This window comes from Balaenoptera borealis, assembly GCF_965194805.1.
Source record: "Balaenoptera borealis genome assembly, contig: HAP1_SCAFFOLD_1048, whole genome shotgun sequence".
Lineage (NCBI taxonomy): Eukaryota > Metazoa > Chordata > Mammalia > Artiodactyla > Balaenopteridae > Balaenoptera > Balaenoptera borealis.
The window spans coordinates 1-144,179 of NW_028123163.1; the positions used below are offsets into that span (position 1 = coordinate 1).

General features: G+C 43.0%; 1 protein-coding gene and 1 long non-coding RNA gene across 3 annotated transcripts; one reads left to right on the plus strand and one right to left on the minus strand.

The window, feature by feature from the left end:
• Nucleotides 1–2,690: 2,690 nt before the first annotated feature.
• On the minus strand, nt 2,691–74,130 carry SERPINE2 (serpin family E member 2). 2 transcript variants are annotated; one of them, XM_082409163.1, is made up of 7 exons: nt 73,791–74,130; nt 27,228–27,508; nt 23,904–24,131; nt 18,362–18,559; nt 7,685–7,883; nt 5,469–5,569; nt 2,691–2,890 (listed from the first exon to the last, which is right to left on the minus strand). In XM_082409163.1, exons 2-7 carry the CDS (start codon nt 27,484–27,486, stop codon nt 2,706–2,708), a joined length of 1,170 nt encoding a protein of 389 aa, XP_082265289.1. In that variant the 5' UTR covers nt 27,487–27,508; nt 73,791–74,130; the 3' UTR covers nt 2,691–2,705. The 2 variants fall into 2 exon arrangements, with proteins under 2 accessions (XP_082265289.1, XP_082265288.1); XM_082409162.1 differs by lacking the exon at nt 73,791–74,130 and adding an exon at nt 73,179–73,361.
• Nucleotides 74,131–74,172: 42 nt separating this feature from the next.
• LOC309621842 lies at nt 74,173–76,845 on the plus strand. Its single transcript, XR_014240287.1, has 2 exons — nt 74,173–74,873; nt 76,105–76,845. It is a non-coding gene; the product is annotated as an uncharacterized lncRNA (long non-coding RNA).
• Nucleotides 76,846–144,179: the final 67,334 nt, after the last annotated feature.

Genomic DNA, 144,179 nt, shown 5'->3' on the forward strand with positions numbered 1-144,179 from the left:
CAGCTGCGGGAGGAAAAGGAAAACCCAGCATGAGGCCAGCAAGGCAGCACGTAATTCACAGCGGGACATGATGCCTGTCCCACAGGCTGGCCATGTAATAACAGGCCCAGTGGTCACCACTGATGGCACACCTGCCATGGGCCAGGCCCTTTCCATCCGTCCTCCTTTAGTCCACACAAGCCCCATCTCCTTTAATAAACGTACTTACTCCTTGTAGGGTTGTTATTAAGATTAAATGAAACATATTACAGCTCTTAGAACAGTGTTTGCCATTTAATAAACACCCAACGCATATTCACCGGTTATTATTAGCTGTTTTTCATTCATACCATCTTCCTAGCTGATGCCGGGTCCCTGGGCCTTTTAGCTTATCCAAATCCTGTATCAAGGACCCGCTCACTTCTCATCCATTTTGTCTGTGCCTTCTTTGAGCACATCATCTAGACTGTCCTCTCACTGGCAGTGTAGACTGCTCATCTGGGACCTACTACCTTATACTGCTGTTCAACTCACCTGGTGTAGACATTGGACTTAGAAAGCAAACTTATTTAGGCTTATGGTCTTACACATGTTTACTCTGCCGTTTACCAATGGTAGCTTTGATTTATAAGCCAGTGATAAGGCCTTGCAGGAGGGTAGATGCCTGGCATAACTGTCCCACGCTTGCTGCAATGACCCAGTCTTCTTCCTCAATCCCCTGGGAAGCATGAACGACTTGGACTTGATGTTATAAGGGAAACATCTGCACCTATGCTTGGGTAAACCGCTCAACCCAGGGTTATTAAAATTAAATCAACAGTTAGTAAGTGTTATGGACTGAATTGTACCTCCTCAAAACCTGTATACTGAATCCCTAACCCCAAATGTGACTGTATTTGGAGACAGGGCCTTTAAGGAAGTCTTTAAGCTTAAATGAGGCCATGAAGGTAGGGCCCTAATCCAATAGGACTGGTGTCCTTATAAGAAGAGAGGGAGACGCCAGGGATGTGAGCACACAGAGAGAAGGCCATGTGAGGACACAGTGAGAAGGTGGCCGTCTGCAAGCCAAGGAGAGAGGCCTCAGGAGAAAGGAACCCTGCCAACACCTTGATCTTGGACTTCTATTCTCCAGAACCGTGAGAAATAAATTTCTGTTGCTTAAGCCTTCTAGTCTGTGGTACCTTGCTATGGCAGCCCTAGCAGACTAACACAGCAGGGCTGGCTTCAAGCGCATGTGACCGGGGCAGTCACAAGAGCCCCACACTCACAACGGCCCTGCACTTGGTTTAGTGCTCTGCTACTGCTGTCTTGAAATTCTTAATAAGTTTTGAACAAAGGGCTCCATATTTTCATTTTGCATAGGGTCCTGCATCTTAAGTAGTCAGTCCCGATAGTTATACCAATTTGGCAAAGTTGCTCAATAACGTTGGCAGAATTTAGAGGTCACTTTCTAGGTCTTTGTTTTAAACCCTATTTTAAAGGAATAAAAATTAAATGTTTATTCTAGAAAGGCAATAAAATGTCTATTTTGAGTATAAATGGTACCTTTTAATGACCAGAAATATTTGACCCACTTACAGGTATAGCTAAGATATTCACTTTACGAATTCACAGAGTTTGGCCAGATCTATTCATCCAATCTCATGTGGATAATTAGGGGGTATAAAAACCAACCTAAAATTGTTCTATTTTCTCCATTATATAAGCTGTTGAGGAGAAAGCAAATGTGGATGTTCTAATTATCGAGGAAGGCCGCATAGCAATCTTGCTGTAATTCAATAGTTGCTTGTTAATTCTTTTTTTTTTTTTTAAAGAAATTCATGTTCTTTTATTTATTTATTTATTTATTTATGACCGTGTTGAGTCTTCGTTTCTGTGCGAGGGCTTTCTCTAGTTGCGGCTAGTGGGGACCACTCTTTTTTTTTTTTTTTTTTTAATTTTTATTTATTATTTATTTATTATGTTTATTTTTGGCTGTGTTGGGTCTTCGTTTCTGTGCGAAGGCTTTCTCCAGTTGCGGCGAGTGGGGACCACTCTTCATCGCGGTGCGCGGACTTCTCACCATCGCGGCCTCTCTTGTTGCGGAGCACAGGCTCCAGATGCGCAGGCTCAGTAATTGTGGCTCACGGGCCCAGTTGCTCCGTGGCATGTGGGATCTTCCCAGACCAGGGCTCGAACCCGTGTCCCCTGCATTGGCAGGCAGATTCTCAACCACTGTGCCACTAGGGAAGCCCTGCTTGTTAATTCTTCACTTCGTCCAGACCCAGTTGGCTATTTTCCTATTAGTAGTTGCTATTATTTTATGTTTTAATGTGAAGATGGGTCTTTTCTGTCGATAAGAATCCACAATATGCTTCATCCTTCTGAGAGCGGGGTCAGTAAACTACCGTCCTTAGGCCAAGTCTGAGGGGCCCTGCTTTTATGAAGAAAGATTTATTGGAACACAGCCACGCCCATTTGCCTGTATAGTCTATGCTGCTTTCACACTGCAAGGGCAGAGTTGAGAAGTTGTGAGCGACCCTGTATAGCTCACAAAGCAGAAACTATATACTATCTAGCTTTTTATAGAAAAAGGTTGCCAACTCCTGTCCTAGAGGAATTTCTACTGAAGTGCTTTCCTTAATGTAACAGACTCTGAGCTTCGTGGATGCAGATCCTCCTAAAGTCACCACTGTCTCCCGAGGGTCAGTCCACAGTGCCTGGCTAGAAATAGGGCTCAGGACACATTAGTTAAGTTGATGAGTGGACCAGGGTACACTTGCTCGCTTCACCAGGACCAGTCCTGCCCAGGCCTTACTTACTTGCTGACCCAGGGCATACTTACTTGTTGCTGCTGAAGCTTTGGTTCCATCTTCACTGACTTCAATTTTCGCTTTTTGCAAGATGTGAGAAACATGAAGGTTTTCTGACCCTGTTCCCAGAAAATAAAACAAAAACAGCATTTATTTGATATGCAGGCCATCGGGTTAGTGGGGGAAGTAACCTCAAAGCCATGGCAAGCTCCAATTCTTAAAAGGTGTCAGAAGAAGTGACCTCTTACAGTCCTGGTGATTGAAGGCTGTATGTAGGGTCACCCACAGTTAATTTCAGTCTCTGCTAAGTGAACTGTGACATCACTTCAGAGGAGGGAGTCCCGGACCCCAAATGTGTTAGTGACTCTATCAATTCAACTCTGATCACTAAGAATTTTATTAAAAAATGAAAAGAGCAGGGCTTTAAAAAGGTAGCCTAGTTTTCCAGAAGAAGCAAGCCAACAATATTATTTTTCAATTACAGAATGTCAGATCCAGAAAAAAATATGGCACTTACAGATGGGGAAAGTGAGGCCCAGAGTGTTAAGAAATCTGTCCCCCAATCAAGTGGCTAATTAGTGGCATGGTAAGTGCTGTCTTTTTTTTTTTTTTTTTAATTAATTTATTTATTTATTTATTTATTTTTGGCTGTGTTGGGTCTTCGTTTCTGTGCGAGGGCTTTCTCTAGTTGTGGCAAGTGGGGACCACTCTTCATCGCGGTGCGCGGGCCTCTCACTGTCGCGGCCTCTCTTGCTGCAGAGCACAGGCTCCAGACGCGCAGGCTCAGTAGTTGTGGCTCACGGGTCTAGCCGCTCCGCGGCATGTGGGATCCTCCCAGACTAGGGCTCGAACCCATGTCCCCTCCACTGGCAGGCAGATTCTCAACCACTGCGCCACCAGGGAAGCCCAGTGCTGTCTTTTCATAACAAAAGTCACTCATCTTATGGGCATATTGGTGAAGAATAGGAGCAGAGTTTAGGCTGCTCTGGAGGGCCAGGCTCATAAATGCAGCCGTGCCTCTGGGACCTTCTAGTGAATTCACTTTCCTTCTCAGTGAATCTTACCATTCCAGCAACGCCCACTGGGGTTAGCATTCGAGGAGAATGCAAACAGAAGTTAATGGTGACCTTGATGGGACACAGGTCTGACGCAAATGGAGAAAGTGCTTTTTGGGTCATCTGCACCGACGCTCGGCTCTAATGTGACCAATCATGAATGAGAGGCACGTTTGCAGGGACCACGTCACCTGCACGGTTAAACAGAACATCTCAGGAGAATTTCTGGCACCTGGTCCTCCCTCTGAACACCTGTGAATGCCCTGCGACTGCTATCTAGTACTTAAGCTACAAAGCTAATCCTGAAGGGGAAAGGGCAGGTTAAAACAGTGCTTCTCAGGGCTTCCCTGGTGGTGCAGTGGTTAGGAATCCGCCTGCCAGTGCAGGGGACACGGGCTCAAGCCCTGGTCTGGGAAGATCCCACATGCCGCGGAGCAACTGAGTCCGTGCGCCACAACTACTGAGCCTGCGCTCTAGAGCCTGTGAGCCACAACTACTGAGCCCGAGTGCCACAACTACTGAAGCCCGTGCGCCTCGATCCTGTGCTCTGCAACGAGAAGCCACCACAATGAGAAGCCGGTGCACTGCAAGGAAGAGTAGCCCCCGTTCGCCACAACTAGAGAAAGCCCGCACGTAGCAATGAAGATCGAACGCAGCCATAAATAAATAAATAAATTTATAAAAAAAAACTCAAAACAGTGCTTCTCAAACTTCACTGGGATGAGGAATCTTGTTAAAGCGAAGACGCTGATTCAGTAGGTCTGGGTCAGACCCAAAATTGTGAATTTCAAACAAGGTGATGCTAATGCCGCTGGATGGGGGAAGAGAGTTTGGTTCAAAAGGGATGAGAGTATCAGAACATCCATGGAGCTTCAGTTTCACCAGGGAAGTCGCCTTAATCCCCAGCACAGGTACTCAGGTGTTCACTAGCAGGCAACTGAGGTTGGTAATGAACTGTTTGCTTATCACTCAGGGGAAAAATACAACATGGAGCACAAATCATGTTTAAGCCATGCCTTTGGCAGGAGGTGGCTATGCTCTAACTTAAAAAGACAAAGGACCGACCGTTCAAATATGACTCTAGGGAAAAATTACGTGTACTGGCAAATGAAGGAATACTATACCAGCTGTGTCCTAGATGGTTTGGCAAAGGAAAGCTCTAATCAGACTCCTTTGAATTTATATTATTTCAGATTAATGGGTGATGAGATGCCAAAATACCTATCTGAATATAGTGGTGCCTGCTGTAGTTTGGTGGAAGTAAGCATTTGAGAGCTCAAAAATCTTGATTTTGAAAATTTGAAAATACAGGGGAAAAGTTTGCATTTGGAAAAGGAAGAGACTAATGTCTAATTAAGAGCCAAATTTTTAGGTAACAGAGACAACACATGAAATGCTTCTTTAAATGTGTGGGATCGTGTGGGCTTCACATGAAATGTACATGTGAAATGTAGGGATGGATGACTTATGCTGATTTAAGTGATAAAGGCTCAACAGCATACTTTGGTGATATATCAGATTAAACCTTGGAGAGTTTTATGGCAGCACATTCCTAATTTTGACCTTTTCTCTCTGAACAAATCAGAGACTCAATCTGTAACATACTCCACAAGTTTAAGAGCAAGTTTTAAATTGAACATACTTGTTATTTTTGCAAAATTTGCCTTTGATGGATCAAACATATCGGTGATGCCAAGGACCTTCAGCGGCTCCTTCAAATCTGTTTGTGCTACAGCTGTGAACCTAGCACGAAAGCAGAAAATAGGGGGGAAATCAATATACTATAAATGATATAATCAGTGCCAGTGGAAAAAAGGTTTACAAACAGATCCTTTTTAAAGTACACTCTGAACACCTATATCTTTAATTTTAATCCCAAGATTTAAGTACCAGGTAAGTAGAGAACAACTCGTCTCTCAAACACATACCTGGCAAAACGGCACAGTATCAGCAAGTAGGGGTGTCCTTACCCTCATGGGCAATAGGCTCCCCATTCCAGTCCTAGGAAGATCTACAGAAGCACTTTCTCTTATGCTGATGGGGAGATGCAGGGTTGCAATAGGGAAGAACCTCTGTATGCTATTACAAGTTAATCATTAAAGGGATGTTGCCTATAAGCTTAAATTACACATAAATGGCCCATCTCTGGGAACCCCGCCTCCCAGGTAATGAGCATTAAGCTAAAATACTTTTGTTTAGCTCACAGTAACTATCCTGACCAGGCCCGCCTGTGAATGACTGCAGGAAGGAAGAAATGAACACATCCCCTCTGGAGGCTGACAGGAACCAGGAAAGGTCTGACTTTACTCCCTCCCCTTTGTAGTATAAAAGAAGCCTGAATTCTAACTTGGGGAAGATGGTTCTTTGGGACACTAGTCCACCATCTTCTCCATCTGCTGGCTTTCTGAATAAAGTTGCTATTCCTTGATATTTCTTGATTTACTGGTCTGTCATGTGGCAAGAAATACAAGCTTGGACTCGGTAACAGGGTGTTGATGAGTGTCTGGTATTCTGGAATATCTACAGTTCTTCCCCATACCCAACCACAGAGTCATGATCTTGGCTGCTGTAAGAGCCACCATACTTACTGGGATTGGGGATGGTCAAAAGAGAGGAAATACATTCCTGCTGGTTCGTGTTGGGATTCTGGAAGCATTTTACCATTAAAACTGGGGCAAATATTAGGAATGGTATTCATTTGGGTTTGATATGGATTTCTTGGATATTTGTAGACTATCTGGCATTATAGTTATAGATATGTAAATGTCAGTTATTAAATCTATCATCAGAGGATGTTTTACCAGATTTTATCACATCCTGTGGGAAAGCCACAAGGGTAAGTGAGCAGATTCTCATCACAGATGGGCTATTATGGTAATTCACATGGTAATTTACCATTATAACTATAATTTATGTACATCATCAGCTTCTTCATTTATGGCAAGCACTGCCTATGTGAAGGCTTATTTTATAACAAAAAGAAATACTCTTGGGAGAATTACTAATACTAATACTAATAAGAATTACTAATACTTATTATGAATGTACTCTTCTGATTACTTAACTCAGTGGCTAGAGAATTAAAAGCTATTAGAACTGGAAGGTATTGTCACCATCACTGAGGCCTGGGTGGTTTAAAGCCCTGGATACTGACAAAACAGTAATGTTGAAAAGTTTATAAAAAGGGGACATTCACTGCCTGCTTCACAGATCTGGGCAAAGTATTCTCTGACCTGTTAGAAATTTAGGAATCAGACAGAATTTGGGATTCCTTTCCCCTTGGTTTCAAGTTGTAACAGTTCAGGTTTCATCTATATTATACTTTTAGGGTATAATAGAAAAACTGCCCTAGATACTAATGTAAGAACTCTGCCTGGGTGGCTTCAAAATATTTCCTTATTACCTACCTTTTGGACCTTGGTCTTTAGCAACTTCCAGGTAAAACTTAGGTACCTAGAATGAAACTCCTTATCAAAACAAACAGAGCACTACTAAACTTTACTGTATTATCAGCATACTATCAGATGATGATTTGCATCTGCTTTTCAGTCTTTTGAATAGTGACCTATATTAAAAGCCCTTGTAGTGGCACAAGAGCTGTAGTCTTGTGGCGGCTTAGAGACCAGGCTGCCTTCTTTCCTTCCCCGTCATCACTATCCTGCCATATAAGAGGCACAGGGATTGAAAACCAACTTTTACAAAAGCACAGCCTTGTAGTCCCACCATGCAATTTCTGCAAAATAAGGCAGGTTTCATGATGTGTCTATTTCAGCCTTCAGTTGGCCAGTATCTGACACAATCACTCCCAGGGATCGAGTAGTCCTGTTGTTTTCTCTTTTAGGGAAAGGGGCTACTTACTTGGGCAGGATGACCTGCACCCTCTTGGGCACCATGGTGCTCATCCAGCTGTCTATGGTCTTGGTGCTGATGTGCGGGATGATGGCCGAGAGTGGGGTGGAGCTCTCTGTCGGCAGCGCAATCAGCATGCTGATGCTCTCCCCGTGGTAGGGCAGCTCGATGAAGTTGTACCATAAGTCACTGGGGGTGCTTGTAGACCCTAAAGAAATCAGAGGCAGATTCAGTGCATCCTTGGTGACTTCCAGAAGGGGCATGAATGGTTGCTGATCGCCAGGGTAGCTTCAGAGGGAAGAGAGCAATTCAGGTTGAGAACTTCCCTATTCTAAAAATAGCTTGCTTAAAAAACCCTCAACAAAATACTAGCAGACAGAATCCAACAACACATGAAAAGGATCATACACCATGATCAAGTGGGATTTATCCCAGGGATGCAAGGATTCTTCAATATACACAAATCAAACAATGTGATACACCATATTAACAAATTAAAGAATAAAACCCATATGATCATCTCAATAGATGCAGAAAAAGCTTTGGACAAAATTCAACACCTATTTATGATAAAAACTCTCCAGAAAGTGGGCATAGAGGGAACCTACCTCAACATAATAAAGGCCATATATGACAAACCCACAGCAAACATCATTCTCAATGGTGAAAAACTGAAAGCATTTCCTCTAAGATCAGGAGCAAGACAAGGATGTCCACTCTCACCACTATTATTCAACATAGTTTTGGAAGTCCTAGCGACAGCAATCAGAGAAGGAAAAAAATAAAAGGAATACAAATTGGAAAAGAAGAAGTAAAACTGTCACTGTTTGCAGATGACACGATACTATACATAGAGAATCCTAAAGATGCCACCAGAAAACTACTAGAGCTAATCAATGAATCTGGTAAAGTTGCAGGATACAAAATTAATGCACAGAAATCTCTTGCATTCCTATATACTAACAATGAAAGATCAGAAAGACAAATTAAGGAAACACTCTCATTTAGCATTGCAACAAAAAGAATAAAATACCTAGGAATAAACCTACCTAGGGAGACAAAAGACCTGTATGCAGAACACTATAAGACACTGATGAAAGAAATTAAAGATGATACAAACAGATGGAGAGATACACCATGTTCTTGGATTGGAAGAATCACTATTGTGAAAATGACTATACTACCTAAACAATCTACAGATTCAATGCAATCCCTATCAAATTACCAATGGCATTTTTTATAGAACTAGAACAAAAAATCTTAAAATTTGTATGCAGACACAAAAGACCCCAAGTAGCCAACACAATCTTGAGGGAAAAAAATGGAGCTGGAGGAATCAGACTCCCAGACTTCAGACTATACTACAAAGCAACAGTAATCAAGACAATATGGTACTGGCACAAAAACAGAAATATAGATCAATGGAACAGGATAGAAAGCCCAGAGATAAACCCACACACCTATGGTCAACTAATCTATGACAAAGGAGGCAAGGATATACAATGGAGAAAAGACAGTCTCTTCAATAAGTGGTGGTGGGAAAAATGGACAGCTACATGTAAAAGAATGAAATTAAAACACTCCCTAACACCATACACAGAAATAAACTCAAAATGGATTAAAGACCTAAATGTAAGACCAGACACTATAAAACTCTTAGAGGAAAACATAGGAAGAACACCCTTTGACATAAATCACAGCAAGATCTTTTTTGATCCACTTCCTAGAGTAATGGAAATGAAAACAAAAATAAACAAATGGGACCTAATGAAACTTAAAAGCTTTTGCACAGCAAAGGAAACTACAAACAAGACAAAAAAGACAACCCTCAGAATGGGAGAAAATATCTGCAAACAAATCAACGGACAAAGGATTAATCTCCAAAATATATAAACAGCTCATGCACCTCAATATTAAAAAAACAAACAACTGAATCCAAAAATGGGCAGAAGACCTAAATAGACATTTCTCCAAAGAAGACATACAGATGGCCAAGAGGCACATGAAAAGCTGCTCATCATCACCAATTATTAGAGAAATGCAAATCAAAATTACAATGAGGTATCACCTCACACCAGTTAGAATGGGCATCATCAGAAAATCTACAAACAACAAATGCTGGAGAGGGTGTGGAGAAAATGGAACCCTTTTGCACTGTTGGTGGGACTGTAAATTGATACAGCCACTTTGGAGAACAGCATGGAGGTTCCTTAAAAAACTAAAAATAGAATTACCATATGACCCAGCAATCCCACTACTGAGCATATACCCAGGGAAAACCATAATTCAAAAAGACACATGCACCCCAATGTTCACTGCAGCACTATTTATAATAGCCAGGTCATGGAAGCAACCTAAATGCCCATCGACAGATGAATGGATAAAGAAGATGTGGTACATATATACAATGGAATATTACTCAGCCATAAAAAGGAATGAAATTGGGTCATTTGTAGAGACGTGGATGAATCTAGAGACTGTCATACAGAGTGAAGTAAGTCAGAAAGAGAAAAATAAATATCGTATATTAACGCATATATGTGGAACCTAGAAAAATGGTACAGATGAATGGGTTTGCAGGGCAGAAATAGAGACACAGATGTAGAGAACAAACGTATGGACAACAAGGGGGGAAAGCGGTGGGGGGTGGGGGTGGTGGTGGGATGAATTGGGTGATTGGGATTGACATGTATACACTGATGTGTATAAAATTGATGACTAATTAGGACCTGCTTTATAAAAAAATAAAATAAAATTCAAAAATTCAAAAATAAATAAAAAATAAAAATAGCTTGCTTAGAAAGTCAAAGATAAGGGCAATTATTTCTTCCTTCCCTGGTAAAGAATTCTTTAGTCTAGACATGTCTAAACAGAATGCCTTTGGCTGTCACTAAAGTCATACTAATTCTGTTCAGTAGAACTTAACTAGATCACAAGGCACTTAGAATACAGTGCTTTACAAGTTGACCCTTATCATATGGATGAAGGAATGAATCTGAGCTGCCTAAGAATGATTCTTTTGGTGGCGTCTCTGAATGCATGTGAAGAGGAGGGAGCAAGGGAGGGGGTAAACAGCTTCCACTGTTTAGGGTCCACTCTGTGCCAGGCCCACACCAACCACCCCAACGCAATTAGCATCTACAGCGCCCCACCAGGTAGGTATATGCAGTCCTATTTTACAGCTGGGGAGGCTACAATTAGAGAAATTAAGTAACTTACCAAGGGACACATGGCTAAAAAGTGGACCAGGACTCAGTACGGACTCAGTACGTCTAATGCCAAAGATGATCCTCCTTCACTGCCTGACTTCCTACTCACTCTTCATTCATTCCAGTAACTACCATTAGGGCTTTTTGATACTTTATGGTACTTGTGCTTACTGATGAAAACCCAAGAAGGATTTAAACCAGCATTTCTCAGAATGTCATCTAGAGAACACACATCCTGCAAGACGTCCGGTAGACAAAACGGATTACACACCCCAGGAAGTTGAGGAAGCACCAGACACTTGATTCTTCCTGCAGATTCATAATATACACCAATGGGCTTCCCTGGTGGCGCAGTGGTTGAGAATCTGCCTGCTAATGCAGGGGACACGGGTTCGAGCCCTGGTCTGGGAAGATCCCACATGCCGCGGAGCAACTAGGCCCGTGAGCCACAATTACTGAGCCTGCGCGTCTGGAGCCTGTGCTCCGCAACAAGAGAGGCCACGATAGTGAGAGGCCAGCGCACCGCGATGAAGAGTGGCCCCCGCTTGCCGCAGCTAGAGAAAGCCCTCGCACAGAAACGAAGACCCAACACAGCCAAATAAATAAATAAATAATAATTAAAGGTGCTAATAATTAAAAAAAAATATATATATACACCAATGATAGAAAGGCTCTGAGATATCCCGAAGAAAACTGTTTAGCTCTAGTTATTCTCAGGTTTCCCAAACTAATTTGATCTTAGAACCCTTTTATCCCCACGTAAAATATTCAAAACATTTAGCAACTGAGCAGCACAGCCGAGCACTGCCCATCCGAGTGGACGCAAGTGCAGACATGATGGGCTCTGGAGAGAAGCCCAGGGCATGAGCATGGGGCCCAGAGGGGCCATGAACTCCCCGGAGAAAAAGCCTTCCACAGAGCATGCCTTAGGAGCCCACGGAACCTTTACATTAGACATGCGATGGGAGAGTTGTAAGAATTAACCAGGTGAATGGAAAACCAGCATTTCTAGATGACGGTGGATGTCTGAAATGTTTTCTGAAACACTTCCAACTTTTGAAGAAGACCTCGGTGATCTTGCTGAGGTTACTTAACCTCTGTGTGCCTCCTGGTTTGGAGAATGGAGAGACCAGGGATATTGAAAGTGTGTAGCTCACAGGATTGTTGTGATGATGAAAGTAGAAGACATACACGTATAAGGTACTCAGCAGGGCCTGGCCCACGGTGGGTGCCCAGTGAACACCGGCTCCCTCTCCCTCCTCCTCTGAATGACCCGGAAGGACAACATATTTAAGAACGAGAGAAAAGAGAAAGCGAGTTTCTCTCATGATTGTCACTTGTCTTTTCTTTGGGGATGACTTTGCTAATCACTGCATCTGAGACAAGGAACGTCAGTAAGCCAGTTGTCCAGAGACAGGGGTTGGGAGGGAGGCACTGATGGAGAGAGAGAGAGAGAGAGAGAGAGAGAGAGAGAGACAGCGTACTGTGTCTTCGTTACGTAACAAACACTTTTAGCTGTAAAATATGATAAGAATGGTGAAGCTCTTAGAATACATGACACTACAGGATGACACGACAGCTTCTCCTTGAGGAAGAAATATGCGGGCAATTCATGGGGGTGCTCGGTGTCTCCTGTCCCCATGTGCCACCCTCGCCTGCAGGGCTGCTCAGGTACCCAGGGTGCCTGGCCTCAGCTCCGGACACACGTGGACTCTCCTTCTCGCCCGGGTCCCATCTTGGGGCTGCCAGAGACTCCAAGATGGGAGTCTTCACCTTTACTTTTACCCTGCATGATAAAATGGTCTCAGCAGAAACTGAAAAATTGATGGAAAAGTGAGAAAAAAAACCCACTTCCTAATAAGCCCTTTAATCCTCAAAGAAAACATTAGGTTCCTACACTGGTAGAGCTCATTTTTAGAAACTGCGAAAAAGGGACTTCCTTGGTGGCGCAATGGTTAAGAATCCACCTGCCAATGCAGGGGACATGGGTTCGAGCCCTGGTCCGGGAAGATCCCACATGCCGCGGAGCAGCTAAGCCCGTGCGCCACAACCACTGAGCCTGCGTTCTAGAGCCCGTGCTCTGCAACAAGAGAAGCCACCGCAATGAGAAGCCCGTGCACCGCAACGAAGACCCAATGCAGCCGAAATAAATAAATTAAAAAAAAAAAAAAAAAGAAACTGCGAAATGTGGGAAGTTGTTAATAAATGACTGCTCCAGGGCATGAAATAAGGACCTGGAAGCATTCATTAGCCACTCTAGAAATGTTTACTGTTCTGAAAGGTCAGGATCCTGAAAAATGAAAAGTTAGAAGCTGGGGTGTGTTCGAGGTGGGGCAAGAGCTGCTCCTTCTACCAGGGAATCCAGCCTCGACGGGACCATCATTAACTGGTCAGTAAGGTGAAAAACTGCTCACCATTCTGCATCTCGTCACCCACATCTGCCTGACGGTCCATTTCTCCCCGCCTACAGGTCTGCTTCTGATCACGGGAGCTGATGACAAATGCTGGCTCAGCTGACTCCGTACACGCGCCCCTTCCATGCTTATCTTTACAAAATAACCCCTTTCCTCTCCATCCACCCAATCACAGAGGTACTGCTTTCACAGCATGGTTTTACAGAGGACAAAGGTTAAAGACACAAGATCTGGAGTTACAGGACCTGAATTCAAATCCTGGCTCAGACACATGCTAGCTCTGGGACTTCGGCAAGTTCCTGAACTCCAAGTCTTAGTTTCTCTATCTGTAAAATGGGACGTTAGTACCTACCTTACAGAGCTGTTGTGAAAATTAAATGAGAAAATACACGCCCAGAGCTCAGCCCAGTGGCTGCACACAGCAAAAACCTTCATCTATGGGTGTGAGCAGCTTTGTAAGATACTTTGCTTCTTAAGTGTCAGAATCGATCCACCAAGAGAAACCACACCCACTGCATTGGGGCACAGCTCCCGGGTGGAATGAACCAGGCAGGGAAGGGGTATTTGGGAAACTTGTGTCAGAGCAGGAAGACTGTCATCATGCCAGACCTCTTCCAGCCCCAGGCCCTCCATCCTTTAACATCTGGGAAGCAGACTGAGTGTTCTTTAATGAAGATAATTCCTGCAATATATAGAGATGTGAATGGAGCAGGCCTATTCATTCTAAAAAGAAGGGAAGAGATGAAAGGGGAAAATCGGTCTTTTCTCTTAGATGAATCATGATCAACAAAAACCTTTAATGAGACATAACAGGCAAAGAATCAAGTATTGAAAATATGGAGAAGATGTAAAACTTTCTGTAGGTGGTGCTTTGGGGATGGTCCAGTTTTTCTGGAAAGCCCCCTGAAGTACTCTGATTCCTATTTTAAGCCCTACAAGGGAGGCTGTATTGATAGCTAGGCTTGCTGAAGTACAAAGAACTCTTCTCAGCCTGTAAAATCAGAGACAGTATTTTAAATATTCAGTATCAGGAAAGCCTTATAGATGAAAGTCCCTTTAATTACCTTCTACTACAAGCAGCTCTGTGGATTTCTGAGTCTTAAGGAACTGTTCAGGCTATACTTAAGTAGAAATTGAAATATACATTTGAAAAAAAGAACCACAACAAGTAGACCCACTGTATATAGTAGTCTATATTCAGGCTGCAGTGGAAAGGGAGTTTGGGGAGAGTTAATGGGGAAGGAGGAGTGGTTTAAGCAACTGGGTGAGTGTTGGTGCCATTTGCTGGGCGAAGGAACACTGCGGGGAGAGCTAGATGGCAAGGGCAAGAGTATATTTATCTGTGGAACCAGGACTTAATAGACAACTAATTAGAGACATAATATGGATATGTAGGTATGAGTTGGAAGCTCAGAGGAGAGTGGAAGCTAGAAACATACTGTATATTCATAGACACACATGTATATACACATACATATGTATGTTTGGAATTCTTTGTGGTCTTTTTCAAAGCAGAAAAGTCTCTTAAATCTAAATCCATAACCATAAAAACAGAAAATTTGTAACAACTTTGATTCAGCAATTCCTATCCAAGGACATTACCTTTAGAAGTTCTGACACAAATATCTAAAGATTTATGTACAAGAATGCTCACTGTAGTGTTGTTATAGGAAAAAAAGTAAATGGCCATCCCTAAGGTATTATGATACATTTATAACATTATGGAGTGTTATGCAGCTGATAAAAGTATCAAGTAGATCCACAAGAATTGACATAAGAGGTTTTCCAAGATAGACTGTCTAATGAATAAACAGATTACAAAATAGAAATTATAGTGTAATTCTATGTATGCAAAAAAGTTGGATAGACAAATTTTACATATCCATAGAAAAAGCCTCAAATGATATCCATAGAAAATGCCTCAAAAAGCCTAGCACTTAATAGGGGTTTTTATGCTGGGAAATGGGAATATAGAGTAACATTTACTCTCTGCCTTATATACCGTTGTATTTGAGGACTCTGCAATGAATATGAAATACATTTCTACTAATTTTTAAGGCTTTTTTTTTTAATGGAAAAGTCTCTGCCCTCAAAGTGCTTACACTTCATGGGGCTTAAGTCAGAAGAGTTTTCCCCTCCTATTTTCTACCCTCTCCCTTAATGTTATTAAGGAAATCCTCTCAGAGACCTTGATGATTATCTTGGAGGAAAAGTCAGGAAGGCTGAAAAACAGGTAAATGGAAGGACAATGTTTCAGCAAAGTGACCAAAGATGGCGAGGCCTGGCTGAGGCCTCACGAGGCGCTGGGCAGGTGGCACCAGAGCCTGAGTGAGTGAGTTCAGGCAGCCTGGCCTGGCTCAGCCATCAGGACCACCTGCCTCCCATCGCTGGCTGGTCGAGTGGGCCAGATTGCGATGAGACAGGACGAAAATGGTGACCGGCTGTGTGGTCTATGGTCATGAAAACAAATGACTTCTTGGGGCCACCACAGACTGCTGAGCTTTCTCCAGAAGACAAACCTGCCTCATCTTTCCATGAAAAACTTCTCTGCCAGCCAAAGAGGGAAAGCTGGGAGTCGATTACACCACTGGACTCTGTCTCCTGGCCCACGAAGGAGCTGGGTTCCAACCCCAGGTTACTCAGTAAAAACCCATGACAGCGTAGAAAGGGGGGGCAGGAAGGATGGTCCCAGACCACTTAACAGTGTGTACTTGGCAGGGAATGAGAGCAAGGGGACTTTCACGTTCTGTTCTGAATTCAGTACAGATCAATCAAGGTCTGACAGCTAACAGACAGGACACCAAACTGGGTCAATTCAGCAGAGTTTAATGAAGGGACCACTTATAAAGCAAGGATAGGGTACAGAGGAGCCATTAAGGATGGTACCCTGGGCTACAAACAGTGGGGCACCATTACCAGCCTTAGCCTGGGAGGGCCGAGGGTAGGGGCTGGTGGCCCAGAGAGAAAGAGCCTTTGGGCAGGCCCTGATGGCAGGAGACCTTGGGTGGAGGGATGCTGCGGCCCTGGCGATGCAGGGAGAGGGCTGGGAAGCCAGTGCCCAAGCGCGCTCTCCTCCCTTACCCCATCACCTGCTGGTTCACCGCACTAGCCAGTCAACGGGAAGCCAGGGGAAAAGGGAGCCCACTGATGCAGTCTCCTGGGGCTTCAGAAGAGGGTGGAGAAGGGAGGGCATGAATCAGGGAAGGCGGGGGAAGAGATCCCCCACACTGTGGAGCTGTGGAGTTTGAATCTTGGACCATAAGAATGTATGTGTGTCTTACTTTCCATAAGGCACACCACAGATTCTTAGACAAATCAGTTCTCAATTGAAAAGCCACCTGGATATGTAACTCCCTCTCTGGGAACATCCTATATACTCAAGAAAAGCATCTTCCATTCCTACAAACATTTTAATCTTTCATGGGAATGCCTACAGAAACCTTGCTGATTTATTCTTTACTGACTTATTCATTATTTTTCAGCAACAGAAATATACAGTAAATGAGGCCTTCTCGCGTTTTGTTTTATTAGAATGTGTACAAAGATTGACCTAAAATAAAATAACTGTGCTTCGGATAGGAGCTGGGGGCCACGCTAGCATTCCATGACGTCTTCCTGGGCAACGTAACCTGAGAATGAGTTCTGGACAAAAAGAGCCTTTCATTGGTCTCAGTTGCTTAGCATGCTACCTTTCTGCAGGGCTTTTTTTTTTTTTTTTTAATATTTATTTATTTATTTTGCTGCACTGGGTCTTAGTTGCGGCATGCGGGATCTAGTTCTCTGACCAGGGATCAAACCGGGGCCCCCTGCATAGGGAGCGCAGAGTCTTAACCACTGGACCGTCAGGGAAGTCCCTCTGCAGGGCTTTTAAATACCTATTATCTTGATAAAATGTATTGAGTGAATGACAAAATTCTACCTGGACGTTTGATGAAAGACATGGGAGAAGGAAAGTGACTTTATTGTGTCCCTCGCATGAGTCATTTCTGAAGTTAAAGAATTAGGCAGCTGGAGAAACGTTGAGCAGTGCTTGATCTAATATATACTGTATATGCAAAGGGAATACTTGGGACCCACATGTCCGCATATAGATTGGAGACATAAAGGCTAACTTATAGAGGAAAAAGAAGTTTAACTTAAACTGGACCACTGATACTTCAGTGAAAGCAGGTTTAAAAAACAGTCACCAGCCTTAGTTACCTATGTGTGGTAATGACTGCAGAGGTGGGTCATTTTCTTTTTCCCCCAACTGTAAAACTGACACATGTTCCTTCAAAAAAATGTCAAACTCAAACAAAGAAAAATAATCATTTGAAATACTACCACTTAACATTTTATTGAACATCCTCCAAGACATGTCTGTATGAATATATAGAAAGTATTTTACATAAATGAGATGAAACAGCATCTGCTGTTCTGTAACTTGTTTTCTGAAATCAACCACATATTATATAACTCTCTACTTATATAAATCTAATTATCATGTGTGTTCCACTACATGTACGTATATGGCTTCTATTTATTTGCTAGTGTATGATTATCTTCATATTATAAATTCCTTGGCGTGAGACTGCTGAGGCGGGGCTTCTAGAAAGTCCTCCAGACCACGGCTCCCCACCACCAACAGCACCCAAGGGTGCCCACATGCCCCCCACACCAGAGCCACGATTGGGCTTTGTCAATCTTCGTAATTTTTGCTAATCTGATCAGTGGAAAAGAGATCTAATTTTTACTTTTATTTTCGATTTGGTAATGTAAGATTGCTAATGATGACTTGACAATACATGCAATATGTTTCATGTCCATGATAATTCTCATTTTGTGAATTATCCTGTCATCTTTAAATTTCAACCTAAAAGCGTTACATGTGTTATACATTAATACATAACCTTTGTAAATAATGCAAAGACTTACCATGAGCTTTTAAAAAATCCTGCCCTCTCCTCCCCTGCCCTTTATAAAAAATAAAAAGGCAGATTTGCTCTTGAGCTAAGTGACAGCACCCGAGGGCCTTTCTGCGGCTGGCACATTCTAGGACTGAGTCTCACCGAGTGTGAACTTACCGCACCGGAACACGGAGAGCTGGGCCAGCATCGGCACTTGGTAGGATTTCCCATCAGCTGCCACAAACGTGCGCTTCTTTGTGTTCTCAGGCTGAAACCGTGATTTCCATAAACCCTTAAAATACACTGCATTGACCAGGACCAGTCTGGTGAGGACACCGTCGAGGAGATCCGGGGACAGCAGATTGTCGATCATACCTGGGCAGTCAGAGAACAGACACAGAGGACACTCAGGATTGGCAGTCCGCTTGGGGGCAAAAGGCAGCTGCAGGGTCGGGGGGAATGAAAAATCTGAGAAATTTTAAGATTCAAAGATTTGTAAAATTTAAAAATTCAAAGATTTTTAAAATTTTAAATTTACAAGATTTTTAAAAGAAATTTTATAATATCCTCTAGTCCCTTCTAATTTTTTTCCTCACTAAAAATTAAAAGCTGAAAACAAGTTAAAAATCAGAGGACCAGAAAAGACTTCAGAGACCCTCTATTTAGGGTTACCAAACTTTTCATCAAGAAATTCTTTTATAACTAATTCCCTATAAACCCCATATTTTAAGAACATTTTGCTCATCCACATAAGCTATACTTAATTCATAATTAATTTCTCTGTTTTTGATAACTGACATGTATGACTGCCAGTGAGGGCTTTTGGTCGGCACAAGATAAACAGTTGTCGTGTTGCTTTGTTGTAACCACTGGGTTGATTTAATCCCAGTTAAAAATAAAGGAACGCTTCAGCCTGTGTAATGTTATCAAAGGCAAATGCTTAATTTCTCTTAAGATTTTAGGAATGTTGAGCATTAGTTTGGAATCCCTGATTATTATATATTTACTTAAAGAAGAGTTGAGACTAAAATTGGTATCTATATTTATGGGTCAGGGATCCATTTAGGCTCATATTATAGAGATAAGAAGAAATGGGGTCTCTCCCAGAATAATTAATTGTTAAGGAAGATGCTCTTCACAGGATATCAGGATGGTCCAGCTTGTTTGTGCAGGAATGAAGCACACACAACTGTTGCAATTTCAGGATGTTCTTGTGAAGTCACAAAGACCCTTCTAAAGTGCTACCTGTGCTTGAAGCTTTGAATTTTCATTTAGGTTCCTTTTGCTTGGTTTTTGAAGATTCAACTGTGCGTTTGTGTGTGTGTGCGTGTGTGTGTGTGTGTGTGTGTGTCTGTGTGTGTGCGTATATGGGTTTAAGAGAGATCACTAACACTAAAGCTATTAAAAATTAGTTCAGTGTAGCTTTTGGTCCAACTTTTTAAAAATGTTCATAATATAAATGCAAGTTACAATACATTAAATGGTGAGAATAAAACCAACAGCTTCTGAAGAAGCAAGAATATCTGATTCAGCAGAGAGAGCTTTAAGTTCTTTGAAATGAAGCTCAAGAAGATTCGGAGGTACAATAAACAGATGTTTACGTCAGTCATGGTAAAGAAGCACACTTGGAGGATTCCCTGACCCACAGGGCGCCCAGCAAGACAGTGTCATCATTGCTCATTACTTACACAAGGGGGCACCAACGCCACCTTACATCAGGATCTGGAAGGAAAATACATGCGATATAAATAGCCATCGCTCAAAGCAAAGCGGCTTCTGTGAACAGACTCTGTCCTGTGGGAAGGAAGTGAAAACTCTGTGCTCCAGCGATAGCAAGCTCTTGAGAGTTGGTTTCCCAATAGCGAAGGCTGTGTTTTGCCTTTGCTGGGACCATTACCCAGTCCAATTCCTATTTGCCTTTGAGACATACCTCAGTGGTCCCCTCTTCTTATATCTCTTCTCTGTCACTCCTCCCCATCTCCTGGAGTTTCCATAAAGCCCAATGCTCAGCACCATCGTTACACTGCAGTATTTTATTCTAGCCAAATGCAGCATCTGTCTCCCTCAACTAAACTGTGAGCTGCACAAAAGCAAGAACCCTGTCATTCATTTTTAAAAAATCACACCTAAGATTCTATGTTCACTATTCTGTTGTTGCACACCGAGAGTCTGAAGGAATCTCTTCTGCCCTTATTTCCTAAGGTAAATAAAGCCTCTTATTGCCACTGGTAGAACTAAGATATAATAAGGGGGCACAAAGAAATAAAAAGAAAGGATAAAAGAGAAGTGTAAGAAATGCATGGTTTAGAGGCAAGGAGGCACATGGGGGACCTGCCATCAATAACTGCCATAAACATGCATCCATCACCCATCCACCCATCCATCCACCCACCTATTCATCCATCCATCCATGTATCCAGTCTTTGATGTCTACCTGAGAAAACAAAACAAAATAAAAATAAAACCCGCCCTTCCAAAATCTATAGATTAGAGGGAAGTGGAGGCTGATATAAGTGACTTGGAAATGCAATTGTAATAAATATCTTCAAGTGAAAGTACTTAAGGATGTGAGGGCAAATAAGAGGGGGATGCGATCTGGTGGATGAGGTCAGGGATGGATGGATTCCTTGAGGAAGTATTACTTGAGCCAATAGCTATAAAAATAGCTCACATTCGTTGAACATTTGCAAAGTGCCAACCACCTTGCTGAATGACTTATGCTTATTATTTATAGTCCCATAACAACCTTAATGTTATTATAACAATTCTAGTAGGTACCCCTGCTATATCTCCATTTTACAGACGAGGACGCTGAGGCACAGGGTTAAGTAACCTGCCTAATGGTACACAGCCAGCAGGTGGCAGTACTGAGGTTCAAACTGGGCTCTCACGCTTGTAACTATTATGCCATTCATGAGATAGTGTGAAATGAATCGGCAAGGGGCAACGGGGAAGGAAAGCATTCCAGGTAGCAGGATGCACCGGGGCGGGGGAGGGGCCGGGGGGGCTCCTGTGATTGGAGAGAGGATGGCAAATGTGACAGTTGGGAGGAAGCCCGCGTGGTTGGGGCTGAGGCCGCAGAGAGGTGGCAGGGCAGCCCCAGCCAGGCCAGCACCACATCCCTAGCACACTGGAAAGGCCCCCCCCCGCCCCCACTCTCTGCAGGGCAGGATCTGTCATCACGCAGCAGTCTTCCACACGTGGACAGTTTGATCACCAGGGTCCTTCCGACACCTCGCATATACACAAGTGCCTCTGAGCGGGCAGTTTGGAAATTTGTGGGAGTGTTTCTGGTTGCACAGACAGTGGCCAGAGATGCTACACGTCCTGCAGTGTTCAAAACAACCCAAACAATGAACTATCCTGCTTTCAAACGCCCCGCTGCGTAGTCACGTTCGTGAGAAACCTGCTCCTTGTCATCTGAGCCCAGAACCTTATTCTTTTTCCGGTGTAAACACAAAGTATCTTTTATTTTGGATACTTTTAATGTATGCTGAATTTGTCAGGAATGCGACTACCACGCAAACCAAGTGGAACCTGTACTTGTTTTGCTCGGAAATTTACCAAGAGTTTTGCAGCGTTTTAGAAAAAACTGCCTCAACGATGGTAACACAGCCCGTGGTTTTCGTGTCGCCAGTGCAGTGTGCCTGTCTCGGTCTGCTTTTGTGGCTGTCAGTTCACAGGCAATGTGAATGTCGATTCTTATTCTAAGAATCTGACTGTTACGTATTCAGGGATGGCTGTAACCCAGGGTTTACCTGCTGAACTACATCTGTAAATAACTTTTGTTTGTCCTGGTATTACAGTTTGGCATTATATTATTTTTTTTAAAATTTGTGTACATGTGCATAGGTTATATGAGCTACGAGTTTCATTTCAAGAGAGTAAACAGAGTGAAAATCTTTGTTTAACAGCGGGAGTTAGGTCTGCAGGGTTGAAAATCACTTTTCTAGCCTCATCGCTTTCCCTTCCCCGGTTGCTGTGAGAAATGCATTGAGTCAGTGTGTGTTCAAGTGGTTTGAAACGGTCGGGCGGCATCCTGAGGGACTTACTACTCCCAGGACACAGCAAAGAAGAAGGCTGGGTGGGTGCTGACACGTCACATCATACAGCTACCCGCATCTGAGGACCATCAGCTTCCTATCTCTGTTCTTAGCCCTACAGGCTCAGAAAAACACACTAACCCCCTCCCATTTGCTGGTCTCCTGATCATTTCGTGTTTTCAGGAAGGGAGCCCAGGTTGCACCGTGCAGGATCCTGTTGAAAAGGGATGTCACAGGTTTACCAAAACCACACGCTGGCTCTCCTCCACCCTCCAGAGCATTCCCCATCCGGCTCTCCTCTAGCCCCTCACATGGTTTGCAAATATGCACATCTACAAGTCTGGAGGGAGACTGGGGGAGGACTTGCTTTAGTGCAGAATGCTAGGCCCCTGCCTCAGAGATTCTGCCTCAGTAGATTGGGGTTCAGAGATCTGCATTCTTTTTTTTTTTTTTTTTTGCTTGGGATCTTAGTTCCCTGACCAGGGATTGAACACAGGCCCTCAGCAGTGAAAGCACCTAGACCTAACCACTGGACCATCAAGGAATTCCCCAGAGATCTGCATTCTAAACACATGCCCCAGGAACCACGCTTTGAGAGACATGACCCGAAAAGCCAGAGTTTCCCCAAGTTTTGTCTTTGGGCTTACTCTCCTTATTAAGTCTCTTTTGCTTCCACTCTTGTGACTTCAACTCTCCCCTTCGGTGAAAAACGGTTCCCAAATCTCTATTTCTAGCCTTAACTCTCCTCTGATGTTCTGGACCTACCTCTCCCTCTGAATGTTTCCACCTGAACCTGAAGTTTACAAATTAACAGGCTAAAAACACTGATGTTAGACATTTCTTGAGTTTCGTGGAGGGAGAGATGCACGTACACAAGTAATTACATAGTGTGGATGTGCTCTAACGAAGGGTGCGGTCGTGGATAAGCATATGCCCATCATAACCGGGGGAGGCACTTACTTCCTGGGAGGACAGAAGCAAGAGATGAGGAAGGGGAGGGCAGAGGGAAGGGGGAGGGCCATCACAGGGGCAGGGGGTTAAGAGGAACAAACTATTATGTATAAAACAAGCTACAAGAATGTACTGCACGACACAGGGAATACAGCCAGTATTCTATAATAACTATAAATGGAGTATAACCTTTAAAAATTGTGAATCACTGCATTGTACACCTGTACCTTATATAATATTGTATGTCAATTATACTTCAATGTAAAAAGAAACAGGCAAGGAAGGTGTGGGGAGAGCTCAATCCCGAATCTTAAAGGCTGAGAAGCACATTCTGGGCAAAGGGAATGTGGATACGGAAGTAGGAAGGAATGAGCACTAAAACCTTCGAAACAGACAAGGGCCTGTGGGCAGGGACTCTGGAGATGAGACGCTGCGGAGAAAGAAGAGAGTCTGCAGAGCTGTATTCCGCCCTGCTGCCCGAGAGCCACAGGGAGACAAGTCCCCGGGGGGCACAGGGGATGGCGGCAGGAAAAGGGTAGGAAGGCGGACTGAGCCGTGGGGTCCCTGAGAGAGAAAGGGCGGAGCAGTCAGCGGGCCCAGGCCTTTCACAACAGAAGGGCCACTGGACACGCAGGCCCCAGTGAGGGTCTCAGAGCCCAACTCACGCTTTCATTCATAAAGTGGGAAATCACGCCCCCTCATTCCCGGGAACCGTGGCCACTCACCCCTGGTCTCGTTTCTAACCCACACGTTGATGGAGTCACAGGCGGAGGCGGGGTCTTCGAAGTTCGCGTTCCGGACTTCACACTGAAACACGTCTTTGTTCCTCGTGACGAAAGGCACTTCCATCTTAAAGCCATTCTTCACAAACACGGCATTGGCCACCGTCACAATATCTTTATTCTTCTTGGAGACGATGGCCTTGTTGATCTTCTTTAACACTTTACCGACTCCTGAAGGAGAAAGGAGAAAATGCAGCAATATTTCCGCAAGAATGTAGGAAGGTTTTTTTTTTTTTTTAACATCTTCTATATTATGGCAAATAAGAACAGTATAAACAAAACTAGTACGAGTAGCAAGAGACTAAGTCATCTGCTTTCTCAGTGGCCTTCTGTTAAGAAAAGGGAGGGCGTAGAATGAAGTATAACTATTAATAGCCCCTAAAGATCAATTGCGCTTCTAGCTTCAAAGCAGGCATCTTCCAGGCCTTCTCCACAACTTCCCCAAGTAGACCTCGCTCTCCTGGAAGACTTTCCTGACACCAGGTCAATAGGGAGACTGGAAAACTCTTCAGTTATGTAGCCATGGGGGAATAAACCAAAGGACTCTTCCTAATCCCGTCTCTCTTTCTTAACAATCTGAAGCGCTATTTCCTTTCTTGCCAAAGATTTAACAGCACAATTTTTCTCTATTTTCGGGAAAAAAAGGCATAAAGTTGAGCATCAGAAAGACTATAAAAAATGGCCATGTGCCACCATCCAAGAACAAGGTGATTTTTACTTGATACGAAGCTCACAAAGTAAGGGAATTAGTTTTATGGCAACGTAAGCTTTACTTCACACAGGCCATTCATACACGCTCCATTTAGTTTCAGAGCATGGAAAAGAGGGAAATAAGTTATAAAGGATGAAATGTGTTCCTACAGAGAGCTCAAATTACAGATCTGTCTTACTCGCTTGGGGTCCTTTCAAAATGACACTGTCCTAAAACAACCGGCAGAGTCACCTTGACGGTCCCCTGGAGAGCTGACCTGTCATTCTTAAATAATGGCAGGTAAGAGCCCCACGGTTTGGCCCTTTGTGAGGTCTCTGGAGACTGCACCGCTCACGGGTTCTGTGGGGCAGGCCCAGCAGGAGTGGGCAGGCACGTTGTACAACGAAGGGACCAGCAGACTTCAGAGCCCAATCACGGCACTTGTCCCTTTCAACTCCTCCACGGTCCCCAGTCTCCTGCCCAGAAAAGATCAGGGCAGATCCTCCTCCTGTGCCCCAGACTGTCCTGCCTCTGCCCTCAACCAGAGTGCCGCTGTCTTGAGTTCTCAGACGCTGAGCCCAAAGCAGAGCCTGAAAACCCACCCGGGCTCCCCCGGTGAGTCTGTCATGTGAACTGAAGTCATTCCACAACTCGACTGCTAGTGATTTTGGAGGAAGAAGAGATGGGGGTTGGGGGGAGTTGCCAACAGACCAATATTGTCAAAACTTTAGAAACACTACTTAAAATGAATGTGGCTCAGCGGGAAGACAAACAAGGACAATCCAGTTGCTCTCTTGGAATGGTGCTGGCCGACAGGGCCTGGATGGCGCTGGGAGAGGCCAGGAACCCCGTGGGTGATTCACTATGAGGTTATAAATCACCAAGAGTTCTGTGGGCTTCCAAGCAAGGGTACAATGGTGTGTTCCAAATATTTAGTCCCCCAGTGCTTCCAACAGGTGAACAAACTGCAAACTCACGCAACAGTTTAATGCCCTGTAAACAGAGCGGGGCGGGTGGGCATCTGGTGCTGGCAGCCCCCGGGGGCTACACTGAGAAGGATCTAACTGGGGCACAGAGGGGAGCCCTGGAGTACACAAACCCCCATCTCTCCTCCTCTCCCAGCGAAGGCACCAACGTGGTCAAGATTCCTAGAACTTTATGGCCAGTGGGAGTGGAGGAATGTGGGTGGGAAAACATCCTCGCTTCCCAGTAAAGCAACTAAAACCTGGATGTGAGATGTGACTTGTCAAGGTGATGGCACAGGCTGGTGCCAAGGAAGGGCTCCAAGGCTAGCGCTGGCCCATGCCCAGCACTGTGGAGGGGGCGGTGGGAGGGGACTCAGCTGAGAAACCTGAGCTAAAGCTGAGGGACAGCACTAGGGGGTGTAAGCTCTTAAGCTTAAACAGGTAATTAAAATGGGGCTTTCTTTCAAGAAAACGAAACCATTCCTACTGGGCCTTTTTTTTTTTAATTTATTTATTTTATTTATTTATTATTTTTGGCTGTGTCGGGGCTTCCTTGCTACGCGCGGGCTTTCTCTAGTTGCGGTGAGCTTGGGCTTCTCTTGTTGCGGAGCACCGGCTCCAGGTGCGTGGGCTTCAGTAGTTGTGGCGCGCAGGCTCAGTAGTTGTGGCTCGTGGGCTCTAGAGCACAGGCTCAGTAGTTGTGGCACACGGGCTCAGTAGTTGTGGCTCGCGGGCTCTAGAGTGCAGGCTCAGTAGTTGTGGCGCACGGGCTTAGTTGCTCCGCGGCATGTGGGATCTTCCCGGACCAGGGCTCGAACCCGTGTCCCCTGCATTGGCAGGCGGATTCTTAACCACTGCACCACCAGGGAAGCCCTGGGCCTTACTTTTAAACAAACTTCTTTTATAGCTTTTTATTTTGAAATAATGATAGAATCACGGGAATTTGCAAAACAATATACAAGGTGGTCCTGTATATCTCCACTTTCACCCAGTTTCCCCAATGGTAGTATCTTGCATGGTGGTAGGTACAGATCCACAACGAGAAAACTGCCACTGGTGCAGTCCCCAGAGCTCATTCACTTATTTTTCATACGTATGCGTGTGCGTTTGTGTGTGTGTGTGTGTGTGTGTGTGTGTCTCTATGCAATTTTACCCCCATGGAGATTCGTGTGTCTGCCACCTCAACTGAGACGCAGAGCGGTTCCATCAGCATAAGGCTGACCCGGGCTGCCCTCCATGGTCACACCCACCCACCTCCCCAGATTACGGATTTAAAAGTACGTTCACAGCCATGATGCATTCTGAGCCCTGTACAACATAGAGAGGGGGCAGACGGGAAGTCTTCTTGTTAGAGATGAGAAAACAGGGGCATTCAAGAGGTCAAGTGACTGTCCAAAGCCCCACAGCTACCGAACGGAGACGAGAACCCAGCTCTCCTAACTCCTAGCATTGCCACTGTCCCTTAGAGGAGACTGGCCCTCAAGCCCAGGAGGCACCAGCAAGACCCCTCCCAGCTGCTCTGCTCCTCGATGCGGTAAGCAAAGACCAAGCCAGGGGCCCTCCAGACTGGGACTCCTGCAAGGCCCGCCAGCCAGGCCCAGGCGCACGCACCATTCACGCCGTATCTCATCACCGTGGTGAGCTGCTTCTTGGTCCTGCCGTCGGCTCCCAGCTGAAGCATCCCCAGGACGGACGCAATCCCGTGGGGGGAAACGACGATGTTGTCATGAGGCCGGGACTTGACAATCTGATTGAACACCTGGATTCCTGTGTCCGAGCCTAGTTCCTCCAGAGACAGGGGGTTGAACTGGGAGCACACAGAGGGCAATGTCACGGTGGCCACGAGGAAGAAGGGAAAATGCCAATTCATGGTTCCTTCTGGCAAGGACAACCTGAAAAATGAAATCAAGAAAATATTTACATTCTACATTTAATGAATACTTTTTTGGAGGCTACTTTGTACTCAGCTAGATATGATTTACTATACTCAGTGTAACTGAATGTCTTTAATATATTCAAGACACAAGAGTGTAGATTAGATTGTTTTCCTTTATGTATATTTTGTTAGGGGGATGGGGAGCGAGAGGAAGGAAACTTCCACTTGCTGGTCCCAACTCTGTGCCAGACACAATTCTAATCATTATTTTATCCTTGTTACCACCCTTCATCCAATCACACCAATATTTACTGAGAGCCTACTGTGTGCCAGGCACTTGTCTAAGTGCTGAGCATAGAAATATAAGTAAGATGGCCAAGACCCCTGCCCTCCTGGAGTTTATATTCTAGAGGGGAGACAGAAAGTAAACCAGGAGGCAATAAAGTCATTTCAGAGAGGGATCAGGCCACAACAATAAGACACGGTGATGTGAGTGAATGGAGTGGGGGAGCATGGGACAGGACAGGCAGGGAGGCCACCTCTGCAGAGGGACACGTGTGCTGACAGCTGAGTGACGAGAAAGGGGGGAAGGATGTGCCAGGCAGAAGGACGGCAGGGCAAAGGCCCTGAGGTGGGAACAGAGGTGGATTGTCGGAGGTTGGTGTGCCAGCGATGTAAGGGACATGGAGGGGAGAGGTGGGGGAGGAGGTGAAGAAGAAAAAGGGGCCAGATCCTGAAGGGCCTGTCACACCAGGTATGGCTCTTGCATTTCATTCTAGGGGTCATGAGAAACCCCTGGAGGGAGCTCCCCGCTGGCACAGTGGTTAATACTCTGCACTCCCAATGCAGGGAGCCCGGGTTCGATTCCTGATCAGGGAACTAGATCCCAGATGCATGTCCCAACTAAGAGTTCGCATGCCACAACTCAGGAGGCTGCGTGCCGCAGCTAAGGAGCTGGTGAGCCACAACTAAGGAGCCCGTGAGTCAAAACTAAGGAGTCCACGTGCCGCAACTGAGGAGCTGGTGAGCCGCAACTAAGACCCAGTGCGATCAAATAAATTAAGAAAAAAAACAAAAGAAAGAAGGCACTGGAGAGTTTGAAATAAGGGAGTGAATCCCTTGGGTTGCTGTGATTATCTTATAACTACACGCTTTCTTTTTTTTTACCATATATATAACTTTCTTAATTAATGAATTGTTAATGAAAATAAATTTAAGTGACACCCTTAAATCTACAAGAGGGCAGAACAATTGGCAAATTCATCAATTGTGAAGATGGCGTTGTTTATACTGATATTCTCAGTTACAGTGATTTTTTTGAAATATGCTTTCTTCCTTGACTACCACTTACTGAGCTTTCTTTGGCTGTGACAAGCAAGAGGTAGGAAATTTACATGTGTTTATGGAAAAGCAAATACTTTCATTAAATAAGACCTTAGAAGCGGCAGCTGGTAAAACAAAAGCAGAATTTGAGATGTGGCTAATTTGGTCCCTTATAGACCCGAGACTTCTGATCAGCACAAGTTTCCCCAGGAAACAACTTGTCCTCCTGTTATGTGCATTTACATGGGGGAGGTTGGGGGTGTCTGCAGAGAACAAGAAAGAGGGGAGCCTTTTAGAGAGGAGACCTGGAGCGAGGGGAAATAAGGTCCATATGCTCCAGGGAAAGAAAGGGCACCAGGACAGCATCGGGCAAAACGGGCATGTGTGTTCCCTTGCCTTCCTCTCTATGTACTTGGCCTTCTTCCCCCCAAGTAGATGTTCAGTAAATACGTGTGGGATTAAACTTGATGGCTGATACACATTCTATTTTTGTTCATTCTTTTTCATTGCATCAAAATAATGTTTACTGAGCGTGACTAATTTAGTCCTGAGCCTCACTCACTCTTAGCTCCAAACACTTCTCAAGCAGAGTGAAATTCACTGGGGTGGGAAGAGGCCTGTCAGCAGAGGCAGAGCTCCCCGCCCGTGCTCCACCAAACACTCAGGGCCCCAAGGTGAACCATTAAAGACATCATTGTTCAAGGTGATGGTGCAATTTTCTTATATGTTGGGAAAAAAGCACATTATAAAAAATTTAGAACATTCAGAACTTATCCAGCGCTTAATTGTAAAATGATTGTATAAACACAGCCTGTCTAAATTCAAAACATGTAAGTGACCTACATACACTCCCGCTTGGGGCTTTCCTATGGCCAGCGTGGCCTGTTTTGACTTTGGCACCTTGGACTGTCTCTAAAACCACGACAATCCCCTGAGTTACTTTCAGCCTGTTGGATAATGGAGCGCTTCCAAATCCTGAATGGAAGTTCTACTCATTTGGTCTAAAAATTAGACATTGTGTCCCCTCCCCTGCTTCTTTCTTTCTGGAAATAAACTTCCTCTTTAACATTTAATATACTACAAAGCCATCATAAGTATAAAACAATTTGTACCTTCTTTGTTACAAATGGCCAAATTCGGTGACTGGCACCAACTTCATCAATCTGAACTGTTGACTCTTGCATTACGATGGCTTCTGGCATCTGCCTTCAGTGTGCCATTAGCTATTCTCCCCAAGCTTCCCAAAGAAATCCTCCTGGATCAGCAAATATTTGAATAAATATTTGAATCTGCATACTCATAAAGGACATCAAATTGGTTTTGCCTCTGATAGCTTAAAGTTGATTCACCCACATACTATAGACTTATGTAGAAGATTGTAAAACGGGTAGAAAACAACAGTAACGAGAGAAAGCTAAGTTCCAAGGTCTTGGAATCAGCAAACACAGTCTCCCAAATAAATACCCACCTTATTTAGCAGAATTTTTCTTGGTTGTGAATTTTTTGCTAAAAGAACAGTTTCATTATAAAGTGGGGGAAGGCTGCCAGGGGTGTTTTTCTTAGTTCCTTGGATTTGGGAAGTTTTTGTGAGATGTCTGTGTGTAGTTTCATAACAGTGCATTGGGACAGTGTCAGGGGCTGTGCAGAACTTGGAATCAGAGCAGTTTTTCTTTCTTTAAATTTTTTTGAATTTTATTTATTTATTTATACAGCAGTTTCTTTTTTTTTTTAACTTTTGATTTATTTATTTATTTATTTATTTATTTATTTATTTATTTATTTATGGCTGTGTTGGGTCTTCGTTTCTGTGTGAGGGCTTTCTCTAGTTGCAGCAAGTGGGGGCCACTCTTCATCGCGGTGTGAGGGCCTCTCACTGTCGCAGCCTCTCTTGTTGCAGAGCACAGGCTCCAGACGCGCAGGCTCAGTAATTGTGGCTCACGGGCCTAGTTGCTCCGCGGCATGTGGGATCCTCCCAGACCAGGGCTCGAACCCGTGTCCCCTGCATTGGCAGGCAGATTCTCAACCACTGCGCCACCAGGGAAGCCCTACAGCACGTTCTTATTAGTTGTCTATTTTATACATATTAGTGTATACATATCAATCCCAATCTCCCAGTTCATCCCACCCCCACCCCCACCCCCCCGGTGGCTTTCCCCCCTTGGTGTCCATACGTTTGTTCTCTACATCTGTGTCTCAACTTCTGCCCTGCAAACCGGTTCATCTGTACCATTTTTCTAGACTCCACATATATGCGTTAATATACGATATGTGTTTTTCTCTTTCTGAATTACATCACTCTGTATAACAGTCTCTAGGTCCATCCACAGCTCTGCCCAGCTCTGCAAATGACCTAATTTTGTTCTTTTTATGACTAAGTAATATTCCATTGTATATATGTACCACAGCTTCTTTATCCATTCATCTGTCAATGGGCATTTACATTGCTTCCATGACCTGGCTATTGTAAATAGTGCTGCAATGAACATTGTGGTGCATGTGTCTTTTTGAATTATGGCTTTCTCTGGGTATATGCCCAGTAGTGGGATTGCTGGGTCATGTGGTAATTCTATTTTTATCTTATTTATTTAGTTTTTAAAATTATTTATTTATTTATTTTATTTTTGGCTGCATTGCGTCTTCGTTGCTGCACACGGGCTTTCTCTAGTTGTGGTGAGCGGGGGCTACTCCTCTTTGCGGTGCATGGGCTTCTCATTGCAGTGGCTTCTCTTGTTGCAGAGCAAGGGCTCTAGGCACGTGGGCTTCAGTAGTTGTGGCACGTGGGCTCAGTAGTTGTGGCTCGTGGGCTCTAGAGCGCAGGCTCAGTAGTTCTGGTGCACAGGCGTAATTGCTCCGCGGCATATGGGATCTTCCCAGACCAGGGCTCGAACCCGTGTCCCCTGCATTGGCAGGCGGATTTGTAACCACTGCATCACCAGGGAAGTCTGGTAATTCTATTTTTAGTTTTTTAAGGAACCTCCATACTGTTCTCCAGAGTGGCTGTATCAATTTACATTCCCACCAACAGTGCAAGAGGGTTCCCTTTTCTCCACACCCTCTCAAGCATTTGTTGTTTGTAGATTTTCTGATGATGCTCATTCTAATCGGTGTGAGGTGATACCTCGTAGTTTTGATTTGCATTTCTCTAATAATTAGTGATGCTGAGCAGCTTTTCATGTGCTTCTTGGCCATCTGTATGTCTTCCTTGGAGAAATGTCTATTTAGGTCTTCTGCCCATTTTTTGATTGGCTTGTTTGTTTTTTTTAACACTGAGCTGCATGAGCTGTTTATATATTTTGGAGATTAATCCTTTGTCCTTGATTTGTTTGCAAATATTTTCTGAAGGTTGTCTTTTCGTCTTGTTTATAGTTTCCTTTGTTTGTCATATATAACCTTTATTATGTTAAGGTAGGTTCCCTCTATGTCCACTTTCTGGAGAGTTTTTTTTTATCATAAATGGGTATTGAATTTGTCAAAAGCTTTTTCTGCATCTATTGAGATGATCATATGGTTTTTATTCTTCAATTTGTTCATATGGTGTATCACATTGATTGATTTGCATATATTGAAGAATCCTTGCATCCCTGGGATAAATCCCACTTGATCATGGTGTATGATCCTTTTAATGTGTTGTTGGATTCTGTTTGCTAGTATTTTGTTGAGGATTTTTGCATCTATATTCATCAGTGATATTGGTCTGTAATTTTTTTTTTTTTTTTTGTAGTATCTTTGTCTGGTTTTGGTATCAGGGTAATGGTGGCCTAGTAGAATGAGTTTGGGAGTGTTCCTCCCTCTGCAATTTTTTGGAAGAGTTTGAGAAGGATGGGTGTTAGCTTTTCTCTAAATGTTTGATAGTATTCACCTGTGAAGCCATCTGGTCCTGGACTTTTGTTTGTGGGAAGATTTTTAATCACAGTTTCAATTTCATTACTTATGATTGGTCTGTTCATGTTTTCTGTTTCTTCCTGGTTCAGTCTTGGAAGGTTATACCTTTCTAAGAATTTGTCCATTTCTTTCAGGTTGTCCATTTTATTGGCATAGAGTTGCTTGCTGTAGTCTCTTAGGATGTTTTGTATTTCTGCGGTGTCCGTTGTAACTTCTCCCTTTTCATTTCTCATTTTATCGATTTGAGTCCTCTCCCTCTTTTTCTTGATGAGTCTGGCTAATGGTTTATCAACTTTGTTTATCTTCTCAAAGAACCAGCTTTTAGTTTTATTGATCTTTTATTGTTTTCTTTGTTTCTATTTCATTTATTTCCGCTCTGATATTTATGATTTCTTTCCTTCTACTAACTTTGGGTTTTGTTTGTTCTTCTTTCTTTAGTTCCTTTAGGTGTAAGGTTAGATTGTTTATTTGAGATTTTTCTTGTTTCTTGAGGTAGGCTTGTATAGCTATAAACTTCCCTCTTAGAACTGCTTTTGCTGCATCCCGTAGGTTTTGGATTGTCATGTTTTTGTTGTCATTTGTCTCCAGGTATTTTTTGATTTCCTGTTTGATTTCTTCAGTGATCTTTTGGTTATTTAGTAACGTATTGTTTAGTCTCCATGTATTTGTGTTTTTTACATTTTTTTCCCTGTAACTTATCTCTAATCTCATGGTGTTGTGGTCTGAAAAGATGCTTGATATGATTTCAATTTTCTTAAATTTACCAAGGCTTGATTTGTGACCCAAGATGTGGTCTATCCTGGAGCATGTTCCATGTGCACTTGAGAAGAAAGTGTAATCTGCTGTTTTCAGATGGAATGTCCTAGAAATATCAATTGAATCTATCTGGTCTATTGTGTCATTTAAAGCTTGTGTTTCCTTATTAATTTTCTGTCTGAATGATCTGTCCATTGGTGTAAGTGAGGTGTTACAGTCCCCCAGTATTACTGTCTTACTGTTGATTTCCTCTTTTATAGCTGTTAGTATTTGCCTTATGTATTGAGGTGCTCCTATGTTGGGTGCATATATACATATACATTTATAATTGTTATATCTTCTTCTTGGATTGTTCCCTTGATCATTACGTAGTGTCCTTCCTTCTGTTGTAACATTCTTTATTTTAAAGTCTATTTTATTGATATGCGTATTGCTACTCCAGCTTTCTTTTGATTTCTGTTTGCATGGAATATCTTTTTCCATCCCCTCACTTTCAGTCTGTATTTGTCCCTTGGTCTGAAGTGGGTCTCTTGTAGACAGCATATATATGGGTCTTGTTTTTGTATCCATTCAGCGAGCCTGTGTCTTTTGCGTGGAGCATTTAATCCATTCACATTTAAGGTAATTATCGATATGTATGTTCCTATTACCATTTTCTTAATTGCTTTGGGTTTGTTTCTGTAGGTCCTTTTCTTCTCTTGTGTTTCCCACTTACAGAAGTTCCTTTAGCATTTGTTGTAGAGCTGGTTTGGTGGTACTGAATTCTCTTAGATTCTGCTTGTCTATAAAGCTTTTGATTTCTACGCCAAATCTGAATGAGATCCTTGCTGGGTAGAGTAATCTTGGTTGTAGGTTCTTCCCTTTCATCACTCTAAGTATATCATGCCACTCCCTTCTGGCTTGTAGAGTTTCTGCTGAGAAATCAGCTGTTAACCTTACAGGAGTTCCCTTGTATGTTATTTGTCATTTTTCCTTTACTTCTTTCAATAATTTTTTTTTGTCTTTAATTTTTGTCAATTTGATTATTACGTGTCTCAGCGTGTTTCTCCTTGGGTTTTCCTGCCTGGGACTCTGCGCTTCCTGGACTTGGGTGGCTACTTCCTTTCCCATGTTAAGGAAGTTTTCAACTATAATCTCTTCAAATATTTTCTCGGGTCCTTTCTCTCTCTTCTTCTGGGACCCCTATAATGCAAATAGTGGTGCATTTAATGTTGTCCCAGACATCTCTTAGGCTGTCTTCTTTTCTTTTCATTATTTTTTCTTTATTCTGTTCCATGGCAGTGAATTCCACCATTCTGTCTTCCAGGTCACTTATCTGTTCTTCTGCCTCAGTTACTCTGCTATTGATTCCTTCTCGTGTATTTTTCATTTCAGTTATTGTATGGTTCATCTCTGTTTCGTTGTTCTTTTATTCTTCTAGGTGTTTGTTCTTTAATTCTTCTAGGTCTTTGTTAAACATTTCTTGCATCTTCTCGATCTTTGCCTCCATTCTTTTTCTTTTTCCTGGATCATCTTCACTATCATTATTCTGAATTCTTTTCCTGGAAGGTTGCCTATCTCCACTTCATTTAGTTGTTTTTCTGGGGTTTTATCTTGTTCCTTTATCTGGTACATAGTCCTCTGTCTTTTTATTTTGTCTATCTTTCTGTGAATGTGGTTTTCATTCCACAGCCTGCAGGATTGTATTTCTTCTTGTTTCTGCTGTCTGCCCTCTGGTGGATGAGGCCATCTTGTGCAAGCTTCCTGATGGAAGGGAATGGTGGTGGGTAGAGCTGGGTATTGCTCTGGTGGGCAGAGTTCAGTAAAATTTTAATCTGCTTGTCTGCTGATGGGTGGAGCTGAGTTTCCTCCCTGTTGGTTGTTTGGCCTGAGGCAACCCAACACTGGAGGCTACAGGCTCTTTGGTGGGGCTAATGGTGGACTCTGGGAGGGCTCATGCCAAGGAGTACTTCCCAGAACTTCTGCTGCCCATGTCCTTGTCCCTGCAGTGAGCCACAGCTGCCCCCCGCCTCTGCAGGAGACCCTCCAACACTGGTAGGTAGGTCTGGTTCAGTCTTCTATGGGGTCACTGCTCCTTCCCCTGGGTCCTGATGCGCACACTACTTTTTGTGTGCCCTCCAAGAGTGTCGTCTCTGTTTCCCCCAGTCCTATCAAAGTCCTGCAATCAAATCCCACTAGCCTTCAAGTCTGATTCTCTGGGAATTCCTCCTCCTGTTGCCGGACCCGCAGGTTGGGAAGCCTGACGTGAGGCTCAGGACCTTCACTCCAGTGGGTGGACTTCTGTGGTATAAGTGTTCTCCAGTTTGTGAGTCACCCACCCAGCAGTTATGGGATTTGATTTTATTGTGATTGCACCCCTCCTACCATCTCATTGCAGCTTCTCCTTTGTCTTTGGATGTGGGGTATCTTTTTTGCTGAGTTCCAGTGTCTTCCTGTCGATGATCGTTCAGTAGTTAGTTGTGATTCTGGTGCTCTCACAAGAGGGAGTGAGTGCACGTCCTTCTACTCCGCCATCTTGAACCAATCTCCAAATGAATCATCAGAGCTATTTTTGATTGATGTTCTGGGCATAACTTCTTCTTGGCCTCAGTTTCCTAGGCTAAATGCTCAGTGGTCTAAACTCACCTGGCTTGTGTATATGTCCAAGACTAAGCTTTCACTTCTCTCCAAAGTTCAGTAGCCAGGAAAGTGGGTATTAATCCATACATTATTATAGGCTGATAACATTCCTAATATTAACACATATTCATGTCAAAATAGATAGTCTTTTACAGGAAATAACTGTTGGAGTTATCAGGCTTTGAAATGCTTATTCTCTAGAACGAAGAGATTCTCATTATGGGAAGAACATAATAACATCCTGTTTTATTTTTTAAGAGAAATTATACTTTAAACTTTCAAATAAGGGAAGGGATAAAGATGTTGCTCAAATGTATTACATAGCATTAATATGGACAATCATAATCTATATAATATTTCAATTTCTTGAATAATCTTTTCTTAACACTGAAAAAGTCTCTACTTTAGGCCATCCTTGGAGGGAGATCATATACCTATAAATAAAGCCATTACCACAGGCATATCCTTCCATATGTGGGCTTCTCTTTCCCCATGGACTTCTAGTTTCACTTACTCCAAACCTTTCCTTTCCAGTGTGGGAAATGTTTTTGAAGTATTTGGGTGCTGCTTTGAGCTTTAAGTAAGATTCAGTGTTATAAACAATGGGTTGGTAGTTTTGAAATGCCAGACTCAGAGAGCATCCCTACCACCAATATAAATGTACCACCTGACAATGGCAGGCATTAAAGAAACACACTCTCTACAGGCCCCATGACTTCAACCATCACTTCTAGACAGATGATACTCTGATCTGCTGCTCAGATGCTCAGCTGAGTTTCAGTGCCATGCTTTCCACTGTTTGCTGCCTATTTTCACCTGATTGCACAGAACACAATCTTGTCTTGAAACATCCTTCATGGGTGGGCTATGGAGGGCCACTGACTCTCCTCCTAAAGGGTTGGTTTCCTGTTGCTGGGCCTTGCTCTTGCCCATGTCCATGACATTGCTTCTCTCCCTGGCTCTCCACCTAGAACACCAGGGCTTCCCCCAACTCCTTCCGTGGCCTGTGGGAAGCTTTCCCTAATTTCTCCAGATGGGGTTAGCCACCCCCTTCTCTGAATTCCCATAGCATTTCCTATCTACACCTCTCATTTTGTTTTTCAAGTATTTTTTTTCCCTCCCAACTAGACTGGAAGCTCACAGAAAGCAGGGCCAGGGTACTTTAGAATCCTGGTGCCCACAGGCTCTCATTTAGGGCCCTGACATTGGGTAGACGCTAAATCAGAGGTCTACTCCAGCTGTGCAAGTGTTTGGTTTGGAAGACAAGGCATTGTAGAAATATTTTAAGCAACTAAAAGTTAGATAATGTCACATACAATCTAGATTTAGAGTTCTTCTCAGGAAAAAGGAAAATGAATGGGTGTTCTGGTAACACAGGGCCCTCATTCCCACGGCAGACATCCTGCATAGCAACTGCCCCAGGAGCTGGGCGCCTGCTTTCCTACATGCCCCCTCTGCTCCCCACCAGTTGCCATCACTCACATTACCTCCCCAGGCTGTGAAAAGCACTTGTGGCCAGACTCCTGCACTGAACAAACGCTCATCCATTAAACAATGGGAGCCTAGTACAGTTGGTCACAAAAGATGAAGCTTACTTTCAACCTTATAAATTCTTTTTTTACAAAACAAAATGTCTGTTACATATAACACATGAGCAAATGATAAATAACATGATATCTGTCGGCTCAAATGATAAATAATATGATATCTGTCGAGTCTATTTAGAATAACAAATAAGATGTGTGAAAACAGTGTTGGGGGGAAAAAACACTGGAAAGACTCTTCTGGCGCCAACTCTTAGCCAGATGATTCCCACCAGTTTTAGGAGGACCCAGGAGTGCCTAACAGAAAATACTCCATCCCTTCTTCTTCTCTAAAAAATGTGTAAAGTTATATATTTTGTAAAATGTATATATTTAAACATTTTTTATGTCATAAAAGATTTCAAATATATGCAAGATAAACCCTCAATACCCAACATCCAGAAAAAATAATTATCAACTTGTGGCTTATTTTATTTCTTTCAAAATCAAAGATTATTTTGAAGCAAATTCTAGAGAGCATGTAATTCGAAATATTTTCAGTATATACTCTAAACCTAAGGAATACACACACACATAATATCATTATCCCACTCAAAAATTAATAACTCTTTATTATGTTAAATATCTAGTCAGTGTCCAAATTTTCCTGATTGACTTCTGTTTTACAGTTTATTTGAATCAGGATCTAAATAAGCTCCAAACATTGCAACTGGTTATATATCTCTTGTCTTTTAAAAAATCTTCCCCTAGTTGCTTTATTTTTAACTTTTTCCTTGGAAGTCTTTTTTTACTGAAGAAACCAGCTTACTTGTCCTATAGAGTTTCCCAGTCTAGATTTTGCTAATTGCACTCATGTGATGCTGTTTAGCAAGCTCCTCTGTCTTCCTTACTTCCTGTAAACTGGTAGTTAGACCTAGAACAGCAGTCTGCAAACTCCTGGGCCAGATCTGGCCACACTTTTTGTTTTGTCTCTGGCTGCATTCAGGCTCCTACAGCGAGTTGAACAGACAGCTGCCCAGTTGGACTGCAAAGCCAGGAAACATTCACTACCTGGCCCTTCACAGGAAGTTTGCCAATTTCTGCTCTAGAGGCTGATCAGATTCAAATTTCTTTTTTGCAAGAGTATTTCACAGTGGTACTGCCCAGGAGGCTGGAATCAGGAAACAGCGGCTGTCTGTCTCTTTTCTGTGACGTTAGCAGTTACTCATGATCATTGCCTAAGTGCATTGTTTTATTATGGCTTGCCAAATGGTGCTTTTGTAATTCTTTCTTTCTCCATTTATTGGTTGGAATATTTCTATAAAAAGAAATTTCCCATAACCAACGATTTGGTTGTCTTGAGGTTCAGTTTGTATAGCAAAGGCAAGATCCATTCCCTGTATCATTCTCCAAATAATGACTTGGTTACCCAGAATTCTTAGTGTTGACCAGAGGGGGTTTCTTTGTTTGTCTGCTTAGTATAATTACGAACTCATGTTTTTCAACATATTTTAAGGGTTTTGATCTACTAAAATGTTATTACTTTTATTAATGCTCAGAATGAGCCTCTTCAGGTTGGCTCCTGAACCTTTTATGTGACCCTGTAGTCTCAATAGCTTCCTTGTTTCTGGTTTGGCAAGATGTTCCAGGCTCATTTTGTCCCAGTTGGAATCAGACACTTCTCTAGGGAACTCTGGTTCCTTTTAGTGGGAGGCAGTATTTAGAGACCACAATCTGAGTATCTTGACCAAATAAACCCTAAGTTAACTGTGGGGATACTGGGCAACAGACATGTAGAAAAATCCAAAATCCACTTACATCCCTCTCTGGACTATAGCCGAATACTGAAATTCAAGTTATGGAAGATAGACTGCTACCCTGTGAATTGGTTTGCCTCCCAGGGCTGTATGGCATAGGGGAGGCACACTAGATAATGAAAATATGGGGGAGTGAGCTGGGCATTAAAAGTTGGGCTAGGATAATCAAAATGAATCACCCTCATGTGAAGGCACTGAGTCTCCTGGATCAACCCCATCCTGAGTGAGGTCCTAACAATGCAAGCTCCTGAAATGAACAACTGGCCCACAGCATAACAAGGACAGTCCCCCAGTTTATCTTGGTGCGGGGGGCAAGGTGTGACAACCAGCTCCCTCCCGTCAATGAAAGCTGACATGTTCTCAGGCACTGGGAAACTGTTGATATCCTTCTGGTCTCTGTGTTCCTAGGATCCTGGTTCTTGGAAACTAAGATCCTTTATTAATCTACCTCTGGATTAACCAGTTCTTCTGGGGGGGGGGCTACGGGAGGAGGAGAACAAATAGCACATCAGATTATATTAGAATCATGACCTCTCCCAACAGCTTTCTTGACAGAGCTTCCCAAAGAAGTAAGTGTGAAGGAAAGGCTGCCACACTGAGACTTCTAAGTGGCCTTAAGTAGGACTGTGCTGCCCAGCAGTCAGGCCAAATGTTCCTCACCGACACTCTGCCGACAGGCAAAGGCCTGACACTGTTAAGGGTGTTTGGCAATAGGCATTCTGGAGAACTTCAGGAGTTGACCTATGGAAGTGAAGGCTGTATCTGCAAAGTGACTGCAGTTGCTAATGAACAAATAACTGTGGTTAAGCCTCAGGTCTGGTCCTAGAATGGAGAGAGGAGGACTCTAGTCCCTCTAGCCTCTACAAACATTACTGAACTACATCCACCGGAACCTGTCCTCATTTCCAAATGTCTACCGCATTCTCTTAAGTCAGAAAATGAGATGAACAAGCAAAACTAAAGGGCCTCTTGATACCCTTGGGAAGTGTACAGAGTATTATCTGAATGAGTTAGCATTCTTAAGACTTAAGAGAACAATCAGGAAATGCCAACTGATCAAAGTGACAGTAGCTTGGTGGTTCTAAAATGTCTTCTTTCAGGTTACTGGAGAGAGACTTAGAGACCTCTTTGGATTTTTTTCTTACATTTTTATCAGACTTCAAAGTATATGCTTGATCTATGACACTAATTAATTTTTCCAGAAAGGAACCTAAAAATACCCAGGAAAGAAATGTTCAGCTACTGAAATGTATGGCAACAATGTCTAAAAGGTTCCTTCAACAAAGAGACATATTATAAGTACACTCTAACTGATATCCAAGTGTCTTTCATCCACATACCATTCATTCTGAAATCTCTTTTGAGGTGAAAGGGGAAGGTTATGAGGAAGAAGGCAATTGGGGCTTTGTTAGTTGTTCATCTTTTCTTTATGGTCTTTTTTAAATTGAGAGGTGTCCATCTTTTAAAATACAAGATTATGGGATATTTATTCTATTTTCCTCTAAGTGTCAGGGGAAATTCATGTAAGGTTCAAATCCCAATTTCACCATCTACTAACCAAGAGATCCAAGGCAAGTCACGATCTTTATCAACCTCAGCTTTCTCCTTTACTGTATTAGAAATCAAATTTCAAGGGTGGTCATGGGAATTCCATATTCACAACAGAAAGGCAGACAGGAACTAGCACAGTATCTGGCTCAGAGTAGGGGCTCAGTAAATGTCGCCCTTGTCTTCCTCATTGCTCAAGACCCGAAACAGTCTTTGATTTTTACTTCAACAGCTATTTAGAAAGCCTCAAGGATCGAGCTAAGAAAACAGGTCAAACAATACTTCCACCTTGATATAGCCCTGTCTGTGTCTTTATAATTTCTTTAGACTATTTAAAACACAGAATAAGACAATGCTGGTGTGTTCCCTTCCCCTTATAAGAGAAAGAAGGGGTTCTATTATGGCGGGGGTGGAGGTAGGTAGGTATGTTCCAAAAAACCTTTCATAGTTCTGAGATGTGCTTTTTAGTCTGTTGACTTGGGTCATTAAATCTGCTTTATTATGTATGGTGCCAAGTCGTATAGACTTTCTTACTGACAAATCTTTAAGACAAAACAGTTTATATGGGTGATTTTCTAATCAATAGTCAAGACATGTCCTAAGACATCATAGTGATATTGACTCGTGGTTCTCAATCTTTAAAACAAGGTAGCACCTTTTTGAGACCTAAAAAAAAGTGTTACAGATGCTTCTTGACTGGTTATATTTTTAGTACTGGTGAAAATACATGGTAAAATGCTACCATGAATTCATAAAAACTAATAAAAGGCAAATGCTTTTTATCTATACATAACAGCATCTTGATACATTTCAAAACAATCATATTTTGAGATATCATTTATTCAGTTTCTACTCAAAGCTGGACCAGGAACATGATTTTTCTGACCCCTGAGAATAACTCTGATGTTGTCTACAGGTCTTCAGTTCATAGGTGAGAAATCAATGCTCTCTAAATTGTTGCTAAAAAAGAAAATGAACAGTAAGTGTTGGAAGTGTAAATTGATAAAAATCTTTCTGAAAGGCAATTTTTCATGTGCATATTCTTTAAAATGTATATACCTATTGGAAAAGTAATATTCCTTCTATCACTCAGTTCTAAGGTAATAATAAAAAAAAAGATTTGAGTCTAAAAATGTTCACTGTGGAGTTATTTCTAGTAGCAAAATCACTGCAATATTCTTTGCAATAGATAAATTGCAATAACAATGATCACTGCGACCTAAATTTCCAATGAAGGGACACCGTGGGTGACCTCTTATCAGCTTTGTGCATTTCTCCTCTAGCGTCTGTGTTCTTCGTTGCTAATCATTTGCACCTGTTATTTTCAGAGGCTTGCTATTGTGAGTTGGAGCCCACGATCTTAGTGGGTTCTAAGTGGCTGGGAGTTTACATACAGCATTCTGCCATCTGGGAGGTCAACAGCCACTGACTACTGGTCAGGAGTACAAAAGCCCAGCTTCTTTGCCTCAAGGTGGCACAGACCACCTGAAGGTGCAACAGACTCTCTAGAGCTCCCCGTGGGATCAGGCTGATGTAGGACTTCACCTGATATTGCCCCTTGATAGGCTGCTTCCCTTTCTAATTCCCATTTCTTCCATTCCCTTACTGTTTCACCTGGGAGCACTTCCTCAACGAATCAATTACACTTTATCCTTGACTCAGGGACTACATCTGGGAGGGCACAGCTTACGACACCCAACAATAAAGGATAGTTCATGACATCCATCCAACACAGTATCGTTCAGAAGCTAGGAAACTATCCTTGAAGAAAACTTAAAGATATGGTAATATATTCCAGATAGCTCAGCTGAGATGTGTACTAAGAGGGAGCAGAGAAGGCTACAGAACACAATTAAATCACAGTGGTTGAATCACAGGATCATAAAAACTTGAATAAAAAATGGTACTTATTGGAAAATGAGAGAGTTGAGAAATATGTTGGGATCCTTTTATCTACACTAAAATGAATGCTACACCCCATTACAACCCATGGACCATTTCATGTTGAGCTTTTTCAGTAAGCGATGGCTTTATTTTGATGAACACGATTTGACCCATTTATGTGGCTAAATATTACATATCTACATATTAGATATTTAATGGCAGGGATTACAGTTAATTTTTTTATTCCCTGCATATAGCATAGTACCTACTATATAGTTGGAACTCCATAATGTTTATGAAATAAGCTGTAATTCTATGGAAATTAACTGTTCCCATTACTATTTTAGGTAGCAGCAGCAACTGCTATTGCTAACTCAAAAAAAAATCCAATTTGTTTAAAACTTGTAAAATACATTCTTAAGTACTCAAGAATACTAGCCATCATTTATGGAATGCCTACTATATGCCAGACACTGTACCTGGAGCTTTATATATTCAACGTCTAGCTGAATCCTCAAGTTAAGAAGTAGGCATTAGTACTTTTATTTTACAGATAATGAAAACTGAGGCCCAATTAAATGACCTGCCCAGATCATACAGATCATACAAGGTGAAGAGATGTCTGAAAACCAACACTTTTAGTCAATACATCATGGTGACTCTTGTGCGGGAGTTTAAAGGGTCAACCAAGGAAAAAGTAAAGAAACACTGCCTTCTTTCTACCTCTCTGTCCTGTGCTTAAATCACCAAATACTTGGAGTAAACAAGTGACCACAGCTCTACAGGGCACAGGAATTGAACAGAAAGCTTGTTACTCTACTGCAGTGGTTCCAGCTGGGAGGGAGAGCGGCACTGCCCCCCAAGAGACATTTGGCAACGTCCGGAGGTGTTTTGGGTTGTCACACCTGGGACGGGGTGCTACTGGCTTCTCACGGGTTGAGGCCAGGGATGCTGCCAGACGTCCTACGGTGCAGGAGACGGTCACCACCTCAAGGAATTATCCAGCCCCAAACGCTAGTTGTGCTGAGGATAAGGAAGGCTCTTCTAGAGCACAAAAAAACACACATTTCCACTCTTCCCCAATGCGTCACAACTGACTTTCCTTAACTTAGAATCGAGCCTTCAGTCTGAAGTCACAGACTGTTTCTTGTCAAAGCAACAACTGTGCTCACACCGTCACAGTGGTCCTCCCTGGAACTTTTGACCCACGAGAGAGGAAGGGATCCAGTCCATCCCTTTTGTGAATCCCAGAAGGGAAGGTTTGTGGTACCAGTAGTTAAAGCTTTGGCCTGCCAGCCCACCTTATCAAATCAGGCTCTTCTACAGCCCGCGGACGTTCTGCGGCTGGAGTGGAGAATGCCTGCGTCATGCCGAGCCTCCCGCAAGGATGGGCAGGGAAGGCGTTTACAGCGGGCCCAGTTGTTCCTCCACGGCCTCCCTCTGCTGCAGCACCTCTGAGTACCAATGAGACCCCTCCCATAAAGCAGCGGCAGGGAGCCGAGGCTGGCATACCCAGCCGTTACCCCCATCAGCCTCTCCTCCCCACCCACTGCCTGCTCCCCCATGCCCAGCAGCCCTTTCCCCGCCCCCCCCAAAGCAAAGTCAGCTCTATCTTTCAGGGAACCAAACTGCCAGGTACAGAGAAAAACCTAAATGCTCACACATCCCTAAATTATTCTTACGACTACTGTACTTACTCCCTGGGAACTTTCTGAACTAATTATATTCACTTACATGCTTAGCTAAGCAAAACTGAGCCCAAATCTCTCTTTTCCTCCCTTTCCTCATGAAAAGGGAGCAGAGGCCAGAGAGGGAAGGAGACTCAGCAGACGAATGCAGAATTGCGTCTCCAGCAGAGCCAAATTACCGGCAAAATGCCACCTGCACGAGGTTCCCATTCTGCCGGCAGGGATGTCCTCTTTTTCTTGGAAGAAGGAGCGTTCAGAGATAGTGGGAGGCCTCCCAGCCCTGTGAATGATGGAGGTGCTCTGGCAGTGTTAACAGAGGATGTGGGCTTTAATCAAGCAGGAACTCGAAGACTCCTGCATCTTTATTTCAGGTAGCAGAGGAAGAGGGCAAGGAAACTGTATTCAACTATGAAGAAAGGAACTCTACATTTTGAGGCTCAAATTCACAATGAAACCCACTTGATTCTTTTGAAAGAATCAGGTGGTCTTTCCAAGGTTGCCACATAAAGAACTGTTCGATAGCAGGTACTGTTCGTCCATTCATTTATTTCATTAACAAATATTAATGAAGCACTAGTGTGTCAGGCACAGGGCTGGGGAGAGAACACGGACAAATGGGCTTGGTGCCTACTCTCCCAGAGCTGAGAGTCTAGGGCCGTGGTTCTCCATCTGGGCAGTTTGTCCCTCAGGGAACATCCGGCAACATCTGGAGACATTTTCGGTTGTCACAACTGGGCGTAGGGGGAGGGTGCTACTGGCATATAGTGGACGGAGGCCAAGGGTGCTGCTCAACACCCTACGGGGCTCAGGACAGCCCTGCACAACAAGGACCTGTCGCCTCCAAAATGTCAATAGGGTTGAGGTTGAGAAACCTTGGTCTAGAGGGAAACAGACTTTAATGAAATCATCATAAATACTGAATGGATATTGACATTCATTTTGACACATTTGCTTCCCAAGTGGTATGACAGCAAGTGAAATTTACAACAAAGGGAGCCGAGACACACCTGGGGGGATGGGGGCAGGCAGGGGTTGAGGAGGTACTCTGAGGAAGGGCCGGGTAGGCCAGCTTTGGAGGAAGAACTTTATATGACAAAGCAGGAGAGGGCTGGGGGCAGGGGAGAGTGCTCCAGACAGAGGATCTCATGTGCAAAAAGGCCTTGTGTTAGAAGGTACCACGTATGGTTCTGGAAACTGAGATTTTGGGAGTTTTGCTTTACACCATCATCATCTTACAGTCTTTGTAGGACCAGGTCTACCCTGGGGCCATAACCTTGAGCAGCAACTCACCATGACACACACCAGAGTCCAAACTAGACAGAGGCTGGAAGAACAACCCTTCACACTCCAGTGTCCATCCTGCCCCACCGCCTTCTTTCTCATGATCAGACACTGCACATTAGAGGAGGCAGGAATCAAAACCCTACTTTGTCTTAGACTTGATACTAAAAGTCTGACCCCCAAAAAGGAAACACTGATAAATCAACCTCATCAAAATTAAAAATATGTGCTCTACAAAGGACTCTGCAAAGATGATGAGAAGACAAGCTACAGATTAGGAAAAAATATTTGCAAACCACATATCTGACACAAGGCTGATACACTATCTAGAATATACAAACAATTCTCACAACATAAAGTAAAAAACACCAAACAAGTCAATCAGAAAATGGGCCAAAGACACAGACTGACATTTCATTGAAGAGAACATACAGAGGGCAAATATGCCCATGAAAAGATGTTCAACATCATTAGCCATTAGGGAAATGCAAATTAAAACCACAACTGGCTGTCAATACACACCTATTGGAATGGCTAAAATAAAAACTAGTGGGCTTCCCTGGTGGCGCAGTGGTTGGGAATCTGCCTGCCAATGCAGGGGACACGGGTTCGAGCCCTGGTCTGGGAGGATCCCCCATGCCGTGGAGCGGCTGGGCCCATGAGCCACAATTACTGAGCCTGCACGTCTGGAGCCTGTGCTCCGCAACAAAAGAGGCCGCGATAGTGAGAGGCCCGCGCACCGCGATGAAGGGTGGCCCCTGCTTGCCGCAACTGGAGAAAGCCCTTGCACAGAAACGAAGACCCAACACAGCCATAAATAAATAAATAAATAAATAAATAAATAAATAAATAAATAAATAAATAAATAAATAAATAAATAAATAAAAAATTAAAAAAAAAAAACAAAAAAAACTAGTGATAATACCAAATGCTGGAGAAGATGCAGAGAAACTGGATCACTCACACATTGCTGGTGGGAATGTAAACTGGTACAGCCACTCCAGGATACAGTTTGGCAGTCTCTTACATGCATTTAACCATATGATCCAGCAATCTTAGACATTTATTTCAGAGAAATGGAAACTCATCCTCACACGAAAACCTGCACCAATGTTGGTAGCAGCTTTATTTGTAATAGCCCCAAACTGGAAACAACCCAGATGTCCTCCACCAAGTGACTGGTTAAATAAACTGTAGCACATCCATACATGGAACACCACTCAGCAGGAAGAGGGGATGAGCTATTGATACATGTGTCAACTGGGATGCCTCTCAAGGGAATTATGCTGGTGAAAAAGGTCAGTTCCAAAAGGTAACATACTGGGGAATTCCCTGGCGTTCCGGTGGTTAGGATTTGGCGATTTCACTGCCGGGGCCCAGCTTCCATCCCTGGGCAGGGAACTAAGATCCCTGCAAGCCTTGCTGCACTGCCAAACAAAACAAAGCAAAACACAACAACAACAAACCTTCCCCCCCAAAAACCAAAAGGTTACATACTGTATGATTCCATTTATAAAATATTTTTTAAATGACAAAATTAGAGAGATGGAGAACATATTAGTGGCAACCAGGAATTAGGGGAGCTGAGAGGGAGGTGGATGGATGTGACTATAAAAAGCTTGCATGAGGGGTCCTGGTGATGAAACTGTCCTGTGTCTTGACCGTGGTGGTGACACAAATCCACAATATGATAAAACTGCATAGAAATAAGTACACACACAAACACACACACACACGAGTACATGTCAAACTGTTGACATCTGAACGAGGTGGATTATACAATGTTAATGTCCTAGTTGTGGTATTTATTGCTGTGTACTAGTTGTGCAAGATGATACCTTTGGGGGAACTAGGTGAAGGGTTATATGGGATCTCCCTCTACTGTTTTTTATGACTGCATATCAATCTACAACTACCTTCCCACTAGCCATCCATTTTACATTTGGTAGTGTATATATATGTCAGTGCTACTCTCTCACTTCATCCCAGCTTCCCCTTTTCCCCCGTGCCCTCAAGTCCGTTCTCTACGTCTGCATCTTTATTCCTGTCCTGCCACTAGGTTCATCAGAACTTTTTTTTTTTTTTTAGATTCCATATATGTGTGTTAGCATACGGTACTTGTTTTCCTCTTTCTGACTAACTTCACTCTGTATGACAGACTCTAGGTCCATCCACCTCGCTACAAACAACTCAATTTTGTTCCTTTTTATGGCGAGTAATATTCCATTGTATATATGTGCCACATCTTCTTTATCCATTCATCTGTTGACGGACACTTAGGCTGCTTCCATGTCCTGGCTATTGTGAATAGTGCTGCAATGAACATTGTGGTACATGTATCTTTTTGAATTATAGTTTTCTCAGGGTATATGCCCAGGAGTGGGATTGCTGGGTCATATGCATAGCACAAGGAGATCAACTCGATGCTTTGTGATGACCTAGAAGGATGGGATAGGGAGGGAGGGAGGGAGGGGATATGGGGATATACGTATACATATAGCTGATTCACTTTGTTGTACAGCAGAAACTAACACAACACTGTAAAGCATTTATACGCCAATAAAGATGTGAAAAAAAAATCTACAACTACCTTCAAATAAAAAGTAAAAAATAAAAACCCTTATTTAAAACTTTTAGTCAGCAAACAAATATACCTTAAGACAGATCTTTTTATTATTTACTTTCTTTTCCCAATTACTGCAGGCACATTAAAAATGTCAATATTCTAAAAAAGATACCAAAAATATGTTTTTGCATAATTGTGCCTTTTAATAACTCTTTGAGAGAGCACCAATTCTTAGGCATCTTGGCCTCTGTAGGCTCCTGAGACAAACTACCCAAGTTCAGACCAGGTCCCCCACCAATTCACTGCATGACTTTTGACAAGCACCACACTTCACTGTGCCCACTGTACAACAGGTAAAGCAGTAGTCCCTGCCTTATGGGCTGACGTGAGGAATAAAAATGGGTGATACATCTCAGGTTCTTTGGACAGCTCTTGAACACCAAGGGCTCAACCAAGCTGGCTCTGCCATGACTGCGGTATCACAGAGGGTCGAGGAGTCCTGGGGTCTCTCTCCTCAGCCCCTGAAGGTGGACTCGCCAGCCCATCCTAACAGATTCCTCAGAGGCAAAATTTCCCCAAATTCCAATTTCTGAAAATCAAAGGGAATTTTTAAGCTGCCTTTTCTATTTACTGGTGGTCTTTTTTCAACTGTGGGCCATTTCCTTCATGTTTCTGCTGCAGGTGGGCTTCAAGGGTCTACCATGTGACTTTATCAGAGTTTCACCTCTGGTCACAAGTCCTCAGGGAACGTGACCTGAGTGGCCTTGTCCTCCCGGGGCAGCAGCTGGGCCCCGTGCAGCCTCCTTGAATGGCCCTGGTGTTGGCATCAGGAAAGGACCAATGGTCACTGAGGGACCCAGGAAACGGGCATCAGGCTCTGATGATTTCCTGGTGCACTTCTTCCGAGACTGCCAGGCTCATGAATAAGGAAAAGGGTTTCCTACCAGCTGAAAATGAAATAGGGCAGGATTAGACTATCACAGTTTTTAAAAAGTTTTAGTGTGGCGAAGCCAGACAAGCTGTGTCTCAGAAGCCTGGATGGTGAGCAGAGTCTCATTACTGTTTTATTTGCTTAGATGGAGAGAATATCTCACACAGAAAATGCTTGATGACTGCCCAAGGAAGCCATTTAGAAATAACTCTGAGCTACAGTGGAAAGCCTACTATGATGGGAACTGGAGAGAAGAGGTAATCCAGGAGAAATATCTTAGATTTTAGCTAACAGAGCTGACTCTAAAGCCCAATGCTTCTTTTCGAAAGAAACATTGGGTAGAAAGCTATAGAGAAGTGCCCTTATCCGTCTTCATAGAAATTCTGCAATGGGAGGAAAGAGGACTCCTCCTCCCTAAATGTGCTGTTCCTCCAGGATCTACATCTCCGTAAGTGCGGCTCCCCACCCACTCAAGAATCTAAGCGGAAAGTCTGGGAGTCATCTTCCAGTCTCTCCCCGGCCCCACTGAACCATCAACAAGCTCTGTCTCTCCACCTCGGAGATGGTTCCTGAACGGTCTACTCTCTCTGCCTTCTTTGTGCTCAGCAAGCCACCCACATTCCTGGAAGAAGACATCAGTCTCCTACACCGAGCTCACCGGCTGCACTGCTCAGTGACCTTGCTGATAGGGAAGGCTGACCTTGACTTTTGGCACCAAGACCTGCATCAAACCTGCAGTGGCTTCCCTGAGCTCTTACCCTCCCACAGCCTGCGACCTGGCCAGCCTGCTCGGATTTGGCTTCCTTTGACAGATACACTCTCCCCCTGGCAGTTTGCAGAAGCTGCCAGGCTCTTTCCCGCCTCCAGCCTCCATAATCCTGCTCTTTCTGACTGTGGGTGGGGCGGGACATTTTCCGTCCTGTTCACCAAGCTTCCCCAGTGTCCAGCGCCACACAAGGGACACCAAGGGACTCTCTATGTAACCAGGGCATCGATGAAGAAGCCAGCCCTCTGGCGAGCACCTGAATTCACCTCACGTACTAATGTCGATTGCAGAAGCCACCATCTTACAAGCAGGTTGGGATCGAAAAGTCTTTGGGGAAGTTATTTCTTTTTTTCTAGAGCAAGCTTTCACAGCTTGGCACTATTGACATTTGGGACTGGCTAGTTCTGTATTGTAGCGGCAGCCCTGTGTATTGTGAGATGTTTAGCTGTATCTCTGGCCTCCCCATTAGATGCCAGTAGCACCGCTCACCCAGTTGTGACAACCAAATGTCTGCAGGCATTGACAAACGTTCCTGGGAGAGAGGGGGATAGCCCCTGGCTAAGAACTGTTGATCCAGAGAAAAATTAAAAATTGGTGGTTAGGATTTTAATTCTGCCCACAGAATACCTAATTAACCCATGCTTTGATTGAATCACAGGAGCAAGAATGCATTTTAATACAGTGTTACCTAACCACCATTTACAACATCCTTTCAGCGGGAACACGTATTCCAAATCCCTAGTAATGTTTATGAACCACCATGGAGGGGCTGGTTGGTCCATCCTGAGAGTCTCAAGCTAGCTTCCTGCCTTGGTGAGCTGGGTGACAGCTGATGTGAAACAGGGGGCAAAAGCATGGTAGGGAAGAAACAGGTAGTCGGCGAAGAATCAGGGGAAGGATGGGGCTCCTCACACATGATCGGACCTTCCATCTGTGTCTGGTACATGAAAACAGGAGAGAGAGAGACAAGAGAACACCTTAGTGCTTTGGGTCCTTGCTGAGACACCCTCTCACGGCATCCTTAGGCCAGGCGGTCTCTTTCTTTCCATGGTGTAGCACAGCCCAGAATGAAATGGGAAGGATCGAGTCTCAACACTGCCCTCACCTGCTGTCCACTGCCCGCCCCTTGGACTAACATAAGCCTATTGAGCTCGGAGGAATGCAAAATGACTTCCTACTTTTACCTGCCACACTGCAATAATGTTTTCAATTATTGGTTAAACTGCAAATGCCCCATGAGTCATTGAAATAAATCTCACATGTATGAAATAGTCAGTTGTGTTTTCAGGGCAATTCCCAGCTGTAAAAATAGACTCACAACGAAGGTACTTTTTTCTGTAGCTAATTGAAAATACTGCACATATAATGCACGAGTTAAAGCACCCAGGAGGAATTTCAACATGCATCCCCTGTTTTACAATGTACAATCAAGCGTTGTCACAAAGTGTTCTGCACACTTAAGTCAATATTGCTTGCTGGGCCTCTACCATGCCTAAGTTTTCACACTAGGAATTGAGGTTTTTATTGCTCCAAGTAACTTTTAAAACAATGGATTTAAAAGGAATACAAACACCCCTAGACTTGACCGATTCAAACTTCTGTGGCCCAGAGAATATCTCCCAAAAGGCAGAGAGATGAGTTTGTAAACAAAATCCCAAAGGAATATTTAAGAAGATGACCACTCTATACTTACATGTTTTTTTTGTTGTTGTTTTTGGTTTTTCTTTTCCCAGCAAGCAACCATCTAACCAGCAAAGTTCTGCAAAGCTTAGAAACCACCTGAAGTTATGGGAAGCACAATTCCAAACTTGGCTTTAGTTACTCAAATACCAAGGGTCTTCCTTTAGCCTGACTTGATTTTTCTCCCTGAGGTCTCCGCTGGTGCCTTCCAAAGGGATCTGGTAGGGGGAGGGGAGTTGCTCTAACCTGTGTCCACTTTGAAACGATGGTGCAATAGGACTGTCTAGCCCTAGGCCTGCCTGTGTAGCATAAATCCCTGCTCTGTGTCCCAGCTTCCTCATCTATCAAATCAGTGATTACGCCTCTCCCCCATTCTGTACCTCAGAAGGTACACACATGAAACACTGTCCTGAGAAGCGATATGACAACTCTCAGGTCCCACAGAATTCTTCCTCATAGGAACGGCCTTTATACAATGCTCAGGTAGAACAAGGATTTCAGGAATTAAAAATCAATGACTTACAACGTTAAGTTAGTTTTTAGTTTCAGGTGTACAGCACTGTAAATCAACTATACTCCAATAAAATTTTTAAAAAAAAGAATCAATACCAGATATACCAAAAAAAAAAAAAAAATCAATGACAATGAAAGTTCTCACCATTGCCTAACCTCTGCTATAAGGCACTGCACTGAGGAATCTTTCGGGATGGAGGAGGCTGAGCTTCTTTTTGTCATGAAGTCACAGTTTGCAGGGGGAGAACGTCTCCCCAGTTTCTCAGGGCCAGTTGTGGAGACGATGTTCACCAACAGTGGAGCCGGCGAGTCGCTGCACAGGAGACGGGAGGCTGTTTATAAAGCTCTTCCTGTGTGTACAGCCCTGTGAGCACATCGTCTTACTAAATCTCACATGAGCCCTTCGGGATACGGTTGAGGTAACAGAAATGCAGAGAGGTTGAGGCATCTGCCTCACGTCACACAGCAAGAAAGAGGCGAGGACCACGTGGATATGCCCACCTCGGCGCGACAGATGTTGCCAGAGGCTTCTTCCAGAGAGAGGGCAGAGATGCTCCCGTCACGCTGTCAACTGCCTCCCCCTCTGTCCTATCCCTCCGGGTCCTCTTTCACCCATCTCCCCACCTACCCCCCGTCAGCGCTCAGGATTGGCGTTGGTCCCATCCCCCAGCTTCGCCTCGCCCTCTGCTCCCGGTTGCAGAATGGTGCTCTGAGCACACCCGACGACCCTCTCCCAAGCTGCAAGAGGCGCCCCTTCTTCCATCATGAAAGTCTTTACTTTTTATGTTCTAATATGTGCTTGAATATATGGTCTCTCCCAAATACGACAGCCCTCTTCCCCAACAAGAAGATCCCGACACCTCCTCCCCAACCGACCCAAGTTTTGGTCCACAGGACTAAGTAAACTTTATGACTAATACGTGAAAGCACGTATATTATGTGACTCTAGAAATAGAACCTTTCTTTCCATTTCCACCTTCTGTGAAGCAATTTAGTTCAGCATTTTCCCCAGACATCTTCTACATGCCTGTCATCGCTTTTTGTGTTGTCTAACGATTTCCCGGAGCACATTATCCACTTTTCTTCCAAGCTGCCTGTGATACCGCACTTTCCAAATCTATGTGTGACACTGCCATGGAAAAATCTATCCTAAGCCATAAGAAGCCCTTCACAGAGCATCAGGGCAGTGGCCCTCATAGGTAAAAAATATATCTGTGATCCCCACAGCACATTACTGTGTTCCATTTTAAAGTGACCCTTTGTGGTTTTGATAAAATTTCATCTGACAGAATAGCTACCTACTCAGCAAACCCACTTCCTCTTCTTCTGAAGATAGGACTGTAGCCTGTGCTACAGATGGAGTGACTGTGTGACTGAAACGCAGTCAGCGAAATGGGAGTGGAAGTGATGTATGCTGCCCTCAGGCCTGGCCCATCAAGACCTGCCGTGTGCAATCTGCCAGGACCTTTCTGCTTCCACCAGCTTGTTGCTGACAAGCATCATGCCCTGGGAACCCACATGTTAAATGAAGTGGAGCCACATGATGGAAGGGAGCTGGGTCACTGAATCACCAGGTCCGCACCAGGAAAGTGACACACCCATTTGGGGCTTTATGCAAATGGAGAATAACCTTCCATCATGTTTGAACCACGGTACATGTTTGGGTTTATTTGTTACGGCAATTAGCATGACCTTAACTAATACAACATTCAACATTTGGTGACTGTGAAGTCATGACCTCTGCAGTAATGACTAAGCCTGTATTCGATTTCTCTGCCTTTTTTTTTTTAACATCTTTATTGGAGTATAATTGCTTTAAAATGGTGTGTTAGTTTCTGCTTTATGACAAAGTGAATCAGCTATACATATACACACATCCCCATATCTCTTTCCTCTTGCGTCTCCCTCCCTCCCACCCTCCCTATTCCACCCCTCGAGGTGGTCACAAAGTACAGAGCTGATCTCCCTGTGCTATGTGGCTGCTTCCCACTAGCTATCGGTTTTACATTTGGTAGTGTATATATGTCCATGCCACTCTCTCACTTTGTCACATCTTACCCTTCCGCCTCCCCGTGTCCTCAAGTCCATTCTCTAGTAGGACTGTGTCTTTATTCCCATCCTGCCCCTAGGTTCATCATGACCATTTTTTTTTTTTTAGATTCCATATATATTATTAGCATACGGTATTTGTTTTTCTCTTTCTGAACTTACTTCACTCTGTATGACAGACTCTAGGTCCATCCACCTCACGACAAATAACTCAATTTCGTTTCTTTTTATGGCTGAATAATATTCCACTGTATATATGTGCCACATCTTCTTTATCCATTCATCTGTTGATGGACACTTAGGTTGCTTCCATGCCCTGGCTATTGTAAATAGAGCTGCAATGAACATTGTGGTACATGACTCTTTTTGAATTATGGTTTTCTCAGGGTATATGCCCAGGAGTGGGATTGCTGGGTCATATGGTAGTTCTACTTTTAGTTTTTTAAGGAACTTCCATACTGTTCTCCATAGTGGCTGTATCAATTTACATTCCCACCAACAGTGCAAGAGCGTTCCCTTTTCTCCACACCCTCTCCAGCATTTATTGTTTGTAGATTTTTTGATGATGGCCATTCTGACTGGTGTGAAGTGATACCTCACTGTAGTTTTGATTTGCATATCTCTAATGATTAATGATGTTGAGCATTCTTTCATGTGTTTGTTGGCAATCTGTGTATCTTCTTTGGAGAAATATCTATTTAGGTCTTCTGCCCATTTTTGGATTGGGTTGTTTATTTTTTTGATATTGAGCTGCATGAGCTGCTAGTAGATTTTAGAGAATAATCCTTTGTCAGTTGCTCGGTTTGCAAATACTTTCTCCAATTCTGAGGGTTGTCTTTTTGTCTTGTTTATGGTTTCCTTTGCTGTGCAAAAGCTTTTAAGTTCCATTAGGTCCCATTTGTTTATTTTTGTTTTTATTTCCATTTCTCTAGGAGGTGGGTCAAAAACGATCTTGCTGTGATTTATGTCATAGAGTGTTCTGCCTGTGTTTTCCTCTAAGAGTTTGATAGTGTCTGGCCTTATATTTAGGTCTTTAATCCATTTTGAGTTTATTTTTGTGTATGGTGTTAGGGAGTGTTCTAATTTCATTCTTTTACATGTAGCTGTCCAGTTTTCCCAGCATCACCTATTGAAGAGACTGTCTTTTCTCCATTGTATATTCTTGCCTCCTTTGTCATAGATTAGTTGACCATAGGTGTGTGGGTTTATCTCTGGGCTTTCTATCCTGCTCCATTGATCTATATATCTGTTTTTGTGCCAGTACCATACTATCTTGATTACTGTAGCTCTGTAGTATAGTCCGAAGTCAGGGAGCCTGATTACTCCAGCTCTGTTTTTCTTACTCAAGATTGCTTTGGATATTTGGGGTCTTTTGTGTTTCCATACAAATTGTGAAATTTTTTGATCTAGTACTGTGAAAAATGCCAGTGGTAGTTCGATAGGGATTGCATTGAATCTGTAGATTGCTTTGGGTACTACAGTCATTTGCACAATGTTGATTCCTCCAACCCAGGAACACGGTATATCTCTCCATCTGTTTGTATCATCTTTAATTTCTTTCATCAGTGTCTTATAGTTTTCTGCATAGAGGTCTTTTGTCTCCTTAGGTAGGTTTATTCCTAGGTATTTTATTCTTTTTGTTGCAATGGTAAATGGGTGTGTTTCCTTAATTTCACTTTCAGATTTTTCATCATTAGTGTATAGGAATGCAAGAGGTTTCTGTGCATTAATTTTGTATCCTGCTACTTTACCAAATTCATTGATTAGCTCTAGTAGTTTTCTGGTAGCATCTTTAGGATTCTCTATGTATAGTATCATGTCATCTGCAAACAGTGACAGCTTTACTTCTTCTTTTCTGATTTGGATTCCTTTTATTTCTTTTTCTTCTTTGATTGCTGTGGTTAAAACTTCCAAAACTAGGTTGAACAATAGTGGCGAGAGCAGGCAACCTTTTGTTGTTCTGATCTTAGTGGAAATGGTTTCAGTTTTTCACTATCGAGGACAATGTTGGTTGTGGATTTGTCATATATGGCCTTTATTATGTTGAGGTAAGTTCCCTCTATGCCTACTTCCTGGAGGGTTTTTATCAGAAATGGGTGTTGAATTTTGTCGAAAGCTTTTTCTGCATCTATTGAGATGATCATATGGTTTTTATTCTTCCATTTGTTAATATGGTGTATTACATTGATTTGCGTATATTGAAGAATCCTTGCATTCCTGGGATAAACCCCACTTGATCATGGTGTATGATCCTTTTAATGTGCTGGTGGATTCTGTTTGCTAGTAGTTTGTTGAGGATTTTTGCATCTATGTTCATCAGTGATACTGGCCTGTAGTTTTCTTTCTTTGTGACATCTTTGTCTGGTTTTGGTATCAGGGTGATGGTGGCCTCATAGAATGAGTTTGGGAGTGTTCTTCCCTCTGTTATATTTTGGAAGAGTTTGAGAAGGATAGGTGTTAGCTCTTCTGTAAATGTTTGATAGAATTCACCTGTGAAGCCATCTGGTCCTGGGCTTTTGTTTTTTGGAAGATTTTTAATCACAGTGTCAATTTCAGTGCTTGTGATTGGTCTGTTTATATTTTCTATTTCTTCCTGGTTCAGTCTCAGAAGGTTGTGCTTTTCTAAGAATTTGTCTATTTCTTCCAGGTTGTCCATTTTATTGGCTTATAGTTGCTTCTAGTAATCTCTCATGATCCTTTGTATTTCTGCAGTGTCAGTTGTTACTTCTTTTTCATTTCTAATTCTACTGATTTGAGTCTTCTCCCTCTTTTTCTTGATGAGTCTGGCTAATGGTTTATCAATTTTGTTTATCTTCTCAAAGAACCAGCTTTTAGTTTTACTGTTTCCTTCATTCCTTTTTCATTTATTTCTGATCTGATCTTTATGATTTCTTTCCTTCTGCTAACTTTGGGGTTTTTTTGTTCTTTCTCTAATTGCTTTAGGTGTAAGGTTAGGTTGTTTATTTGAGATGTTTCTTGTTTCTTAAAGTAGGATTGTATTGCTATAAACTTCCCTCTTAGAACTGCTTTTGCTGCATCCAATAGGGTTTGGGTCATCGTGTTTTCACTGTCATTTGTTTCTAGGTATTTTTTGATTTCCTCTTTGATTTCTTCAGTGATCACTTGGTTATTAAGTAGTGTATTGTTTAGCCTCCATGTGTTTGTATTTTTTTACAGTTTTTTTTCCTGTAATTGATATCTAGTGTCATACCGTTGTGGTCAGAAAAGATACTTGATACGATTTCAATTTTCTTAAATTTACCAAGGCTTGATTTGTGACCCAAGATATGATCTATCCTGGAGAATGTTCCATGAGCACTTGAGAGGAATGTGTATTCTGTTGTTTTTGGATGGAATGTACTATAAATATCAGTTAAGTCCATCTTGTTTAATGTATCGTTTAAAGCTTGTGTTTCCTTATTTATTTTCATTTTGGATGATCTGTCCATTGGTGAAAGTGGGGTGTTAGAGTCCCCTACTATGATTGTGTTACTGTCCATTTCCCCTTTTATGGCTGTTAGCATTTGCCGTATGTATTGAGGTGCTCCTATGTTGGGTGCATAAATATTTACAATTGTTATATCTTCTTCTTGGATTGATCCCTTCATCATTATATAGTGCCCGTCTTTGTCTCCTGTAATAGTCTTTGTCTTAAAGTCTATTTTGTCTGATATGAGAATTGCTACTCCAGCTTTCTTTTGATTTCCATTTGCATGGAATATCTTTTTCCATCCCCTCATTTTCAGTCTGTATGTGTCCCTAGGTCTGAAGTGGGTCTCTTGTAGACAGCATATATACGGGTTTTGTTTTTGTATCCATTCAGCCAGTCTATGTCTTTTGGTTGGAGTGTTCAATCCATTTACATTTAAGGTAATTATCGATATGTATGTTCATATTACCATTTTCTTAATTGATTTGGGTTTGTTTCTGTAGGTCCTTTTCTTCTCTTGTGTCTCCCACTTAGAGAAGTTCCTTTATTATTTGTTGTAAAGCTGGTTTGGTGGTGCTGAATTCTCTTAGCTTTTGCTTGTCTGTAAAGGTTTTAATTTCTCTGTCAAATCTGAATGAGATCCTTGCTGGGTAGAGTAATCTTCATTGTAGATTTTTCCCTTTCATCATTTCAGATATGTCCTGCCACTCCCTTCTGGCTTGCAGAGTTTCTGCTGAAAGATCAGCTGTTAACCTTATGGGGATTCCCTTCTATGTTATTTGTTGCTTCTCCCTTGCTGCTTTTAATATTTTTTCTTTGTATTTAATTTTTGATAGTTTGATTAATATGTGTTTTGGTGTGTTTCTCCTTGGATTTGTCCTGTATGGGACTCTCTGCACTTCCTGGACTTGATTAACTATTTCCTTTCCCATATTAGGGAAGTTTTCAACTATAATCTCTTCTAATATTTTCTCAGACCCTTTCTTTTTCTCTTCTGCTTCTGGGACCCTTATAATTCTAAAGTTGGTGCATTTAATATTGTCCCAGAGGTCTCTGAGGCCGTCCTCAATTCTTTTCATTCTTTTTTCTTTATTCTGCTCTGTGGTAGTTATTTCCACTATTTTATCTTCCAGGTCACTTATCCGTTCTTCTGCCTCAGTTATTCTTCTATTGATTCCTTCTAGAGAATTTTAAATTTCATTTATTGTGTTGTTCATCATTGTTTGTTTGCTCTTTAGTTCTTCTAGGTCCTTTTTAAACGTTTCTTGTATTTTCTCCATTCTATTTCCAAGATTTTGGATCATCTTTACTATCATTATTCTGAATTCTTTTTCAGGTAGACTGCCTATTTCCTCTTCATTTGTTTGGTCTGGTGGGTTTTTACCTTGCTCCTTCATCTGCTGTGTTTCTCTGTCTTCTCATTTTGCTTAACTTACTGTGTTTGGGGTCTGCTTTTTGCAAGCTGCAGGTTTGTAGTTCCCAATGTTTTTGGTGTCTGCTCCCAGTCGGTAAGGTTGGTTCAGTGGGTTGTGTAGGCTTCCTGGTGGACGGGACTAGTGCCTGTGTTCTGGTGGATGAGGCTGGATCTTGTCTTTCTGGTGGGCAGGTCTGCATCCAGTGGTGTGTTTTGGGGTGTCTGTGACCTTATTATGATTTTAGGCAGACTCTCTGCTAATGGGTGGGGTTGTGTTCCTGTCTTGGTAGTTGTTTGGCATAGGGTGTCCAGCACTGTAGCTTGCTGGTCGTTGAGTGGAGCTGGGTCTTGGCGTTGAGATGGAGATCTCTGGGAGATTTACGCCATTTGATATTACGTGGAGCTGGGAGGTCTCTGGTGAACCAATGTATTGAACTCGGCTCTTCCACCTCAGAGGCAGAGGCCTGATGCCCGGCCGGAACACCAAGACTCTGTCATCCACATGGTTCAGAATAAAAGGGAGAAAAAAAAGAAAGATAGGAAGAAAGAAAAAATAAAATAAAATAAAATAAAGTTATTAAAATAAAAAATAATTATTAAAAATTTAAAAATAAAAAAAAGGAAGAGAGCAACCAAACCAAAAAACAAATCCACCAATGATAACAAGCGCTAAAAACTATACAAAAAAAAAAAAACCACAAAAAACAGACAGACAGAACCCTAAGACAAATGGTAAAAGGAAAGCTATACAGAGAAAATCACACACAGAAGCATACACATACACACTCACAAAAGGAGAAAAAGGGAAAAATATATATATATCATTGCTCCCAAAGTCCACCTCCTCAATTTGGGATGATTCGTTGTCTATTCAGGTATTCCACAGATACAGGGTACATCAAGTTGATCGTGGAGATTTAATCCGCTGCTCCTGAGGCTGCTGGGAGAGATTTCCCTTTCTCTTCTTTGTTCGCACAGCTCCTGCGGTTCAGCTTTGGATTTGTCCCCCCCTCTGCGTGTAGGTCGGCTGAGGGCATCTGTTCTTCGCTCACACAGGACGGGGTTAAAGGAACAGCTGCTTCGGGGGCTCTGGCTCACTCAGGCCGGGGGGAGGGAGGCGTACGGAGGAGGCGGGGCGAGCCTGCGGCGGCAGAGGCGTCGTGACGTTGCAGCGGCCTGAGGTGCGCCGTGCGTTCTCCCGGGGAAGTTGTTGTCCCCAGATCACGGGACCCTGGCAGTGGCGGGCTGCACCGGCTCCCGGGAGGGGCGGTGTGGAGAGTGACCTGTGCTCGCACACAGGCTTCTTGGTGGCGGCAGCAGCAGCCTTAGCGTCTCACGCCCGTCTCTGGGGTCTGTGCTGATAACCGCGGCTCACGCCCGTCTCTGGAGCTCGTTTAGGCGGTGCTCTGAATCCCCTCTCCTCGAGCACCAGGAAACAAAGAGGCAAGAAAAAGTCTCTTGCCTGTTCGGCAGCTCCAGACCTTTTCCCGGGCTCCCTCCTGGCTAGCTGTGGTGCACTAACCCCTTCAGGCTGTGTTCACGCCGCCAACCCCAGTCCTCTCCCTGCGATCCGACCGAAGCCCGAGCCTCAGCTCCCAGCCCTGCCCGCCCGGCGGCGGAGCAGACAAGCCTCTCGGGCTGGTGAGTGCTGCTCAGCACCGAGCCTCTGTGCGGGAGTCTCTCCGCTTTGCCCTCCGCACCCCTGTGGCTGTGCTCTCCTCCGCGGCTCCGAAGCTTCCCCCCTCTGCCACCCGCAGTCTCCGCCCGAGAAGGGGCTTCCTAGTGTGTGGAAACCTTTCCTCCTTCACGGCTCCCTCCCACTGGCGCAGGTCCTGTCCCTATTCTTTTGTCTCTGTTTTTTCTTTTTTCTTTTGCCCTACTCAGGTACGTGGGGAGTTTCTTGCCTTTTGGGAGGTCTGAGGTCTTCTGCCAGCGTTCAGTGGGTGTTCTGTAGGAGTTGTTCCACATGTAGATGTATTTCTGATGTATTTGTGAGAAGGAAGGTGATCTCCACTTCGTATTCGTCCGCCATCTTCTCTGCCTTTTTTTTAAAATCCCTTTTTCATCATGCAATCGGTAAAAGCATTCATAGTAAGAATTGACACAGGGGATTTCAGGCTAATGCGCCTCCCCCACGTGTTCTCATGAGTCTCGTCCATCCAGTGCTTTTGGTGAACTCTGACCAAAAACATATCAGGATCTTTGTAAAATGGAAGATTTTGTAAAGACCCTAATATATAGCAAATCTCTCTTTCTCTGAGGGACAATTTCAGATAAATTTTTCACTTCATATTCATGTACATGGTTTTTAAACTAGGACACTCTCTTTTTCACAGACAAAATTCCACCATTTTAGTGCTTTTTAGTGACTCATCAAGGCATCTCTCAGGCACCAATTCAGTGTGCATGCCTGACTCAGAAGAGAGCGGGCCTTACTGCAGTTCTGGACCCTCCAGTGTCTTGTAGTCTTGAGTATTTAATGAAAGTAAAAGTTACATGCAAGTAATGTTTCACACTTTCCAAAGTTGTGCACTAAAACTGTCATATTTTTTTATGAGATCTGATTTCTCCCCCATGGAGAAGTTATCCCCACATCTTCAGTCATAGAGAGCATATGAGAGACTAACCGGCCAACTCATTATTATTGATACAAATCAGTAAATAGCAATTCTACACAATTTAGATCAAAATGGTTTTCACGGAGAGTCACATGAAAGAAAAAGAAAGGACTGCATTACCCCTGAGGGCTGTCTGGACATTTGTGTTTATCAGCTACGAGCCAACACTTCACATTGTGCACAGACTTAGCTCTACACACACACACACACACACACACACACACACGCCTGTGCGCAAACACGAACACACATGATTAGTAGCGACTGACATTTAAGAAACTCCTATGTGTAAAGGGCTTTAGCATCAGCACGGCTGAGCCTCCTGGGCTGCTAGAAAGTGGGCATCAGAGCCCTCATTTCACGTGGGAGGAAATCGAGACCTGGACACCGTCCCTCACTTGCCTGCATTCCTGACCCTCACGGAGGCTCCGGGTCCCTCATCCATAGAACGACCTCGGGCCTCCAGCCTTTCAGGGCTGCCAAGTGGATTTAGGGAGGCAGTGCACGGCCATGGCTTTGGGCTGGCACCAGTGGCCGCTCCGGTCTCCAGGGCCACACGCTGCTCTCCTAGAGTCCCTTCACACCAGCAACTCAGTGCACACTGACCAGTCCAGTGGGACGTCCTGAGCATCTCATCCATGGCACTCATTACACAGCAGTGGATAAGTGACCCAGAACAGTACTGAGGGGCAGGGTGATGGTCTGGTCCAGGGGAGGCATAGTTAATCACAATGGCACACAGTGATAATAAAAAGCAAACCAAGCCTGAGGTAACTTCCTATTACACTTAAATCCTCTACAGACAGTGCTTCGCCCGAATGCCCCTGCTGCCACCCCACTACGGCGTACTGCTGTTTTAGACTATCTTCAATTGCTAAAGTCTCACGGGTATGCCTTTTCTACCTACACAGAGAAGATCCTCAAAGGTCAACCTATGTTGTGGTTACTTCTGTGTCTCGCAGAGCACCTATTACAGAGTAAGTGCTCAAAAACTAGCTCTCAAACTGAATGCCACCCAAATACAACAGGGCTGCCACCTCGTGCTCCTTTGAAGTCCTGTGTGGGGCAGGTTCATCAAGAGTAAGCATTGGGAAACCCCTTTTCTCTCGGGGAATAATCCTCTTTGAGAACATGGGTGGGAACAACAAAGAGAAAGGGAGACATGAACCAGCCAGTGGCCCTAAGGAATGAGCGATAACAGCCCGCAAGTCAGTGGGGTGCTCTGGGGGCCAACCAGGGGTGAGTGACAGGTCATGGCGGTCTGTTACCAAATGGTACCTAGACTTGCGTCTGGAGAGGTGACAAGTGATAGGAGCAGAGAGGTGAATCCTCACTCGGCCACAGCCCTGACCTTGCCAAGTGACCTAAGTCACAGCCCTGACCCAGTGACTGACATTTAAGAAACTCCTATGTGTAAAGGGCTTTCGCATCGCATGGCTGACCCTCTCGGGCTCCTGGCAAGCCAGGCATCAAAGCGCTCAATTCACATGGGAGGAAATTGAGACCCGGACACAGTCCATCACTTGCCCATGTTCCTGACCCTCATGGAGCCTCCGAGTTCCTCATCTACAGAATGACCTCAGGCTTGTCAAGTGACCGATTTCATGATACTTCCTATTTCCATGTGTGTAAGACAGGAACAATACTATCTCTCTCTGCAAGGAAGCTGAATCCTCATCACCTCCATTCTCTAGCTTTGGAAATGGAGCACACTGGGGGCGGGTAGTATTTTGCAGACACAAAACTACTAAGTGTAGAATAGTCATTTAAACCCAGGTCCATCTGACTCCCCAAGTCATTCTCCATCCGGCAATGGTCTGTGGTTCCCTGCTCTGTTGCCCCATCACCACTGTTTAGCCTCAGTCATTCCCTGAAAAAAATGTCTCAGAATCAAAAATCTCCTCTGCAAGACACCCAGCCCTGGAGAGAACGTCCCCATGGGCGGGAATCTCAGAGGGGTGCTCCACACACCTGAATCTCAGTTTTCTCACCTGTAAACTAGGACTAATTTCTACCTTACAAGGGCTGTTTAGATTCAACAAGACCATGTATAAAATGTGCCTCACAGCCCTTGACACCCTGATGATCCAATGATCTTGCACTTCATTCTCCCCTTTCAAGCGTCTTTTGGACTCCTCTGTGTCAGGTACTGTGAAAGGAGCCCAGAGGAGTAAGAGAGACCACAAAGTCCTGGCGGTTTCCTAGTGGGGGTGGATAAGACACACACATAACTAGAACACATGGTAGAGAGTAAGAGAAAAGCACATTTTTGCCATTGCATACATAAAAAATATATTGTTCTCAAAGAAATTTTACACTAATAAGTGATATACACGCATGGAACAACTCTGTTTTCAGTAATTGCTGAATTAATTCACATTAGTATGATTAGCACTTTGATAGTCATGATTTACCACCTTGCTGCGCAAGAACAGGTTCACTATGAATACTTCGGCATCTCTGGCCAATCCTCCAAGTTGCTAGAAATGAATATAGGTTTGGCAAGAGATGATATGAGTCTATCAAGTAAATTAATTTCAAAGAGAAAATCCACACCTTTAGAAAGAAAACCCTCTTTATAATTAAGTCATCACATAGAATCTCCCTGGCATCTCCCGTCCCATTGTCTGAGCAATAATTCACGTGTGGGCATACACTGAGAGCTGTATAAAGTCCCATATGGATATCTGCCAGTAAAATCCTAAAAAAAATCATACTAATGGCAGCAGAAAATACATTTCCTATCTAACGATGTTGGCAGTGGTTAATCCAACATTCATAGAACTCTTTTGTATATTGAAGGAATAATTAAACGTGTTTTAAATACATTCAGCGTGTGTTTAAAATGGTTATTTCTAGGTATATGGACATCACTGGATACAGTAGAATGACTTTTTCACAATCGGAAAAATGAGAACAAAAAGAGAAGACTCTGGATGCTACATTTGCAAAAACCTAAATAGATGATTTTTCCTACTGCACAGTTTATTCATTCTTCATAACTAACATTAAAAAAAACAAAACAAAAAAACACAGCGCCCAGCCTGACAGGGCTAGCCTGCAATGTGCCTCTAGAAAGAACTTCTGGTAACACTGCTGCTTACATTTCCTCATAAGGTGGAGTAAAAGGGCGTTTATTTCATGCGTCAGCCATCCTTTGCTCCATGGCCAGTACTGGAGGAGCTGGAAGCCTGTGGAAAGGACAGATGACCAGCTGATCACTGGGAGTGCTGCCTACTGAGAGTTTTACAGAAAAGGGGTCTGGAAACTAAGTATGCAAACACAGAGAGCAAGTCACTCATTCATCAGGTCAAAGGCACAATGAAAACACCAGTCGCAGAGGAGTTAAATGTTTGCCTGGAACCCCACTGCCACCTCGTGCCCTGGAAGTCAGCTCCATTCTAGACCCTGTGCTCAGCACCTAAAGCATACTCTCCACTGCACCCTCACAACACTTAAGATGTGGTTACCTTCGTGCCCAACTCACAGATGATGAAACTGAGGCTTGGAGAAGTCTAGTCAATTGGCTATGGTCTCCTGGTCTCCAACTAGTAACCGAGATAATCTAGATTCAGGCCAAAGCCCGTTGGTCTCTACATCCTCCATACTCTTAACTACTACACTATACTAAGCAAGAGGGGGAGGAGGAGGGGGAGGAGGTGGAAGAAGGGGAGGAGGAGGAGAGCACATACCATTTGATGTGACAAACTTTGAAATAAAGTTAAATGTAAAAAAAACTATAAAAAGAAAAGTTAAACCTCCATGTTTTAAGCTAAGTCTCCACACATTCGTGGCGTTCAATTAGACATCTTTTAAAAATCATGTCACACTTGTTCTTCAGTTGAGTTTTATCCAGCTCAGCCTAAGTTATTCCCCTGGACTCTGGGTATATGTACTCTACATTTTCAATCCAAAGGTCAGTACTAATTTTAGCATCTGAGTCCCAGGAAAAAAACAAGTATCTAAGGAAAAACTGGGCCCAGGGGCCAAAAGGCATAAAAACATTAGTTCAAACATAACACAAAAATATTAGTCTCTTTCCATCTCTGTTTTGGTTGTCTTACTGAAGCAGATCATATAGCAAAGTGAGAAGCTGGTCTCTTGAAAGGAGGCCCGTTGTTTGACAGGAATTTCCTTTTGAGAGGTTATAAATATTGACGAGTCATAAATCTTTTGACAGCTCATGGTACCAGCTCACAACTCACACATTTACAGTCCTGGGTTCAGGCTCTGGCATTGACACAAAGAGGTTGTATGAATTACCATGGACACCTGGGCAGCTCCACATTCTTCTCCACAACTGTCTGACTGGGAATATTAGTATCTGTCCAACAAGCAAACATGAGGCTGGAGGAGATAACACAGTGCCTCTGTCAACTGCAAACAAATACTAATGACAGTTGAGGTAACTTGCCTGTCCAGCACACCCTCTCAATACTCCCTCCTCCCCTGACTGCAGGCTTGAACACGTGACTCAGAATCTGGCCAGTCATAACATCCCACTGCCCTGACCACAGCCATTGGTCCAGGGAAAGACACATGACCCAACCTGAGCCAATCAGAGTGCCTCCATAGGGTTTTTCCCACTGGAACTGACTGGAAGCTCATCTTTCCTCTTTGATCCTAAGGCTGTAGGGAGATAAGCCTGAAGGTGCCTGCAGTCATGTCGCGGTCCAGAGACAAGAGACATGGAGGGAGAGAAAAGAGGCCCAAGGCCCTGAGTCTCTAGTTCCAGTCACCTCCAAGGCCAAAGCACCTCCGCCATGGCTCGGGCTCGGCGACATAAGCCAGTAGTTCCCCCCATGCTCTCCGTGTTTCTGAGTCAGTTATTTTGATTAGGTTTTCTGCCCTTATAACCAAAAGATAAGACAGTAGTTAAAGCTCATATAATCCAATCAGTGACCAAATCCTCAATAAACATAATTTCTTCCTAAGTGGATTCCTCAGTTAAAAAAAGAAAAAAACTCTTTAGTAGAAGATGCAAACACTGCCATTATCCATATAGCATGGATTTCTCAAAAGAAAGGAAGAAAAATCTATTTTCATTTGCAGTCACCGTATACATTTTCCAGTGGGCTTCGTATTTGGGGTTAAACTCTCCCGCATACCCACACCCACTTTCAAGATTTGGTCCATAAAAACTTAGGCCAAAAACAAGTAGTTAAGTTTTCTATAGCTGTATTAGTTGGCACTAAATGGAGCGGGGAAGGGAAGGGGGAGAAAGTACTGATGCTGTTTTTAGCATGTTCTTAGAAATTCCCCAGGTTACCGGACTTCTCACTGCTGCAAGGTGGGGGAAGGCATCACAAAAACAAAACAAAGTACATGCACCAAGATTTGCACTCACTATAAGAAATCCTTTCTGCCTTTTCATAGGAATTTTTCTGTTTTATATTAAGACCCCTCCACATTATCTTTCTACCAAGAATTAACTGATAAAAATAGAAAGGCACAGTAGATTCCAATTCTCCAAATTATCTTCTGAGACAAGGGCAAAGTCTGAGGTCAGACTGAAGCAGGAGCATGGGGTATTCCTCATCTGATCTTGAATTAGGGTGTCCACCCCAACCTTTGAAGGAATGCAAGGATGAAGTGGAGATGAAATGTTTGTCCAGATGCATGAATGGAATTACAAATAGAGGATTGCTTAGGCTCCGTGGCCATCCCCATGCACAAAAAGAGTCACAGAAGGAACGCCAACTTCTCTGGGCTGGGCTTACATCCAGACCTAGAAATCTAACAGCAGAATAAGAGGAGAATCATTTACTGTGTAAATTGACTTGGCCCATTGGGTGAAAGGTAGCATTTCTCAAAAGAGAAATAAAATTGTCCTAGTCTTTCAGTGTTCTTAGACAAACTGTGAACTTATAGATAAGAAATAACCTAAAGATGTAGTTTATTGCATTTCACTCCATTTCATATCTAAGGGTATTTTTTTAAAACCCAATATTGATTTTTAGATCAGGCGTGCAATCTACTCACGAGGAAAGATGGTTTTGGAAAGAGAAGACGGGCACATTTATGGTTGGAGACAGTGGTTTACAAAGAAGATCCAAGTATACGGGACCCAATTTATTTAACATTTTTATAAATGCCTCCAAGTGGGAATACAAACTAAATAAATCTTCATGTTGGGCCTCAATGCTATTTCTAAGTCCTGAAGAACCAAACTGAATATATATTTCTTAGGTTTAAAAGAGAGAGAAAATGAAAGAGAAGAATTTCACGTAGATAAACATAAAACAATGCATTTAAGAAAAAATTTCATCTAGGCCTGATATTTATGAGAAAGCTGGATCAGAAAGGAAAATAAGCCAAGAAGTTAAATTGTTTTTTAAAATAAGACAGCTTTGAGATCACTATTTCAACACATCCATTGTATAGGCAAGGAAATTAAGTTCTAGATAGTCAACTATATAAATCATTTGTGGCACAGCCCAGACCCTCTCCCAACCCAGGGCTCTTTCCACCAAACCCGGCTTAAGACATTAGACAAAAAACTGCCCTGGCAAAAATTTAAAAACAAAACGAAAAACAAGGGTCAGCAAGAGGGCATGTATCACCCTCACTGAGAAGGTTAATGGAAATAAATCAGAAGGTATTCTCCTACCTTGTACAAACCGTGAAATACGAAGTACAGCCAGTGGACTTCAAGGAAGACAGAATGAAGCCAAAGAGGGTTCGGATGAGGGTAACTGAAGTGAACGCAGACACAGAAGCACTTCTGTATTAGACTTCGGCTTTTTTCTAAGTAATGTTCTGTCTTAGAAGCCATGGTTGATCAAAGATTTTTTTTTTTTTAATGTGAAGATATATATTAATTGCAGAAGTACCCGGCACCAGGGATAGAGGTCTGGGAGGAGAGCTCCTCTTTAAGCCCCAAAGACAAGCTCTCTTTCATAAAGTGTGCAGCAAACTTATGAAAAATATGAAAATGGTTTAGTTCAACATCCATTAAATGCCTTTGGGTCACGCACCACTGCTGGTACGAATGAAACCAGAACAGAGGCACGACTTCACGGCACTAAGAATCTGGTGGGTAGGGTATGTTGCTATGACACAGTAACCGCCATCAGGCAGGCATCCACTTGGTAGGATGTACATGTGTGTGTACACACCACACGTGTGCCACAGAGGATTGGGAGATACTGATCTTCAGGAAAGACTTCTTGGAACAGGTGATACTAGACATGAGTCTTGAAAAAGGGGAAGTTGGCCAGACAATGAATGCAGAAGATGGAGAAAGAGAATTCCAGGCAGAGGTCCAATAGGAGCCAAGGCGGGGAGGAAGGGCACCGCCATGGTGTGAGAAGTCTGCAGGGAGTTCAGTTTTGCAAGAGAATAAAGTTTGCGGAAGGGTACAAGGCAGGGAGGTGGGAAAGGGTTGAAGAACGCTTGGACTCTGTCATTACAAATGGCCAGCAGTCTGGGGAGTTGCTAGGGAGGAGAGCAGGACACTGTGGAAAGTTCCCTGGCTGAGTGCTGAGGGCTTCTGGGACAGGACTGCCCAAAGGCAGCTGAGTGACCTTGGGAACATACTGCATGACTCTGGGCACCATGTGAAATGGGCTCCGCCACGTTCCAAGGGCTGAGGTCTTCTGGGGCAGCCCGTGCCTTGGGATGTGGAGTCACCCCTGCCCCGTCTCCTTCCAGAGTGGTTATGAGGCAGTGGGAAGGGGGTGAGGTCTGTGGAAACGGTTTATAAACAGCAGAGACTGCATCTCAGTAAAGGTGAGATAACACTGGAATTACATACTCGCGACCCTCCTTATAGAGGTTCAAAAGCATTTTGAGAAATGCAGGTACATCACCTTAAAAAGTCAATAGAAAGCCCACCTTTCTATCTGAGATACCTAGCTTGTGACGCAACACAGCTACTCCTTCAGAGTCGGGGTCTGTCCCCAAGGCAAGAGGGAGGCGCTGAGTTTTTATCGGGAGGGACACAAGCAGATTCGGATTTGAGGGCCCTGAGGTAAGTAGCCCCAGCAGCCATGCGGATGACGGTTTGAAAGGGGTGCAAAGCTAGCGCAACAGACCAGGCAGGAAACGGTGCAGTCGGCCACTCGGCATCCTTGGGCTGCTGCTGGGCCCCCAGCCTATGGTCAGAAGCCCGCGGGAGCTAGGAAGCTGCTGTAAATGGGGACCACGGGTGCAAGGGGATGCGGAAAGCAAGCAGCCTCCAGCATAGCCAGGCACGGGGAGCTCCGTGCCAGTCAAGGGCTGCCACGTGGGAATGTAGGCCTCCTGTTCCAGGCCTCCTGATTTTTAAGAGGAGCTATAAATCCAAGTGATATCTTAACATTTCCAAATATTCACACGATTTTTGTATACTTGTGTTCAAGCCAACAACACATCTGCCAGCTGGAATTGGCACACTGGCCACCATTTTGCCACTTCTGGGCTCTAAAGCAGGGCAGGGCCATGGTGACTAGAGCAGAGGTTTATGGGATTTCACAGCACGAGAAGCAGCAGGACTCGGTGAGTGTCCGGATGCGGGCGGCGGGCGGTTGCTGGAGGAGCCCAGCGTCACTGGGAGGTTCCTGCTTTAGCACCTTGGTAAACAGCCGAGTCACCAGCAAAAAAAAAAAAAAGAGGACAAATTTTGGTCAAGGCTGAAGCAGGTACGGACTGGGTGATGAGAACTAAAATCAGTTTTCGACTTACTGTGGGTTTTTCTGCCTAAAGGGCATAGACTGCAGGTAACTAGCTGGAGATACCAATCTGGGACTCACTTTGTACTGGTGAAAGTGGAAGCCGTGGGAATGTGGTATCCCAAACATTCCGCTTGAAGCTGAAGAGGGGTAAGAACAGAGCCCTGGGTCACCCCCAGGAGGTAGTGGAGGTGCCAGGGTGGCAGAAGGCAAACCAGGAGGAGGTGGCAACTAAGGAAGGCGAAAAGCATCCATCAGAAAAAGAGGAAAGATCCGTATCCGATGCTGCAGAGAGGTCTAGAACACATGCTCAGGACCACTCATTCAGGAGTTGTGGGGTCTTCTCCTACTCTGGGGAGTCTCTGGCCAGCTTGCAGAGAGTTCAGAAGAAAGGGAAGCCTGGGGAAGTGTTAACTCATTTAAGAAGCCTGGGAGACAGGTGGTGGCCGTAGGTGAGTTGGGCATGCATGGACAAGGGAGGTTATGGCGTTTTAAAAACACTGTTAAAGAAGAAAAGAGTTCATTGGGAGACATGAGGCACTGCCACAGGAAAGTCTTCTCTCTAACCTTCTCTAAGTCCCCGCCCCAACTTGATTTCTCTTCTATTATTCTGCCTTATTCCTATTTTATCAGAGCATAGTCAGGTTTCTTTGTGTCTGCTTGCTGCCACAGGAAAGACTGTTCCAAGAGAACAGCGACCTGCTATATTTACCATACACCAGGGCCTAGCAAAGTGCCTGGACACAACAGATGCTTAAGAAGATTTCTTGGATGTGGGTAAATTTGGAAAAGTCTGTAGGAAGGAAATGGGGTAGGATGTGGGGAGACTTCAATCCGGTGACCCCTACTTTCTCAGTAGAGTGGGCCATGAAAGTCACCTGCCAACCGGAAGGAGGGAAGGGAACAGATCTCTTGTGTTCAAGAAGAGTTGCCATGGGAGTACCAGTTTGCAACCTGGAAGGAAGGCGCCTGTGGTGCAGAGATACTGAGATGCTGATTTCAGAAGTTGAGCATCTCTGGGTGAGGGCAAGACTTGGATGTAGAGGACCCAGTAGCTGGAGTGGGTGGAGGTCCCTGGAGTCGAGATGGTCAAGGTAGCAGGAATCAGAAGCATCCCCTACATGGACTGTGGGACTAGGGGAGGAGAGAAAGCCCACAGGCCAAAGTCTCCCATGCCGCGAGAGAGTGACTGGCTGGCAAAGAACGGCCACAGAGAAGTGTAGCCGGGACCTGGCTAGGTGACCACCTCATTTCCCACTCTGCCACCTCAAACAATCTCTGACTAGTATTTAATCACTCATGTCTGGAACTGAAAATGACTGTCCTTTGGAGATTGAATCATTTCTGTCCTTTTCAAATTACACTAATATGTGAAGTTCACGGGAGGCAGAAATTTTCTGCATAGATTCGTTTTTGTAAAGAATAAGAGATAGGTGACATCTTGATGACCTTCAGTAATTGCCCTGCACTGTACAATATTTTTGAACATGATTTTGAGAAAGCCTCAAAACTTGGGGTTGAGAGAAGCCTTCGATGATTTAGGCTAACACCTTCATTTGCATAGCTGAAGAAAATTTTTGCTGAAATACTGCAAACAGCACATAATTACTGATTTAGATATGCAGTCAGCATTGAAAGTATCTTCAATTTTTGAAGTGTGCTTTAGATATACAAATTAGCAATGCTTACATTTTTTCCCCAGTTATCTGTGTTCAACTTTCCGATATAAAATCTCCGAAGCATAAAATTATCACGTAAATTGTTTCTGAACAGTTCAGAGGAGCAAACTGCTTCCTGGCTTGAAAGAGGAAGTCAAACCTTCAAACAGCTTTTTATGTTGATGCTAAATATAAATAATATAAATATAAAAACGTTCCCTGCGAAGTAGTCAAAGCAAGACACAGCAGCATTCGAGATTTCTCAAGAGAGACACACACGAAGACTATTTTTTGCTCATTAAAACACTAAAACCTTCAATAGCATCTTCCATAATACCTGAAGGTGGAGTGCTGTCTTATGTAATAGAAGCCTTCCCTCCGCACTCAGTTTGTAGGCAAATTAAACACCTAATTCCGCCCAGAATTTCTGAGTACTTTCACCTTACCTGTAGGCACTGATCAGCATTGCAATTCCCATTTCTACAGACGATGAAAATGGCAAAGATCAGCTCCATGGGGTTACATCGGTTGCCAGAAGCCAATTTAAAGGCTCTCCCCCAAACCACCGGTTACCCCCAGCCCGCTCAGGCAGCGGTAACAACAAGTAGGAGTCCGTTTGTCTTTCGCGAACAGGCGGCGCACACGCAAAGTACGGGGAAGGGGACGCCCGCGAGTACCTGGGTACCCCAGGTTCAGGGTCACGGGCGCCCGCTAGGATGGACCGGCAGCAGCAGACACGCTGGCCCCAGGACTCCCGGCCGCGGGGACACCTGGCCCGCCGGCGCGGCCTCTCCGCGCCCCGCCCGGGTCGTATTCGGGCTCCCCGCGGGCCGGGCACGGGTGCCGGGCGCGCACGCAGCTTTGACCGAGGCAGCCCGGCCGGGGGAGGCTGAGAAAGTTCCTCCTCCTCGACACCGGCGCCCCCGGCCCCGCTGGCCCCGCAGCCTCCCGGCCCGGCGCAAGGTCGCCGCGCGGAGCCGGCGGCGCGCCGAGCCCCGCGACCGTCCCCGGCGCGGCGGGCAGCGCCTGCCGCGCCCCTCCCGCCCCGGGCGCCCGCGATCGGCCGTGGGGCGCGCAGCCCGTACTCACCGCCCCTCGCTCGGGATCCCCAGGTGGCGGCCGCGGAGCGCGGCGCGGCCCGAGCCGGAGCCGGGTGTCGGCGGGGCGGGGGAGTCGGAGGAGGAAGAGCGGCGGCGGCGGCGGCGGCGAGGAGGGGCAGCGGAGGAAAGAGGCGGAGACGCCTGCTCACGCCGAGCAGCCCGGCAGCCCCACAGCGCTAGCGGGCCGGCCCCGGCGGCGGGGGCTTTATCGCGGCGCGCGCCGCCCCCGCCCCTTCCTGCCGCCCCCGCCCCCGGCCCGCCCCGCCCCGCCTTCCCGCCGCCGCCTTTGTGTGCCAGTGGCTGCCGCGTCTCCGCGCCCGCACTCCGGGGCGCCCCCGCTCCCGCCGGCGTCCTGCCGAGGCCGCCCCGCGCGGGTCCCCGTCCCGGGGCTGCGCCCAGAAAGAGCCGGGAGACGCGCCGACCCCGAGTTGCGGCACCAGCCCGGCCCGAGCTGCACGTGGGTCGCCGGGCTCGGAGGCGAGGAGGGGGGGGTGTGGGAGGGGGGAGGGACCCAAGGGCTCGCGGCGCGTCCCTGGGACGCGTCGTCTGGGCTGCCTCCCTCCCAGGGAGAAACAGGGGGACGCCCCGGGACAGTGCCTACCGGTCCGGGTGATGGGGATAACGGTGCCAGGTCGCGGCCGGGGAGGGACAGATCACCCCTCGAAGCGCTTCGCCGGGTGCCCCAGAGCCGACTTCTCCCGGCCTCGCGAACAGAAGAGACGCAGCTGGTCGCCTTAGGCAAAAGGCAGACCAGGGGATCCAGAAAACTGGATTCCTGGTTGCGGTGACAGAGTGAGGTACCCCGCAGAGACCTGGGAATCCGGCCCTTCCAAACCGGTTACTACAGCCGATGGGACCTCGTGCGCCGCAGAGAAGCACAGACCCCACAGGCCGGCGGCAAATTACCGTCCTGCTCCCAGCTGTATGACCCAGATCTCCCGTATGCGGCCCGCCTTTGCATCAGCTTAGTTTTGTAGGTACCCAACTTTAATGGCATAATTTATGTTGCCCTTAGACAGTGCAGAACCCTCACCAACAGGCCCACGGCCCCGACTGTGAGAAAGAAATATGGTAAATCTCCTAAAACACAGCCTTGAATTAAGCTGGCATCTACTCATGAGAGCAACTTGGAATCTTGGAAGGGTATTCACAGCCTCTCATATAGGGAAACATGCTATGGGAGTTTTGGCCCTAAAATTAAAAGGAAACACAGCCCACAGAAAGAAAACCCATTTCATTGCTTTACACTCATGCCCAGTGATTCATATTCAGTTACAGGCAGGATAAAAATCCTTTTTCCTTGTTGTTCCCTCTGCCTGAAATGCTTTGTTTCTCCCCACCGTCTTCCTGATGACTGCTTCCTTTTACTTCAGGTCAACAACTCAGATGTCACCTCTAGAAACCCTTTCCTGGTCGCTTGAGCTAAAGTCACTTCCGCCTTTCTCCAACCCATGACATTCTAAATAGTCCTCATCATGATTTGATTTTTTTTTTGTTGTTGTTTCTTGACTAGTTTTTCCACACTTCCTCATTAGAATGTATGCTCCCAGAAAAGGAAGGAAGAGAAACCAGTTGAATGCGGTTTCTAACTCACCTGGTTCCTAGTGCCTGGAGCCAATACTCCACCTATATAGTCTTTGCTCAAGAAATATTTGTGGACAAGTGCCAAGTGACTGTTAACATGGTAAGTACTGCTCCAGGGAGAGTGTTATCATTTGTTCTCATCTGGGAAGGCAAGCTGGAGCTGGGAAGAATGAGGTGGGGATGGGAGAAGCTACAGGAGAAAGCCCAGAGGTGGGATTGAGCTTGGTGTGTTTGAGAAGCTAGGATCAGCGTCTTCCAGATGGAAGGGAGTCATTCAGGGGACTAGTGGAGAAACAGACTATTATAGAACCAAGAAGTGGGTGAAGCCAGGTTATGAAAGCCTGCCCGATTCCCTGCTTTATCACTTTTTTAAATTGAACATTTTTATTGAGATAATTGTAGGTTCACATGCAGGTGTAGGAAATAACACAGAGAGGTCCCTTGTATGCTTTGTCCAGTGTGCCCCAAGGGTAGCATTTTGCAAGACTACTGTGTAATATCACAATCAGTATATCAACATGTATACATTGATTCATGTCTCAAACACTTTGGGTAATTATTTGCCATTTTGAATTTTTAGTAAAGTTGCTCTAAAATTTTGAAAGAAATGAACAAATATTATTATTATTTTTATAAATTTATTTTATTTATTTATTTTTGGCTGCATTGGGTCTTTGTTGCTGCGCTCAGGCTTTCTCTAGCTGTGGAGAGCGGGGCCTACTCTTCGTTGCCTTGCACGGCCTTCTCGTCGCAGTGGCTTCTCTTGTTGTGGAGCACGGGCTGTAGGGCGCATGGGCTTCAGTAGTTGCAGCACGTGGGCTCAGTAGTTGTGGCTCGCGGGCTCTAGTGCGCAGGCTCAGTAGTTGTGGTGCACGGGCTTAGTTGCTCCGCGACACGTGGGATCTTCCCGGACCAGGGCTCGAACCCGTGTTCCCTGCATGGGCAGGCGGATTCTTAACCACTGAGCCACCAGGGAAGCCCGGAAATGAACAAATATTATGTTAAAGGGTTTAAGTCTCTTGTTTTAATGGAACCAACATTTTTTTTAAAGGGGAAGAATGTTTTATTTTCCCAGTTAGAGCATAATGAGGGTCCAGGTTCTTCATCTGTAAAAGACAGTCAGAAATCTTTGGGACTTACCTCTGGCTGTTCACTTCCCTGCCCTACCCAGTACTGTTGAAGGAACATTTTGAGCAATACTGTACATGACTTGTCAATTCTGAAATCAGACAGGATGCAGTGTTAACTAATGTGCTAAACTATGCCTAACCACTAATGGGCCTTTCTCTCTCCTTGGACATTGCACGGGACTGCCACTGAGTGTCTCCCAGAGGGAAGTGATTCAAGACAAAGACCCATTCTGCCAGTGGGCTATGCTGGGAATACCAACTATGCTTGTTACAGAATGTGCACGGCGACTGCTGACCGGCCTTCCCGATGCCAGCAAGAGGGTACAGAAGCAATCTCCCAAGCTTTCCACGACGTTCAAGTGACCAGGCACTTTGACCCCCATCATTAGGGGCTGCCCCAAAGAAGCTGTGTTCCTACCTCACTTGGTGCCCCTAAGCGGCAGTTCAAACACCAGAGGGTGTTTGACCCTTGTTGAAATGGATTTGTCATAGGTGTGCGCTTTCAATTGGCGTTTCCCTCCTGTCTTGTTTGAGAAATCCAAATCGTTTAACGCTCCTACCTGCTTCTTTTTTTTACAACTTCACATTCACAGCAGAATTTCATTTTGTCCTTCAATTGTGTGGCTTGCCTTAATCCTCTGATAGAGCTTCAAATTGTTTATTCCTTAATTTTTTTTTTTTTAAGTGACCTGGAGTTTAGCCAGCTCCAGCCGGTCTCTGAGTTTGGCTTTGTGTCCATAAGCCGCAGTTGGGAGAAACGCAAGAAATGCCCAAACAGAATAAAACAAATGATCTATTTAGTCTCATTTCCTCTCTTGGAAGAGGTCCAGCTTCGAGTGCTTTGGAAGAAGATGAAAATCCCCCCACCCCACCCCCACTACTCCCTCATACACCCAAACAGTATGACCTTGTATTTAAGTAAAAGCTATCCTTAGCTCCCAATGGGTGATGGTGTTTTGTCTGGAAGAGGTACTGATATTTCTATAATAAGATAATAATAGTTGCTCCTCTCCTATCTAACCCCTATTTAAAATACATTTCACCACAAGACGACTTGTTACACAACTTTATAGATGCAAATGCTGTTTCGTAAGGTTGTTTCAACCAGGGGAAAGGAGACTGGTTATAACAGTTCACTTAGACAATTAGTTTCTGGGACTGTTGCATTGGTATGATTTTTTTTTTTAAGCTTATAATAGGTATTTTTTGTCTTTTCATTTCCCTTTCAAGTTGGCTTTCAAATAAATCCAGTTTCCTCTTTCTGTAACTTCTGAAACAGATTCAACCAGAGCATCAGTTCACACTTTCCCACTATCGTCGCTACTTTTCACCAAGGGCTTCCGAGAAAAGACGTCAGTAAGTGCTGGGCTGAGGATTATTTTCCGCTTATATTTGACCAAAGAAGATGCAAAGCCCTAGGTGCTGAGGATCACTGTGAGGCTGACCCCTTCAAACAACAACCTAGCTCTTCTTCCTTTTACCACCAAACATGGATGCCGCCTCCCTTTCTTTTATCCTCTCTCTGCCCTCGCTTCTTACCTGCATCACTGTGTCTCCTCCCTCTCTCTCTTCCTCCACCCCCCCACCCTCTCTCTCTCTCAAAAGTTACCAATCACGTCCAACGCCAACCCCAGTGGTTTTTCATCATTCTTTATCACCCTTGATCTCTTGGCAGCATATAACTCTGGTGTTTTGCCCATTTTTGAAATTCCTTTGCCTGTTTTCTCTCTTCTCCAATTCCTTAGCCAGCCTTTATCTTTCCCTCATCAAATCCTCCTCCTCCCACATGTGGGTGCTATATTATTGTCTGCCCTCAGCTCTCTCCTCTCCTTCACACGCTCTCTCCCAGTGGAGTGACCACTGATTGGTTTGTGGCCTCCCAGCATCTATTCCCTGTCTTTTGATTGCAAGATCTGTTTTCCTTTGGAGAATCACTTCTCCTGCTTTATGTCACCCTGTTGGGAATGGATAACAAGGTGTCTTTACTTCTTCTAGTCAAGGGATGGGCATATGACCAAGCTCACTGGATCCCCTCCCAGGACTTTGAATACTTGAAGGGAATGGGGAAAGTAGTTGGAGCTGGCTCATCCTAACTTGATAAGATTGTTTATGAATTCTTCCCATCTGGATCCCCAGAACCACCATGGTCCCTGCCTCTTCTGAGTAGAAGTCCACACTGGACTCTTTTCTAGCCAGATTTGGTTTCTGTTGCTTGTAATCAAGAATCTTTAACAGATACATCCTAGATGCATGTAACTTTGCTTAGTTCTGGATGATTTCCAAGCCTGTATTTACAGATGGCCTTGACCCCTGTTCAAGTTCCTACTCACATATCTCCAAATGCTTGGCAGATACTTCTACTTAATATCCCACTGTCAGGGACTTCCCTCATGGTCCAGTGGGTAAGACTCCATGCTCCCAATGCAGGGGGCCCAGGTTCGATCCCTGGTCGGGGAACTAGATCCCGCACGCATGCCGCAACTAAGAGTCTGCATGCCGCAACTAAGACGTCCGCATGCAGCAACTAAAAGAACCTGTGTGGGCAACGAAGATCCCGCATGATAAAACTAAGACCCAGCACAGCCCAAATAAACAAATAAATGAACAAATAAATAAATAAATAAATATTCCACCATCACCTCCTACCTAACAAGTCTAAAGCAATTTATTATCTCCCTCCTGAAGCAATTCTTCCTCCTGAACTCCATAAGAATTTTAGAGGGAGGAGTGTCGTCTCAGTCACTGAAACCAGAAGGATGGGAATGAGTTCTGATGACTCCTCTTCCCTTTATCCTATATCCAGCCATTACCTGGTGCTATTAATAGTTCCTTCCCTAAGTCCCTCTTATTCATCCCTTTCCTATTTTGTTTTTTTCAGATTAGTTCAGACCCTTATCACTTCATCCCTGGACCACTGCAATATACCCTAACTATTCTTTCAGCTTCCAGATTCTATCCACCCCTGCCAGCTTAATCTTTCTAAGGCACTGCTTCAGTATGCCACTCCAAGGCTTAAAATAATTTCATGTTTAGCATTAAGGTCTGAATTCCTTGGCTTAGGCCGTCTTTTGTAGAGGTTGGGGTCACAGGTTCTGGAGTTAGATTGCCTGGGTTCAAATACCAGCCTCATCACTACATAATTTTTTTTCAATTAACTAAACCTCTGAGCCTCAGTTTCCTTATCAGTAAAATGGGGGATACTAATTGTATAACCTACACATAGAGTTATGTGACAATTAGCTAATCTGTGAAAAGGGTTTAGCTGAATGTAAATAGTAGGTGCTCAATAAAAAATTATTACAGTGAAAGCTCTCCACAGGCTAACTCTAACCTACCTTGCTAACCTTGTCCTCTCATTTTCTCTAATATGTTCATAAAGGCTTTACCAACCAGAATTACTCATCAAAATTTCTATTGTATTTTTCTACTATTGTGCCGTTGCTTAAACCATTCTGCCCCAAATATCCCTTCTTTCACTCCACCTGTATCAATTTCTAGTCTTCCATTATAAACTATCCCAATTTTAATGGCTTAAAGTAACTATTTTATTTGTTCATGATTTTATGGGTCGGCTGGGCAGGGTTCAGCTGGGATGGTTCATCTCTGATTCACCCAGTGTTGTCTGACCTGCACAGCTGCAGGATTCAAGATGGCTCCACTCACATGTGTGGACCCTGAGCAGGCATGGCTGGAACTCTGTCTTCTCTTTGCTCCAGTTTTTTCATCTTTATGGGCCTTTTCCCCCCTTGTCATATTTCAAACTGAGAAGATTCTCTCTGCATTGGTTTTCCAACAGTGCACAGGCTGCCTTTTTGTTTGTTTGTTTTAAAATTTTTGTTGAAGTATAATTTACATAGCCACTGTTTTATTTATTTATTTATATTTCGGCCACGCCGTGCAGCATACAGGATCTTAGTTCCCCAACTAGGGATCAAACCCATGCCCCCTTCACTGGGAGCACAAAGTCTTAACCACTGGACCACCAGGGAAGTCCCTACACAGACTTCTTTACAGGATAGCTCAAGACTCTGAGAGGGTAAAACCAGAACTTGCAAGACCTCTTAAGGACTAGCCTTGGATTTAGTATAATGTCTTATCTGTTGCATTCAAAGCAGGTCACAGAACTATCTCAAATGAGGAAGGAGATGTAGTCTCTACTTCTTGATGAGACATGTAGTAGTCACCTAGGGCTGCCATAATAAGACACCACAGACTCGGTAGCTTAAACAACAGACACTTATTCTCTCACAGTTCTGAAGGCTAGGAATCTGAGATCAAGGTACCCTTAGGGTTGGTTTCTGGTGAGACCTCTCTTCCGGTCTTGTAAGCGGCTGCCTTCTCACTGTGTCTTCATGCGGTCTTTCCATGTGCACACAGAGAGAAAGAGAGAGAGAGAGAGATCTCTGGTGTCGTTTCTTTTTATAAGGACACTAGTCCTACTGGAGAAGAGCCCCACACATTTGTCCTCATTTAACCTTAATTACCTCCTTGAAAGCCCTATCGTCAAGTACAGTCACACTGGGGGTTGGGGCTTCAACATATGAATTTCGGAGGAACACAGTCTAGTCTATAACAAGAGGAGTAGAAAAATCACATTGCAGAAGCGGCTGCAGGAAGGGAGGGATCATTGCACCCATTTCTGGACTTAATTCACCACCCTTCTCTGCCACTGAAATAATAATTTTCATGCTTCACAATTTTCCCCTCTCAGCCTCGCCGGTGTTGATATCTCCTCACTCAGCACTCCTGTAGCTCTAAGTATGGGTTGTTTATTTCACACGACCACATCCTTCCTTGGATGTAAGCATTTGGTTTAGGCTCTAACCTCAAGGCAGTAGCCATTTTTTTTTCATATCTTTAAGTTTTCATGTGGTGCCTTGCACAGAGGGGGCCCTAATAAATGTTTATTGAATGAAGAAAAATACAATTAATTTTACTGTTCCCCAAAGTGACAGCCACTCACAGATCAACTAGGTTTGGCACCTGGGCAGTTTGCACACTTCACTGCTTCTTCTGTGTCCGCAGTCCTCCACCTCTTCCGGTTCTCTAGACAACTGCACATGGAAGAACTAGAAGACGGGACACTGGGAGCCAAAATGCCTAGGTCACTGTCCCATTCTGCCACCTCTTAACTGTGTTTGTGAGCAAGTCATTTGATGTCTCCAAGGCTCAGTCTGATAGAAGAAGAATAATACCTTTTTAAGGTTGTCATGAGAAAGGAGTATGATATTTAGGTGAAAGCACTTTGTGAAATCCAAAGAGCTTCACAGATATTATTACTTGCCTTAGTCTAGTGGGGCTGTCATTAACAAAGTACCATAGACTGGATGGCTTAAAGAATAGAAATTTATTTTCTCCCAGTTCTGGAGGCTGGAAATCCAAGATCAGGGTGCCATCATGGTCAGTTTCTGGAGAGACTCTCCCCTCCTTTGGTTCTGGATGGCCTCCTTCTCACTGTGTACTCACATGACCTCTTCTTTGTGTGTATGAATGGGAGAGAGAAAGAGAGAACTCTGATGTCTCTTCTTATAAGGAAACTAATCCTATTGGATCAGGGCCCCACCTGCATGCATTTAACCTTAATTTCTTCCATAAAGACCCTGTTTCCAAATTTTGTCACATTGCGAGATAGGGCTACAGCAGATAAAATTTGCGGGGACAAATATTCATTCCATAACTTTACTGTTGTTAATTCTGAGGGAACATAAACATTCAGCCATAACACTACTATTGTTAATTCTGAAGCACACAATTGATCTTCATTGGTCTATCTTGGTTCCTTGCAGATTCTGCTCTATACCAACCCTTCTGGTGTGCCTTCTGTAGTGCCTGGCACATCATAGAAATCAATAGATAATAGCATTTATTATTGTTTTCCCAGTCCCTATGGACAGATGTTGGGGGAGTGGAAAGTAAAGACAAGTGTTCTGAGATTTCCAGTTCTAAATAGAAGGAATGAATTTGTTTGTTTAGGTTCCCAACTTCATACCAGGTTAGAAAGCTGTCTTCAAATGCTCAGAAAGACCCCTGAATTATCAAAGGCAGCTCAGATTGCAGAGTGAGAATAACCAGGCTTTGAAATCTCAAGAATGGCTTCTGAGTGAAAAAGAAAAAAAAAATTTTTTTTAAATCACAGGTTGCTTAATCTTTTTTTTTTTTTTTGCCACGCGGCATGGCGTGCAGGATCCAGGAATTGAGCCCGTGCCCTCTGCGGTGGAAGTATGGCATCCTAACCACTGGATTGCCAGGGAAGTCCCTGCTTAATCATCTTTGTGGTGGTTACAGGACAGGAGCTGATATGCTCTGCATCTTGTCTCCCCTTAGAGTGGTTCTCGCTGTTCCAGGCCCCCAACATCTCCATTGTGGGGAAGGACAGTTCTGGAGGCTGGAAGTCCGAGATCAGGGTGCCAGCATGGTTAGGCAAGGGCTGTCTTCCAGATTGCAGGTGTCTTGCTGTGTCTTCACATGGTGGAAGAGGGTAGGGAGCTCTGTGGGTCCTCTTTCATAAGCGTATGAATCCCATTCATGAAGTTTCTACACTCATGACTTAATCACTTCTAATACCATCACCTTGGTCATTAGGATTTCAACATACGAATATTTTTTTAAATTTCTATTGAAGTATAGTTGATTTACAATGTTGTGTTAGTTTCAGGTGTATAGCAAAGTGATTCAATTATACATAAACACACACACACAGATATATGTGTGTGTGTCCTTTTCCAGCTTCTTTTCCATTATATTTTAAGATATTGTGTATAGTTCCCTGTGCTATAGAGTAGGTCCTTGTTGGTTATCTATTTTATGTACAGTAGTGTGTATATGTTGATCACAAACTCCTAATTTATCCCTCCCCCACCCCCACCTTTCCCCTTTGGTAACCATAGTTTGTTTTCTATGTCTGTGAGTCTGTTTCTGTTTTGTAAATAGTTCATTTGTATCATTTTTTTTTTTTTTTAGATTCCACATATAAGCAATATCATGTGATATTTGTTTTTCTCTGTCTGGCTTATTTCACTTAGTATGCTAATTTCTAGGTCCATCCATGTTGCTGCAAATGGCATTATTTCATGATTTTTTTAATGGCTGAGTAATATTCCATTATATATATATATATATATATATATATATATATATATATAATATATATATGTATATATGTGCCACATCCGTGGACATTTACATAGCTTCCATGTCTTGGCTATTGTAAATAGTGCTACTATGAACATTGGGGCAAATGTATCTTTTTGAATTATAGCTTTCTCCACATATGTGCCCAGAAATAGGATCACTGGATCATACAGTAGTTCTATTTTTAGTTTTTTAAGGAACCTCCATACTGTTCTCCATAGCGGCTGCACCAATTTACATTCCCACCAACAGTGTAGGAGGGTTTCCTTTTCTCCACACCCTCTCCAGCGTTTATTATTTGTAGAGATTTTGATGTTGGCCACCCTGACTGGTGTGAGGTGATACCTCATTGTAGTTTTGATTTGCATTTCTCTAATAATTAGCAATCAACATATGAATTTTGAGGGACACAAACATTCAGACAACAGCAATACCCTTTAATATGAGTTGATGGAATTATACCAAATCACCATCAGAAAATTTTATAACGGAGAGAGTGAAGGCAGAGTAGCAACACCATTTGCTTCAGGAACCCAGGCAATCCAGTTCTTTGATATTGTTGCCTAATCCAAGCATAGATTTTAGAGCAATTGTTCTCAACCTGTTTTTTTAATTACACTTTTTAAAAATTAATTTTGAATTTTGGAATAATTTTAGGTTTACAGAAAAGTTGCAGAAATAATATGGAAAGTCCATCTTACATTTGTGGAAATGTAGAAATTAACACTGGCACATTATCATTAACTAAACTCCAGACTTTATTTGGATTTCACGCCTCCCCCCACCTCCTTTTTCTGTCCCAGGATCCCGTGCAGGATATCCATTGCATTTAGTTATCATGTTTCCTTAGTCTCTTCTGGTCTGTGATAGATCTCAGTTTTTCCTTACTTTTCATGACTTTGACAGTTTTGAGGAGCCCTGGTCAGGTGTTTTGTAGAATATACTTCTTCTTGTGTTTGTTTGATGTTTTCCTCATGATTAGATTGGAATTATGGGTTTGGAGGAAGAGGACCACACAGGCCAAGTGCCCTTCTCATCACATTAGATCAGGGCTGCATTCTTCAATATCATCAGTGAAGTTAACCTTGATGATGTGGTTAAGGTGTTATTTGCCTTTTCTCCACTGAAAAGTTACTATTTTCCCCCTTTCCATGTACTATTAGGGTGCAATTCACTAAGTCCAGCTCGCACTCAGGGAAGTCAAAGTCCACCTTCTGGAGGTGGGAATGTCTCCTTATATTAAATGGGATTCTTCTGAAGGGAAGGTTTATCTCTTCTTCCCCAGATATTTATTTAATTCATTTATTTATTTATATCAAATGAACTTATGTATGTTTATTTTACATTTTGGATCATAATGCAATACCACACTAGTCATTTTGTTGCTCCAGATTTAGCTCCTGGGAGCTTGTCCTGTGCCCCTTTGATATGCCCTCCATCTTTTTGTTTTTTGATTACTTCTTTGCTTTCTGGAACTACACGATGCTGTAGGCTCATCTTATATTTTCTCTCCGCAGCCCTAGAATCGGTCATTTCTTGAAGGAGCCCTGATTCCTTTTATTAGGGAATGGCATTTATTGTAGAAACCAAGATCTGGTTACTGTGTATGTTTGTTGCTACTGAGGCATGGGACACTCCCAGAGCCCCTATGCTGAAGTTTTAGTGCATAAGTTATATCCATATGTATGATCAGGCCACCCAGATAGCCGTTCTCTTGCTCAATGTACATCCCCTGCTCAACCAGCCCCTGCTTCACCTACACTCTACTCTCTACTCACCTGACTGAACTTCCCTCTTAATCATAGAGCCTAATCAGTGAATGCCAACATACTTGCCCTTGGCCTCAGCTAGTGATTGTTCTAATCTTTAGATCAGAACTATCTCCACCAGGATAGTTTATCAAAGGGGCGTGCCTCTCTGTTGGTTTCCCTGGCATCAGTTCTCTCTATAACTGGTACCTTCCCTCTCCCCCTTCTCCCACTCCCCAGCAAAGACTACTGCCATGTCCTGCCCACCATTTGCCACACACGGGTGGAGTGTCACTCCGAGACCTTGCTTCCGATATGTAAGATCCTCCTTATCCATTAAACTGTCGCTGACTCTGGGTTCTTTCTTCGGTCTTGAGGCTGAGCAAGTAGAGCTTGCAGGCCTGTGGGGTGCAGCCCAACACCATAGATATGAAATAATCCACTTGGTGCCTCTTTAGACCTATGTCTCCATTGTCCTGGACATTTACTCTGATTTACTCATGAGAAAAGGTTTTCATGTGTTCCAGCACACATATCTTTGTAACATTTGATGCCTCCTGACTCTTATTCATGTGAAAATATACCCTGTACCATACCACAGCAACACAATTAGCTCAACATAGCATTTTTATCTGACACCTATTAATATATCAAGATAAGTATTCATATAATACATTCTATACTCAGATCAAAATTTGGCAATACATCTGTAAAGTTGCCAACCAATGTGTAGCAGATATGGTTGTTTATCTGTTAATGCCATCCCTCTTTCTTGCTAGCAGAATCTGGATTTTGGTCAGACACCCATCCATCTCTCTGATACCTGTTTTAGGAGTAAATCCTCATTAATCTTGACCAGTAATAATAATTTTATTCTCTTTGCCAATGCTTGGTTTAGAGGTAGAAATGACCTGTAGGGAAGTCAGTTGGCAGGGAAGCATCTGAAAAAGTTTGTCCTGACGATAAAAGAGGTTCGTACTGAAAGAGGAGATCACTTCTTCTACTTGTTTCCCAGAACTACTGCAGCCACCTTGTGACTACGGGTGGAAATAAGCTACCTGCTGAGGGTGGAAGAGACACAAGATGGGAAGAACCTGGGTCTTTGATGATGTCACTGAGTTGCTGAATTAACCAACCCAGGCAGTCCCCTATCTAGGAAACCCTCATTATATAAGATAATAAATAGCCCCTGTTGTCTTGGGAATTTTGAATTGTTATTTCTTTTACTTGCAGCCAAAAGCATCATAATGAATACATCTTTTAGAATACTTTAAAGCAATTAACTTTTTGGGGAATCCAAAGTCTTTTTCAGAATGTACCCATTCATTCATTCATTTTTAATAAATACAATATTACTGAGAAATGGCAGCAAAAAAGAGAGATTGATTAAATAATCACATGCACATAGCATGACAAACTAAGATAAGTAATAAGAAGGGAAAGTATAAGAAACTATGTGAGAATAACTGAAGGATACAATCTAGACTGGGAAGGAGTGGTATTAAGGTTAAGACTTTACTTAGCAAGTGGTGTGTGTGAACTGAGGTCTGAAAACAGGTGTAGGAGGAGGAAGGTATGGGGATGGAGTATTGTGTGTGCAAAGCAGCAGCATAATACCCTGGAGGAAACTGAAGAAGATCTATGGGATGCGGGAGAGAGACGGGGGGAGAAAGTGTCACATCTAAGACCAAAGGGGTCGGCAGGGTCCAGATGGCATAGGATAGATCTTGGAGAGCATAATGATTTTTCTCTTTCTCCTAAGAGAAAAAAAGAAAGAAAATAAAGGGCTCTAATCTGGGAATGACGTGATTATATAAGCTAACCAGTCCCTTCTGGGCACCCTAGGGCTCAGTCTTGCCACAGCACCGCATTTAAATGCAAATCACTGTCAATGAAATGCAACACGCTGTCAATGAAATGCAACCAAAGGTTCTTCTAGTCCTTACTTGTGCCTTTAAGGGGGATCTTTGGCAGAGCATTAGAGGTCATCCGGTATCTATATGCTCTCCTCCATTTTCCAGCCTGTCTTGCAGCTTGGCTGGGACCATGAGACTGGGTTTGGCAGTAATGATGGAAGTCATTTTCAGGTCTGGTTTTCAAAAACATTTTGTGTGATCTTTCAGTCCTCGCTTTACCAGCAACAATGATCTTGGAGGTCATCTTTCTGGAATGTAAGATGGAAGAGGGCTGGGGACCTGCCTCAGACTTTGGGTGAGTGAGAAATCACCCCCCCTTTTAAGGCCCTGAGGCTTCAGGGTTTGTTTCTTGCTACAGTGTAATACGACTGTATTAGCTTCCTAGGGCTGCTATAACAAAGTACCACAAACCCAGGGGCAGCAGGAATTTATACTCTCAGCTCTGGAGGCTAGAAGTATGAAATCAAGGTGTCAGCTGGGCCAGGCTTCCTCTGAAGGGTCTAGGGACAAATTCTCTCTTGCCTCTTCCCAGCTTCTGGTAGCTGTTGGTAATCCTTGGTGCTCCTTGGCTTGTAGCTCGTCACTCCAAATTCTGCCTCCTTCTTCACATGGCCTCTTTCTCTGTGTGTGTCTGCATCTTTCTGTGTCTTCAGATGGCCTTCTTATAAGGACACCAGTGCTGTATTAGACCCCACAGTAATCCAGCATGGCCTCATCCTAACTAATCACAGCTGCCAAGACCCTATTTCCTAATAAGGTCACATTCTGAGGTTCTGGATTGACATGCATTTTGGGGGGACATTGTTCAACCCACCACAATGACTAATACATAGTGTCATTTATAACACACAGCAGCCCTTCTTAAAACCACCGTGTCTATCCTCCACAATTCCAGAGCAGCTCTGGAACCCCTCACCTCTTCATTCCCCCTTCCTTCTTTCACCCTTATTCTTCCCCAGCTTTCAGCCTACAGGGCCACGGCTTTACCATGACCTCACCTTTTTCTCCTACTCTCTATGTACCATCTCTCCAAATATTCATCTTGATTCAGGATCACAATAATCACCAGAATTGGGCTGGCAAAAGCAGAACACCCATAGAGGGTAGAGCAAAAGGGAAGAAATAAAGCAGCAAAAGCAAAATATTTTAGTGGATGACTGGGAATGGAAGGGTAGAACCCTCTAAGTTAACAGGCTACCCCCGTCAACTCTGCATTTTAAAGCATCATTCTGGCCCTAGTTTGAGTCTGATGGTTGAGCGTGGGCAAGACCATAGGTCAGGAGGCCACTGGGAAGTTATTGCAGCAGGTTTTTTTTTTTTTTTTTTGGCCATGCCACATGGCAGGCGTGATCCCCGATCAGGGATCAAACCCATGCCCCCTGCAGTGGAAGCACAGAGTCTTAACCACTGGACCACCAGGGAAGCCCCTATTGCAGCAGTTCTGATAGCTTGGACTAGGGTGATGGAGAAGGAATGCAGGTGCAGATATAGTCCAGGAACAATATTGATAGGACGTAGGAAGGATGGGTGAGGGGGAGAATCTGATCAAAGCTGTGGACCCTGTTTTCAGGAAAATGCACATTCAAAACATTTTATATAAATACAATTGTTCCTGTTGCAGACTCCTGAAACCCACTCTCATTCCTGAGGTTAACAGTCTTGGCTCAAGGGGAAGAGTTACAGACCTTTGGAAAAATTACTTCCTTCATCCGAGCTTCTGATAGCTATTAAGCAACAGCCAAGCTGACGTTATTCTTTGTGAGGTTTGCCTGGAGTGGTTCAATGTTGCCTGACATGAGTGAAGCCATCAGCTTTAATAGCCCGGTGCCTGAAGTACCAGGGCCCCACCTGTGTGGAGACCCTGTCCAAGGGGACAGCCACAGAAAGGGCTTTCATAACTATTCTTTTTCCAGAAACAATACTCACTGAAGAAATGCAGTTTCAAAATGGGAAAAGCCAGTGGGTATCTAGGGGAGTTCTGGGCAAGGGTAAGAGGAGGCAGGTCCCCAATAATAGAACATCCAGTACAGATGCCGAGAAGTGGGAGGGCATGCAAGAGGGAGTGAGGTCACGTGAGGCCCCGTGACTCACAGCCCTGTTTTTGTGGAGCCAGCTAGCGCACCATGGCCTTTATCCTGGTGACCTGTGCTGCAGGAGAGGGCATCAGGCCGGGCTTCTGTTTTGCAACCTGTGTTATGATGACGTGTTCCAGCTTGGTTCCCAAGTATGTGGGGACCCCATCCATAGGCTGGTAGGGAAGGGGAGTAAGCAGACTCAGACTGGGCTAGAGCTGCAGGGACGGATACAATTGGGAGTGACCATTTGGGAGCTCCTGCCCAAGAAGGTAGCCAGCCATCTTAATCACCAGAAAGACTGGGTTTAATCACGCCTGGCATCAGCAGCCAACTGGTCCAGTTTGGGGACCGAGAGTACAGTAATAAGATCTCTGAGTAGTCGTGGGAAGCAGCATCAATGGTTAGTAGTGTTTTGAATCCGGGGGGAGATGTATTTGGAATGAAACAGTGTTACTGACAAATAGATGCTGGGTTAAGGAACAGTTCAGCTCACTGGAGAGAAAAGAGGACGGGAAGGGGCTGAGCAGGTTTTTAGGGTTCTGGTCAGCAGGGAATGGATCGGAACCTGGCTGGATACGGTGACTGGGCACACACGGTACTGGCTGTGAGCAGGGCTGGAGGGAGTACATAGGTTCTGGTTCTGGCTCTGGTCTCTTAGGTGACTGTTTATCTAGGCTCGGGGCCAGACACTGAGCATGGCCCTAATGGTTTGGCAACTGGATATGTTGCCAGGCTCGTCTCTCGTTGGCTTGTGAGCTTGGCCTGAACCACACCCATCAGGTAACAAGTCTCTGGTCTTCATCCTGGACTTGCCTGTGGCAGTCATACATGGACCCTGGCATATGGATTTTTGCTGAGACTTAACACCAGGCCCCCCAGCCATTTGACCCTCCTCCCTGCAGGATTTCCCATAGCCTGCCCAGTCCAGAAATCCTCCTCTTGTGGTGCTGGCCTTTCACCTCCTTCCCCCAGAACCCTCAGGCAGCTGCACGCCACAGTGGGCACTCCGTCTCCACCTCCAACATTGGGTCTCACCCTTGTGGGGACAGCCATTTCTAATCTGGGTCCTGGAGCCAGATTACCTGGTCTGAATTCTGGCTCTGATACTTCCTACAAAGTGTTATCTTGAATATATTTCTTCACCCTCTGAGCCCTAGTTTCTTCATCTGTAGGTGAGAAAAATAACCTGAAAGCCAGGGTGGATAAGAGAATTAAATGAGACCATGCATGTAAGTCACTTGACCTGAGGTCCAGCACCTGTGAATACTACCTGATATTATTATTATATTTCATGATTGGCTGATTTGGCTGGGGGCTGGTCTTACAGCTCGGGCTGCTTGCTGCCCTTGCCCCGGCTCCTTCTTATTATGGCTTCTGTCTTTTCTCCACCAAACTAGGATGCTGAGATGCTAACATATCTCAGGCTGAGATGCCTTAATGTGCTCTAGAGAAGCTCTGCCATTGCATTCGTGTGAGAGGATATTCACACGCATATATTTTAAAGGAAGGATGGGGATCAAATTCCATCAGTTCAGTATGATTCTTCCTTTTTATTTTTTAATTTTTTTATTTTATTATTTATTTATTTTTGGCTGTGTTAGGTCTTCATCTCTGCGCGAGGGCTTTCTCCAGTTGTGGCGAGCGGGGGCCACTCTTCATCGCGGTGCACGGGCCTCTCACTATCGCGGCCTCTCTTGTTGCGGAGCACAGGCTCCAGACGCGCAGGCTCAGTAGTTGTGGCTCACGGGCCCAGTTGCTCCGCGGCACGTGGGATCTTCCCAGACCAGGGCTCGAACCCGTGTCCCCTGCATTAGCAGGCAGACTCTCAACCACTGCGCCACCAGGGAAACCCTGATTCTTCCTTTTAAAAAAATCATTTCCAGGGCTTCCCTCATGGTGCAGTGGATAAGACTCCACGCTGCCAATGCAGGGGGCCCGGGTCCAATCCCTGGTCAGGGAACTAGAGCCCATGTGCATGCTGCAACTAAGAGTTCACATGCCACAACTAAGGAGCCGGTGCAACCAAATAAATAAATATTTAAAAAACAATCATTTCCACTCTGAACGGAGAACAGATAGACCTCTGTCTCTTCTGAGAACCCAGTGAAGGTGACACCTCTTCTTTCAGAAAAACTTGTTTAGGGCTGAGTACATAGGACTGATGGGAGAATGTCGTTTGATCGTTCGGCTTGGTTCACAGCAGGGTTGGGATTGGTTTAAGAATGGTAAGCATATGAGGAGATGTTTATAGGAAGGGTAGTAACATATTATTCTCTACCATCACTAATAATAATACAAGATTAAGTTAAATTAATTATAAGAGGAAAAAGTCAGTTTAGGTACAAAGAAGAGAGGACAGAGATAGTTCTAGGAGAATCAGTTTAGAAAATACAGAACTCGTGGTTGTTCTAAGTATCTCTGAAGTCACATTTAAGCAGCAGAGTACAGCGATGTTACCACAGGCAAGCACCCATTCTGGGTCTGTCTAGTCTGTGTGGTCGCATAGGGAAGGAGTAACTATCTTGGCATTTTTTTCCTTCATAACAGATTTATTTCCTTCCCCTCTGCTTTTTAAAAATTAAATTATTTTTTAAATTTAAGTATAGTTGCTGTACAATATTATATAAGTTACAGGTGTACAATATAGTGATTCACAAGTTTTAAAGGTTATACTCCATTTATAGTCATTGCAAAATATTGGCTATCTTCCCTGTGTTGTACAATATATCCTTGTAGCTTATTTTATACCTTATAGTTTGTATCTCTTAATGCCCTACACCAATGGTAACCCCACTTGCCTCTCCCCACTGGTAGCCACTAGTTTGTTCTCTATATCTATGAGTCTGCTCCTTTTTTGTTATCTCCTTCACTTTTCATTTTTTTTTTTTAAATTTATTTTTAGCTGTGTTGGATCTTCGTTTCTGTGCGAGGGCTTTCTCTAGTTGCGGCAAGCGGGGGCCACTCTTCATCGCGGTGCCCGGGCCTCTCATTATCGCAGCCTCTCTTGTTGCGGAGCACAGGCTCCAGACGCACAGTCTCAGTAGTTGAGGCTCACGGGCCCAGTTGCTCCGCGGCATGTGGGATCTTCCCAGACCAGGGCTCGAACCCGTGTCCCCTGCATTGGCAGGCAGATTCTCAACCACTGTGCCACAAGGGAAGCCCCGATTTTCATTGTTTATGTGTGCTTTTGCTTCCCCATATTCTCTACTCCCTTTTTCACTTTGCCTTAGTGACTAAAGCAAGATCTTTTTTATGCCCAATTAAGCTGAAAGCTAATACCCTCTCTCCTTTCAAATTGCCCTTAAAATATTATATCTCCCACCTTCACCCCAGGCCTTGTCTATGGAGTGTTTTTAACAATATTTGTAAGCCTCTACATAGAGCTGAAGAGGATAGAGCAATGGGGAGGGATCTTTAGGTTTTATTCAGCTTCCCAAAGTGTTTTAAGCATGGACATCTGTGTAGACGTCTGTTGTTTGATCTCTCAGCACCCATTTTTTATTCTTCAGATTATGGAACCCTGATGTTGCTTTGGGGACCTACCTCCTTTCCTTCTACACATACTCTGTCCCATTGGATGCAGTCCTGATGGGACTGTCAATTGACGCGGCCTAGCCCTCCCTTGGGCAAGATTGAGTAGGTGACACAAGTTAGGCCAAGTAGATACTCTCTTCCTGGAAATGAAATCATAAAGAAAATGGCACAAAAAGACGAAAACAGCCAGAGGTTGTTCATCATGACAATGGCAATTTGAACAGGTGACTCATTAAATAGTGCCTGACACCTCATACCTGGAGCCTGCTCTGTTCCCTGTCCTTTCAGGTGTCTGTGGGGTTTTTCTGTTTGTTTTAGCTTTACTTTTGATTGTGAGAGTCATCCATATTCTTCTCAACAAGTTCCTTTTTGCTTAATTTAGTTACAGCTGATTTCTGTGTTGTAAGCAAAGAACTCCCAAAGACACTCCAATACACTGTTCTTTAATAGATTATCAAATATTACAAAACAATTCCCATATGTCTTGTTAAAAAATCATCTTTTCTTGCTTTAAGGCACTAATAAAATGTTGATTATTGGCATGGAGATAGTTGTAACATTTTGAGGAAGTCACCAGATGGTGACATTACATACTATTTTCTAACCCAATTTATCTTGGAATGTGTGTTTGTTAAATCTTGAGGAAATGCCTTATCATCATTACTATGTTATAGCTCTGCTTTTTTTAAAAAAAACTAGCTATAGAATATCTCGTGGGGATAGAATTTGGATGTGATGGAAGCAGTTCTTTGGCAATATCTCAGAGGTATGTACCCTAACTTCAAAATAATTTATGTCCAAAATGTCTGAAAGCAAACAAATATCCTTAGAAGGGGAATATTTCCTAAGTGGATGCAGCCAATATGTAGATTTTATTACAGCTCTGTCAGGAACCAATGACATATACATTGCTGTTGCTCACACATAAACCTTTCGCAGATTATGATAAATGCTTCTTTGATATGTAGGCACTACTCTCAGCAAAACCCTCAAGCAGCGGACTCTGACCAGAAGCCATGTGTGTGATAGAAAAAGACCTTTGCTTTGGATTATAAGGAAAATTGCAGATTAAATTGTTATGATCAAGTGGAGGCTAGAGAAGCTTTTTACATTTGTAATAGGAAGTCCATGGATACTTCTTTTTGACCAGAGTTATTTTGGTAGATTGGACCAAAAGAAAAAGAAAATGATAACACTGCAGCCAGTATCGCTGCTGTTAGAAATTCTCACTGATAAATATCAGCTTCTACCAGAAGGAAACAAAATTTATTTATGAGTCTTGTCTATTTCCCTTCTGCTTCCAGCTTTGATTTCCCTCTTTCACTAATGCATCAGTTAGCTATTGCTGGGTAACAAACCAATCCAAAAGGCAGTGGCTTAAAGCAGCAAACATTAATTAGCTCATGAATTTGTGTGTTCGTTGGGTGGCTCTTCTGGTCTTGGCTGGGCTTGCTCATGCGTAGGTGATGGGTTGGTGGGCTGGCTGCTGGCTGGCTTTGCTGATATTGGCTATACTGTCACATGTTTGGTGGTTGGTTGGCTGTATGTTTGTCTAGGATGTTCTCAGATGGAACAACAAGGCTCTCCTCCAGTCATCTTCCAGAAGGCTAGCCTGTGCTTGTTCACATAGTCATGTCAGGGCTGAGAGAGAGAGAGAGAGAGAGAGAGAGAGAGGGAACAGACAAGGTAATTTTTGAAGTCTAAACTCGGAATTGGCACACAGTCACTTCTACCTCAACAAGAGGAGCTACAAAATCACATTGCAACAGGTACAGATATAGAGAGGCATAAAACGTTGTGGCCAGGACTTCCCTGGTGGTCCAGTGGTTAATACTCCATGCTCCCAATGCAGGGGGACCGGGTTCAATCCCTGGTCAGGGAACTAGATCCCACATGCTGCAACTAAGAGTTTGCATGCCGCAACTAAAGATCCCACATGCGGCATAAAAGATCCCTCATGCCACAACTAAGACCCGGCGCAGCCAAATAAATAAATAAAATACTTTTTTTTTAAAGTTGTGGCCATTTTTAATTTCCCACACTTAGGAATGTTGCAACTCTGCTAGTCTGGTTTTGTGTGTGTGTGTGTGTGTGTGTGTGTGTGTGTGTATGTGTGTGGTGTCAAATGAGAAGAATGGGTGGAGAGGAATAGTGGACCAGAGAGGAGAGTGGAGGAGAAAGAGAATTCATGTGGGTTGAATGTCAGAAAGAATTTCAGGATTTGGTAAATGAGAGGCTTCAAAACAGCTTCAGAGTAGAAGAGAAATAGGTGTAAGAGGAAATAAGATTTGGATATGTGTTCCCATGATTTAGGAATTTGATCTCTTTTGATATTCTATAAGAGATGCAAGTAAAGAATGAAATTTCCATTAAGTGATTTTTTTGCCTATTGAGCCATGCATTTTTTAAATGCAACTGTGTAAGATGAAGCTCTGCGGGGTCCCAGGACTTATTTTGATTAAGCATTTAGACTTCTAAAGGAAGATCTTTAAAAAAAAAAAAAAAGACTCTATCAAACTAGAGGAAAAGTAAAACATTACTCTCTCTCCCCTGCCCCCCCAGAGAAGACAATCAATCATATTTCGATGTTGAATATCTCCTGAGCACTCTTAGGTTCAGCAAGCCAAAATTTTGAGTGAATGTGGTGTTCTCTGAAAACTTTGTGATTTGAGTTTTTTCAAATAGCCATGGGAATGTAAAGAAATAATGTATTGACTAATTCCTAGTCGTATGATGCTGCCAGTTTGTTTGATCATTTGACAGTCAGCTCCTCTGAGCCCACGCCCTTTTGTTCACCCATGTCTATAATAATGGTGTTGGTGCTTATGATCTCTAATACCTACAGAATGACTTGGAGATGCTTTGAAAGTTAGCCCAGCCTGTAATTCAAATCCTGACTAACTACGTGAACTTGGGCACGTTTCTTACCTGACTAAGCTTTTCTAAACTCTTAACATGAGGATAACAATTCTTTTACATAAGTTTGTAGTAAGGATTAAAGATAATGTATTATCAGTGTTAAGCACATACATGTTTATTTTTGACTCCTCAGAAAGAGACTACAAACCAGGTCTTATTGTGCCAGTGTCAAGATACTACAGATTTCCCAACTTTGGTCAAATAAACTTGTCTAAAGTCCAGTGTCAGGAAGTCACTGAACCAACAAAGACCCCTCTTCTTCTAGTTGCTTATAAGAGAGAACCAAAGGTATAGCCATGAACTTAGGAGTTAGTGTTAAGTGTTATGCCACTGGGGCCATTTACAAATAAATCATCAGCTATAGTTTTCATTTTCCATACAAATGTTCAAGATCTCAAGGCACTTACAATTTACTTGGGAAAAAAAGACAACAGAAATGTTTAAAATGCAGTAAGTATATAATGAAATGCTAAATTTGGAATTTTGGGGCCTTTAAGGAAAGATCAATAAAGGTTTAAGAGGATCTTGAAGGTGAGGCGAGCTTCAGGGTATAGAAATGGCAAAGGGAACATCTAAAAGAATGCCCCTGGAGGGGGATGTAGACCAGAAAGGAAGGTAGAAATTAGAGAGATGGGTGGGTGGAGGCTGATCTGGTGGGGAAAAAGTAGATGATGGAAGGTTTTGAAAGCCAGGCAGAAGACCCTTGTTGGGGCCAAGGCTAAATTATCACTACAATTTCTGAACAAGTGAAAGAAATCGTGAAGATTAGTGCCTGGCAGGGACCTCCAGATTCCTGAGGCAGAGCCTGGAATCAAGTGTCAGTTGGCAGGGAGTCAGGTACATGATGATGGAACCCTGCCTAATGTAGTGGTGGTAGGGGCAGAAGAAAGTCACAGAGACTCTTCACTATTGGAGTGTTGGAGAGCTTTGGAGTTTTGGGTTCTTCTGAGCCCCATTTAGTCAGCTGACCACCAGTGTGATCTTGGCTCGAATATCTGCTTTGGGTAAAGATTCAGAAGGCAAAAGCTGTCCTGTTGGGTACTAGAAAGATGAACTGAGATTCTCGTTCCTTGTTGTCAACTTTGCAGAACCCAGGGTACCTGCCTATTAGATGTTTCCAAACAATGCCTCATCCTTCAAGTGCTAGACAAATAGGAATGAGAACAGTAGGCCTTAGCCAGCAGCTGTTATAACAGCTACAATTTTCATTCTGCCTGAACTCTATAATAAAACAAAAGACAATTCTCTCCCTATCCCCAGGCAAGGGACAAATAGAAAAGTGGAACATGGGATGAAATAACATGGGTCATCCCCTTAATTACTAGTGTTCATTTTTGTCTTCCCCAGATTGTCAATTACAGGTAAATTGGTCCACAGGACACCTCAGGAAAACTCAAGGTCAAACGAGTCCTCTAATTCAAGTATCAGTGGGACTTGACTGTCAGACAGAGAAAGACAAATATGGTATGATCTCACTCATATGCAGTATCTAAAAAACAAAACAAAACAAAATGAAAAGAGACTCATAGATACAGAGAACAAACAGGTGGTTGCCAGAGAGGACGGGTATGGGGTGGGCAAAATATTAAAGGGGATTAAGGGGTACAAACCTCCAGTTATAAAATAAATAAGCCACAGGGATGTAATACACAGCATAAGGAATACTGTCAAAAATGTTGTAATAACTTTGTATGGGGAAAGATGGCTACTAGACTTACTGTGGTGATCATTCCATAACGTATGCAAATGTTAAATCACTACATAGTACACCTGAAACTAACATAATATTGTATATCAACTATATTTAAAAAAAAATCAACTTCCATGTTTCTAAGTTGGCATTCAGCATGGAACAAAGAAGGGAAAATATTCAAGTGAAGAAGCCCAAGAATCAAGGTAAATCCCCTTCTTGCTTGAGACATTTTCATATTGAGAGGGTCTGTCATGATGAGTGAAGGGGAGGTGAGAGGGAGTATTATTCTTGAAGGAGAACAATATTAAAAATTAAAACTTAAATTCTTACCTGCAAATCGTCTCTATAGAAATCAACAATTTAAAGCAAATTATAAGCTATTAAAATTTATTTATTTAACAAGTAGTTACTAAGGGCCTATCCTGTGCCAGACTCTGTCCCTGGAATGAGAAAAATGTCAGTAAATGAAACAAGTTCCCACTCATATGGGGTGGATGTGCAAGGTGGGGAAGATGAACAATAGCCTATAAAAATACTCTCTGTCAGGTTGTCATAAGTACTAAGAAGAATAATTAGGCTGGGAATGGGGATCGAGAGGGATGGAGTTGATGGTGACGTGCCCTTTTAGACAGAGTGCCGAGAGTGGGCCTCTCTAATGGGGTGATATCTGAGGGAAGTGAGGGACTGAGCCATGTAGATGCCCTGGGAAAGCGTGATCCGTGCAGAGGAATCACCACATAGTGTTGCCAGATAAAATACAGGATGCCCAGTTCAAGTGGAACTTGAGATAAAAAAAATATTTTTAGTATAAGTATATCCCCAATATTGCATGGGACATACTTATACTAAAAAAAAATTCTAAAATTAAACTTGAGCTAAGCATGCTGTATTTTATTTGCTAAATCTGGGAAGCCATGTTAGGGCTTGAAGAAAGAGTATGCTTGGTGTGTTCAAGGAAACAGAAGACCAGAGATATGAGCAAGGGGAAGACTGATAGGAGATGAGGTCCTACAGGTGGCAGATGGCTGGGTCACAGGGGGCCTTTGGGCTACTGTAATGACTTTGGCTTTGGCCTTTGAGCGTGATAGGAAGTCAGCAGGAGGCTTTGAGCAGAAGTGTCAAGATTCATTCATTTTTTCCAATTGTTTAATGAATTTCATTCAATACTTATTCAAACAAATTATTGAATATCTATTAGATTTCCTGGGCTAGGACAATGTTTGGATCCTGTCCCTGCTTTCCAAGGAGATAACACTTAACAAGGTGGTAAGTAACAATATAGACATTTGGGTTGGCATGGGTGGATCAGCCCAGAGTATCATAGGTGGATGGATTACTTGGGCCAGAAAAGTCTGGGAAACATTTTGGAGGAGGTGGGCTAAATGGTCCAGGAAGGATGGGTGGGAACGATCATATTTTCTTTTCTTTTTTTTTATTATTATTTTTTTAAATTTTATTTATTTTTGGCTGTGTTGCTGCCCGCAGGCTTTCTCTAGTTGCGGTGAGCAGGGGCCACTCTGCGTTGCGGTGCACAGGCTTCTCATTGCGGGGGCTTCTCTTGTTGCACAGCACGGGCTCTAGGCGCGTGGGCTCAGTAGTTGTGGCCCACGGGCTTAGTTGGTCCGCGGCATGTGGGATCTTCCCGGACCAGGGCTCGAACCCATGTCCCCTGCATTGACAGGTGGTTTCTTAACCACTGCGCCACAGGGGAAGTCCCGGATCATATTTTCCTGTTTCAAACCTGTAGATGTTGTTCTCTAGAATGTGAAAGGAGCTTAGGGGGGCGTTGTAGCTTCTGTATCCAGTGTCCCCTAGGGACAGTTCTCCCCCACTGCATCATGCCAAGACAGCACATCCAGAACAAAATGGATCACAGGAGGAGCATCAATCCCCAACTAACAAGTCAGAGGGCCAGAACTCTGAACAGAGTCAAAAACGGATCTTTGCCACGCTGACACACCACATGCACAGACCTTGTCTGGAGTGGGAATACGGACTTCAATAAATGTGCAATTTATAAAACAATCATTGCTTTTCCCTAAGGATTCCTATCTCTGTTAGCACCCAGAAAAATTCCTGGTACACCAGAAAAACTGATAAATGTTTGTGGAATAAATATCCAACTTGCGCATCAACTTGCAGAATGCATTTTGAAGTGCTTCTAATAGAGTAATCAGCTTCCTCAATTAGCTTTAATTTAATCTAGCTTTCATTTTTTTCAGACTGCCTGAGTACAGAAGAGATGTCATGCCCTGTGGCTTCTCTGAAACCGCCAGAGAACCCCAGAGAAGTGTTGTGCTTATGGTCTGGAGCCAGGGGACCAGAGGGGACCAGAGGTGAGAATCCCCTGGTTCCCAAGGCCTGGAGCGCATCTGCCAATCTGGGAAATGCAGTCAGCATAGGTCCCCCAAGTGAGAGGCTGGTTTGGGCTGGAGGACTGGTCTGCATTCAAGCCTCTTTCTTCTTTAGCGAAAAGCTAAGTTAAGGCCATGGCTGCTGACATTCTCTGAAGAATGCCAAACACATCCAGAAACAAATTTATGGAGCACTCCCTGTTTTCATTTCCTAGGCCTGCTATGACAAATTACTATAAACTGGGAGGCTTAAAACATCAGAAATTGATTCTTTGCAGAGTTCTGGAGGCCAGAGGTGCAAAACTAAGGTGTCGGCAAGGCTGTGGCCCCTCCCGTCTTTAGGGGGAAAATCCTTCCCTGCCTCTTCCATCTTCTGGTGGCTCCAGGTGTCCCTTGGCTGTGGCAGCATCACTCCAATCTCTGACCCCGTGGTCACACTGCCTCTTCCTCCTCTGTCTCAAAACTCTCTGCCTCTCTTCTTTTTTTTTTAAATTTCTGAGTTCTTGTGAGTTTGAAATGTCTTTATTGTGCCCTCACTCTTTTTTTTTTTTTTTTTTTTTTTATTTTTGGTTGTGTTGGGTCTTCGTTTCTGTGCGAGGGCTTTCTCTAGTTGTGGCAAGCGGGGGCCACTGTTCATCGCGGTGCGCGGGCCTCTCACTATCGCAGCCTCTCTTGTTGCGGAGCACAGGCTCCAGACGCGCAGGCTCAGTAGTTGCGGCTCACGGGCCCAGTTGCTCCGCGGCATGTGGGATCCTCCCAGACCAGGGCTCGAACCCGTGTCCCCTGCATTGGCAGGCAGATTCTCAACCACTGCGCCACCAGGGAAGCCCTCTGCCTCTCTTATAAGGACATTTATCATTGAATTTAGGGCCCACCCAGATGATCCATATCTCAAGACCCTTAACTTACTTACATCTGCAAAGACCCTTTCTCTGAATAAATTCACATTCACAGGTCCCAGAGGTTATGATGTTGACACATCTTTTGGGGGGACACCATACAATCCACTATACTCTCCAAAACACAAAACAGTGAGAGGATCAAGGGAAAATGGAAGTGTATGAATAAAGTGAAAATGTGCAAGGAGATTGCTGTTAGTGTATAATATGTGCAAACACAGCCGGCAGCAAATGTTCTCACTGCCCTGGCCGCATCCCCACAGCGCTGCCGTTCCCACAGAACCAATGGCTCCTACCTGAAGGCACCTCTCCGTCTCTGCCTAAGAGTTTTCTCTCATTGCTGGACTGTGTTTCCCCCAGAGCAGGTGAGGCAGAACTAAAATGATCAAGGAATTAATTCTCTGGGGAAAAGCATTCAACAGATGATGGGTAGGATTTTGGGGCGAATACCCCAATTTCCTTACCCATCTTGAGGAGACCAAGTTCTACCCAATCTTTCAGAGGTCCCTGGTGAGACTGAGTCCTAATTGCCCACATCCTTAACTTTCTCATTAACATACCCAGGATCGACTTCTTTCCTTTCTCCATCTCATATCCTTTTCCCCCTGTGAGTGCTTCCTGTGGGTCACCTCCTCAGTAAACTACCTGCATTCAAATACTAGGCTCAGGGTCTGCTTCAGGAGGAACCCAGCAGAAGACACACTTAAGTATATTTGCTTTCATTTGAGTGCTTATTATGCGAAACACTGGGCTAAGAACTTTATCATAGCTAATTTACACATCAACCATAGCCATTTTTTTTTTTAGTAAAAGCAAAGATGTAATTATCATAAAAATCACAATAATCATTAACATCAGAGAACATATAGGAGTTCTGTTATGCAGCCATAGCCATTTGAGGGCCATATTATTATTATCATTTTACAGATGCAGAAACAGAAGCTTAGAGAATGTAAGCCTTTGCTTACAAGTTCACAGGTAGTAGTACATGGAAAGCTGGGATTGGAACTAGCTCTATGGAACTTCGAAATCCATACTCTCCTTAAACCCTATGTGATACCTTCTTCCTATATTCAAGCTTCTGTCTTAGGTTTCCCAGGAGAGAGACTCTGAGTTGGAGACTGGTCTGTAGAAAGTTCATTGGGGAGTGTCGCCAATATCAGTACTCATGGGGGATTGACAAAAGCAGTGTTGGTCAGAGGGAGAAGTTGGACTGTAATACAGTCACAAAGACCTCATTCTGTTTTATGGGGAGCTCAGAAGCTGAGGTGGTCCTCCAGGGTCATCTTGCCTTGAGGCAAAGGGGGTGGTTCTTTATACCCTCCCAGAACTGTCCAGTCACTGGACATGAGCTGCCAGTGAGAAGAAGGCATGGTCTTGTGTGAGGTGGCTTTACTTAATCGAGGGCAATTTCTGGAGGACAACTCATCTGAAAGTCTTCTGCTGTCAACACTCGCAGCAACTGGAAGAAAGGTTACCAGAATCTTGAGAGGGAGGATCTGCGTGGTGCGCTAAAACGTGCACTGCTGTTTACCCTTGACACCGCTTGGATCCAGTTTTTTTCATATAAGACATTCTGGGACCAACTCTCCCAGGATTATAAGAAAATGGATAGTGGGATGAACTATGGGACCCATCACTGTAGCTCATCTCAAAGCTGCAAATGAGGAAGATGGTGGAAGAGTAAGACGCGGAGATCACCTTCCTCCCCACAGATACATCAGAAATACACCTACACGTGGAACTGCTCCTAAAGCTGCAAATGATCTGCCCATTCGAGATTTCTCTCACCCTCAGCTGTCACTTCTGCTGGTTCAGGTGGTTTACTTGGTGGGATGACCCAGAACCTCAACACTGAGAAGCCTGAACATTGGTCAATCTGCCCTTCTCAGGCTGTGGCTGCTACGTTTATCCATTCACTGTCAAAACCGGGCAGGGGAGTACCAAGGGAGGCCAAAGTGGCTCACCTGGGTACCAAACGTAATCCTCCCTCCCCCCACTGTGTAACAGGAGCCTCACCTCCTCGGAGTAACAGAATCAATCATTCCTGCCAGGGTGGACAACTTGCTCTATTACTTTCTTGTTTCTTGGCACCAGAAGACTGAAGTGACTGGGTGCAGCCCAGTAGCTGAAATTTTGATGGGACCCTTGCTTTGTCCCTTGGTGCAAATGTTTCTACCCTGGGAACTAGGACCTTTAAATCCATAGGAACTAGAGTTCTGAAGACCAAGAGCAAGTCACCGGGCATGATGGTGGATGGGACCACTCCTACTTACCCCCGTTGGTTATGGATACTTGTGTTCTACCTTCTGTGGGCCAACACCATGTAATGGTGACTGATTTAGAGTATATATTGAATCCTGGGGCGTGGGGTGGGGAGGGAAGGCAGCACCCTTTCAGGGTATCATCTTCAAGACAGAACCTTAATTGCACCTTCGAAATCCATCCTATTGCTCTATCAGGCCAGCAGCTTCTGAGTGGTGTAATAAGTCATGGGACCAGTAGAGCCCATGGTCATGTGACCACTGCAACATCTCTTTGCTCTAAAGTGGGTTCTGGGCTTCCCTGGTGGCACAGTGGTTAAGAATCTGCCTGCCAATGCAGGGGACATAGGTTCGAGCCCTGGTCCGGGAAGATCCCACATGTCGCAGAGCAACTAAGCCCATGCACCACGACTACTGAGCCTGCGTTCTAGAGCCCGCGAGCCACAACTACTGAAGCCCGTGCACCACAACTACTGAAGTCCACACACTTAGAGCCTGTGCTCCGCAACAAGAGAAGCCACCGCAGTGAGAAGCCTGCACACCACAACGACGAGTAGCCCCGGCTCGCCGCAACTAGAGAAAACCCGCATGCAGCAGTGAAGACCCAATGCAGCCAAAAATTAAATAAATGAATAAATAAATTTATAAAAAATAAAATAAAATAAAGTGGGTTCTTTGGTCCAGTATGATGTTATGTAGGACCCATGTCAGTGGATCAGATGCTCAGACAGCGTTGTTGGCTGAGGTCCTGTGGGAAGGAAGGGCAAACCCAGACCCCACAAAATATGTTTATATGTCTGTCAGAATCAATCTCTGTCCCTTCTGTGTGGGGAGTCCAATGTAGTTCTCATCAAGAGATGGTGTCATGTCACGGCATTTGCAACAAAGGCTTCAGCCAATCCCACAGGGAGCTTGGGAAAAGAATGGCCCCTTAGGGTTGTCTTAATCTAAGGCAAGAGGGCTGAAACTTTATACTTACCCCCCCACCAACCAGTCATTGCATGCTGGCTGTCCCCAGAAAGGTAAAGACTTTGGGACAGACAGCTGCTTTCAGCTGATGCAGATTCCCAAAGAGCAATCTAGCTGAAAGCCTTCAGTCCCCAACTGTGCCAGCAGCTGGAGAAGGATCTGGCAACAGAGCATCCACTAGGGCTCATTTGTCTTCCATGAGTGAGACTATGTTTGCCACTGTTTTTCCTCCCTGGAGAAATGGATTGGCTCTGAATGGTCCTTACTCAGAGCAGTTAGCAGATTGTCAGTGGTTTTAGCAGGAATTATTTCAATGGATTGTTGGGAGGAGGAAGGAATCCAGACATTTAAGGAGTAACTGAGAAAAGGAGGCTGAGCTAATGAGTCTAAACATCTCTTGCAAGAAACTTTGTTGAGAAGAAGAGGGAATCTGTAGATTTGGAGAGAGTGAGTCAGAATGTCCTTCCTCCCCCAGTGAGTGAACTTCCAAAAGAGATGGCTGGGATTATGAGGGAAGTTTGGAAGAATTTTTTCTCTGTGTGAAACTAATTAGTCCTCAGGAGAGCCGAATCTGTAGCCCCAGCTTCATTACTTCCATTCCAGCTGAATCAACTGGCTGGAGAGCAACTGGGCTTCAGGCAAGCTGCAGCAGTCAAATCCAAGATTATCTGGGAGGTCAAGTTATTGACTGAGTCAGACAGACAGGGTGGGTTCACATTCTTGTTATCTACAAAACGTTTATATCATAGTGTGTGAGGTCGGACACTAGGGAGTCTAGTGGGGTTTGACTGAAACTTTGAGGAAATAATCCTATTTATGCCCAAATGGGAGAATAGATTTTTTTTTTAAATGAACACAAGTGACTGGGATATTTTAATGGGACAAATCTGAAGAACGTCAATGGATTCAGTTGCAATCAGAGACTTCCATGTTATCAAATGAGCAAGTCCAATGCAACTATACTTTCTAGGCATCATTTTTGTTGTACATCTGTTTAGTGTGTAAAATATGGAAAACCAAGCTCATTATGTGATAAATATAACTGTTGGGCTGCACCTTGCAGACCTGCAAGCCTTGCAGTTGCCCAGCCTCGAGACTGAAGAAAGAGCCTTGAGACAGCGACAGAGACACAAATGATTTAATAGATGGGGATCTTATACAGCTGAGGCAAGTCCGGGAGAAACACCCCACACTGTGTGCAGCAGACAGCGGGCAGGACACAGCAGAAGTCTTCGCTACCTGGAGGAGAAGGAGGCTACCATTTATAGGGGGAATTGACATCAGATTGGCTCATCAGCTACCAGGGAAATCAGCAGCAGGGGCACGTCCCTCACAGCCCCTCAGGTTAATGACCATCACGAGGCCAGATGTTTCCCTTTAACAAACTAGCAGGTAGAGCTATTCTGGTCTAAGGGACAAGGGGCAAACATGTTCATGTGAGTAGGGTGCAGGTGAAGCAGGGGCTGGTAGAGCAGGGATGTACAAAGAGCAAGAAAACAGCCATCTTGAGTGGCCTGAGCATACGGTAACTGATGAGAGCGGGTGGGATTCTCATCTGCTCATGAACTATGTGAATAACTTCCTAAGCCCTATATTTGATTATGTTTGCCCCTGCCAGGAAGATCTGCTCTCAGTCTAATCAGGAGGAAGTCTAGCTTGTTTGAGCAGGGCTAGGAGTAGGAATCTGAGCAACCTCAGCCTCTTTCCTTCTGTTGTCTGTGGCAGATGGTTGGGATGGGGGAGAGGATGGATAAGCGTGTGGGTCTCATTCTAGATAATAAGAGGAGACCCCTTCTTATGAATACAAGAAGCATTGTGTTGAGTTGAATGAAGAGTTGAACCAAGTATGTATGGGGGTCAGGCATGGTTCATCCTTGGACATCATAAATATGTCCTTTATCAGAGAACAGTCTAGACTAACTTCATGCTCAGCAACATTGAAAGCACCTCTGTATGCCTGGAATCTTCTTCTCATGCCCCTCCAAACTCTTCTCTTGGCTATCTCCTTTTCTTCCTTTAGATCTCTGAGCTTAAATGCCTCTTCTGTCCAAAGGTGGGAGTTATTATTTGGTAGGTAAGTTGATACCTCCCTGTTATTCTCTTTCAGCCCCTTAAGTGTTTTTGTTTAGAGCTTATGTCCTAATTTTGTAATCATCTTATTTATCTGTTCATCTATTTTGACCACTTGAATGTAAGCTCTATGAGGGCAGTGACCAACTCTGCATTATTTCACAGTCAAATCCCTGTGCCTGGTACCTCGTGATCAGCCAATAAACTTACATCGATTGAATAAATCATAATGAACAGGTTTGGCTTGAAAAGGATCCTAAGGCAAAGGCAGTGCTTCATTTTAGTGCCAAGGTATAGAGTCGGTCTTGGCTCTGCCATTAATCAGCTCCCTGACTTTGGATACAACTTTCAATCTCTCTGGGCCTTGTCTGTAAAATGAAAGGTTAGAAGAGGTTCATTCTGACTCCACAGTGATGTGACTAGAACTGAAGCTGATTGGGTACATTTTGGAGTTTTATGAGTGTGTTAGTTTACACTGTAGCTTCACCTCAGGAGTTTCTCTTTCTAACTGATTTATATACCTTATTTTTCATAGCGCAGCTTGTTTTGACCCAAGGCATATCTATATCCAAAACTGAACAAGCCCTTATTGGAAAAAACGTTCACGTAATTAAATTCCAGTACTCACGATTTCTAAAACCACTTTACAGAGAGAATATGGTCAGTCAGTGTAGAAATTCCCAATACAAATTAAATTAAGCAGTAGGGTCCATTCAAAATGGTTACAAATAATATACAGGAAACTCAAAACTTTTGTGGTCTGTTCAAAATATTTCAAATGCTTGAAGCAATGGCAGTATTTACTAAGGTATCTACAACTTGTTCTTTCATGTTAAAAACAAATGTATTGAAAAGTTAAGAAATCCCTTTGACAGACTTGCTGGTGAGGACAAAGGCATAAAATTACCACTACATTTATACTTTGACCACAGAGAAGTGGTCATCAGGATTCACGGAAACACATGACCCAGACATGAGTTGCCAGTTGAGCATCAGGTTCAGGTTCCTTTGTACAGATCAATGTCATTTTCATCAGTACCACAAGTAGAAGGAAATCATGTCTGGTTCTCTTGGTGTCTGTGGTATCAGCAAGTCTTTTCTGGCATTGAGATGTTTGCTAGGACCCAGCTATTCATTTCATCACCATTAAAACTCTAGTGGTGGCTTCCAGAAGGAAAAAATTAATAGCAAGTCCCAACATCTATCATGGTTAGTAGCATTATTTACATTTTCCTCAGTAAGTTGGAATCAAGCATTTAGTTGACTTACTGGCATGAATGTACTCAGCGCACTGAACTGCTGAGTTGGAGAGGTAGGTAACAGGGTGGAAGTGAGCTCAGCTGCAAGGACTCAAAGGACCACATTAGCTGAGAATGGCTATCTGGAAATGAGATTCCCTACACCACTGGCCAGGCTACTGTGTAAAGATTTCATCCACGTGAACATGGATGACTTAGTGCCTTTATTAATAGTGCACTATGATAGGGCCTTCAGTTTGGACTCACACCCAGAGAGAGATTCAATATATTTCTGCATTTGAAAAAGGATTAACAAAACCTATAATCCAATAGGGCGTGTCCCGGAAGGAGCAGACTTTTTTAGAAACCTGAATTCCATTGATACTGGCTAAACAATTCTTTGAGCCAGTGGTTAAGGATGGATTTATTCAGACCTCAGATTCAAGTCTCCATAAGATCAAAGGAAAAAAATGTTCCAGCATGTAAGTAAATACACTTTAAACTCTGGTTGATCTGCTCCAGGCAAAAATATCTCCTTCCAGCCTTCCTTTTAGAACTCATCAAGATTAAGAGGGCTTTGTCCTCCTCCTCCTCTTTCCCCTTTGTCTTGTGTTTTTGCACTTTGCTCACTCCCTTAACCCATAGACTTTTATGAAAATTTCTGCAGGTGCTAGACTATTTTCCTTGCTTCTTACTGAATTTTAGTCAAGAAGAATCTATTTTCTTTCAGCCCCAGAACCTTCTAAAAGTGTTAGCTTTAAAGATGCCCTGCCCTTCATATACATATTATAGGAAATATGTATATAGATAGGAAATACAGGATGTCCATTAAGTAAAGAAACATAGATAATATTATGTTATTTCTTTATAAATTGAGGATCTCGTAGAGAACATTTTGCATATTTGCCTTTTTTTCCCCCAGACTCTAAGGACACCCCATGCATTTTTTTTTTAAACATCTTTATTGGAGTATAATTGCTTTACATTGTTGTGTTAGTTTCTGCTGTATAACAAAGTGAATCAGCTATACGTATACTTATATCCCCATATCTCCTCCCTCTTGCGTCTACCTCCCACCCCTCTACGTGGTCACAAAGCACCGAGCTGATCTCCCTGTGCTATGCAGCTGCTTCCCACTAGCTATCTATTTTACATTTGGTAATGTATATATGTCAATGTCACTCTCTCACCTCATCCCAGCTTACCCTTCCTCCTCCCCACGTCCTCAAGTCCATTCTCTATGTCTACGCCTTTATTCCTGTCCTGCCCCTAGGTTCTTCAGAACCATTTTTATTTTTAGATTCCATACGTATGCGTTAGCATACGGTATTTGTTTTTCTCTTTCTGACATACGTCACTCTGTATGACAGATTCTAGGTCCATCCACCTCACTACAAATGACTCAATTTCGTTTCTTTTTATGGCTGAGTAATATTCCATTGTATATATGTGCCACATCTTCTTTATCCATTCATCTGTCGATGGACACTTAGGTTGCTTCCATGTCCTGGCTATTGTAAATAAAGTTGCAATGAACATTGTGGTAGATGACTCTTTCTGAATTACAGTTTTCTCAGTGTATATGCCCAGTGGTGGGATTGCTGGGTCATATGGTAGTTCTATTTTTAGTTTTTTAAGGAACCTCCATACTGTTCTCCATAGTGGCTGTATCAATTTACATTCCCACCAACAGTGCGAGAGGGTTCCCTTTTATCCACACCCTCTCCAGCATTTATTGCTTGTAGATTTCTTGATGATGGACGTTCTGACTGGTGTGAGGTGATACCTCATGGTAGTGATTTGCATTTCTTTAATGATTAGTGATGTTGAGCATCCTTTCATGTGTTTATTGGCAATCTGTCTCTTTTCTTTGGAGAAATGTCTATTTAGGTTTTCTGCCCATTTTTGGGTTGAGTTGTTGCTTTTTTGATACTAAGCTGCATGAGCTGCTTGTAAATTTTGGAGATTAATCCTTTGTCAGTTGCTTGGTTTGCAAATATTTTCTCATTCTGAGGGTTGTCTTTTCATCTTGTTTGTGGTTTCCTTTGCTTTGCAAAAGCCTTTAAGTTTCATTAGGTCCATTTGTTTATTTTTGTTTTTATTTTCATTTCTCTAGGAGGTGGGTCAAAAAGGATCTTGCTGTGGTTTATGTCATAGAGTGTTCTGCCTATGTTTTCCTTTAAGAGTTTTATAGTGTCTGGCCTTACATTTAGGTCTTTAATCTATTTTAAATTTATTTTTGTGTATGGTGTTAGGGAGTGTTCTAATTTCATTCTTTTACATGTAGCTGTCCAGTTTTCCCAGCACCACTTATTGAAGAGGCTGCCTTTTCTTCATTGTATATTCTTGCCTCCTTCATCAAAGATAAGGTGACCATATGTGCGTGGCTTTATCTCTGGGCTTTCTATTCTGTTCCATTTATCTATATATCTGTTTTTGTGCCAGTACCATACTGTCTTGATTACTGTAGCTTTGTAGTATAGTCTGAAGTCAGGGAGCCTGATTCTTCCAACTCCGTTTTTGTTTCTCAAGATTGCTTTGGCTATTCGGGGTCTTTTGTGTCTCCATAAAAATTTTAAGATTTTTTTGTTCTAGTTCTGTGGAAAAAGCCAGTGGTAGATTGATAGGGATTGCATTGAATCTGTAGATTGCTTTGGGTAGCATAGTCATTTTCACAATGTTGATTCTTCCAATCCAAGAACATGGTTTATCTCCTCTCCATCTGTTTGTATCATCTTTAATGTCTTTCATCAGTGTCTTATAGTTTTCTGCATACAGGTCTTTTGTCTCCTTAGGTAGGTTTATTCCTAGGTATTTTATTCTTTCTGTTACAATGGTAAATGGGAGTGTTTCCTTAATTTCTCTTTCAGATTTTTCATCATTAGTGTATATGAATGCAAGAGATTTCTGTGCATTAACTTTGTATCCTGCTACTTTACCAAATTCATTGATTAGCTCTAGTAGTTTTCTGTTAGCATTTTTAGGATTCTCTATGTATAGTATCATGTCATCTGCAAACAGTGACAGCTTTACTTCTTCTTTTCCAATTTGGATTCTTTTTATTTATTTTTCTTCCCTGATTGCTGTGACTAAAACTTCCAAAACTATGTTGAATAATAGTGGTGAGAGTGGGCAACCTTGTCTTGTTCCTGATCTTAGTGGAAATGATTTCAGTTTTTCACCATTGACAACGATGTTGGCTGTGGGTTTGTCATATATGGCCTTTATTATGTTGAGGTAAGTTCCCTTTATGCCTACTTTCTGGAGGGCTTTTATCATAAATGGGTGTTGAATTTTGTCGAAAGCTTTTTCTGCATCTATTGAGATGATCATATTTTCTCCTTCAGTTTGTTCGTATGGTTTATCACATTGATTGATTTGTGTATATTGAAGAATCCTTGCACTCCTGGGATAAACCCCACTTGATCATGGTGTATGATCTTTTTAATGGGCTGTTGGATTCTGTTTGCTAGTATTTTGTTGAGGATTTTTGCATCTATGTTCATCAGTGATATTGGCCTGTAGTTTTCTTTCTTTGTGACATCTTTGTCTCATTTTGGTATCAGGGTGATGGTGGCCTCGTAGCATGAGTTTGGGAGTGTTCTTCCCTCTGTTATATTTTGGAAGAGTTTGAGAAGGATAGGTGTTAGCTCTTCTGTAAATGTTTGATAGAATTCACCTGTGAAGCCATCTTGTCCTGGGCTTTTGTTTGTTGGAAGATTTTTCATCACAGTTTCCATTTCAGTGCTTGTGATTGTTCTGTTTATATTTTCTATTTTTTCCTGGTTCAGTCTCGGAAGGTTGTGCTTTTCTAAGTATTTGTCCACTTCTTCCAGGTTGTCCATTTTATTGAAATATAGTTGCTTGTAGTAATCTCTCATGATCCTTTGTATTTCTGCAGTGTCAGTTGTTACTTCTCCTTTTTCATTTCTAATTCTATTGATTTGAGTCTTCTCCCTTCTTTTCTTGATGAATCTGGCTAATGGTTTATCAATTTTGTTTATCTTCTCAAAGAACCAGCTTTTAGTTTTATTGATCTTTGATATCATTTCCTTCATTTCTTTTTCATTTATTTCCGATATGATCTTTATGATTTCTTTCCTTCTGCTAACTTTGGGTTTTTTTGTTTTTCTTTCTCTTATTGCTTTAGGTGTAAGGTTGGGTTGTTTATTTGAGATGTTTCTTGTTTCTGAGGTAGGATTGTATTGCTATAAACTTCCCTCTTAGAACTGCTTTTGCTGCATCCCAGAAGTTTTGGGTCATCGTGTTTTCATTGTCATTTTTTTCTAGGTATTTTTTCTTTCCTCTTTGATTTCTTCAGTGATCTCTTGGTGATTTAGTAGCATATTGTTTAGGTGCTCCTATGTTGGGTGCATAAATTTTTACAATTGTTATATCTTCTTCTTGGATTGATCCCTGGATCATTATGTAGTGTCCTTCTTTGTCTCTTGTAATAGTCTTTATTTTAAAGTCTATTTTGTCTGATATGAGTATTGCTACTCCAGCTTCTTTTTGATTTCGATTTGCATGGAATATCTTTTTCCATCCCCTCACTTTCAGTCTGTATGTATCCCTAGGTCTGAAGTGAGTCTCTTGTAGACAGCATATATATGGGTCTTGTTTTTGGATCCATTCAGCCCGTCTATGTCTTTTGGTTGGAGCATTTAATAATCCATTTACATTTAAGGTAATTATCGATATATATGTTCCTATTACCATTTTCTTAATTGTTTTGCATTTGTTATTGTAAGTCTTTTCCTTCTCTTGTGTTTCCTGACTAGAGAAGTTCCTTTAGCATTTGTTGTAAAGCTGGTTTGGTGGTGCTGAATTCTCTTAGCTTTTGCTTGTCTGTAAAGGTTTTAATTTCTCTGTCATATCTGAATGAGATGCTTGCTGTGTAAAGTAATCTTGGTTGTAGGCTGTTCCCTTTCATCACTTCAAATATGTCTTGCCACTCCTTTCTGGCTTGCAGAGTTTCTGCTGAAAGATCAGCTGTTAACCTTATGGGGATTCCCTTGTTTGTTATTTGTTGCTTTTATCTTGCTGCTGTCAATATTTTTCTTTGTATTTAATTTTTGATAGTTTGATTAATATGTGTTTTGGCGTGTTTCTCCTTGGATTTATCCTATATGGGACTCTCTGCATTTCCTGGACTTGATTGACTTTCCTTTCGCATATTTGGGAAGTTTTCAACTCTAATCTCTTCAAATATTTTCTCAGACCCTTTCTTTTTCTCTTCTTCTTCTGGGACCCCTATAATTCAAATGTTGGTGCGTTTAATGTTGTCCCTGAGGTCTCTGAGGCTGTCCTCAATTCTTTTCATTTTTTTTTCTTTATTATGGTCTGTGGTAGTTATTTCCACTATTTTATCTTCCAGGTCACTTATCCGTTCTTCTGCCTCAGTTATTCTGCTATTGATTCCTTCTGGAGAATTTTTAATTTCATTTATTGTGTTGTTCACCCTTGTTTGTTTGCTCTTTAGTTCTTCTAGGTCCTTGTTAAATGTTTCTTGTATTTTCTCCATTCTATTTCCAAGATTTTGGATCATCTTTACTATCATTACTCTGAATTCTTTTTCAGGTAGATTGCCTATTTCCTCTTCATTTGTTTGGTCTGGTGGTCTTCTACCTTGCTCCTTCATCTGCTGCATATTTCTCTGTCATCTCATTTTGCTTAACTTACTGTGTTTGGGGTCTCCTTTTTTCAGCCTGCAGTTGGTAGTTCCCGTTGTTTTTGGTGTCTGCCCCCAGTGGGTAAGGTTGGTTCAGTGAGTTGTGTAGGCTTCCTGTTGGAGGGCACTGGTGCCTGTGTTCTGGTGGATGAGGCTGGATCTTGTCTTTCTGGTGGACAGGACTGTGTCCGGTGGTGTGTTTTGGGGTGTTTGTGAACTTATTATGATTTTAGGCAGCCTCTCTGCTAATGGGTGGGGTTGTGTTCCTGTCTTGCTAGTTGTTTGGCATGGGGTGTCCAGCTCTGGAGCTTGCTGGTCGTTCAGTGGAGCTGGGTCTTAGCTTTGAGACAGAGATCTCTGGAAGAGCTCTCACCAATTGATATTATGTGTGGCCAGGGGGTCTCTGGTGGTCCAATGTCCTGAACTCGTCTCTCCCACCTTAGAGGCTCAGGCCTAACACCTGGCCAGAGCACCAAGACCCTGTCAGCCACACAGCTCTAGTGTTGGAGGGTCTCCTGCAGAGGTGGGGTTTTCTGTGGCTCACCACGGGGACAAGGACACTGGCAGCAGAAGTTCTGGGAAGTACTCCTTGGCATGAGCCCTCCCAGAGTCCACCGTTAGCCCCAAGAAAGAGCCTGTAGCCTCCATTGCTGGATTGCCTCAGGCCAAACAACCCAAAATTTATATTTTTAAAGTTTATCACAAATTTATCTCTATGTTGCTATAACCTATAAAACTCCAGTAACAGTTGCAATGAGCAGAAAGAGCTTTTCCAAAATAAAAAAATTTATCAAAAATTATTTGTCATCTTGCATTTGCCAGGAGTGACTAATGCTGCTTTCAGTTATGTCGATTGACGTATACATTTTGTTGACCTCCTGGGAATGATGCTGTTTTCCAAGCTTGTGGTCTGGCTCCAAAGCCAGTATCACTGTTAACTGCTGGAGGAGGATGTAGAGGAGCTTGGAGTTGGGAAAGCTGTGATCAGAAGCCTGCTCAGGGCGGCTTTCACTTCAATGCTAACCCGGCCCTCAACTTTTCCACTTCTCAAAGGGCAAGGGAGACTCATCTTAGGAACAATTCAGAGTCGGAATCAAGGACACCTCATGTATTGCCTACCTTCCCCTGCCTCCATGGCTGAAATCTATAGATAAGAGTTTGAGGCTTAATTTGTATTAAAAAGTTCTGACGTTAAGCTGTTCTTAGTCATGCAATACAGTGAAGGAGTTTATTTACTCCTTCCTAAGAGCAAGTTTTGCTGGTGCAGAGAGTGGAGAATATATACTGAAATGGGAAATGGGAGATGGGAGGAATCATACACGATGGATAAGGCAGAGCCTCCAGTCCCCTCCCTATTCTCCATCTCATCACCTTCTCAATTTCTGCCAGAAAGAAATGATTGGTGCCTTCTAGGTTAGCCTCCCCCTACTTTTCTCAGCCTGGACAACAACCGAGGAGTCCTAAGTTACTTCTTTCTTCTGGTTTTTACTTTATTCAGTTATTTTTCTACAATGTGCCAGGCACTGTGCTAGTTGATGGATGGGTGTTAGCAAATAAAGCATGCCCCTGCCTTCATGGGTCTTAAAATCTAGGACCAACAGGAAACAGGCAAATAAATAAAACTGTAATCAGATGTGATGAGCTCCATGAGGGAAGCAAATGAAGCTCTGTGATAGAGAATAACTGATGAGTGATCTATTATTATAGATCAGGCAGGAGAGCTTCTTTGTGGAGGTGAAAAGGAAAGGGAGAAGGGAGATGGGTGTTCCAGGCAGGGAAATAGGAAGTGTGAAAACCATGACTCAGAGGGCAAGTTGGAATTTTAAGAAGAATGTTAAACCATGAATCATTGACACTATCTAAAATCTTCAGCACATGCTTTCAGGCATTGAGGGTTCACTCTCAAGTGATTTATAGTTCTCATACCAGTTGACTATTTCCTGGGCTGGGGGACATTTGAGTAGGACAGGAGGATAGTGTTTTTAAAATATTTTCTTTAACCTTATTTTAAGCAATCAAAAACTAGAGGGTGGGGGGATAAAGGAAATTCCTGAAGTCTAAATGAAACATAATTTTTCAATAAGTATATCTAAAAAATGTTTTCTTTCAATTCTAGGCACTTTGTCTCACTAAACTTCTTTTCATTCTTATTACATTTTTGAGTGTCTGGGTCTCAAGTCTCCTATCAGCAGGCATCTCAGAGAGGGGAGATAGTTGGGGAAGAGGTTTTACAAATGTAAAACCTATAGGTTATCACATAGCTATAGGATATCACAACTGCTAGGAGTCCTTAGCAGTGTCTTGTGTAGGAAGAGGAGGCTAGCTGAGCTCTGAAGCTCCCTTCAGCTCTCCAGTGCTATGGTTTTCAGGAAGTGAGTGTCTTTTGTGCTAGTCATCCTTGGGTGCCTGCCAGCCTCTCTTATTTTGGAAAACTGTCCCTCCCACCATGGTGGTAGAACATCAGCTCTGTTTGCCTTGACTTTAGTGTGGGCACGTGACCTACAATTGGCCAATCAGAGTAGCTTTTTACTTTGGTCATGGTGATTGGTTCAGCTATAAGCACATGACTCAGGCAAGTCCCACCAGAGCATTTCCATGAGGTTTGATACTGAGAAAACTGGAAGAGAGTCTCTTTCTTCTTCCAGAATCAGGAGATAGAAGGACAAACTGTGCTTGGGGCTATGAACAGATGTCTTGCTGTCCGATGGAGAAAGAACCTGAGATTAAAACCCAGCAAAGATGAGTGGAGAGATGAAGAGGGAGAGAGTTCAGGTGTGACAAACTGAGTCCCAGACCTCACTATACTTGAAGCAAGATACATGTCTCAGACTTCCCAGCCAACACATTGTCTTTTTGGCTGAAGTGCTAGTTTGAGTTGGATTTCCATCTCCTGCAGCCAAAAGATAGGAATTAATAGGACTTCCGAATTTTTTTTTTCATTTTCACCAAACCCTGATAGAAAAATTAGGTGTACATTCATGCATGTGTTCCATCCACCACCAAACATTGGCAATTTCTCATGTAGGACGGTTAGGTAGCTTTCCTGGACTCATTCAAATTTGTAAGAGAAGACTTTCAACTCTTCAAGTACAGATTATCATCTAGTAGAAAAATCAAAGCATGTGTTTGCATCTGTGATAAGAACAAACAGTGCTAAGAATGAGTTGCATAATGGGAATTAATTTCCCTTTTGAATGTACTTTGTTACAACCTTATTACCTAATTAGACATTAGGCAAAAGCTCTGTTCTCATCCGTAACCAGAAACCAATTTTTTTTCTTAGGTTGAGAAACAAGCAGAAATAGTTGTTTCTATTTCTTGGATTTAGAAAGAAGAGTCATAAATTGGAGAGGTTGGTGGCCTGTATTTGTGATTTGCACAAACTGCTTCTACTTCTTCCTGAACCATCAAAAGACAAATCAATGTTGAAAATAGTGTGGTTGTTGCCAGGCCACTTAAACCAATCCTGAAGATGAGTCATTAGATTTAAACCCCCAGGAAGTGAAGACTCAGAGGGAGAGGAGATGGGCCTGTGACCTCCTTTTCCATCCCTGTTCACTGTACTGAAGAAAGAAAACCCAACACATGGGTAAACTGGAAACACTGGAGGGGTCCTAACTTCAGACCTACTTCTATCACATTTAAGAAACTGAATAATAAAGTCTTTTAGCCTCTCTCATTTTCCTTACTCAAATGAGTAAGAGTTCTAGTGATAATTCCATAAAAAGTCTTGGACTATTGAAGCAGCCATCAGCAGACATTTCTGGTGTTCTTAACACTCAAAGGTTTGAAATGCCACTTAAGGAGCAGTGCAGTGGGTCTCTGGGAAAATAAAACCTGTTTAACCTCGGAATCCTAACTGTATTTCTGCGAAGTCAGGTGGGTCTGGGAAGTCCTAGAACTCTGTTTTATAGAATAGCTTTCCTTTTTTTCATCCCCTTTAGTCATTTAGTGAAAATGACCAAATACAACATCATAAAGTTCTGGGGCAAATCAGAAACTATTCGAGCTGGAAGAGAAGTTAAACTATTCACTTTCCAGATGAAGAAAGAGTGACTCACAGGCGTTTTGAGACTTGCTCAAGGTCTCATAAAGGTCTTATACTTTTGAGGGGTGGCTCAGTCACAGGGATGATGCTGAAGTATTAAGTATTTGTAACAAATTCTGCCCACTAGCCTGCCCTGGCCTTTTTAAAATGATGTGCCTTGCAATACTGGTGAACAGATGTTCTGTGCATAGATTTTGCTAGACAAATAAATTTAGGAAATAACATGTACTGTAACTTTTCTTGGAACATACTAACAACACAGGTCCTACAGTAAAAAAAAATTAGTTGCCTATATTTATGAGACAGTTTGCCCAGTATATTTGACCAAGGAACCCTTGCTCTGTAGAACACCCACCAAATTGAGACCAAGTTTCCCACATGGGAAAGACTGATATATTGGTTTAGCGTTTGCTCTGCCACAAGAACTCAAGCTCCTGGGTACATTTTTCACTTTGTCCTGGGATTTATTGGGCCTGCTTAGATTTTGTTTAAAATGTTAAATTAAAAAATAAATATTCTACTGAGGGAAAATTTCAAACATGTTGTTTCTGGTGTTTTTATGGCACAACTTAGGAAATGTCAACGTGCCATAACTCAATGCAATTTAGCGTCTGGTTCTTGGAGTCAAACAATCTGTCAATTAACTGAGTAAACTTGAAATATGAATCCATGAGTCAGGATGACCAAGCCAGCTCTGCATGGGTGTGCCTAGCAGACTAGGAGTCGTTAAGAACCCTCAGTGGATCTATTAGCCAACACCATTGAACATCTTCCAGTGAAATTGCTACATCTCTCTAGGGCTCAACAATTCAGATGCCTCAGGCCGTGGCATAAGTGGATAAAAATGAAAAGGAGAGTGGTAGGAACCATGTTGAACTGGGGAGCACTTGATCACTTAAAAGCAAAAAAAAAAAAAAAGGTTTTTATACTATGTCTTCCAAACAAAACTAACTGGGGAGATGGGGAGCTGCATTAGTTACATGAGATATCAGTGTGCAGCCCCTGTCTTGACCCTAAACTGAGAGGCAAGATTTAAGTAATAGCAACTAGAATGATCCTAGAAAATAGTGGCATTCATCTATCTAGGAGGACTAGGGAACAGAGCAAATGAGCTTATCAACATCATGATTTATGATTCATGGTTACAATCCATGAGCTTTATCTTACCAACAACATGCAGACTTGCCATTTCTGTGAAATTGGCAGAGGGGGAAATGTATTTAGCATCTAAACTTGACTGATCATTATTGATTCTCTTAATGATTCAGAAGACACTAGAAGAGCCTGGCGATGCTTTGAGCAGCAGTCTTATTGTATCAGGGAAACTCAAAGGGGGACACAAGGAGGGATTTCTCATTTGATAGTACAAGTGCTCACAGGGAATTTGCTATGATTAGATTAGACCTTTAGAATTTGTTGGCCGAATCAAAACACCACAACTTAGAACAAGAGAAGATTGCTCAAAAGTGACTGAAAGGTTGAAAAGGAGTAATAACATGGAAGAGGAGGAGATGGGCTTACCTAGTTTGTAAGAATTTCCAAGCACAAAAATAGAAATATAGAACAATGGAACAGTATAGAAAGCCCAGAGATAAACCCACACACATATGGTCACCTTATCTTTGATAAAGGATCTTATCTTTGATAAAGGAGGCAAGAATATACAATGGAGAAAAGACAGCCTCTTCAATAAGTGGTGCTGGGAAAACTGGACAGCTACATGTAAAAGAATGAAATTAGAACACTCCCTAACACCATACACAAAAATGAACTCAAAATGGATTAAAGACCTAAATGTAAGGCCAGACACAATAAAACTCTTAGAGGAAAACCTAGGCAGAACACTTTATGACATAAATCACAGCAAGATCCTTTTGGACCCACCTCCTAGAGAAATGGAAAAAAAAAAAAAAATGGGACCTAATGAAACTTAAAAGCTTTTGCACAGCAAAGGAGATCATAAACAAGACGAAAAGACAACCCTCAGAATGGGAGAAAATATTTGCAAATGAAGCAACTGACAAAGGATTAACCTCCAAAATTTACAAGCAGCTCATACAGCTCAATATGAAAAAAACAAACAATCCAATTCAAAAATGGGCAGAAAACCTAAATAGACATTTCTCCAAAGAAGATATACAGATTGCCAACAAACACGTGAAAGGATGCTCAATATCACTAATCATTAGAGAAATGCAAATCAAAACTACAATGAGGTATCACCTCACACCAGTCATAATGGCCACCATCAAAAAATCTATAAACAATAAATGCTGGAGAGGGTGTGGAGAAAAGGGAACACTCTTGCACTGTTGGTGGGAATGTAAACTGACACAGCCACTATGGAGAACAGTGTGGAGGTTCCTTAAAAAACTAAAAATAGAACTACCATATGACCCAGCAATCCCACTCCTGGGCATATACCCTGAGAAAACCATAATTCAAAAAGAGTCATGTACCACAATGTTCATTGCAGCTCTATTTACAATAGCCAGGACATGGAAGCAACCTAAGTGTCCATCGACCGATGAACGGATAAAGAAGATGTGGCGCATATATATACAATGGAATATGAAGAAAAACTAGTGCAGGGTAGAATGCAGGGGATGTGACATTATTGGACTGCTGCTCCCAGACCTAAACAAGATGGATCATTTCTGCTTCCAGCCTCTTGAAACTCAGCAGCCATGCCATGAGGAACCCAACGCACATGGAGACACTACAAGGAGGAAAACCATGAGGCTGCGGTCTACAGCCCCAGCTGAGCTCCCAGACAGCATTTGGCATGGAGACACGTCAGCGCCATCTTGGACTTTCCAGCCTAGCCAAGTCCCTAGATGTCTGCAATCCTAGCCAGTATCATACGGAGCTGAAGAGCCACCCACCAGAGCCAGTCAATCCACAGAATCATGAGATAATAATACAATAACTGTTGTTTTAAGTCGCAAGTTTTAGAGTGATTTGTTATGCAGCTAGAGATAACCAGAACATTCCCTCTTTCATTCCTCTCCCCTTCGTTCTTTCCTCCCTTCCCTCCTTCCCTTCTCTTTCTTCTTCCTTCCTTCCTTTCCTACTATCTTTTATTCTTTCTCTTTTCTCTCTTATCTTTCTTTCCTCTTCTCTGCCGTACAACATCACAGTTCATTCTGTCCTCCTATATTGAGCCCACATAGAAGGAATACAGGCTAGATTCTTATGTCTAAGGAAATATTTAATAAGTGAGGGAAATATCTAATTAGACCATGAGAGAGATACCTACCTACATATCAGAGAATAGAAGGAAAAAGATTTGAGAAAAATATAAACATTTAAATAATGTATTTGTTTCTTTTTTTAAAAAAAACTGAGATATAATTGACATATAACAGCACCCATTTATTACTCCACAGTGCTATATAGGTCAGAAGGCACGGTGCGGCTGGGGTTTCTGCTAAGAGTCTCAGGGCTGAAATCGATGCATCAGTCAGGTTGAGCTCTAATCTGTGGACTCCAAGGAAGAGTCCACTTCCAAGCTCATTCAGATTCCTGGCAGAATTCAGGTCCTTACAGTTGTGGGACTGAGGTCCCCATTTCCCTGCTGGCTTTTTCAGCCAAAGGCTTCTCCTACAAGCTGCCCACATTCCTTGCCTCATGATCTCTGCCATCTGCCTGTTGGCAAGGGTGCATGGAATCCTTTTCCAGTTTCCAACCTCTTACTTTCTCTTCTGTGATGAGCTGGAGAACCTCTCTGCTTTCAAAGAGCTCTTGTGATTAGGTCAAGCCCACTCAGATAATGTCCCTACCTTAAGGTCAACTATGCCATATAATGTAATCTAATCATGAGGGTAAAATCCATCGTATTCACAGTCCCAGGAACTAGGCAAAGGGTGCACACAGGGCTTGGGGGAGAGGACCTTGGGGACTGTCTTAGAATTGTGGTGAGCAGTACCACAACTTTGTAAGTATTCGAGTTTTGAAAGACTTTGCTCTTTGTGGAGCAGGAAGGCTAGACAATTAAGCAGTCTACTTGGACTATGCTTGAGAATTACTTGACTACAAGCTGATAGGCTCAGAGACTTGTTGTTTTGACTGAAGGAGGAAAGAGGAGAGCTTTTGTTTTCATTTGTCTTTGTCAGTGGGTGTCCAAGAGTGGAGGAAGAGACTAAAAGAACAATTCAGCTTGTGCTTCCCATCACCACCACTGTGAATTGACTGTGAATCCTGGTGATAGCTCCACATTTGGGAGATAAGTTTGAGTGGCTTTTTAAAAATCTTCTTTTTAAATAAAAATTTTATTTTTAAGGACTTATCAATGACATTTTATAATCCCAGCTAAGAATGGGAATTGTGAAATTAATTTCTATTTTACCACCTTTTACTCCTGGAAATATTTTTATCAGTTTCCTTCCTAGAAGTTGTAATGAAATGTTATTTTGCTTTATTGCTGATAAATTGCATCCCAAGAAACACATTTCTTTGTCTTGTTCATCCAGTTGTTTAAAGCCATCCTGATGATATTACTGTGTTGCAGACAGCTGCTTCCCATGTACCAGGGACCTTTCTGAAGACTTCAAATAGTTTCTTTATTTTAAAGAACGTCCAGACACCAACAGAGGATAATTACTCCAGTGTAGTCTTTCCAGTAGTAGACATATTACCTAAAAGTAGACAAGAATAATTTTTGCATTAGTGATATCTAAGGGTCCAAGTGTTAATGATGTGTTTATGTCAAACTTGCTTCTTGGTCATTCTTTCTAAGAACAGCTTCACTGAACATCACCTATCCCCTGTCTTTATTATTGCGAGAAGCACTGCCATGTGCTCTTGTTGAAAAGAAAATTGTGTCATTGGGTAGGACACTAAGGATGGAGGTGTAGTCTTGCCCAATCCAGGCAAAATTCATATTGTAAAGCACATTGGCTTTCTCTTTGTTTCTCAAAATAGTTAAGCTTACTCCCACCTCAGAGTCTTGGCACATGCTCTTTCCTTTGCCTGAAATCATCTTTTCTCATATCTCTAAAGGGCTCAGTGATTTCCATTATTCTGGTGGGTACTCGGGTACCACCTTCTCAAAGAGGCTGTCCTTGCCCTTCATATCTAAAGTGATTCCCTGTCGCTGTTTGTCATGTTGCCTTATTTCATTTTCTTCATAGCACTTATAACCATCCAAAATCATTGTTATACGTTTCCTTTGTAACCTGTCATTGAGTGAGACCTTTTATATTATTTTTAAATAGCTGACTAAGGTTCAAAGCTGAGGACAAATCATTTGTTATATACACCTGAATTCTAAAAATTGCCATAAAAAATCAGGGCCGGTCCCTCCCCTGGGTCTAACTAAATAGCTGCAGATATGGCCCTGTTACCCTCAGGAGATGGTGGGAGGAGGTTCTGGAAAAGGAAGGGGAGGCGGAGAGAGGCAGAGAGAGAGTCAGGGACCACTGGTCTTGTGTTAATGATGGGAGGTTACTTCATCCACCCCCACCACCATCTTGCCTGAACAAGTGACCCTGGAATCTCCAAGAGACTTATTTCTAGAGTTGGGGGTTTTATCTGAGGGGAGACTGGCTCCCTGGAGAGAAGACTGACAGAGCTGCAGACTGGTTCATCCTAGTGCAGCTGTCTGAGTGGAGCGGAGTGTGGTGAGGGAGATACTGTACACATTTAATAAGTGTTCTGGGGAGCCTGGAGTCATCAGAAAACATGGAGGGTATTAACTACTTCTCACCTGGAATTATATGAAGGTAGGATGCTTAATGGAGCAGATTGGGCCCAAGGGGTGAGTTTGGGCTGTGGTCTGGTGTACCTGGGAGAAGTCGTATTTCCCATGGCTCTTAAAGGGCCCGGAAGAGGATCACGGGGGTTCTTGTTGCTCCAGGTCAAGGAGCACAGAGGTTGGAGGAAAGAACAGAGTTGCATTCCTGACCAGGTGACAAGGGAGGTGATGCCCACCTGGAGAATGTTGGAAGGGCCTGAGTGTCCCAAAACACATGCCCACAGTTCATGTTGAGACCCCATCACTTACAGACTATTTGGTCTAGCAGATGTTTTCCTAACAAAGATTTATGAAACCAGCTCAGCTCAAAGTAAGACATGATAGTGACAGTACGTTTTAGTACTACACCATCAGCTAGAAGCTTTGTTTGCCTAAAGCAGGATATCTGGTCAATTTCTGGCATTTCTTGATGACTACTTCATTATCTGGAAGGAATTATAGACATAGTAAGACATGTGTCCAAGATTTTACTGTAGCAGATATTTTTTAAATGTGAAGAAAAGATTCTAAACAGGAGTATGACTCAAGAGGGAAGGGCATTTCTAAAAGTGCAGGAGGCAGAAAAGGAAGTCTTTAAAACAACCCAAACAGTCCCCCAGGGAGCTCTCCAGTGAGTGTACATTTTAAAAGGTCATGTACAAAAAACTGAATGAGCAAGAGATAACCAAGACTGAAAGTGAAGAGGATGTTGTGAAAGTGAATGACTGGCCTCAATGAACACTTGTGAAAAGTAAAGGAAACAAAAGGCATAATATCTATTCCCAGAACAGAACATGAGAAAAATGGCCCAGAACAATGTTTTGGCAAGACAGTGATCATTAGCAGGTAAAAGAGAGGTCAGAATTTCCTTGCCCCTCTCTTCTTTCCATCTCTTTGACCAGGGCCAATGGACAACAAACTAGGTGAGTGTAGAAGAAGCATTACTGAAAGAGACTTGGATTTTTAATAAATGGATAGATCTATCAAGTTCCTGGATCAAGGAAAGTAAGTATTCAATTCTTGCTGAAGTTATGTATGGAGTTTATAAATATTCTAATTAAAATCCTCATGGCTATATGTTCTCCAAAACATGTCTTCAAGAATGATTATAGACGCACAACTCACTATAACTAAAATCTGGAAATGATCCTGCAGAATGTATAAATAAATTGTGGATTCACACAATGGAATACTATACAGCAATGAGAATCAGCACCTGCAAATTACAACACGGATGGATTTTGCAAACATAATGCTACGTAAAATAAGCCAGACATAAAATAGTACATACTGTATGGCTCCATATGTATAAAGTTTGAAATCAGACAAAACCAATCTATGCTTTTAGGGGCTCTTGATTTGGGAACTGGTTGGGGAAGTACTAATTTTGTGAAAATTTGAGTGTACGCTTGTGATTTGTATACTTTTCTATGTGAATGGTATACACTAATAAGATGTTTACACCATCTGCAAGCAAAGAAACATTTCCACGGGACTTTGCTTTAGAGCTTAACCAAACTCTTCTGAAGTTTATTTGGAAAATTACAATGATAAGTTTGTCTATTAATAATTACAATGATAAGTATACTTAAGTATTATGATATAGAGTCAATACATCGTATGTTACATGATAAGAGAATAAGAGAGGGAAGAAAACAAAGAAATATTAGTATATACACACAAACATATTCATAACAAAGTAAGGAGAAAATACTCATGACAATTATGTACTCGTTTCTGAAACTGGTCATGTGATCATAGCTGGTATTTGTACTGCCTTCTTCCACTATCCATTCTGTATTCCTTTTGCCATCAGCAAACACCTCAGCTGGTCATGGTTCTTTACCTGGAGGGGTGACCCAGCTCTTCATTCCTGAAGGATCTGAGCCAATGGTAGTCCTACCTAGAGTAGATTGTTGTAGTTTTCCATTGACTTTAATCGCTGGGCATGGTAATCCTAAGAGATGTCCTCAGAGAGCTCCTGTATTCCAGACATACTCTTCCTCACCTCCATGTGGAGTTTCAGTCCAATTTCCCCTTGGCACTCAGGATCAGTCTCCCCAACCAACAGTAACTCCCTTCTTTGCTTGATGATTCAGAAGTACGAGGAGCCCAAAGTGACCAGGTGGCAGTCTTAACTTCCAGTTCAATGAAATAATTGTTTTGTCTACTGGTGGAAGCACTCCTCTCTTTGGAACTAAGGCCTCTAGGCCAAAAGAGCATAACATCACAGGGACAGGGAACAAAAATTTTGCTAGTGTGTCACTAAGGGTAATAGTGAGTTGTGCCACTCCCATTTCCACCTCTTAATTCCTGGACTCTTGAACCCTGGTTATGGGAGAAACAGCACCATATATTGAGTGTTGGTTCAGAGCATACACAGCCTTCTGGATAACTAGGTGGCTAGGGATTGCCACCTAGCTAGTGCTGTAACTGCATCTTCAAAAACCATACAACATTTCCATCAAGTCAGCTGCTTCAGGATGGTGAGGAACATGGTTAAACCAATGAATTCTATGAGCCTGGGCCCACTGATGCACTGCAATTGCTGTGAAGTGTCTTCTTTGATCAGAAGCAACATTGTGTGGAGTACCATGACAGTAGAAAAGGCATTCTATAAGTTCACAGATGGTAGTTTGGCAGAAGTATTGCATGTAGGGAATCTACATCCAGAGTAAAAGTCTATTCCATTAAGAACACAAAAAAATGTCCCCTCTATGATGGAAGTAGTCCAATATAATCAACCCGTCACCAGGTAGCTGGCTGATCATCTCAGGGAATGGTACCATATTGGGTAAAGAGCTGGTCTCTGCTGCTGGCAGATTGGGCAGTCAGCAGTGGCCAAAGCCAGATCAGCTGTGGTGAGTGGAAGTCCATGTTTCTAAGCCCATACATATCCTCTTTCCTTGTTAACATGGCCACTTTTCTCATGAACCCGTTAAGTCATGACAGGGGTGGCTGGGGAGTGAGGCTGATGGGATTCACAGCATGGGTCGTCCTTTCCACTGCATTATTAAAATGCTCCTCTGCTGAGGTACCCTTTGCGGAGCATTCACATGGGACACAAACATCTTCACATTTTTTGCTCATTCAGAGAAGACTATCCACAAACATCTTCCCCAAATTTCCTTGTCATCAGTTTTCCCACCATGTTCCTTCTGTGTCCCTGACCATCCAGCCAAACCAATGCCTACAGCCCATGGATTGGAATACAGTCCCACATCTGGCCATTTCTCCTTCCAAGCAAAGTGAACAACCAAGTGCACTGCTCAAAGTTCTGCCCACTGGGAGGGTTTCCCTTTACTACCTTCCTTCCTGGATGGCCCAGAGAGGGGCTGTAATGCTGCAGACGTCCACTTTGGGGTGGTGCCTGCATACTATGCAGAACCATCTGTAAAACAGGCCCGAATCTTCTCTTCCTCTGCCAGCTGATAGTGAGGACTCACCATGAGGTGCAGGCTGGGAGAGAGAAGACAGCGTAGCAAGAGTGGGGACCATGGGAATTTTGGTCACTTCTTCATGTAACTTACTTATGCATTTAGGGCATGCTCAGGCCCCATCACATCTATGCCACTTCCATTTGATGATGGAGTGTTGCTGTGTACACCCAACTTTATGGCTTAGTGGGTCACATAAAACCTAGTTCATGATGGGGAGGGCAGGTCACATGGTAACTTGGTGGCCCATGGTTAAGTGTTCAGTCTCTGCTAAGGACCAATAGCAGGGCACAAGATGTTTCTCAAAAGGGGAGTAGTTGGGCTTCCCTGGTGGCGCAGTGGTTGAGAGTCTGCCTGCCAATGCAGGGGACACGGGTTCGAGCCCTGGTCTGGGAAGATCCCACATGCCACGGAGCAACTGGGCCCGTGAGCCACGACTACTGAGCCTGTGCGTCTGGAGCCTGTGCTCCGCAACAAGAGAGGCCGCGATAGTGAGAGGCCCGCGCACCGCGATGAGGAGTGGCCCCCGCTCGCCGCAACTGGAGAAAGCCCTCGCGCAGAAACGAAGACCCAACACAGCCAAAAATAAATAAATAAAATAAATGGGATGGCTCAAATGTGAGAACTGCTAAGACATCAGCAGCACAGAGCAGAGTACATGCCACTGTTAAGGATAGAATTGTGTCCCCTCCCCAAATGTTTATGTTGAAGCCCTAACACACAGTTACCTTAGAATGTGACAAAAAAAAAAAAAAAAAAAAGGGAATAGTTATTTGCAGAGGATGGCTGGACTTTGCTCCAAAATTTTGAGGGCTTGAGCTGTGATTCACCTATAGAGGCCTGCCTAAGTATCCTCTCTGCCACTGATACTTCAAGCACCATGGATCTGCTGGATCCTATAGCTCAAGTGGCAACATAGCTTGCATAAAAGCCTAAACCTGTTGCAGAGTCTTCTCTGGTTCTGGGCCCTTTCCCAAACCAGCAGCTTTTGTGTCACTCAGTAAATGAGCCTGAGTATCATGGAAATATGCTGCCTCCAAAATCCAAAGGGGCCCACTAAGTGTTGTGCTTCTTTTGTGGATGTAAGAGGGGTCAGAGGAAACAAATTATTCTTTACCTTAGAAGGGATATCTTGACATAGTCCTCACCACGGGACCCCTAGCAATTTCACTGAGATAGAAGGCTTCCAAATTTTCTTTGGATTTATTTCCCACCCTTTGACATGCAAATGTCTTACCAATGTGTCTAGAGTAGTTGCTAATTCTTGTTCACTAGATCCAATCATCATAATGTCATCAATGTAACGGACCACTGTGATGTCTTGTGGAAGAAAAAAGTGATCAGAGTAAATTATAATATAGGGCTGGAGAGTTGATATACCCCTGAGGTAGGACAATGGCTGTGTATTGCTGGCCTTGACAGCTGAAAGCAAACATATGGAGAGGGATGGGAGAAAAAGCATTTGCCAGATCAATAGCTGCATACCAGATACTACCAGGGGATGTGTTAATTTGCTTAAGCGATGAAATTATGTCTGGTATAGCAGTTGCAATTGGAGTCACCACCTGGTTAAGCTTACAGTAATCCACTGTCATTCTCTAAGATCTGTCTGTCTTCTGCACAAACCAAATAGGCGAGTTGAATGAGGATGTGGTGGGAATCACCTCCTCTGCATCTTTCACGTCCTTGATGGTGGCACAGATCTCTGTAATCCCTCTAGAGATGTGGTATTGCTATTGGTTTATTATTTTCCTAAGTAGAGGCAGTTCTAGTGGCTTCTACTTGGCCTTTCCCACCATAATGGCCCTCACTCCACAAGTCAGGGAACCAATGTGGAGATTCTGCCAGCTGCTGATTATGTCTACTGCAATTATGCATTCTGGAACTGGGGAATAACCACAGAATGGGTTCAGGAATGCCCTGGTCCCACTGTGAAACATACCTGAACTTAAACCTCCATTGATGATGTGACCTCCTTAAGCCCTTACTCTAACTTGTGGACCACAGTGACATTTTGGGTCTCCTGGGATCAGTGTTAGTTCAGAGCCAGTGTCCAGCAGTCCCCCAAAAGATCTGATTATTTCTATTTCCCCAATGTACCATTACCCTGGTAAAAACCCATTGGTCCCTTTCAAGTAGGCTGGGGAAAAGTTAAGAGTATAAATTTTTGGCAGTGTACCAGGGTCTTTCCCCAGGGGGACACAGCCTCTCCTTCATTCAAGGGGTTCTGGGTCTGTAAACTGGCTCAAGTCTGGGAATTGATTGAGGGGCTGTAACTCTATATTTTTATGATTCAGGTTAGACTTTTGTTCTCCTAACCTAGAACTTTTCTGCTTATACAGATCAAATAAGAATTTAGAAGCCTTCCTATCTATTTTATTTCTAGAAATGCCATGATTAACTAGCCAACACTATAGGTCTGTATGAGTCAGACTATTCTGAATGCTGCTTTCACTCTGCGGTCAATGCAGCAACCACTTCCACCTTGCCCTTGTCAGTCGAGTGCTGACACTTGACCCCTGCCATACAATTACTCCCACTGCATTTAGATTTCCCAACTAAGTGATCACAGTTCCCATTGTAACTGAGAAGTGTGATCCCAGAGCTCTTCAAAGATGCGCCCCTGGGAACCCTCCTACACTGTTGGAGGGAATGTAAATTGGTGCAGCCACTATGGAGAACAGTATGGAGATTCCTCAAAAAACTAAAAATAAAGCTACCATATGATCCTGCAATCCCACTCCTGGGCATATATCTGGAGAAAACCGTAATTCAAAAAGACACATGCACCCCAATGTTCATTGCAGCATTTTTTACAATAGCCAAGACATGGAAGCAACCTAGATGTCCATGGACAGATGAATGGATAAAGAAGACATGGTATATATATATGTATGTGTGTGTGTATATATATATGTGTATACACACACACACACACACACACAATGGAATACTACTCAACCATAAAAAAAGAATGAAATAATTCCATTTGCAGCAATATGGATGGACCTACAGATTACCAAACTAAGTGAAATAAGTCAGGAAGAGAAAGACAAATATCATACGATATCACTTATATGTGGAATCTAAAAAAATGATACAAATGAACTATTTACAAAACAGAAACAGACTCACAGACATAGAAAACAAACTTATGGTTACCAAAGGGGAAAGGTCAGGGGGAGGGATAAATTAGGAATTTGGGAGTAACAGATACACACTACTATATATAAAATAGATAAACAACAAGGACCTACTGTATAGCACAGTCTTATATCTATATATAAAATATATACAAAATATATATAAATTAATATATATAGCTAAATCAATTTGCTGTATACCTGAAATGCAAACACAACTTTGTAAATCAATTATACGTCAATTAAAAAAATAAAAAGTATGCTCCCCTCATGAACACTTCTTACAGTAGTGGTGAAAGACATGTCTTCTGGACCCTCCCAGTGTGGTTGAGTGGGTTTTAAATAACACTAAAACCTCATCATTTTAAATCTCATCCCTGCAGCTGCAGGTTGGGGTCTCCTTCAGGGCACATACAGAAGCTTTCAGGTCATTTACATGGCACTAGAGCTGGGAATTCAAATCACTGAGCTTATGCTTTTCTTTCCTCACTTTGTCCCTGAAAATTAGGAGCAACCAGCCAATCTCATTATATTCATTAGTTTGCCCAAAATGTTCTAAAGTATTTGAAAATGTTCAAATGTTTGAAAGGGCACAAATGTCTGGGTGACTGACTCTCCACAGTCACTCAGATCCTTGCTTCCAATAAATCATTGATTAGGAGTATCGGATGGTGATATTTTGCAGATCTTCATTGCCAGGGCACATCATGGATGATTAGTGCTCAATTTACAACTGGAAATAGAGTCATACAACCACAAGGAATTCAATTCTGTAACAGCCAGTGAACTTGGAAGAGGATTCCAAGCCTCAGATGAGAATCACATCCCAACTGACACTTTGAAACCCACTCAGCTTTGTGAAATGCTGACACACAAAAACTGTAAGATAATACATTTGTGTTGTTTTAAGACATTAAGCTTGTGTTCGTTTGTTATGCAGCCATAGAAAATGAAGACAGTAAGAAGAAAATTTTGAAAGAGTATTAAGAAAGGACTTATTATATGAGATATTAAAATTCACTTTAAAAGTCTGATCATCAAAACTGTGTCATTCTTAGCAATAAAAGTTGATGAAAAGATCACAAGAAAAGAATAAGTAGTTCTGTAACCAACTGAGCATGTACATATAAAGATACGGCACCTAACATAAGGAAATGGTTTTTAACAACACTTGGGAAAATTGACTAAATATCTGGGGGTAAAATTAAATTTATAATCTTACCTTACAGCTATGACAAAAATGTTAAAGAGTTAAATCTAAGAAGTGAAATTATGAAAAAAAACAGAGCTGCAGAAAGATTTGCAAGTGTAAAATATGGTGACATATACCTTGTGCCCTAGTAAAATTCATATTCCTAGATCTAGTAATTCTACTTCTAGGAAAACATTCTCAGGAAACTCAGAAATTAAAGATTTTCAAATAAGAATTTTTCTTTTAGCATTTTTTATAATTCCAAAAATATTAAACAATAGAGAAATGTTTAAATAAATTTTGATATAGTAATATAGTAGTATGTCCACATACTACTTTTTTTTAAAAAAAAGAGTCTGAGTACATTAGGCAAAACATTTTTACTAAAAGCACTTACTAATTTATACTATGATGTTAAATAGAAAAACAAGAAAAAACTATTAAGTTACTTAAATATAACATGTTTATATAGAAAATTTAGAAAACATATTAAAAAAAAAGAAAAAGAAAAAACTATGCATAATCTCACCACCCAGGGCCAAACACTGCTACCATTTTGTTAAATACCTTTTTAGACTTTTTTCAATGTATGTACCCATATGTAAGAATAACTTTTAAATAAAAACTATAATAATGCCTTATACTATATTTTGTAACTTATTTTCATTCAATAATATAGGATAAACATATTTTTATGAAAAAAAATTTATTCTAAAAATTTGACTAGCTGCAGAGCATTTCATTTTATGCAAGTGATTTATTTAATCATTTGAATATTGTCTTCTTTTTAAACATTTTCTTTTTCTCTAATATTTAATGCTGTGAAGATCAATCTGATAACTAACTCACATTCTTAAAAAGTTACTTTAGGGTATTTTTTGAAGGCAGGAAAATATAAAATGTTATGATTTATAATTAATATGAAATTGTAAACATAAATGGGAAATGAACTCTAAGATGATAGAGAATTTAGTAAGAAAGTCACTTCAGTTTTTAACTTCTAAATTTATGAAACCAACTTTCAAAAATGTTAAAGAAATAACTGTATATAGTTAAAAAGTCAAATAGCCCAGAGGGGTTTCTAACCAGCTCTATGAAGAAGGGAGAAGCTTGTTTGCTGTAAGTTAGGGTAAAAGACTGGTGAACCAGCTCTTTTGCTTTGGAAGCCCTAATGTTAGAATGTACAGAACATTTCTCTAGGGTACCATCTTCCACATAAAGGTCTTAGTTCTCTTGACTCTTCCATTCAATCTTTAAGAAAAGAACTCCTTACTGGAAGGGTAGGTAAATGCCTGTCTACTGGGCACCTGCTCCTGGGGTGAAGGTTGGCTTGACCTGTTAGTCTATAGACTTCAATTGTTCCCCTGTCATGACCCACCCTGACCCTCTATTGTACCTTGAATCCCAAAATTCAAGCTTTCCTGTGCTTCTTGAAATCAGGGCCGATCATTTCCCTTTTCAGATGCTCACCCATCTCTACCTGTTATTGACTACAAGTTCCTCCACTTGGATCATCCACAACTCCTGCATCTGCTTTCCATTTTTCTAGAAATTTATTCAAATCTTAAATCTACTGATGGTCTCCCCTTTCTCTTCTTTGTTGTGAGAAGAACACACAAATACCTGTTATTATACTGTTATACCTGTTGTTTTTGTTGTTATTATTCCATTGCAATACATTTAGTGTAGGCACAGATGAGAAAGGAGACAGATGCACCTGTCTAATACGCCACTTTGAACTGGTAATTACCTACTTGTTTTATTTATTTTTAAATTTTATTTTATTTTTAAAAATTTTATTGAAATATAGTTGATTTACAATGTTGTGTTAGTTTCAGGTGTACAGCAAAATGATTCAATTGTACATATATATGTATATATACATACATATATATTATTTTTTATTTATTTTTTATTTTTTAGGTTGGGCCATGTGGCATGAAGGATCTTAGCTCCCCGACCAGGGATCGAACCCATGCCCCTGCAGTGGAAGCGTGGAGTCTTAACCATTGGATCACCAGGGAAGTCCCTATGTATTCTTTTTTAGATTCTTTTCCATTATAGGTTATTACAAGATATTGAGTATAGTTCCCTGTGCTATATAATAGGTCCTTGTTGGTTATCTATTTTATATATAGTAATGTGTATATTTTAACCTACTTGTTTTAAATATGCTTGGTTATTGGTGGTAGCGTGCGTACTTAGCAAGTTAATATCAATTTATTCATCTGTACAATGAGTGTAATAAAACATGTCCTATCTACTTTTTAGATGGGATCAAAGGAAATTATCATATGCATGAAAAAGGACTTTACAAAGCCAAAAGTTACACACAGCCAGGGTTTCTTTTATTTCCTTAGTCTTCTTCCACTTGAAATATAGTTACTTCAGCTCATAACCTGGCTCATAAAGGAGGTTTCTCAAAGAATATAGACTCTTTCTCTTCTAAACCTATTTTATGCTAAACAAAATATAATATGATTTTTTAATGGTTAAGCAAATTTGTTTTAAAGGGGATTACTTTTTGGATCACCTTTATGGTGCTATTTTCTTTTTATTATTTCAAAATGTCACTGGTCTTAGTGAAATACTGTAGTAGGCAAGCCTATGCCAGGCTGCCTTTTTCTCCAATAAGCAAACCTATTAGCAGATAAAAGGAGAATAAAAGTACATGTGAAATCTTTAATCCATGTGCTAATTGAAAAAGAAGTTCTATTTCCTTGTTGTTGTCAGGTCGTTAGGATCATGTTGTAGCTCATTCATCAGCCTCCAAAGAAGAAGGAAACGTGGGCTGGTATCTCGACTCCTGGTATCCTCACTAGATATAACTTACTCATAATGCCTTGCCCTACGCGTTCTAGCTTACCTAAAGGTAAATTAAAAATGATCAATATAACTAAGCCTTTATTCTTTCTCATTTGCTGCTGTGACTCAGTGCAGTTCACTTTTTGATGATTAATAACAAACTAAGGCAACTTGCCTGTCGACATGCACAGGATTTCCCATCCAGTTATCAAGCCATCAAGCTGCATACACCACAATAAGCATTCATCATTATACTAATACACAGTGTTGTTATTAGGCCAGGGATCAGAAGGAGTGCAGAATGTGCCCATTGCTAGAAAACTAAGAATTCAGTACCTATTTCCAGACGCTCAAATTCTGCACTTGAAAAATCATGATTGCACCATAGCCTGTCACTCTAGGATTAACACAATTAAGAACCATTACCTGCTTTGATATCAATTCTGCCCTTCATTTCTGGTCAGGGGATAGAGAAACTGAAATATATATTTTTAGAGGGTTTGTGATGATCATAGATCATACACCTGAATACTAGTGGTTATTTCCATAACCTAACCCTAAGCCTCCCCAGGAGGTCATAATTCTTGGCTATTTTTTCGACAACTTTCAGTGGATAGTTTTATACTATTTAAAGTTAATGTAGGCTTTTCCTAATTATATTTTCATTTGTGTTCAGTTAATGGGCAAATATCAAGGGATTTACAGAGGTTGGCGTTCAGACTTTTCTCTTTATTCCAAGAAAGCTGCAGATCTTGCAGACTAACATTTCCAAGCTTGCTTGATTATAAGAAGCAGAGATGTGCATAGGTTAGCTACCCTCAAACTCAGTTGCTTAAACCAGTCATCCCTTAACTTCCTGCAAATCTGTGGGCTGGTGGGTGGTTCCGCCAGTCAGATCAGCTGGGCTGATCTTGGGGAGGCTCACTTGTGCGTGTGCAGTCAGCTCTCATGTAGACTGCATGTTCTCACTCCTATGTCTGACGGTTGGTGGTTTTCAACTGGGGTGACAGGGGCCACGTGTCTCTAATAACCCAGCTGACCAGACTGGGCTTGCACACATGGTAGCAGCAAACAAGAGAACGAGTGGAAACAAGCAAGACCTCTGGAGGCTTAGGCTCAGAACTGGCCCATTGTTCCTTCTGCCACAAGGAAAAAGCAAGTCAAAGCAAGTCTATTGTTTTGGTCAAAGCAAGTCAAACGAGTAGCCCAAATTCAAGGTGGGGAAATAGACTTCACGTCTTCATGGGAGGAGCTTCAGTACCGCTTTGCAAGATGGCAAGTGGCATGGATACAGGGAAAGGTGGAGAATTTTGGCCATCTGTGCAAATTAAAAAAAAAAAAAATCCACCTCAGGGAACATGTTTAAAAATGTAGATTCCCAGGTCCCTCCCCCAGGTATCATTGTCCCTCTTAAGACCAAGTGAGCTTGTCAATCCTATTTAACACCACTCCCATCCAGTGCTTTCAGAAAACCTAGGGAACTTTCTAGTCTACTCCATCTCACCCACAACCTCTTCCCTCTCTAAGATGTTGAAGTAGGCAAAGACTTATAACCCATTTTCTGCAAAATAAGATAAACTAGGCCTATCTTTTTAGTTCTTTTTTGAAATATGGGATGCTTCAGGGACAGATTATAGCTCCATGGTGTTTGTATGTCAATGTTACTGATCATTTGGTCAAATTTAGCCTTCAAAAGATCGTACTTTTAACCCTATGGCAAAGTATGACTAAAGTCATTCCCTTAACAAACATTTATTGAGTATCTGTTATGTACCAGGTTCTATAAACATAAAGATATTAAACACAACATTTTTGTGTAAACATCAGCTTTACTAGAAGAAAGAAGAGAACTTTATTGCCAGAAAACTTTCCAAGAGTGACTTGGAATTAGTGACATTAAGCAAATAACATATTTTATTATGTATATATCTGACCTAAACATTGACAAAAGCCTTCATCTTGAAAACTCAGGTAACTTTTGCACCATAAGAGTATGTATATAATAAGAATTTAATGTTCAGATTCATAATTAGCACCCTTAAAATTTGTATTCTTGTGGGTTTTTTCCTTGTTGGGGCATCTTGGTTGGAATTCAGTCCACTAAGGAGTGGGATAGATCTTAAAATAACCAAAATTCACAGTGTGACAACCGGTTGAAGAGAAAATGCTATTTTTTTGGCAAGGACTTTGGTATAGATTATACCATTTCAGTGTTTATACTTAATGAGCTATATCAGTGGGTCTCTCATATATTTCCTAGTCTATATTAATGGCTCTTAAATAATGAGTTCTTTCCTCCCTTCGGGAAACTTCTTCCTGAGTGTCTATTAAACGTGAAGCACTGGGGATATATCAGTAGAAAGCAGAGGGCCCTGCTTTTGTGGTACTTCATTCCAGCATATTGAAATCCAGAGGATTTCCCCATCGTTAAGGGTTTTTAGTGCTGTTAACAGTACCTTGTCCTTAAAGGAAAAAATAAATTTCAGGGGGAAGTACCGTATTATAGGAGTGCTCATTTTATAGACTTCCCCCAGAAGGTTTTGATTTTGGAAGATATCAATTGCACCTCCCCTGAAAAACGACCTCTTTAAATTATGAAGTGCTGGAAAATAAAGATAGGAAATACTCTGAGGAGGCTGGGGACCTGAGCGTGGCTGGGGAGGGGCATGGGAATTTGGGCATTCAAGGTTCCCAGAGAGGCCTGCAGAGCGGGAGGCTCCAGCTGCACGTCTCCGGCCAGGCCAGGGCCCACAGGAAGCCGAGGGCGTGGCTGGCCAGGGCTGAAGGAAAATTCCAGAGCCCAGAGGCAGGGCCTGGGGGACACCACAGTGTCTTCAGCCTAGACTTCCTTAAACAAACAATAACCAAAACCTACTCTGAAAACACCAACAAAAACCACCGCTGAAGTGGGAGTATTCAGAAACAAAATAAAATAAATAACATGGAAGTAGTTTATCTGATTAAAAAAGAACCCACAAAAATCGTTCCAGCCTTCAGGCCTTGTTAATAAAGGAGCCGTCAGAAAAAAAGATATTGCGGAAGAAGCAGGAAGGAGGCAGTGAACCCAAGGGAGCTGCTGTTCGGTGGGGTGGGGGTGGGGGGGCGGGGAATCCAAGCTTGGATGAAGCAGAGGCTATGGAAGATGGTCTGGGAGGAACTGGCCTGAAATGAGCGCCAGGAAACGGAGCAGAGAAAGAAGGTTCTGAGAGGAATCTGAGAAGCTTGACTTAGTGTGTGGTTTGGGCCCGAGCACAGTCTTGGCCAAGCAGCCTGTGAGGTTTAGGAGCTTGTCTGCCTGGGACAGCTACATCCATCCCGCCCCAGGGCCTTCACAGCCACCGCCTCGTGCAACAAGCCATGGCTCATTTCCACCCAACGGCTGCCAGTGTCTGTAGCTTGGTTTTTCTGCTCCTTTAGGACCCTCAGAGTTTGAACAGATGAATAAATATTTGATATATATGTGTATATATATGTGTGTGTGTGTGTATATATATACCCCTGCTAATAGACATATAACATGTGGCTTATGCAATGTATTACACTGAAATTCTTTATTTATAGTATAGTATGGACCTGTAGGTACAATGTGCATGTCCATAAGGTGAGAAAAACCTGTGAGGCCAGAACCGAACCAGGTAATCAAACAGAAGCGAGATTACAAAATTGGAAACGTTCTAAAGAGATAGCGTATTTGGCCAGTCTTAAAGGCGGGGTTAGATCGGAAGTCAGGTATTGTGATTCCAGAGTCAACCGTCTTTGGCTTTTCTTGGATTTCTGCCACTTACAGCTGTGTGACCTCCGGCAAATCACTGAACTTTTCTTGCCTCAGTTTCCCCTTCTCTAATCTGTGGAGAGTGACAAGGTACACCTCTTGGAGTTGGTGGAGGGTTCAATGAGGTCATATAGGAAAAGAGCTCAGAAAGGCCCATCGTAAGCACTCGATAAATGGTGGCTGTTGTTCTCTGCTTCGGACTAGTTGTCAAGATGGTCAGAGCAATTTGTCAGCAATTTAAGCGCTTTCAAGGGCGAGGCAGGTAAGGCTCGTGAGTGAAATCAGGGAGAGAAATGGAGAGCGCGTGAATGGCTCATACAGGCAGCTATTCCTCACAGCCACCCCCTTCTTGGCCGTATTGCCAGCGCTTCTGATTTATCGAGTAGCTGGATATCAAGACTTTTAGACAAAACCTCCAAGTTTTCAAATGGAAACTATCTCAAAAAAAAAAAGTTTTTTTAATTCACTGCAGCCCCAACAAAATATATCTGTGGCTCACGACCTGCCCATGGGCCAGAAGACTGTCAGTGCTGACGGACACAGTCAGACACAGTCCCAGAGGTCTGAGAAGGAGACGCGTCTGGGAAGATCTCCGCAGGGGAGGAGAAGCGGTTCTCACCTTCACGGAGGGGTGTTGTTGGTTAGTCTCCACTGCAAGCCTGCTGCAAATAATGCCTCTTTATTCTCGCTAGTGAAGGAGCTGGGCAGTTATCAGACACACAGGCCTACTGTGCACCACGGCTCAAAAATGAAAAGCTGGAGGACCACAGTTGGTGTTCATCTCCGTTTTAAACCGGGTTGGTTTTCACCAGGCCACCCTACTAAGCACTCCCTTGGTAACGAGAGCACATCTCAGCTCATTCCTACCAGGCTACTTGCTGCTCTGCCCAAGGCTTTCTCTGGGGCCTTGAGTTGGTTACAAAGAGGAAACAGATGCCTGTTCGGACATGAATGACCTCCACGCAAGGCATGAAAAGGTAGATATGGTTCAGACGCTTGAGGACTGATTCAAGCCCAGCCACGTGGGTCAGCAAACACTTCCATTAAACTCTGTTCCTGGGGTTTTGGTTTTGGTTTGGACAAATTTCCTGAAGTATGGCCTTTGTCCCAGGATTTATTTATGATATGGACCCTTAACTTTTGAGATTTTGCAGATGGGCGATAGGACATAAGAAAGTGATAAGTCTAAATATGAGAAGCACTGTTGTATGTTAAATGTATATAATAGAAAGCATTCCACATTTGAGAATTTAGTATCTTGGTTGTTTCCTGGCTAAGGGCCAGCTTTTGTCTAGCCTTGTGAACCTACTCAAGTTATGTCTGCTGCTTGCAGTGAAAGGAATCAATATTAAAACCATGGAGAGGAATTGGGAGACTGGGATTGACATATATACACTAATATGTATAAAATTGATAACTAATAAGAACCTGCTGTATAAAAAATAAATAAAATAAAATTCAAAAATTCAAAAAAAAAAACCATGGAGAGGGACTTCTCTGGTGGTGCAGTGGTTAAGAATCCATCTGCCAAGGCAGGGGACACGGGTTCGAGCCCTGGTCCGGGAAGATCCCACATGCCACGGAGCAACTAAGCCTGTGCTCCACAACTGCTGAGCCTGCGCTCTAGAGCCCACAAGCCACAACTACTGAGCCCACACACCTCAACTACTGAAGCCCGGGCGCTTAGAGCCCGTGCTTCGCAGCAAGAGAAGCCACCGCAATGAGAAGCCCGCGCACGGCAAGGAAGAGCAGCGCCCGCTCGCTGCAACTAGAGAAAACCCGCACGCAGCAACGAAGACCCAACGCAGCCAAAAATAAGTACACAAATTAATTAATTAAAAAAAAAAAAACACGGAGATTCTCACAGCAAGTCAGGGGCTTATCTCATAACCTCAGCCTCACTCTCCCCATTTTCTAATTTGTTCTTAAAATTACGTGTACCTGCTGGTTCACAAAACAGTATGTGCCAGCCCTTCTTGCAGCCTCCTTCTTGCAGAATGTGTCTGGGGAGGTTCAGTCTATAGTTTTTCCCTGACTACTGCCAGGGACTCTGTCACCCTGACCACAACAGACTGGTTCTCTGGTCTTTGTCATGACAGAATGGAACCATAAGGAAATTCAACAATGACGTAGCTTGGGATGATTCTGCCTAAGAGTAGAGTTCCATAGTGAAAGGTGCCATATTGGCCCCAATAGGTTTTCTCTCTTGGGTTCAGTGAGTGAGAAATTCACCGGGGAGAGAAGTAGGGAGAAAGAGGTATGTATGCTTGTTCTGGGGGACAAGATGACCAAACCCCTTGGAAGGCAGTAGGGACTCTGTTAGAGAAATGAGTTAACATGTTAAGCCATGATTTCTCAGAGGAGAGTGTTTCATTTATTCATCATTCATTCGTTCATTCATTCATTCATCAAACTAGCTTGGGCATGTAAACGTCTGAGCTCATTCTCAAAGGATTTAAGTCTACCTGGGCAGTGAGATGTACAGTCAAATTTCAATTTAGAAATTTTTTTTTTTTTCAATTTAGGAATTTAATAGTGGAAAAAGAGTTGTGATTTTTTTTTTTAGCTTTCCTGGAACCCTTTTGGGTTTTTCAAACATCGGAGGGTTTTTCCTTTTAGAACAAAACTTTTTTTGAGGCCTCCCTGACAAGTCTACTTAAAATTGTAACCTGTTCCTCTCCTCCCCAACCTCTCCCGACTTCCATCGCCCGTGCCCTATATTTCTTTCACTGCTCTTAGCACCTTTGAACATAGTATATGTTTACTTCCTTGCTGTATTCATTGGTTATTGCTTGTTTCTCTCTGCAAAAATTTAAGCTGCCCAAGGACAGAGATTTCTGTCTGTTTTGTTTACTGATGTATTCCAAAGTAATGAACAGTGCCTGGAATGTGATAGGAGCTCAGTAAAGATTTGGAAGACAGTAAATGAATGAAACTTGAAAAATCATGGATGAAAATGTTTCCAAAATCTTTCATGCTTCCTGTCTTCTTAACTACAATATTCTGAATAGAATGTAAACTATTTTGTGGGGTGTGGAGGTGTTGTCATGCTAAACCATTCTTACTTTACTGAGTTTTTATAGGAGAATAGGACTATTTTCTCTTACTTTGGGCCCTACAAGACTGCAGATAGATGCACTATTTGAGTTCTGGTGTCAGTGTTTCCTTTGGTACCAGATGACCCCAGGTCCTTTCTCACCACCATCTAGGGGAGTGTCTTCCTGCTTCGAATTCTTGGGCTAGTCAGTGGTGGACTTGGGAAAATCCAGAGAAGGAAACTGGCCATATATTTGTTAGAAAGAAGGTAAGAGTTACCTTTGCTATCTTATTTTCTAATTTCGAATCATAACAATCTTTTAAGCTAAATTTCATGTTACCCCTTTATGGATGGAGAAAATGAGGACTAGGGGGTTGCCTCTTAACCAAAATGGATCTGAGTTCACATGGTTGATCAGTGAAAGGGGTGGGACTTGACCGAGGTCTGCCTGGCTTCAGAGTTAGTACTCTTTCCTTACCATCATTTTGCTTCTGTGAAGATCTAGAAATGTATTCCGTCAAGTAGTGTGTATAAAATTCCATTCATGAAACTTTCACTATGGCTCCTGGCTGCCTGTGTTACTTTTACTTCCTGGTTCTCCTTCCTTCCTTTTTCTCTGGTTTTTTTTTTTTAACCTTCTTTATAAAATTGAGGTGTCAGTGGCTGGGTTCTAGTCAAAGACATTTCATAGCATATGCTGATGATATGCCCTTGTTTCTGGAAGATGTGAGTGGGGGGAGGGGCGGGGGGAGGGTCCCTTTTGAAAACTAAATGTGGATTTGCAGATTAGTACTTGCATCCAGAGCAGCATGAAAGAGCAGGTATTTGGACAAAAGGCTCCCCTCAATGTGGGGCAACCACCTATGATTACGCCAGTGACAATGGCTTTGACCAAAAATCAGTACAGACCAGCTCTTTCATGTTTTTCTAGATTGGAAAGTAACACTCCCTCCTGAGAGGAGCGGTTATGTATCTGTTCCTGGCAATACTTTAGAGGTTTAAGAGAAAAAAAAAAATTAATTACTAGGCTCCCTGCATAGTGAATTAGCAAAATGAAAGAGGAAAATCACTTAAGGAGATCAGGGTAACAATAACACCATTTTTATTATCAAAAATATAAACAAACGTTCCCTAAGTTTCCCTCTGAGGACACTCTTCACGTAGAACTGGTCCCAGCTTGACTTCTAGTGTTGAGACCTATTCTCCATGGAAACTCCTCCTTCAGCCCCGGGGGGTCTAACAGCGACAAATAGCCCTACGGCTCGAGAGCAAACACACACTTGTGACAGAGAAAACAAACAAACTTTTACTTATGCAGAGCCCAAGGGTTCAGATTTCCTCTCACCATTTCTAGAATAGGATTTTGTTCTTAATAATTATGCCTGGCTTCTGACCAAACTAAAGAATTCAGCTGCTGCCTTTTCTGTGGCCAGAATTATCTTTGCATGAGTCCTACTCTCTTCTTTCATCTGCACTTCCTCTCCTCTTTCCCAACATTGCCCTTATTTTTCAGATAATCTGGCCCCAGACTTTTGGTCTCCACTTCTGAGAGGCTGTTTTCTTTCTGACTTCCTGTTGACCATCCTTTGGTATCAGGTGGTCCTTGAGGATTGACCGTTGAATCAACTTTCCTTATCCTAGAGCAGTGGGAAGAGGGTGTGTGACATCAGACTCATCGGACAGATCCAGTGACTTTCAGATTAAGTTCTTCGGTGGATAACATAGGGACATGAGGTGATTCTCAGAGCTCCAGTGTCTCTGATATCATTCATTTATTAAATCCCTCCTTCATTCATGCCTTCAACCTCCCAACAAACATGTTTCACCGCTCTGTGCCTTAGGTCTTAGAGATAAAGACAGGACTTCCTGTCCTGTTTGCAATGCTTCCTCCTCTCCTCTCTTATTCACTCTTTAGACTTCAGCTCAGTTATCACCTCCTCAAAGATTCCTTCCCCAGCTTATAATTTTATGCACTCACAGAATCCTTTTTCTTTTCCTTAATAGCATTTAACACAGTCGATGCTTCTATTTTTATACATGATTATTTGTTGGTTTTCCCCACTAGACTATAAGCTGGATGTTCCTTTTGCTCCACAGAATATTCAATATCTAGCAAACACTCAGGGGTGGGAACTTGTGGTGACAGCCTTCCAGGTTGGGGTGACATCCTGAGCCAAACATTGGAAGTGGGGTGAGATCGTGGCTGACCGGTTTGTGTAAAGGCACAAATCTCAGGGAGTCTGAGGTACAGGGTGTAAGGTGGAGACTGGAAACTAGCCAGTTGAGACTAGACATGTAGATTGAGAACACACGATGAAGACCTTGCATGCCGTGCTAAAACGTCCTGACTTTATCCAGCAGGGGATGGGGCAGCCGTCGAAGCGCTTTAGATAGAACACAGGCACGACCGCACATGCTCCGTGCTCAGGTGGGTGTGTAGACCCTGCCTTGCACCACAGGCCACTGGAGGACGGTCAGGAGATTTCTAGGTCTGCTAGTCCTGAAAGCAAGCTGCCAGGAGAAGTGGGGCCCCAGAAAAGATAGGGGAGCTGTCGCCTTAGTGCTCCATAGAGGTGAAGGAAGAAATCTGGTTAAGATTAATATAGGGAAAATTTTATTTCTACTGCAAAAGCCAGGATTTTAGAAACTCATCTTTCATTTTTCCAGGAAAAAAAAAAGTATTCGGGGGGGTTTGGATGGTACATAGGAGACAGGAGCCCAGAAAGATAGGCATCATTACTCTTTTCTCTTTCATGGTAAAGTTCAGTGATTATGCTTCATTTCATGTAATGGTCAATGGGACCAGCCACTTTTTAATCTCACCACAATGCTTGGTATTTTAGGAAAATGCATACCAAAGAAATTCTAAGAAAATGATGCATGAGAGAAGGAAATACATTGTATTTCACTGGAAATAATTTATGACTCAATCATCATGATTTAATTAGGACTCCCTTGAAGTTCTCCTTCTGGGATGTCTGAACACTTGGTGTTCATTCTTGTGAAGAATTCTTACCCTTTTACATACCGACTTTTTTTTTTTTTTTTTAAAGATGTGTTTATTTATTTATTTATTTTTGGCTGCATTGGGTCCTTGTTGCTGCGCTAGGGCTTTTCTCTAGTTGTGGAGAGCAGGGGCTACACTTTGTTGCAGTGTGCAGACTTCTCATTGAGGTGGCCTCTCTTGTTGTGGAACACGGACTCTAGGCACACGGGCTCAGTGGTTGTGGCACATGGGCTTAGTTGCTCTGCGGCACATGAGATCTTCCCAGACCAGGGCTCGAACCCGTGTCCCTTGCATTGACAGGTGGATTCTTAACCACTGCGTCACCAGGGAAGTCCTACATATCGACTTTTAATTTTACCACTCGCCAAGCTGCCTCTTTCCTCTTAGCTCAGGATTTCCTCAAGTCCTCCCACTTCTGAACCCAGGAAACCTAACCACGTCTTGACTCACCAGCCTGTTCGATTTCTCCTATGCTCCCGTGTCCACTTGGTGGGAAGGAATACCAACCCATGAAAACCTTTGCTCCAAACTATTTAATTCTTAACATTCCCAAATGTCAGCTGAGGCAACACCTGTAAAGGGCAGAGCTGCAAAGTGTGCTTCCTGGGTTGGAATAGGGTGCCTGCTCTTAGGGTGGGGTTCCCTAAATGGACTGACCATGGGCGGCCACTTCCAGGGTAAATTGTGAAATGAGTGACCTTTGACTTTTTCTCGCATCTTAATTTGTCCCCAGGTTTTATTCCCTGTCCATTGGAAGCTCATCCCTCATCAATCACACAGCGTTGGCCTGGAAAGACCCTGGATTAAAATAAGATTTGGGTTCAACTCCAAACTAGAGTACAAACTGTACAGACATTGGGTGAGTTCTGGATGTTTCCCTCATTCATAAAAGCAGAATCCCCACACCTAGCAGCCATGTTGGCTCTGAGAATCAAATTATATGGTACATTTACAGGTGCTTTGCAAACTATAGAGTGCCATGTAAATGTGAAGGATATTGTTAATGGTGATGCCCAAAGCCTGGAAACTGCTGAGCTGCTTCCTCAACCTTCCCCTATTTACGCTAAGTCACTCAGCCTGGACATAATCCCTCTCAGTCCTGCGTGTTTGTCTCTAGTCTCCTTTCCGAAATGGTCCTATATATTTTCCTCTTAAGTTCACATTTTCTCCCTTCAGTATTCTACCTAAATATTCAGATAAATTTATAAATATCAGTGAACTAGTAAAAAGAAAGAAGACAGCTGTGATATACTGTGTGGTATACTTATGTATATTGTGGCAAACATGCATATTATGAAAAACATACATATTAATGAACTAGTAAAAGAAGGTATACCATGTGGTAGGCTGGGTAAGAGTCAAAGGCCACAGATTCACATCTCTGCCCTCTTTCTTACTCCCTCTTACTGGTTCTGTGATTTAAGCCAGTATTTCCAAAGGTGCTACATAGGAACAGAGAGATCAAAGTGTGGGAAATGCCGGGTTAAAATAAGGTAAATAAGTTTCTTTACTGTGGGATTCACGTGCACTGGGAATATACAAGAGGGGATTTATGCATCTTTTTTCAAACATGTTGCACCCTAAAATACTTCTTTTCCAACCGAAGCATCTGGCTGGCTA

What these genes read in the sequence shown, in the direction of transcription:
- SERPINE2 (XM_082409163.1), bottom strand. Translation starts at nt 27,486, where the DNA reads ATGAATTGGCATTTTCCCTTCTTCCTCGTGGCCACCGTGACATTGCCC. An exon ending in GTGCAGGTCATCCTGCCCAA is followed by an intron (nt 5,570 to 7,684) that starts GTAAGTAGCCCC and finishes CTTTCGTGCTAG; the next exon opens with GTTCACAGCTGTAGCACAAA. An exon ending in AAATTTTGCAAAAATAACAA is followed by an intron (nt 2,891 to 5,468) that starts GTATGTTCAATT and finishes TTCTGGGAACAG; the next exon opens with GGTCAGAAAACCTTCATGTT.